The sequence below is a fragment of the Pelmatolapia mariae genome, linkage group LG10_11 (genome assembly GCF_036321145.2).
Source record: "Pelmatolapia mariae isolate MD_Pm_ZW linkage group LG10_11, Pm_UMD_F_2, whole genome shotgun sequence".
In the NCBI taxonomy this organism is placed as follows: domain Eukaryota; kingdom Metazoa; phylum Chordata; class Actinopteri; order Cichliformes; family Cichlidae; genus Pelmatolapia; species Pelmatolapia mariae.
The window spans coordinates 53,898,035-54,041,369 of record NC_086236.1 but is presented as its reverse complement, the minus strand read 5'-3'; the positions used below and the strand labels follow the sequence as shown (position 1 = coordinate 54,041,369).

General features: G+C 39.8%; 12 protein-coding genes and 2 long non-coding RNA genes across 18 annotated transcripts in view; 2 read left to right on the top strand and 12 right to left on the bottom strand.

Moving 5' to 3' along the window:
• Positions 1-1,973, bottom strand: part of LOC134637879 (chemerin-like receptor 1) — a 12,506-nt gene extending 10,533 nt beyond the window's left edge. The window contains exon 1 of the transcript XR_010095194.1: positions 1,846-1,973. The gene's annotated coding sequence lies outside the window, so the exon portion shown is untranslated. The remainder of the gene's footprint in view (positions 1-1,845) is intronic.
• Positions 1,974-9,298: 7,325 nt separating this feature from the next.
• Positions 9,299-11,689, bottom strand: LOC134637878 (uncharacterized). Its single transcript, XM_063488421.1, has 2 exons — positions 11,223-11,689; positions 9,299-10,868 (listed from the first exon to the last, which is right to left on the bottom strand). Exon 2 carries the CDS (start codon positions 10,773-10,775, stop codon positions 9,333-9,335), a length of 1,443 nt encoding a protein of 480 aa, XP_063344491.1. The 5' UTR covers positions 10,776-10,868; positions 11,223-11,689; the 3' UTR covers positions 9,299-9,332.
• Positions 11,690-13,295: 1,606 nt separating this feature from the next.
• On the bottom strand, positions 13,296-19,836 carry LOC134637880 (uncharacterized). Its single transcript, XR_010095195.1, has 4 exons — positions 18,785-19,836; positions 13,715-13,845; positions 13,495-13,625; positions 13,296-13,403 (listed from the first exon to the last, which is right to left on the bottom strand). It is a non-coding gene; the product is annotated as an uncharacterized LOC134637880 (long non-coding RNA).
• Positions 19,837-38,046: 18,210 nt separating this feature from the next.
• On the bottom strand, positions 38,047-39,231 carry LOC134635450 (C3a anaphylatoxin chemotactic receptor-like). The gene is made up of 2 exons (XM_063484831.1): positions 39,222-39,231; positions 38,047-39,122 (listed from the first exon to the last, which is right to left on the bottom strand). The coding sequence occupies exons 1-2, from the start codon at positions 39,229-39,231 to the stop codon at positions 38,047-38,049; spliced, it is 1,086 nt and encodes a 361-aa protein (XP_063340901.1).
• A 4,161-nt stretch (positions 39,232-43,392) lies between these two features.
• On the top strand, positions 43,393-50,723 carry LOC134636613 (uncharacterized). Of its 2 annotated transcripts, XR_010095022.1 has the most exons (4): positions 43,393-43,518; positions 44,388-44,466; positions 46,853-48,442; positions 49,041-50,723. It is a non-coding gene; the product is annotated as an uncharacterized LOC134636613 (long non-coding RNA). The 2 variants fall into 2 exon arrangements; XR_010095021.1 differs by having other exon boundaries at positions 46,853-50,723.
• Positions 50,724-51,577: 854 nt separating this feature from the next.
• LOC134636929 (chemerin-like receptor 1) lies at positions 51,578-55,041 on the bottom strand. Its single transcript, XM_063487198.1, has 2 exons — positions 55,022-55,041; positions 51,578-53,047 (listed from the first exon to the last, which is right to left on the bottom strand). Exons 1-2 carry the CDS (start codon positions 55,029-55,031, stop codon positions 51,969-51,971), a joined length of 1,089 nt encoding a protein of 362 aa, XP_063343268.1. The 5' UTR covers positions 55,032-55,041; the 3' UTR covers positions 51,578-51,968.
• Positions 55,042-73,569: 18,528 nt separating this feature from the next.
• On the bottom strand, positions 73,570-76,994 carry LOC134637317 (formyl peptide receptor 2-like). Its single transcript, XM_063487717.1, has 3 exons — positions 76,913-76,994; positions 75,324-75,440; positions 73,570-74,971 (listed from the first exon to the last, which is right to left on the bottom strand). The coding sequence occupies exons 2-3, from the start codon at positions 75,331-75,333 to the stop codon at positions 73,869-73,871; spliced, it is 1,113 nt and encodes a 370-aa protein (XP_063343787.1). The 5' UTR covers positions 75,334-75,440; positions 76,913-76,994; the 3' UTR covers positions 73,570-73,868.
• A 1,396-nt stretch (positions 76,995-78,390) lies between these two features.
• Positions 78,391-79,892, bottom strand: LOC134635448 (formyl peptide receptor 2-like). The gene is made up of 2 exons (XM_063484830.1): positions 79,883-79,892; positions 78,391-79,496 (listed from the first exon to the last, which is right to left on the bottom strand). Exons 1-2 carry the CDS (start codon positions 79,890-79,892, stop codon positions 78,391-78,393), a joined length of 1,116 nt encoding a protein of 371 aa, XP_063340900.1.
• Positions 79,893-81,556: 1,664 nt separating this feature from the next.
• LOC134635447 (C3a anaphylatoxin chemotactic receptor-like) lies at positions 81,557-84,792 on the bottom strand. The gene is made up of 3 exons (XM_063484829.2): positions 84,783-84,792; positions 83,165-84,209; positions 81,557-81,842 (listed from the first exon to the last, which is right to left on the bottom strand). The coding sequence occupies exons 1-3, from the start codon at positions 84,790-84,792 to the stop codon at positions 81,557-81,559; spliced, it is 1,341 nt and encodes a 446-aa protein (XP_063340899.2).
• Positions 84,793-90,833: 6,041 nt separating this feature from the next.
• On the bottom strand, positions 90,834-92,499 carry LOC134637443 (chemerin-like receptor 1). The gene is made up of 2 exons (XM_063487865.1): positions 92,407-92,499; positions 90,834-92,079 (listed from the first exon to the last, which is right to left on the bottom strand). Exons 1-2 carry the CDS (start codon positions 92,414-92,416, stop codon positions 91,028-91,030), a joined length of 1,062 nt encoding a protein of 353 aa, XP_063343935.1. The 5' UTR covers positions 92,417-92,499; the 3' UTR covers positions 90,834-91,027.
• Positions 92,500-93,043: 544 nt separating this feature from the next.
• LOC134636606 (chymotrypsin-like protease CTRL-1) lies at positions 93,044-94,815 on the bottom strand. Its single transcript, XM_063486666.1, has 7 exons — positions 94,761-94,815; positions 94,372-94,475; positions 94,167-94,246; positions 94,005-94,086; positions 93,725-93,905; positions 93,403-93,533; positions 93,044-93,205 (listed from the first exon to the last, which is right to left on the bottom strand). The coding sequence occupies exons 1-7, from the start codon at positions 94,804-94,806 to the stop codon at positions 93,044-93,046; spliced, it is 786 nt and encodes a 261-aa protein (XP_063342736.1). The 5' UTR covers positions 94,807-94,815.
• An 802-nt stretch (positions 94,816-95,617) lies between these two features.
• Positions 95,618-98,596, bottom strand: hsc70 (heat shock cognate 70). 2 transcript variants are annotated; one of them, XM_063488450.1, is made up of 8 exons: positions 98,392-98,596; positions 98,026-98,231; positions 97,585-97,737; positions 96,957-97,512; positions 96,648-96,850; positions 96,328-96,526; positions 95,988-96,220; positions 95,618-95,800 (listed from the first exon to the last, which is right to left on the bottom strand). In XM_063488450.1, exons 1-8 carry the CDS (start codon positions 98,594-98,596, stop codon positions 95,618-95,620), a joined length of 1,938 nt encoding a protein of 645 aa, XP_063344520.1. The 2 variants fall into 2 exon arrangements, with proteins under 2 accessions (XP_063344520.1, XP_063344521.1); XM_063488451.1 differs by lacking the exon at positions 95,988-96,220 and having other exon boundaries at positions 95,618-95,703; positions 96,463-96,526.
• Positions 98,597-100,480: 1,884 nt separating this feature from the next.
• On the bottom strand, positions 100,481-110,527 carry si:dkey-238d18.4 (TBC1 domain family member 15). Of its 3 annotated transcripts, XM_063487279.1 has the most exons (11): positions 110,068-110,178; positions 109,690-109,826; positions 108,681-108,866; positions 108,432-108,550; positions 108,040-108,143; positions 102,625-102,692; positions 102,358-102,504; positions 101,827-101,917; positions 101,535-101,683; positions 101,291-101,432; positions 100,481-101,206 (listed from the first exon to the last, which is right to left on the bottom strand). In XM_063487279.1, the coding sequence occupies exons 3-11, from the start codon at positions 108,814-108,816 to the stop codon at positions 101,038-101,040; spliced, it is 1,125 nt and encodes a 374-aa protein (XP_063343349.1). In that variant the 5' UTR covers positions 108,817-108,866; positions 109,690-109,826; positions 110,068-110,178; the 3' UTR covers positions 100,481-101,037. The 3 variants fall into 3 exon arrangements, with proteins under 3 accessions (XP_063343349.1, XP_063343347.1, XP_063343348.1); XM_063487277.1 differs by lacking the exon at positions 109,690-109,826 and having other exon boundaries at positions 110,068-110,527; XM_063487278.1 differs by lacking the exon at positions 109,690-109,826 and having other exon boundaries at positions 101,291-101,429; positions 110,068-110,527.
• Positions 110,528-112,279: 1,752 nt separating this feature from the next.
• On the top strand, positions 112,280-115,294 carry LOC134637042 (uncharacterized). Its single transcript, XM_063487363.1, has 9 exons — positions 112,280-112,339; positions 112,475-112,535; positions 112,804-113,190; positions 113,290-113,310; positions 113,402-113,452; positions 113,543-113,663; positions 114,011-114,085; positions 114,346-114,424; positions 114,526-115,294. The coding sequence occupies exons 2-9, from the start codon at positions 112,475-112,477 to the stop codon at positions 114,598-114,600; spliced, it is 870 nt and encodes a 289-aa protein (XP_063343433.1). The 5' UTR covers positions 112,280-112,339; the 3' UTR covers positions 114,601-115,294.
• Positions 115,295-143,335: the final 28,041 nt, after the last annotated feature.

Sequence of the window (143,335 nt, the reverse complement as noted above, 5' to 3'; positions counted from 1 at the left end):
TGAAATCTAAAGGTGAACTAGACCAAGATTAAATTAAATCTTGGGCCGAAAGAACTAAACTTGATTTAAAATAACACAGTGTTAATTCAAATAGATAAACTCAAACTTAGAACTTGAAATAAATAAAACAATAACCTAGGTTGAAAATAACATCCTTTTAAAGCCAAATAAAAGGTTTTGAGATAAATAGGTTAAATTGGCATATGGACTGCCGAAGCTTTTTTATGAATTCTTCACACATGAATACATAGAGGATGGGGTTCAGGCAGCTGTTCAGAAAAGCTAGACTCACAGTCAGACGACCCATGAGTCTAACAATGGCCAAGGTTTTCGGGTTAGTCATATGCTTTAATTCTATAAAATTGCAAACATGGAAGGGCAACCAACAGATGAAGAATGCAAAAATGATGGAGAAAATGATTCTGTTTTTCTCGCGGAGGCCCCAAAATCAAACAAACGCTGCGGCATCACTGAGAGTTAAAAACTGTCCAAATTCTTACATCTGTAGTGGGATTTCTCTTTAATGTATTGTCTTGATGAAATGCTTTGATGTTACTTAGTTTTAGTGTATCTGGTTCACACCTCATTCACACTGGGACACAGATGGTGGGAGCCTGGTGAGTGTCTCCCAGGAAATGGAAGCTCACACAGGAAGGCTTGACCCCAGAGTGGGGGAGATTCACACAGGTGATAGAGGGTTTTCTGTTTAGAGCCAAGGTGTGAACTGCAACTGTAAAAGCCTTTTGTTCTGTGACTGTGTTTAAAAGGGACCTGAACTGTTCATTGTCAGAGACAACTCTCAGTGCCCCCCTGACTGACGTCTCTCCTCATGCATGGGAAATAAAGTGTTGGGTTTTAACTGCTCATCGTGTCTGCAGGCTTTGTTAATAAATTTCCACAACACATCTTTAATAAAATGATCAGCATCGATGCTTTACCAGGTGTAACAATTAAGTTTAACATCCGGGCATCCATGAAAACAGAATAGATTAAATTTAACGGAGTTAGACGTTACTAGGAAGTTAGCTTGCTAGTATCCACCTAAACATGATATAAACATGATGTTCTGACTGAGAGATTTCTGAAAAATTAAAACATTTAAAACCCGTTCATCAACAGTGCGCCTTATAAACCGGTGCACCTTATGGTCCGAAAAATACCGTACTTCTTTTCCATGATGGACTTTGGGAGAAGTTCCAGATTGCAGTGTGCAATTCAAGGACGGGCTCCATGTAGTCTGAATTAAAAGTTTGACCCCACCAACTTTCTCTTACAGTGATTACCATAGAAAAAGTTATTGAAATGGACAGAGAAGAATGCATGAGGGCAGTTGAACAGCCACAAATGTCTGATGGTGTGAGTGAAGAAGATATCATGGAGCTGAGGGAACTGTTTATGTTCTGTTTTAACATAAACAGTGAAAGTTCCCAGGACAATTCTGATACATTTTGTGTTATCAAAAAGGGGAAAATACAATTTCTTGTCTTATTCTTTTTTTCCTCTGTTCATATGCTCATTGTTTAATGTTCATAAAAATAGCACAAACTGAACAAATTGTTATCCAATGTGGAGAATCCTGACCATCCTCTGCACCTCTGACTGGAGATACAGACAGACAGTAAAGCCCCTTCTCGAAGAGACAGATACGGGAAATCTTTCATACCACGTGTTAGTATCCTCTATAATAAAATATATCTATCTGGCAAAAAGGCATCTGCCAGATACTATTACTACTACTACTACTAATAATAATAATAATAGTACATAACCATTTCAACTTCTGCAACAAAATAATTTCCCCGAAATACGATCAAGTTTTTCTAATCTAATCAGAATGGTTGTTACCTGACAGGGGACCACTCCAAAAGCACCATCACAAGTCATGGCGTCAGTCATTCTGTTGTCAACCCAGTAACTGTAATGAACAGAGCTGAGCAAGAGCAGGACAGTTTGCTGGAGGTAGTGAGAAGAAGGACTTTCTGAGAAGAAAAAAAAGAAAACAAATGATGTTAATAGACTATAAAGTCATACTTAACTGGCTGTAGGTGTGAGAAGTTGGGTTTTTTGTTTTGTTTTGGTTATTTTTTGGTTTATTTTGTTTGTTTTTCATTTGTTTTCTTTAGCAGATGTAAAGGCCCAATCCCCGTATAACAGTTTACATGTCATATTATCAAGTCATTTATTGCTTACACTAAAATGTATGTCGCATGTCTTTATCCTGTCTTCTTTCTCTCACCCCAACCGGTCGCAGCAGATGGCCGCCCCTCCCTGAGCCTGGTTCTGCTGGAGGTTTCCTCCTGTTAAAAGGGAGTTTTTCCTTCCCACTGTCCCCAAAGTGCTTGCTCATTAGGGGGTTATATGATTGTTGGGTTTTTCTCTGTATCAATTATTGTACGATCTACTGTGCAATATAATGCACCTTGAGGCGACTGTTGTTGTGATTTGGCGCTATATAAATAAAATTGAATTGAATGGAATTAAAATACATCATGATGTTTCATGATACTATATTACATTTAATTTGATTTTTAACATGGATGGCTTACATTAAGCTGCAGAATTTAATGGATTGAAGTGGCAGTCACATAAGACAAATAAGACAAATTGTATATTTTATATTTCTGGAGAATCTACTGGATGTAATTGATTGACATTTTACCTTCTGCTTAGTTAGTGACCATGTTTACCTCTGGAGGCCAAAACCGCACGTCTATCCTGATGTATATGTTTTTGTGTTACAGTGCAATGTCTCTCCTCGTGGCATGGGGATAGATAATAAAACAAACGAAAACATATTTGCCTCATGATAGGCAAATACATTTCACAAAATTTTGCTACAAGCATTGAAATGTTTTCATCTTTTAATCTTAGAGTGAATAACGCAGGCATCACTGTTCTGATGTAGAAACAACTAGTCCCGTATGGCGTTATTTTTGTGCCACTAATCTGAGTGCACATAAAAAAAATTTGCAGTTGCAAGTGTTGCATTTTGAGGAGAAATTTATTTTGAGCGAAGAAAAGCTAAATTTGAGTGAACAAAATTCATTGCTGCGTGCAAAAAATGTATTTCAGTGTTTGCTATTATCCATACACACACACACAATAGCAGCCCCTCTCGCTCAGTTTTTGCATTTGCGCTTGCTCGCAATGTGTTGCTTGCGTTCTCAACATTTCTGCCTGTGCGCGCTCAACTCTTTCTGTACACCGTTATATTTGTGCCACAAAACCAACCAATCACAGACTTGGATGCAAAAAAATCTGATTGGCTGCTTTGTTCTCCAATCAGCTCGAAATGACGAAATGCAATATCCCAGAATCCATTTCACCCAAAACTCAAACGAGGCAGTGGCGGAGGAAGACAGAGTGGCGGAGTTTGAAATATTACTCTTTCTGGGTCACAAAATAAACTTTTAAGATATTTTCATGCGAGAATGGTGATGTGTAAACTTCAAATATCTGCTCGATTTGTCAAGACATCACATATTTGCACAAGTGCTCTAAACGTTTTCGGAGATGCCTGTTACCCACCAGGTGACCGGGTGGTCACTCGGGTTAAACATAATATATAAGGCTGAACTGACAAAAAATCGGCCGACTACACCACCAGGTATTATAGGAAAAACCATAAAGCCTTTGAACTAAAGCAAACGCCGTTGTGACAGTGATGTACACAGTCTTGTTGGTATATATGTATGATTTGTATCACCTTCATGTTTCTCTCTCACCTCATATCCAAACCAATATCATGACCAGCAGCTTTTACAGCTGTGGCTCCAGCAAACATCAGCTGATACTAGAAAGTAATATTAAATAAATTCTAACAACAGCTGATCAAGCTTGAACGTGCTGTTGTTGTTAGGCGCAACATCCGCTAGTTTCCTCTTTCTGGCGCAAAGTGGGCTGTTATGCTGAGTGAACGGACTCTATGTCAGAACACACAGAAGCGCAGAAAATGCAGGAAGTGCTCTTTATTTATAGTGTCCAACTTATTTACACGGGATAAGATATGTATGCTGATAAATAAACAGAGGGAAACCAGGGAAGGGGGCTGACACGCATTTGGAGGGAAAGGGGTAACCCGCACACGCAGGATGGATCTATGAGAAAAAGAAAAACGAAACGTTACGGAAGGATGCCAAACAACCGGTAAGAAACGGCAATAAATATGGGGAGAGTTGGAGAGCTCACTTGTCACACTGGCTGTACAGGCTCGGGCGAGGATTCCCGGGATGTGGGAGAAACGCTGAGATTGATCTCCGTAGTGATCCCGGAAATGCGGCTTCACAAACAGCTGACAGGTAAGCGGGTGATGGATCCGGCTGGGGATACAGGACAACAGGTAAGCAAACAAAATCCAAGACATAGGTTGGCCGTAATGCACACCGCAGAGAATTAACAGACAAGTTCCCACTCGGGGAGGTGACAATACTCCGACACCAGACGTCTGTCGCGCTGCTCCTAAATAACGCTCCATCAAATGACGTCTGATGTACCGCCGGTGTGTCAGCATCCCGTGACACACGGCCCCGCCTACCTGTGCTGAAAACAGAAGCAGACCCTGTGACACCACACCAGAGAAACCCCACCAACTCCTAATAGTACCCCCCCCTCAACGGGCGGCCCCCGGACGCCCTCTGGGCTTATCAGGGTGCCTCCAACGGGCTGCGAGAAACAGGTTTGAGCTGGGAAACATGGAAAGTGGGATGACTCTTCATGGAAGCGGGCAGTTGTAATCTGACACACACAGGATTAATGAGGCGTTGAATAGGGAAAGGGCCCAGAAAACGGGGCGCCAGCTTCCGAGACATGCACTTCAAAGGAACAGTTGCAGATGACAGCCACACCTTCTGTCCCACGGAGTATAGAGGAGCGGGAGACCGTCTCCGATCCGCCGTACAGCGGGCTCACGTCACAGCCTGAAGCAACGCAGCCCTGGTCTGACGCCAAATCCGTCTACTGCGGCGAAGGTGGTCCCGCACTGCTGGGACCGCAACCTCCACCTCCTGAGAAGGAAACAGCGGGGGCTGATAACCCAAACAAGCCTCAAACGGGGAGAAACCGGTCGCAGAAGAGGTGAGCGAGTTATGCGCATATTCCACCCAGGAGAGATGAGAGCTCCAGGAAGCAGGATTAGCCGAAACCACACAGCGGAGCGCAGATTCCAGTTGTTGGTTGGTCCTTTCAGTCTGTCCATTAGACTGCAGGTGATAGCTCGAGGAGAGGCTCGCCCCCACCCCCAAAGCTGCACAAAACCCCTTCCACACACGCGACACGAACTGAGGACCCCTGTCAGATACAATGTCCCGGGGAATCCCATGCTGCCGAAAAACATGAACAACGAGTAAATGAGCAGTCTCAAGGGCGGAAGGGAGTTTAGGCAAGGGAACAAAATGGAGAATGTATCCATGATGGTAAGGATGACCGAGTGACCAGAGGAACGCGGCAGCCCCGTGACAAAGTCCACCGCGACGTGCGACCACGGCCGACTGGGAACGGGCAGATGATGCAAAAGCCCAGAAGGCGCCTGGTGACGGCTTTTAGAACGCGCACAAACTTCGCAAGCCGCAACATGCTCACGAGCATCTGTCACCAACGAAGGCCACCAAAAGGACGGTTTCGACAAAGACACTATACGACGAACGCCGGGATGACAGGCAAAGCGTGCAGTGTGCAACCAATGCAGAACGCGAGCGCGGACAGTAGACGGAACAAAGAGCCTACCCGGAGGCCCCAATCCCGGATCAGGCTCGTGCAGCTGAGCCCGGCGCACTACAGCCTCGATTTCCCATACCAAAGCCCCCACCACGCAGGAGGGCGGAACGATTGTGCTCACGCTCGAAGCCTCAACGTCCGAGGAAAATTGGCGCGACATCGCATCAGCCTTCGTGTTACGGGAGCCCGGACGGAAGGAAATCGTGAAATTAAAGCGGCTAAAAAACAACTGCCACCTGGCCTGCCTAGAATTAAGCCGCTTGGCGTTGCGAATGTAAACGAGATTTTGGTGATCGGTCCAAATCACAAACGGGTGCACAGCACCCTCCAGCCAGTGGCGCCACTCCTCCAAGGCCAATTTAACGGCCAGGAGTTCCCGATTTCCAACATCATAATTCCTCTCGGCGGAACTATACCGCTGAGAAAAAAAAGCGCACGGGTGGAGACACCCAGCCTCCGGCGAAATCTGAGACAGCACGGCTCCTGCGCCCGTATCGGAAGCATCAACCTCAACAACAAACTGTCTGGACACGTCGGGGTGGGCGAGGACGGGAGCGGAGCAAAACAGTTCCTTAAGCCGCGAAAAAGCCCGTTCAGCATCCGGTGTCCACTGAAAAATACGAGCAGGGGACATTAAACTAGTAAGCGGGAGCACAACCCGACTGAAATTCTTAATGAACCGCTGATAAAAATTAGCGAACCTCAAAAACCTCTGCAACTGCTTGTGCATGGAAGGGGTCGGCCAACTCACAATGGCCTCGAGCTTACAGGGGTCAGCTCTGAGCTGTACCTTTTCTAGCACGTAACCCAAAAAGGACACCAACCCCGCATGGAAGACACATTTCTCCGCTTTCACGAACAGTTTATTTTCCAACAGCCGCTGCAACACACAGCACACCTGCCGGACGTGGTCATCCAGTGAACGGGAAAAAATGAGAATGTCGTCCAGATACACAAAGACGAAACGGTTCAAAAAATCCCGCAGCACATCATTGATTAGAGCCTGAAACACCGCTGGCGCATTGGTCAGTCCAAATGGCATCACCAGATACTCATAATGTCCCAGCGGAGTGTTGAACGCCGTCTTCCACTCGTCCCCCCGACGTATGCGTACCAAGTGATAAGCATTACGAAGGTCCAACTTAGTGAAAACGACTGCCTCCTGTAACGGAGCAAAGGCGGAAGAAAGCAGCGGAAGGGGATATTTATTCCTCACAGTGATGGCATTAAGTCCACGATAGTCAACACAGGGTCTGAGAGAGCCGTCCTTCTTCCCCACGAAAAAGAACCCTGCAGCCACGGGCGAAGAGGATGGCCGAATCAAGCCTGCCTCCAGGGACTCCGTGACGTAGGTTTCCATGGCAGCCCTCTCCGGCCCAGACAGGTTATACAGCCGACTAGTAGGCAGCGAAGCTCCAGGCAACAAGTCAATAGAGATTGAAAATGTGACGTCATTCAGGGGTAAAACCGCAAAGGATACTGGGAAGTAGTGGCAAGAGGTAATAGCGGGCACAGGCTTTCAATAGAAATCAGTTACACAGCGATAAAAAGAAACATAAAATGGCAAGAAGCTGTTGTATTATTAACTGCACAAGCCGGGCGAACGGCAGCCGCGTGAAGTCGACGGGAAATGCGATTGGTTTTCATCGGATTCCGGCGTGGAAGAGAAATTGTCCAAGCCATGTCTTCGAAGTCACGAAGAGGCGACGGATGGCCTGGATTGCCGCTATCAGAAGACCTAATATAACGTTCGAAAACACTCCACCGCACATGTTAGTCTGCTCCAAGCATTTCCACAAAGGTAAGTGTTTTGTGGTAGTTAATATGTCTTATATGGCGCTGAACAGAAATCATCGCGCTATGCTCCTTTGTTTATTGTGGCTGTGTGTAATGTTGGCTGTATTTTGTAGGCAAACCAGCCTACGAAATGCTGGAATGCGATCCAGACTGGGCACCCTCTCTCAAACTGGGCCACACAGACTTTAAAGCTTCTACCACAGCGAGATTTGATCGGTTAAAACAGAGATCGAAATCAAAACAGCCACGAAAAGGCCCGCGTTCCTCTGGGGCAGAGACAGCTCATCCAGGCGAAATCCATGCAGGTAAAATTGTCAATGTACATAAATTCCACTTTTTCCACATTAAGCACTGTCTTGTTTTTGCACATAAAATGATCTTGTCTTTGTCTGTGTGCATGTGTGTCTTTCAGCACCAGTCACTACGGAAACTACAGCTGAGATCGAACCACAGCAGCTAACTCCACAGCACGAGGATGAAGATCTGCAGGAGTGTAAAATGTGTTCTCTAAGGTTACAAGAAATAGCACACCTGCAGGAAGAAAACCTAATATTAAAAAAAGAACTGTCCAAAAAGAAATTAGACAAGGAATTCTTGAAAGATGATAACTATAAAGTTAAATTCTACACAGGGCTGCCTTCTTTTGCTTTACTAATGGGGGTGCTACAACAAATCAGCCCGAGCTTGCCAGACACTGACAGGAAAATTTCCCAGTTTCAGATGCTCTTGTTGACTCTCATGCATTTAAGACTCAACCTTCCAATTGCACATATTGCACACCTCTTTGATATTAGCCGGACAACCACTTCCACTGTGTTTAACATTACTGTAAATGTGTTATACGCTCACCTCAGTCCATTGGTGCACTGGCCTGGAAGACATTGCATACAGGCCAGTATGCCACACCAGTATGTAGAGATGTTTGGTGACCGGGTGACAGTTATTATTGACTGTTTTGAACTGTTCATAGAGAGGGCACAAAATTTACGCGCCATGGCGGAGACATATTCTACATACAAAAGTAGACACACAATGAAATATCTCATTGGCATCACACCACAGGGGACCATCTCTTTCATTTCTAAAGGATGGGGAGGGCGTACCAGCGATAAACGAATAGCTGAAACATCTGGCTTTCTACAGAAACTTTCACCTGGGGACATAGTGCTCGCAGACCGGGGTTTTGATATCAGGGAAAGTGTTGCCTTAATGGGTGCCACTTTAAAAATTCCAGCATTTACACGGGGTCACAGTCAGCTACAAGCAAAAGATGTGGAGGACACACGAAAACTGGCACATGTCAGGATCCATGTTGAACGCGTTATAGGCTGTCTACGGTCCAAGTACACTATTCTAAACGACACCATCTGTTTAGGTTTTGTGGTGCCATGCGAAGGTGAGAACATGACTTTGCTGGATAAGATAGTCGCTGTATCATGTGCGCTCACAAATATGTGCCCAAGTGTTGTTGTGAAGCAAGCAAGTGATGAATAACTGTTTTCCAATTTGCGCTTGTTTTGTTGTGCAGCTGTGTTTTTAAACAAATCAGCTATTAATGCACAACGGTATACTATTTTGCCTTTGTCCTGTAAGCTTCAATAGTAACATGTAACACTGTTGTCAGTTATAAATAAAGACAGTCCTGATGAAAGACTTGTGCAACACTTACTTTATTTGTATTGGTTCTGACACTGTATATTAGTACAGACTAAAAAGAAAGATTGCGTTGGCCCATTCTGGACATAAAGAGATAATTTACAGCACAGCTGTAAAGTGCAGTGGTGTGACAGACATTTATAGCAATTTAAACACGTTCTAATAATTCACTGTGCATAACAGAACAACAGGTAACACAAACCATAAAGTGCAGAGTACAGGAAGATGGGTCCACCGTAATGTGACACTAAACATGAAATCACAAGAAAGTCCTTCAATATAAGAGTTGTCTCTGAATGGGTGTGACTGAAATACTTTCTGGTTAGTTTTCTATGCAAGCTTTTTTCTTTCTTTTTTTTTGTCACGGTAACATCCATGGAATGTGGCCCTTGTGAAACACTGGTTTCTGGATCACTGTAGTGATTGGCCAATAGCTCAGGCATTACAACTTTGTAGAAGAAATCCTGAGCGACAGGCAACATTTTAGTCCACAAGTCTACATCTGGCATCACACGTGTAACAACACAAGCTTTTGTTGTCCACACAACAAAGTCACAAAAGTGTGACTTTGTAACAAAGATCTGTGTTTGTACCTGCTTGTAGTAAATGTGTGTCTGTTTCAACTCCACCCTTCCATCTGTTAACCCCAAACAAAACCTGTCATCTTCACAGGCCTGCAGGAGGTTGTTGTTGCGGTGTTTATACGGGCACTTAATTTCCACACATCCTTCACCACAACATTCACATTTTACGAGCGCATCAGGGGTGGCACCTAATTCTGGGAATGAGGGGTTGATTATGAAACCACACTTATCAACTTTAAGTTCTCTATGCTGCACCTTTCCCTGTGAGGTGTACCACTCTCGTGCTGTGTTTTCATTGTCTCTTCCCCACTTGAATTGTTGCGGTTCATGGTTGGAGAGCTGATGTGACAGTTTTTGTGGGTAGCACACTTTCTTAACAGTTGACAACGCAGGAGTGGCAGTGGAGGTGGACACAACCGCATGTATGTTTGACGCAGTGATTCTTCCTGCTTGTGCTGTGTGCCAAAGGTCACATTTGTGCTGCTCCCTGGTTTTCTCTTCCAGTGCCTCTGCCTCAGCCTTTGAGACAATGACACAGTGCTTCAGACGATCACAGTGCTGCAGAAGGACAGATAGCTCACAGCCCTTCATCTGTGGGTCATAGATACGTAGCAGTGATTTGGGGAGGACACGAGGCTGGACAGGGTCAGCATATAGGTGGCAGAAGTCCTCCATAACAGCGCATAGGCCTGACCGGTTTTCATGCATGAGATCTGTGAGAGGCTTTAAATCGGCCAGTGTACGCACTTGTAGTGAACTGCCACCAGTGCGAGTCCGGATTTTGGGATTTGGAGAACAGTCACTTTGTCCAGCACTAAAGGATTGGTCGAGTGCCCTTTTTCTTGCTGCACTGGTGGTGTAGTCAATTGTGTGGCCTGGTACTCCTTGCACTCTCTTGATGTTGGAGGGCATTATCCAGTAAGCTTGGACATCTGTCGGCGTGATATTACCTCGTAGACGCACAGTAGTGTCAACTTTGTAAAGGAGAGCCGCCACATGCACACACTTCTCTGCCACACCAGCCATGCATGTTCAATGTGCACTTTCAACGTCCCCATTAGATTGCAGAATAACCCAGGGCTGAAGAGGCTTTTGGCTGAGGCGCATGGAGTGATTTACCTGAAACAGTCAATGCAGAAAAACGTGTTTGTGAGGACAGAATGTACAGTAAATATGCAGCTTTGCATAAATGGTAAATTGTCCGCACAGAATATTGCGTTTCGCTTCTGCTATTACCATGGTACATAGACAAAAACATATACTTTTATTCACAGGATATATGACAGATTTTTGTATCACTAATTGCCCAGTACGATTACAGCATACAATATTATTGTCACTGCTACATTTCTGTAATGCATACCAGAAATTATTTCTACTACTAATTAATTACCGTTGAGCTCAAAGGTCCTATTAATAAACGGTTAACGAATGTGTATTTATGAAGACGATTTGTGAGACAGGTAAACTTACCTTTGTTCATACGATGGTCTTGTGTTCTATACGGTGCATTTCAAGGTCCTGTACCCATCCGTCGGTAAACTGCACCTGGGCTTGTTGCAGTGACCTGAAGTTACTAAAAACTTCATGAGTGTATGCACTCACTCCAAGAACCGTATAATTATAAATATGAGCGTGGTGAAAGTTGGGCAGCACGCTGACGTCTTTTGTCCAGTCTGTGTCCTCGTAAGGGTCTAACCCTTTCACTCCTTTGATTTTTTCCTCGTACCTTTTCTTTACCTTTTCGTCGAGTCTGTCTTTGTACGGACCGGCATTGTTCTGCTTCGTTTTGTACATTCCTTTTTTGGTGAGGAAAGAAAAAGCAAGACGGTATTGGAACGTGAGAATAAACGTTTTGCGGTGCTGCAAATGCCTGCATTTAATGCGGTAATTTGAATGTCTTGCCACCACCTCCCGGCATGCAATGCGCGAAAGTCACGTGGTCTGTCAATCTCTATAGAACAGTCATATGGCCGGTGAGGAGGCAGAGACAGAGCGTGACTTTTGCTGAAAACTGACCTCAGATCATGATAGATCTCCGGCACAGACGACAGATCCAAATCTGGTGTCGATTCGGGAGCACAGGTCGCAGGAGGTGGTAAAGCAGACCGCAGACAGTGTGACAAACAGTGACTACTCCAACTCTCTATGCGACGGGTGGCCCAGTTAATATGGGGATTGTGGCGCTCGAACCAAGGATAACCCAAAACTACGGGGGAATCAAAAACAAAGAACCTGAGAAATTCGCGATGATTGCCCAAAAGAATTAATAAGACAGGTTCCGTTTCATGAGTGACCGAGGGCAAGAGCTGACCATTGAGGGCTACAACAGAAACAGGGACTTCTAGAAGCCGTGTTTTAATACCGAGGAGATGCACCAGATCGCTGTCAATTAAATTCTGTTCAGCCCCAGAATCCAGAAGAGCTTGAGTAGGGTAGGTCTTGGTGTTATTAGATAAGACAGCGGAGAGCTGCATGCAGGGAACCTGAGACCGAGAAAAGGTGCCACCCACCAGTACCCCCGCAGTTACTGGTGGGCCCCGCCTTTTAACCGAAGCTGGCAAGTAGATATAAAGTGGCCTGACTGACCACAATATAAGCACAGCCACCCCTTAAAACGCTGACGCTCCTCGGGGGTAAGTCTTGTGCGACCCAGCTGCATCGGTTCCTCAGTATTATTCCCAGGAGGCGACCACGCTTGGACTGGAGCGGGAGGGAACGAAAGTTGAGTGACCGTGCGCGTCGAGGCGCCTTCCCCCGAGGTCGTGCAACCCTGGCCTTCCCGGCTCCTTCTCCCTCTCTCTCTCACGCAGGCGGTTATCGATGCGAATGGCTAACTTCACCAATTCCTCAAAACTCTCGGGTTCGTCGCGGGTAGCGAGCTCGTCCTTCAAACGTTCGCTTAGTCCACAGACAAACGCCCCACGCAACGCGTCTCAGACGCCGTAACACGGAAATCGATGGAGAACTCCGCTACGGAGGAGTGGCCCTGTTGGAGCGCCGACAACCGTCGTGCGGCTTCGTCCGTGCGCAAAGGGTGGTGAAAAACGGACCTAAAACTTGGACAAATTGAACATATGTGAGAGACTCAAGAGGATGGAGAGCCAAATATGATTCGGCCCAACTTAAGGCTCGATCACGAAGGGCGCCAATCAAATATGAAATTTTAGAGGCGTCGTCGGCAAATGCATGGGGAGAATGCTGAAAAAGCAAAGACACCTGAATCAAAAACCCCCCACAACGGCCCAGCTCCCCTGCGAATGGTACTAGTGACGGGGGAGCGGGGTCGCGAGTCGAAAATGTACTCCGCGATGCAGGAGGTTCGGGTGGAGGCGGCGAAGGGCCGGGAGTCGAGGGCGGAACAAGTCGAGCCAGTGTTTCCTGAATGGCCATCATTAACCCGACCGGCCCACTGTTCGGACTCACGGAACTGACGGGTCAAATCTGACAGAGATTTTTCATGTCTCTGGACCTGGTCACTAGGAACCTGGTCTGTGCGTGGCAGAACACACAGAAGCGCAGAAAATGCAGGAAGTGCTCTTTATTTACAGTGGGATAAGATATGTATGCTGATAAATAAACAGAGGGAAACCAGGGGAAGGGGGCTGACACGCATTCGGAGGGAAAGGGGTAACCCGCACACGCAGGATGGATCTATGAGAAAAAGAAAAACGAAACGTTACGGAAGGATGCCAAACAACCGGTAAGAAACGGCAATAAATATGGGGAGAGTTGGAGAGCTCACTTGTCACACTGGCTGTACAGGCTCGGACGAGGATTCCCGGGATGTGGGAGAAACGCTGAGATTGATCTCCGTAGTGATCCCGGAAATGCGGCTTCACAAACAGCTGACAGGTAAGCGGGTGATGGATCCGGCTGGGGATACAGGACAACAGGTAAGCAAACAAAATCCAAGACATAGGTTGGCCGTAATGCACACCGCAGAGAATTAACAGACAAGTTACCACTCGGGGAGGTGGCAATACTCTGACACCAGACGTCTGTCGCGCTGCTCCTAAATAACGCTCCATCAAATGACGTCTGATGTACCGCCGGTGTGTCAGCATCCCGTGACACACGGCCCCGCCTACCTGTGCTGAAAACAGAAGCAGACCCTGTGACACCACACCAGAGAAACACCACCAACTCCTAATATAAACAGACGATCAGCTGATCATTGATCAGTTTCATGATTGAAGTAGCAACAGGAGAGGGAGGGGAGAGAATGAGAGAAGAAGAGGCAGCTGACAGCGTAAAGACAGAATAACTCCAGCTTTGTGTCTTTTTCATTGTAGCTGAAGTCCGGGATGAATCGCGTTCCTTTTCCCCTCCATACGGATGTATTGTAATTGGTCCAGCCCAGAGTTGATCATGACCAATTGGCTAATCCACCACCTTTCATTGTTTATACCGTTACAAAAACAAACATACAAAATTAAAAATGAAAAATCACCATCGGCCCACCGGGCAAATGCCTGGTATGCCCAATGGCCAGTCCAGCTATGCAGTCAGCTGGTGGGTAACGTTTAGAGCACTTGTGCAAATATGTGATGTCTTGATGAATCGAGCAGGTATTTGAAGTTTACACATCACCATTCTCGCATGAAAATATCTTAAAAGTTTATTTTGTGACCCAGAAAGAGTAATATTTCAAACTCCGCCACTCTGTCTTCCTCCGCCACTGCCTCGTTTGAGTTTTGGGCGAAATGGATTCTGGGATATTGCATTTCGTCATTTCGAGCTGATTGGAGACCAAAACAGCCAATCAGATTTTTTTGCATCCAAGTCTGTGATTGGCTGGTTTTGTGGCACAAATATAACGGTGTACAGAAAGAGTTGAGCGCGCATGGGCAGAAATGTTGAGAACGCAAGCAACACATTGCGAGCAAGCGCAAATGCAAAAACTGAGCGAGAGGGGCTGCTATTGTATGTGTGTGTGGATAATAGCAAACACTGAAATACATTTTTTGCACGCAGCAATGAAGTTTATTCACTCAAATTTAGCTTTTCTTCGCTCAAAATAAATTTCTCCTCAAAATGCAACACTTGCAACTGCAAATTTCTTTTACGTGCGCTCAAATTTTTTTTACGTGCGCTCAGAATAGTGGCACAAAAATAACGCCATAGTCCCGAGGTGAGAAAGACATGTACCAAATATGTGTGCAGCCAGATACCTAGACCCAGCTGAGGGTTCCTGCATTTCCTCATTTATTGGTCTACAATTAATGCTAATGTATTAATGTGGTCAATGTTTTTTTAAGAATTAATTTTTTCCTTTTGCTTATTATTTTAATTTTTAACAGATACTTTTGTGGTTTGTGCACAGTCTGATTTACATAGTGTGTCCCATTCTGCTGACTTAACATATTTACCTCTGGAGTTCAGCTCTGAAATCCATGTCCTGATATTTATTTTTCACTAGCTGGGGCCACGTCCTCATTTTAAGTTTGACAGCATTTTAGTAGGTAGGGTAAAGGTGAATGGCTTGGACATTCACCTTCACCCCTCGCAGTGCCCTCCACTCGGATCGCTGTGTCGGGGGTGCCTCCGTTTATTCCCAGTGCGGCTTTGGAGCACGAACTGAAGCGCTTTGGGAAATTTGCAAGTGGCTTACGGACAGTGAGTCTGGGCTGTAAGGACGCCAAGTTAAAGCATGTTCAGTCCCTTCGGAGGCAAGTGTTCATGTTTTTAGACTCCCCCACACAGACACTGGCGTCCAGTGGGATGCTATCCCAATTTAAGTGATCTAGGTAGCTCTGTTTTGGAATGTCAATTAACGCTAGAAATGTGTTTTGGAATTTGTACGTGCTTTGTCTCTAGGGGCCACCGTATATATTTATATATAGACATATATAAATAAAACCACTTTTTTTACATTAGTAATTCCTTTTGTGCATAATTTTATATTGTTGTTAATAATAAATTAATTAAAGCAACAAAACAACCTGAAGAGCCGGTTCGGAGCCGAAAGAGCCAGTTCTCTAAAAAGAGCCGGAAATCCCATCACTAGAGTGAGGTAAGTGATTGCATGACTACAACCAAGTCGAAAGAGAGGGTGGAGGGTGGAGGCTGGACCTGCGGTCAGTACGGCACAGAATGGAGATAAAATGAGGAGTTCAGAGTTGGGTGTAGAGTGTGTTGTTGCCTCGGGGGAAGGAGGGGTGGAGGAGCAGCAGAGCAGGTTGCCTGCTGGTTGTTATGGTAACGACGTGAATGACTTGGAGTGTGATTCTGATTCTGATAATGTTTCTGTAGCAGACAGTGTCTTTCAAAATGCAGATTTGTATTCTTTGGAGGAAATCGTTGCTTTTCTGGATGACACCTTTGGTAAAAAAAAAGTGAATGTTAGGGAATATTTCCCTGATGGTGAGAAATTCATTCGGTCAGCTATGACTCTTCAGAAAGTTGTGGGGTTGGACTTACTGGATGGTAAAAAGCGTTATCGCCTGAAGAAACATTTTACTGGTCTGAGGAAACGGTTGAAGCGTCTGAATCGATAGAGAAAATGAAGTTTTCACAATAACACGTCATGATCATACAACACTGGGTGTTTCATCTCTGCTGGGTTTTTCTGTTTATTTTCTTGATGGCTTCCTCTTATGTGCAGGGGTTGAGGGTGGCCTCCTTGAATGTGAATGGGTGCAGGGATGCAAATAAAAGAGCCTTATTAGCTGAGGTGATCAAACAGAAGAGACTAGATGTAGTCTGTCTTCAAGAAACACATACTGCCAGTTCAAATGAAATAGACTGGGATCTGTGGTGGGGAGGGCAGAAGTTTCTTAGCCATGGGACAAATTTTAGCGCAGGAGTTGCTATTTTATTTTCTCCTTCTCTAAATGCAAATATTATTTTCAGCATGGAGATGGTAAAGGGCAGAGTCCTTATGGTGAAGGCTGAAATTTAAGGTTTTATTTTTACTTTTGTTAATGTCTATGCACCAACCTCAGGGTCTGAGCTTGAGATTTTGATTAAAACATTAAAAGAAAAATTAAGTGGTGCTGCTCAAGGGGACTGTGTTGTGTTGGGTGGGGACTGGAATTGTGGTCTTGACTTTACTTTGGATAGGACTAGGGCGGAGCCGCATCTTCAGTCATCTTCTGCTTTATCAGATGTCCTACGGAAAATTAACTTGGTTGATGCATGGAGGATGAAGCATCCCTCATCCAGGCAGTATACCTGGGTGAACGTGACTGATGGCAGAATTAGTGCAGCGAGATTAGACAGGTTTTATGTGTCTGTTTCTTTTACTGCTCAAATTGTTAACTGTCAGTGTTTTCCTGTTGTTTTTACAGATCATCGCTTACTTTTAATGGAGCTGTTTCTATCTACCACCAGCAAATCCAAATCTTTTTGGCGGTTTTATATAAAATTATTGCATGATCAGATATTCTGTGACAATTTTAGGTTTTTTTGGGGATTACTGGAGATCAAGGAAGGGTGATTTTGATCCCCTTACTCAATGGTGGGAGGTAGGAAAGGCCCAAATTCAGGTGTTTTGTCAGCAATATACAGGGTGGGCGATTTATATGGATACACCGTAATAACATGGGAATAGTTGGTGATATTAAAGTCCTGTTTGTGGCACATATGTGAGGGGGCAAACTCCTCAAGATGGGTGGTGACCATGGTGGCCATTTAGAAGTCGGCCATCTTGGATACAACTTTTGTTTTTTCAATAGGAAGAGGGCCATGTGACAGATCAAACTTATTGGTAATGTCACAAGAAAAACAATGGTGTGCTTGGTTTCAACGTAACTTTATTCTTTCTTTATTCAAATCAATAAAACGACAAGGGTGCCCAAATTTATTCACCTGCCTGATTTAGTTTAAGTGACTATTGCACACATTCTGTAAATCCTATAAACTTCATTTCACTTCTCAAATATCATTGTGTTCATCTGCTGTATGATATATTTAAATGAAATTGCTGATCCAAACAAGCAATGATTTATGAAAGGAAATCATGAAAATTATCAAGGATGCCTAAACTTTTGCATACCAGTGTTCACACCGAATGCGATAGATGCGACCAAAGCGTCAGGTTTACATGTAAAGTCAATGGAAAAGCGCGATGACGTGCGATTGCGGGTCCCGCGAAAATTCAGAAGCGTTTGACGCGTCAAAGTAGCGCCTGACGCTACTTTTTTATTCGCGCGTCAAACGCACCCGACGCGCTACTTTGACGCGCGAATAAAAAAAAAAAAAAAAAAAAAAAAAAAAAAAAAAGCGTCAGTTTTTGTGTTGCATTTTGTGCATACGCGTGTATCGCGTCTACCGCTCGAGTTGGAAAAACCTGAACTCCAGCGTCAATTCGCGCCGCGACAACCAATCAGGAGCCTGGTGACGTGGCTCTGACCTAGGTCAATGGGGCATATCCAGCCAAAGCCTTTCATTCTTCATTCAATATGGAGGAAAGGCTAATCAACGCCATAGCAAACCACCCGGAGCTGTACGACACCAGCTGCTTTCTGTACCGAGACAGGAATAAAAAGGACCGAGCTTGGAGGAAGATATGTGATAGTGATGCGCGAATCATGAACGAATCGTTCAATACTCGAGAATCACTTTACTGACTCATGATTCACAAGCCCAACTGACTCACTGACTCATCCCTGTTGCTGTTAGCAGCAATATATCTAGCTTATAATTAAAAATTGTGGAGAAAAACACAACATCCAGTATCTTAATGTGGCAACACGAGGTGGAAATAAAGTAATTACTCTTCACAGTTTTAAAAAGACAACGCCACCCTGGGAATTTCACCCAGAGAATACTGGAGGCAACACTAATCACTACGAAGGCAGTTAGGTTTGTTATACTCAATACAGAGACGAGGTTCAATGATAAAATAAATTGACAATTTATTAATTAAAACAACATTTAAAAGCACAGTGATAAATATCAGTGTAAAAGTATGCAAAAAAAGGTATCCAGAGCTGAGGCTTACCAGTGGAGGGCAGGGATGCCACACACAAACTCAAAAAAAAGAAGAAAATACACCAAGACACAAGTGCAGCACACTATCACACACTCACACTAATAAATTAAACAAGGCAGGTGTGTACACTCAGAGGATCCCACCACCAAGGCACCCTGGTCTCCTCCACGTCAGCACTCCGCATCTGAATAAAAGAAACAAAGAAAATTTAATATATTACAACAAAACTAATATGCCGTGCTGGGGGATAACCCAACTGCAGGACCACACTGGTGATCTGCAGCTAGAAAAAGGGCCTCCCACCAGTGGCGTAACAAAAATCCAAACTACAAATCAAACAGTAAAACATACAATCTGGGTAAAACTCTAAAATATGGAGCAAACGGAATCGCCGTATTGCTCCAACTTGCCGTCTGCACGGCTATAAGTTAATTATCCAGTCAGTCAATCAGTATGCGCGCCAGCCGACCCGCGTGGCATGCATATGGCCGTTGTCAACGCCGACGTCCACTTTAAAGGCTGGCAGCAGTAGGAAGCAAACTTCGCAGCCGGAACAGACAGTAAAAATAAAGTAAAACAAAGCAAAGCATCACAGCAAAGCAGCAGCCCTTCAGTTTGCGTAGCTTGGTGCAACACTAAGGCCCACACTTCCTGCAAAGCATAATAAATAATTACTATAAAAGAACAACAGAAGGCAGAGAGCGTAACAGAAGTTGATTACATACCAAGTAAGCCGTGTCATAAAACGTAAGCGGAATGGCTCAGAGGAGGCTTCTACAGCTACGACCTACAAACAATAGCTGTTTACCACCAAGCAAGGTAATATACACACTACAATGAGTAAACACCTACCAGCTGCGATGGAGGCTTCAGAAGAGTAACTAATCTCAGCAACACCAACAGGGAGTCAGGTGACCAAGAAGGAGATCACAGGTAAGCGATCCAGGGACACTCAAATGGCCACTATTTATACTAGCGCCCCCTAATGGGCCAGGCTGAAAGTGGGTTGGACCGAGGGATAACATTCATCCTGCCACATTAACAAAAACATTTCTGCTCTGAACTGGAAGAAAAAACCCTGAGTAGAAGCTCACATCAAGACAATAGCTCCTCGGTTCACAGTAGCATCGCTCTGCTAACATGCTAACAGCACATTTGAGCTACTCACCCCCTCCCTCCTGTGCTGAATCATAGAGCCAGCGAGTCACTCAGGACTCGCTCACCCCCTCCCTCCTGTGCTGAATCGTAGAGCCAGCGAGTCACTCAGGACTCGCTAACCCCCTCCCTCCTGTGCTGAATCATAGAGCGAACGAATCACTCACTCACTCACCCCCTCCCTCCGGGCTCACAGCTTCTTCTTCTTGGTTGGCAACCAATGTTAAGGCGCATTACCGCCCCCTGGCTCACGGCTCAGTGGACATTTAGATGAGAAAATATATACTTGACACATTTAAGGAAAATACTAATAAAATAAAAATAAACAAGATAAATGTTCCCTTTAGAAATTTTTTTGCTTTATAAAATTGTTGTTTTCTTTTAGAATCACTCATCTTAGCAGTAGGATTTACATGAAAAGAGAAAAGAAATTAAGTTTGAGTGAAAATGTACATTTTTTGCACTCTCTGGTCAACTGACTCAGTGAATCAAATGACTCAAAAAACCCGATTCACTTTGGTGAGTGACTCATTAAAACTCGATTCAGTAAAAAGAATCAAATTTACCATCACTAATATGTGAAGAGATCGGGCAACCTGGTAAGTTCATTCATTTCTCTTTTGAAATTTTTGACTGACCCGGGGAAGCCGCGCAAAAGCTAGCAAGCCCGCCTACTGCCCCGCTATTTTCCCACTGATGTACAAATGCCTTTCTGCTCTTATGCATGTTGTCATATAGGAATATATGTTATTGTTTGTTAATAAACAGCACACAGTGGTCCCGCTGTTCATCCCTCACTGCCTCGCTTTTTCACTGATTTTTTTATTGCACAGTGCAGCATTGCATTCTGCAGCCTGATTGACAAATCTCCTCCATGTCGTGTCTCCTGCGCTTGCCAAATTTATCATGTTTGGTTTTGATAACCATCACGTCCAATAGAAAAAACAGCACAAAAACACCCATAACTATGACCCTCGTTCGGAAATACACACCTGCACCGGGAGGGAAAAAGGCGCACAAAAGTGGCAGGCAGACGAAGACAAAATGCGGCATAATAATACTTTTACGTTTTGAAATCTACAAAGGTTTGCACTTTGAGAATCAACTTGTGAGAACTGTGACTAATGTTCATGTGTGTGTGGAAAAAAGTGTATAAAGTGTGTGGCGATGGGCTAGTTATTCTGAGAACCCCTGCTGCAATAAATGAGGGACCACTGTAAATACTTTCTCTATGACTATTGTTTTCAACCTGTTAACATTTAATATTGTCTTGACAGAGCCAACTGATTCTGCAGCAGAGCCATCCCCTGTTGCTTCTCCTGGCTCCCCAGTCCCTGGTACCTCAGCTCCTGCTGCTGCAACCACAGGTATGTAATTGTAAAGCACTGATAACTTTTTACTCGGTTGGATTCCCTTGTGATATCTACAACCAATCTCTTTATATCCTGTTTTTTTCAATGTTGAAAATGAAAATCTAGTAGCAGCCTTCTCATTTCTTTGTGTTGTTTTGTGCTGTGTTTTACAGGCCCACAGAGGAGGACAGCTCCAAGGCAGACGAAGGACAGGTCCCAGGACGGTCCATCGGCGGTGGAGCTGGCCATCCTGGAGTCCCTGAAGAGGACACGCCAGTCTCCAACGGAGCATTTCCTCCTCAGCCTTGTTCCTTCTCTGGAGAGCATGCCGCCTCACACAAGAGAATTTGTAAAATTTCAAATTTATAAATTTGTTTTTGAAAACAGCACAGCTGTGTTAAATTTGGAAACATTGGACCCTAGCAATCAGTAGTTTTCTGATGAGGTAGCAGGCTCTCCAGGGCAGAAACAGTGTTCTTATTTTTCTCCTCCTTCTCCCTGAGGCTCTTCCACTTTAAGCTGGGTCCTTTTTATTCCTGTCTCTCTGTAAAGAGTTATATTGTATATATTTATGTTTAATGTTTTTCTGTTTGAGAATTTTAATATTATTTGAAATAAATTTTTGTAATGACTAATGTCTCAGTTCTACTACACAGCAAATATTGGCACACAGCTTGACACATGTAGAATTAATTTCATATTATACTAATGAAAAAATATACTACTATATAGGAACACAGTGAAGACCAATTATTTAAGAGAATAAAGAGAGGTTAGTTTATTTTGGAGTAGAGCTCCATTTATTAAGAAAATTTTAAAAAGGCAGGGTTGTGGGGAAGTCAATGGGTCTTCAAACAGGCTATTCTTTTGGCTGCCAAGATGCTGCTCCCTCCGCCGAGAAATGGGCCATGAACTTCTTCCTCACCAGGGCAGCCTCTCTGGTGGAGTTGTTGACTGTTACACGACCCAGGCCTTTTTTGAAAAATTAACCTGTGATAAGACATAGCATATCAAGATAGAATTGTTATTATCATATAACTAAAGATAAACTGTTCACAATTTTATCTAGCTCTCAAAGGCTGGTGACCCCTGCTATAGAGTCTGACAGCTGCAGGGATTATATACAAATATTCAACTGGTTCTATACCAGAATTAAACCAGGTCTAAATTTAAAAAAAAGAAAAAAAAAGGAGTGAGTATCACTACAAAGATTACCAACAGTGGTCCTCATACCACAGTTTGATATCAGCAAACATCGAGAGCATACATTGATATGACGCCACAGCCATGCTATCATTGCTAACACTGATAACAGCATAATTCGAATTAAATCGGGACCTTTTGAGTATCACTGCAAATATTATAAACAGAACAGTCGTCTCCATACCACAGTTTGCTATCAGTAAACATTCACTGATAGCATACACATCCATGTTAGCAGTGTATAAATGATAGTTTAGCATATATTAGCACAGGTATCAATAAAGCACTACTGTATTAAACACTTTTACTAACCACAGGCAGATGGACAGGCGCTCTGCAGGTGGGATTGAGCGCCTGTAGTTGATGTCTAGGCGGGCGATGCTTGGACCGACGCGGGACAGCAGCTCCTCAAACTGGGCGAGGGAAAGACGGTGGTACCGCTGAAAGTGGCCGTCATCCAGGCGCAGCTCCAGGAGCAAGTTGTGAAACTCACCAAACTGCTCACGCTTCTGGAGGACCTGATGGACCCAGGTACGGCGAGGACGTCCTTTACGCCGCTGCTCTGCTCTCCACAGTAAATAGAGAAGGGAGACTCTCTCTTCAAGCGCTAGCTTGATGCTAGTTGCCATCTTGCAAACATACCGTCTGGCACAACTTCCTCCCACATTTCCGGTTCACGCGCCTCATAATTGCATATTTTGACGCGCGAATGATTCGCGTTGGACACGCGTCGAGGTGCAAATTTGCACGCGTCAAGTTAGGGGCGTCTGGCGCGTTTTGGTCGCGTCTATCGCGTTCGGTGTGAACACACCGTAAGGGTTTAAAAAATTACACTGATGATGTAGAAGTGTCAAAAATGCTTGTATTAAAAATGATACATTTGTTATCATTTTTAATGATTAACGCAGTTGTTCAGATAGGACACATGGCCATACACAGATCAGGACTGAGTAGAGGCACAGCAGTTTGGAGGTTGCTGAGAACATAAAAGAAAAGAGATCCAGTCTAACAGCACAGGAAGTCTTTTGCATGTGTAAGTGTTTCTGTTTTTCTTTTTAGAATCTCCTTTGTGTAAACAAACATATATGCAAATTTACATTTTGGACATAAACTCACAGGTTTGTTCAGTCCACCCCCACCCGGTGATAACACACTTGGTCTCCTACAGAGGATGCTGCTGATGGAGGTGCAGGCAAACAGGTGACACACAATACAGCTGTGCTGGGGAGGAGCGCTTCAGACATGTGATGTCATTGTTACAGTTCTGGGAGTTGCAGTAGGGATCAGTGATGACCTGAATGGAGAGGTAAGGATAAACCATACATAAAATACTCCCATCTTGTGATATAGAACATGCATTTGTAGTTGGTGGTAATGACATTCAGACAAGAGCTCACATGTAGATAAACAGATCTTAAACTTGTGTTGTATTGTTTTTAATCTGAAAATGCACTTGATCTGAATTGGTTCTGAAATGTAGGGCTGATCATATTCTCCCGGGATCCCGGAAAACAAATAAGACAGGAGAGTTACTAAAATGACATAGAGATCAATTAACTGCAGCCTCGTTACATTCTGATTAGGAAAGTTCTCATTTTCATAGGTGCTTTATTCTTTTCCCACTTATCAGAGACATAAAGATCATTTTTTTACTTTAATGAACTGCCTAATTTTGACAAATTTGTCTCAACTTGAATGACTATGAATTGACTATGAGTAGGAACCAGTAAATTAGGATCTTAGATTATCTAAGTCATGGAGTGACCACAGATATGCTGAAGAATGTTACCAGTTGTAATGGTACCTTCAGAAATAACCATCTCCCTCTGGGTCATGTGCTGATTCTTTTAAATTTTATTTTGCAAAACCTGGTAATCTGTTTTCTGTTGGATGTAATCAGAGGACTACCTGTTTGGTGGTTGTGGGCAGCCTTGACTTGAGCTCTGATATGAAATCAAACTCTTAGCTGGTGTGTGTGTGTGTGTACGGGTTCTTACTGTCTGGGTGGGGACCAAAATCTGAAACTTACTTACTGGTGGGGACCAAGAGCCCTCATGGGGAGCAAAATCCAGGTCCCCACGGGGTTGAAGACATTTTTCACACTCAAAATGTGGTTTTAGTGTGAGGGTTACAATTGGGCTCTGGTTATGTTTGGGGTAAGGGTTAGGCATTAATTTTTGATGGTTAGGGTTAGAGTAAGTGGCTAGGGGAAGCATTATTTTAAATGAGATGTCCCCACAAGGATAGCAAACCAGACAAGTGTGTGTGTGTGTGTGAGTAAATTCAACTGAATAATTTGCCTTCTAGATATTATAATGCCTAAAATCTTATGTTCTGATGTCTGTCCTTCCTCCACATCATCCCCTGACAGCAGGAAGATGCTTTCTTTCTGTTCTCGGATTCCTAAAGCATGGACATTGGGCGGTTCCCTCCAGGTACTCTGCCTTTTAAAGAAGAAAGGGATGGGCGACATCTGACCGTTCAATGCAAACTCTGTTTGCCAGCAACCAAGCTGCTCTCAGTGTCAAAAGACTCCACCTCCAACCTAAAGAAACATCTGGAAGTAAGTTCTTTTTAAAAAAAAGACTAACATTAGCCTACTGCAACTATCTTGTTTTAGTTGTGGTAGCTACCTGAGGTATGTAACACTTCAGTATCTTCGATGTGCTATCCCGGTCTTTAAGTCTGACGTCATTAGCCGTGTCTGGGCCCAAACTCCGCTGCATGTCCCAAAGTCAAACGGTCACTGCGGCATCACTGATGTTGAAAAACTGTCCAAATTATTTCATCTGTAATAAAATGAACAGTATGGCTGCTCTACCAGGTGTAATGATTGAGTTTAACATACAGGCAGCCATGAAAAAAGAATTTATGAAATTTAACAGAGTTAGAAGTTAGCAGGGAGTTAGCTTGCTAGTTTGTCTGTGAAGGTTCTCAGTCATCCAGGTCATTGTAGAGCTTGGACAGAAAAGCGTCTAGACCAGGGGTGGGCAATCTCAGTCCACGAGTCCACTGCAGGTTTTAGATGTGTCCTCGAACCAACACAGCTGATTTAAATGGCTAAATTAGCTCCTCAACATGTCCTGAAGTTCTCCAGAGGCCTGGTAACGAACTAATCATGTGATTCAGGTGTGTTGACCCAAGGTGAGATCTAAAACCTGCAGGGACACCGGCCCCCGTGGACTGAGATTGCCCACCCCTGGTCTAGACTTTAAGTTGCTTGAAGACGTTTCACCTCTCATCCAAAAAGCTTCTTCAGTTCTAGGGTCAGCTTACTAGTTTCCATCTAAATATAATATACCATATTCAGACTGAGAGATTTCTGAAACAAATTAAGATATACAGCTCTGCTATCACTTCCGACATAAATGAAGACAGAAAACTAAACAGCAGTGACATTTGTAGGGTTACTGAAGTTGGGCTAGCTGGTATATATAATGATGTGCTACGTGATCGCTAGTGACAGAGCTATGTTAGCATAACATAAACACCATGAAGCTGGAGGACGAACGCTAACTTTTTTCCACTTGATAAAAATTAACATGAGGGTTCCCGATGTTAGGGACAAATGCAACTGCATGGCATGATGCTGTAAACAGACCGAATGTCAGTGAGGAGAACAACTGAGATAATCCATCCACAATACGAAGTTAGTCATTTATATACTGCTGCATGGGCTGGGATGTAGTTACATCATGAGGGTTTAATAACTCAGCTTTAAAACGAATAGTGGTAATAAAAACCGAGAGAGGCTGACAGTGATCACTGACTGTTTTTAGGGGCTTGTTGAGATTAAACAGAACAAGATACAAAGCATTAAAACATGTTAAAAACACAACAGCCTTAATAAACGCAGAGTTGTTTGGGCCTGGAAGCAGGGTTCATCACGTCATCTCTTAAAGACTGGATTGCTGTATGATTTATTACTATTACTGAAGGCCACCGAGCTAACATTGTTAGCTGGCATTAGCTGAGGTTAGTTCATATATGTGCAGACTGTTAGACTTGATGGATAGCATTAACAACCTGCTTGCTGCAAATAATCATGTTCTGTTCAGTAATAGTAATAAATCACACAGCAATAGTACATTCATGTAGTTGACAGCATGACAATATATTAAGCAATCCAAAGTATTCAGAATATGTTACGCACATTGAGTAACTTAAAGGAATATGTTACAAACTACATTTTGGGGCATATATTCTGTAATCTGTAGTGGCATACATTTTAAAAGTAACCTTCCCAACACTTCCCATATGGAAAAGAAATAGTAAAAACTTATAAAAGACTTGCATAAGATGTGGCCTACTTCATATAGTGAATCATATAAGGCTTATATGATTTACTCATGAAAGTAGCCACTTTCTCATTACTTTTATATATTGTTTTAGTAAGTATCCAAAACATACAAGTTTCATTTATATAATTTTTCAAGGGATCTATTTTCTGTTTTCACTCTTGTATGCTTTTCATACAAGTTTCACACAAGACAGATACAAACTTTATAAGATTTATATATATCTTTTCCATATGGGTTTTCACAAAGGTGTTGAGCCTGCTCATGAATTCCCCAAAATCTCACTGGTGACTTTGAGGGAGAGAAATGATCAAGAAAGTCAGGAAGGCTGTGAAGAGGAAGTCAGCTATGGCCAGGTTGAGAAACCAAACTGTTTCCACTGTTTGTTTGTTTTTTCATTTTGAAGGCTGTCACCTAAATAACCAGAGCATTGCCCAGAGTTCCAACTATAAATATCACACAGTAGATGACAATGGAGGCTGTTTGTATGTGTCTAAAAGCTGCTTCCAGTGTAGGTCATGGGTTTGCAGGTGAAGTGATGTTACCTAAACACAAAATGACTTTATTTAGTCTTTTAAGAAATCATATCACCTTTCACCTGATGCAGTTTAAAAGAATATTTGTTCTAAGATATCTCAACAGGTCCCATATTCCTTTTAGCTAAGAGAGTTTGTCTTTAATTTACATTGACCTCTGTCTTTTCCTCTTTTTATTTATCATTTTGTTATTTTGTCATTGCTTCTCTGTAATGAGTTTATGCAACAGAGAACAGAAACACCTCAGAATATGCTCATGCAGCAACTTTCACACCTCCTTAGAAGTGTGAAACTGGCACTCTGTGTTATCAGATTAACATGAAAAAACAAAAAAAAAACAAAACAGCACTTGCTACTTATGAGCTCAGTTCATCAAAGCATCAAACATCAGCACACTGTGAGGCTTTTACTATAAAATATCAATGAAAATGTTAACATCCAGTAAAATACTAATTCTGCATGAAGGAACTAATAAATGGAAAAATAGGAAACATGTATTCACATGTTTTTGTTTCATTGTTAGGATCCCCTTTGCTGGGCTGTAAAGCACCATAAACCTTCTTGCATGCACGTGCTGCAGATTCTGTATGTGTTTGTAGATTAGTTATAAGAAATATTCATATTGGTTCACCCAGTCTTGCAGGTAGTACACACTGATAGTGGTATGCAAAAGTTTGTGCACCCTTGATAATTTTCATGATTTTCTTTCATAAATCATTGCTTGTTTGGATCAGCAATTTCATTTAAATATATCATACAGCAGAAGAACACAATGATATTTGAGAAGTGAAATGAAGTTTATAGGATTTACAGAAAGTGTGCAATAGTTACTTAAACTAAATTAGGCAGGTGCATAAATTTGGGCGCTCCAACAGAAAAATTACATCAACATTTAGTAGATCCTCCTTTTCCAGAAATAACAGCCTCCAAACACTTCCTATAGCTTCCAATGAGAGTCTGGATTCTGGTTGAAGGTATTTTGGACCTTTTGTCTTTACAAAACATCTCCAGTTCAGTCAGGTTTGATGGTTTCCGTGCATGGACAGCCCTCTTTAAGTTACACCATAGATTTTCAATAATATTCAGGTCTGGGGACTGAGATGGCCTTTCCGCAAAGTTGTACTTGTTCCTTTGCATGAATGCCTTAGTAGATTTTGAGCAGTGTTTATTTGGCATTATTTTTGTGCCACTATTCTGAGCGCACGTAAAAAAAATTTGAGCGCACATAAAAAAATTTGCAGGTGCAAGTGTTGCATTTTGAGGAGAAATTTATTTTGAGCGAAGAAAAGCTAAAATTGAGTGAACAAACTTCATTGCTGCGTGCAAAAAATGTATTTCAGTGTTTGCTATTATCCATACACACACACAATAGCAGCCCCTCTCGCTCAGTTTTTGCATTTGCGCTTGCTCGCAATGTGTTGCTTGCGCTCTCAACATTTCTGCCTGTGCGCGCTCAACTCTTTCTGCACACCGTTATATTTGTGCCACAAAACCAGCCAATCACAGACTTGGATGCAAAAAAATCTGATTGGCTGTTTTAGTCTCCAATCAGCTCGAAATGATGAAATGCAATATCCCAGAATCCATTTCGTCCAAAACTCAAACGAGGCAGTGGTGGAGGAGCACAGAGTGGCGGAGTTTGAAATATTACTCTTTCTGGGTCACAAAATAAACTTTTAAGATATTTTCATGCGAGAATGGTGCTGTGTAAACTTCAAATATCTGCTCGATTTGTCAAGACATCACATATTTGCATAAGTGCTCTAACGTTTTCGGAGATGCCTGTTACCCACCAGCTGACCGGGTGGTCACTCAGGTTAAACATAATATATAAGGCTGAACTGACAAAAAATCGGCTGACTGCACCACCAGGTATTATAGGAAAAACCATAAAGCCTTTGAACTAAAACAAACGCTGTTGTGACAGTGATGTACACAGTCTTGTTGGTATATATGTATGATTTGTATCACCTTCACGTTTCCCTCTCACCAAATATCCAAACCGATATCATGACCAGCAGCAAACATCAGCTGATACTAGAAAGTAATATTAAATAAATTCTAACAAAAGCTGATCAAGCTGATCGTGCTGCTGTTGTTTAGCGCAACATCCGCTGGTTTCCTCTTTCTGGCGCAAAGTGGGCAATAAACAAACAAGAGAGACGATCAGCTGATCATTGATCAGTTTCATGACTGAAGTAGCAACAGGAGAGAGAGGGGAGAGAATGAGAGAAGAAGAGGCAGTTGACAGCGTAAAGACAGAATAACTCCAGCTTTGTGTCTTTTTTTTTTCATTGTAGCTGAAGTACAGAACGAATCGCGTTCCTTTTCCCCTCAATACGGATGTATTGTAATTGGTCCAGCCGAGAGTTGATCATGACCAATTGGCTAATCCACCACCTTTCATTGTTTATGCCAGGGGTGGGCAATCTCAGTCCACGAGGGCCGGTGTCCCTGCAGGTTTTAGATGTGTCCTCGAACCAACACAGCTGATTTTAATGGCTAAATTAGCTCCTCAACATGTCCTGAAGTTCTCCAGAGGCCTGGTAACGAACTAATCATGTGATTCAGGTGTGTTGACCCAAGGTGAGATCTAAAACCTGCAGGGACACCGGCCCTCGTGGACTGAGATTGCCCACCCCTGGTTTATACCGTTACAAAAACAAACAAACAAACAAACAAACATAAAAATGAAAAATCACCATCGGCCCACCGGGCATTTGCCCGGTATGCCCAATGGCCAGTCCAACTATGTGGTCAGCTGGTGGGTAACAGGCATCTCCGAAAACGTTAGAGCACTTTTGCAAATATGTGATTTCTTGATAAATCGAGCAGATATTTGAAGTTTACACAGCACCATTCTCGCATGAAAATATCTTAAAAGTTTATTTTGTGACCCAGAAAGAGTAATATTTCAAACTCCGCCACTCTGTGCTCCTCTGCCACTGCCTCGTTTGAGTTTTGGATGAAATGGATTCTGGGATATTGCATTTCGTCATTTCGAGCTGATTGGAGACCAAAACAGCCAATCAGATTTTTTTGCATCCAAGTCTGTGATTGGCTGGTTTTGTGGCACAAATATAACGGTGTGCAGAAAGAGTTGAGCGCGCACGGGCAGAAATGTTGAGAGTGCAAGCTGTCATGGTACTGGGTCGTGTGACCCAGTATGTGGGTTTTTAATATATCATTTTGTATTCATTGGTGTTCTAGTTTCAGTTTGGCTCATCTAGTTAATTTCCAGGTTGCTGCTTAGTTAGTGCTGGGCGATATAAGATTTTTTCATATCACGATATGTTTTTTTCATTTCTGGCGATAACGATATATATCACGATATAAGCCAAATAACTATATTTGTAAGGTTTAAATGTGCCGTTGCTCACAAGTAAAATGTGAAATAATTAGCAGCTTGTTTTAATTTAAATATTTATTTCCCATAATAAGTTCAACAGGGTAGATGTACTTAAGGAACATGAAACTTCAGTTTCAGATAAATAAAGGCAAATATTGCAAACTACACAAAACGCAGCTGCTAAAGCGTTTAAGTTTCAAAATAGAACAAACAAAACAGACTACTAAATTGTCAATTCCACTTAGAAACAAAATTTTAATTCTAAAAATAAATCTTAGTTTGTTTTACAGAAGAACAGACAAAACTGACTAACTTTTGTCAATATCAAATAAACTGAGAACTAAAAGGAAATTCTCAATCTCTCCTTGTTGTATAGCTTAGATTTTCACACAGTTTTAACAGTTACTTTAGTCTGACAAAAGCCGAATGACGAATTAGCGCTTTCAGTCAGAGACTGAGCATGCACCGGTTTATTGTATTTCCAGACTTGCTTTCGGCACAATTTACAGTGCGCGCTACTCTGTTTTTTGTCAGACTTGAAATAGCCGAAATACCTTCACACTACGGAACTTCTATGGCCCTTCGGTTCGACAATCTCTCCGGCATTGGAACCATCATCTGTTTTTTTCTTCGGTAACCTTCGGTCACGCTCTCGGTTGATTTTTCTCTAGTCGGCAAACTCATTTCCTTCATTACCTGGGCGGCCCGGCTGCAAAAACAAATACACATGTGCGCCTTGGCACTTGTGCTGTACGTAACAAGTCACGTGACGTGACGCTGCGGCTGTGATTGGTTAGGCTCTGCGCTACTTAATTTGGATTGGCTGTTCTTTTTTTTTTTTTTAAGAGGACAAGAGAGATGAGGCCTATCGCAATAGTTACATTTTTCTATCAAGAAAAAGTTATTTCGCAATACATATCGTTATCGTTCTATCACCCAGCTCTATGCTTAGTCCTTTGTTTCTTAAATTCCTTTTGTCATCTCCCCCTGTACTCAGTCTCCCTGGTTCATGCGCCTACCTGTCATGTGTCATGTCTGTGTGGCTCTTGTTGTCAAGTTTGTTTCATGTCTATGTCTCCATGTTTCCTGTTTTATTTTGAAAGAGTCTGTTCTTTGTTCACTGCATTTAATTTTACTCTCCCCTTTGTTGTTGTCATTATGTTTCATTCTAGTCAACTGTGTCCTCATGTGTCTCCACTTCCCCTGATCACCTCATGTGTGTATTTAGTCCTCAGTCTTGCTGTGTTCAGTGTCGTGTCGTATGTGTTATCTCCCCCCTATCCCTTGTCACGGTTTCCCAGTCAAGTCCTAGTAAGTCATAGTTTGTATGTTGTTAGTCATAGTATAAAATCACAGTAAGAGTCATAGTTTCCCAGCCTATATTCAGGTTTTCCCTCAGTTACTTTGTTATTGTTTTTTGTGAGTTTTCAGCCCTAAATAAAGGCTCGCCTTTTGTTAAGTCCAGTTTTGTCTCCTCGCCTCTGTCTGCTCTTGGGTCCTCCACTCACTCCACACGGTCTGCCCCGGCAGTCCGTGACACAAGCAACACATTGCGAGCAAGCGCAAATGCAAAACCTGAGCGAGAGGGGCTGCTATTGTGTGTGTGTATGGATAATAACAAACACTGAAATACATTTTTTGCACGCAGCAATGAATTTTGTTCACTCAAATTTAGCTTTTCTTCGCTCAGAATAAATTTCTCCTCAAAATGCAACACTTGCACCTGAAATTTTTTTTTTTTACGTGCGCTCAGAATAGTGGCACAAAAATAACGCCATATGTTTAGGGTCGTTGTCTTGTTGAAATAGCCAGCCCTGGCGCAACTTCAACTTTGTGACTGATTCTTGAACATTGTTCTCAAGAATCTGCTGATACTGACTGGAATCTATGCGACCCTCAACTTTAACAAGATTCCCAGTCCCTGCACTGGCCACACAGCCCCACAGCATGATGGAACCGCCACCACATTTTACTGTGGGTAGCAAGTGTTACTCTTGGAATGCTGTGTTGTGTTTCCGCCATGCATACCACCTCTTGTTATGTCTAAATAACTCAATTTTAGTTTCATCAGTCCACAGCACCTTATTCCAGAATTAAGCTTGCTTATCCAAATGTGCTTTAGCATACCTCAAGCGACTCTGTTTATGGCTTGTGCACAGAAAAGTCTTCTTCTGCATTACTCTCCCATACAGCATCTCCTTGTGCAAAGTGCGCTGAATATTTGAACGATGCACAGTGATACCATCTGCAGCAAGGTGATGTTGCAGGTCTTTCGAGCTGGTTTGTGGGTTGACTATGACTATTTTCACCAACCTTCGCCTCTGCTTATCTAAGATATCTAAAACCTGTCACTTCCGGCCTTAACTAGAACTGTGCCTGTGGTCTTCCATTTCATCAATATATTCCTCACAGTGGAAACTGACAGCTGAAATCTCTGTGGTAGCTTTTTGTATACTTCCCCTAAACCATGATGTTGAACAATCTTTGTTTTCAGGTCATTTGAGAGTTGTTTTGAGGCTCCCATGTAGCCACTCTTGAGAGAAGACGCAAAGAGGAGAAAAACTTGCAGTTGGCCACCTTAAATACACTTTCTCATGTGTATGTAGGTCAAGGGGCAATGAGCTTACCAAACAAATTTTATGTTCCAAAAATTAGTGCTAAAGGTATTCAAATCAATAAAACGACAAGGGTGCCCAAATTTATGCACCTGCCTAATTTAGTTTAAGTAACTATTGCACACTTTCTGTAAATCCTATAAACTTCATTTCACTTCTCAAATATTATTGTGTTCATCTGCTATATGATATATTTAAATGAAATTGCTGATCCAAACAACCAATGATTTATGAAGGAAAATCATGAAAATTATCAAGGGTGCTCAAACTTTTGCATACCACTGTAGGACTGACAGTTTTTACCTAAAAAGAAGATACCCCAGAAGTAGCAGCAAATACATTTGCTGTGAATTTGGTGGGGTTTTTTACACTCTTTGTTGTGTCTTTTTTGTTACTGATACAATATTTGAACAGAGAAGAAACACGGGATGCATTAAAAACACTCAAACACTGGGTGACAGTTCTCATATATTTAAGTGCGACCCATCCATGTCTTTATCTAAGGTGCATTTCAGCAGTTTTGTTCAAAGAGGTGAGTTTGCATTCTTTTGCATTCACCGTCTTTTGCATTCGGTGTCTCTCTTTTAAGCCAGTTTCTTGTAATGACCTTCTTTACAGCCACCCAGGTATAAAACCTGTGGATCCCTGGGAACTCCATATTTCAGAAGTACATGAATGGTTCCATTAACTTCTAACCAGAATGGTTGTATTTTATCACATGACAATAAGACATGTAGATGATTGGCATTAATCTCTCCAGCACGGTTGTTGTGTTCTAATTTGTTTTCTTTTAATATAAGGTGTAGTAAAGTTTCGTATTAGAGTTTTCCATCCAAATCCTCTCCAGCTTCTTGAGCTAGTGGAGCTGAACTGTTTTGGACATCAAATGCCAATCACTCTCTGGGATTTCCCTTTGCATTTTTCTTTCCCATTTTGACTTTTTCAAGTGTCTTTAAAAATATTTCTGTTGGTCAAAATGCCTCTTGCTGTTATGCCTCTGTCAGTCCACCTGGTGAATGTCTGGTCAGTTTATCCTGATCTGAAGAGGCTGGTGCGTGAAGGCCACAGTAGTAGAGGGCGGTCTTCCTCCAGTTTCCATCTCCTTAATATCTCTGTCCATACTGCTAGTGTTTCTGCTACAGTGATATTATCCTCTTCCTGGGTTCTGAGCTGTTTCTCTCCCAATCTGGCTTGAGGTGGGACTCTGCTGTGGGTCACTCTACCTCCTTCCATTTAGCAGCATTGTCTGAAGAGCACCAGTAAAAATATTATTTTAAATTCGGTAGAGAAAATTCTCCCTGCTCCTTCTCTAACTGCAGTGATTTGAATTGGACCCTTGGCCTGCCTGCCCATAAGAACCTTGATATTTGCTTGTCCCAGCACATGAACTATGAGTCTGGGATTCGGATTGGTAGAGAGAAAAATAGATACAGTCTGGGGAGTATATTCATTGTAATAGCCAGTGGATTGGCCTTGTTTTTTCATTGCCTGTCTCTTTCAGGTATGTAGTAGGTGGAGCTGACCTAATTTCAGATGCAGCACACCTGAGAAGGCCAGTCCCCAGTGTATTATAAAGCAACTCTGACCGAACCTGTGTGCGCTCCTTCAGAGTCTTGTTAGGCTCCCTTGGTTTTGTCCTGATATGGTGCATTCAGTCATGTCTGTGTATCATTTAATCTGTTTTTGGGTTTCTTTATGTTATTTCATTAAAATATCTTACAGCATTTAAGCCTGTGTGTGGCCTCCCACTTCCTAGTTACATCCTTTGTGCCAGGTTGTGACATCATATTAATCACTTCGATTCTTGAACTCTAATCCACATTTATTGTCAACCACTTGGATAACTCCCTATTTAAGTTACTGTTAATAGTGGAGTAATTTCCCACATAAAGTTTGCAAGTCTTTTGCAATCATGACTCCTAAATATTTTATTTAGATCTTATTTTAGTTTATACTTTTGTTTAAGTGATCTGTTTGGAGCGTAATTGACGTGTACCTGTGTTGTTGTAATGTTAAGTTTACAGCCAGACTTCTGACCAAATTCAGCGAGGACTGTAAAACATTTAGGAACTGCTGAGTCCAGATTTTGGATTTGTGATGATCTCATCAATGAATAATCCTGTTTTATGTTCTTGTGGTGCTATACTAATTCCTTTAAGGTTATTGTTTTGTCTGATTTCTTGTGCTAAAGGCTCATTGAACAGAACAAAAGGAGAGGGGCATAGGTAATCTATCTGAGAGGGTGCCGTTAATCTTTCCTCCTATTACCCAACAACGGATAGTGAGAACAGCTGAGAAGATCATTGGAGTCTCTCTTCCCCACACACCCTTCACACACACTCTTCACTCTACTGCCTTCTGACAAGAGGTACCGGAGCATTCAGGGCCTCACTGTCAGACTGCCAAACAGTTTTTTTCCCCCAAGCCGTCAGACTCCTGAACACTCGGTGACTGGACTAACACGCAAACACAAACACGTATTCGTACACGTTACTATCTCAAGCACTTAACTGCACAATCTCATACACAGCTGCCCAAAATATGGTACCAATAGAAAGCCCAGGATGTCCCCTTGATCGTACAGCAGGACTCGTAAAGATTAGATAATTGGTGCTTGCTGTAGTGGTCTCAAACTCAGACAGAGGACAAAGTCTAATTGCTGGTTTTAGGAGGATATAAGGTACTAAATCTCACGTTTCACTGGACTTTTGACTTTTTCGTGAAGGTCAATTAAGATCAAACTTACATTCTTTTACTTTTACTCCGCTACAAACTCTGTAAAGTAGGCTACGTTTAAAAAGAACAAAGAAAACAAAAACGAATATTTAAAAATTACAGCACTATTTCCTTAAAAGTAAATGCTGCCCAGAGAGTGAGCTGCGTTGGTGGGAGTGTGTGTTCTTGAAGTGTTTCTTGTAATTGTTTTGTATTTCTCTTCCAAGGAATGACTTTCTTGTAACGTTTTGCTATTTTTTGGCGTTGCTCAAGGGATCTTGAGCAATAGGTCTTCAGCCTTCCTGAAGGTTTGTCTTTTGAAATCAGCTGCTTTTCCATTCATTTTCAGTTCAGTTCTTGTAGCTAATCATTTTCAGAGGATTTTTAAAGCCATTTAACACTGATTTATGAATCACTAAAGTATAAAAATGCATGTAGCTCAAGGGATGAATGAGTGTTGTGTCAACACATAACAGACAACTTAGCAACGGACTCATTTTAAATTGTTCCTTTCAGTTTGCAATTTGTTATTAGCAGACTGTCACAAAAACATAATTTGTTTTCATTTCTTTTGTTGGCTCTATGAAAAATGTCAATGATGACACAGTTTGACATTCATAAAATTGCATTTTTGTGTGCTTAAAAAATGAGGAACCGGGCAAATGTAGAAAAAAAAAAAGAAGTAGCAGGCCTACAGACTATTTGCAGTCAAATTGTGTAGTACTCTCTTTCAGTGAAAAGTATCTGAAAGTCATGTCCTTAAGAGTTAGGGGAAAAAACAAGCAAAAATTTGACACAAGACATTAGAGATGCATCTGGCCCTTCAGCTGATCCATCTATTGTTCACGCTGAAGGCTCATCAGAAACGGTCTCTGTGGAAAGGTGGCTGTCAAGAAGCCACTTTGAAGGTAGGGAAACAGGGAAAAATAGCTGAGGAATGCTGAATTACACAAGGACTGGACTGAAAGATCCATCAAAAGCCATACCTCATTAAAACCACTGAAGAACTGTGCATCGCATTGTCACGGGTCGTGTGCATTAATTTGGTGATTTATAACATGTATAAAATGTTTTTACACTCCTTCTTCTTAGTTTCTTTTACACTGCTAGAATTGCAGCTAGTAGAAGAAAGGACACAAATGACGAAGAACTGTTCATGTATGTTAAGTGCAGTGTAGTGTAGGCAAAGTGATAAATATATCAGATACAAAACAGGAATTTTACAGTTCTACAGAATCAAATGGATATGAATCATAGAAAGTTTTGATGATGCTGACTTGGTAAGTGACCTTGTTTACCTCTGGAGATCCTTAGTGAAAACCAAACACTACTGATATTTACTATGGCTTTTACAGTTCAATATCTATCCTCATGAAAGGCAAACTTTTAGCAACTTTTTTAGTAAAAACATTTAGAGTGAATAGTGTAATTAGTACTGCTGTGATATTGAGTCCCAGAGTGAGAAAGGCCTGCACAGTATATGTGTGCAGCAAGATACCTAGAACCAGCTGAGTGACTCTGTGGTTCATTTCCTGCACTTCAGAGTGATTTACATAGTGTGTTTCAAGTCAGATATAGAACACTGTGACATCTTGTTAGATCAGCGGTGAAGCAGGGTGCATGTCATGTTTGTAATGGAGACAGACAAAAGCATTTAATCAGCATGTTTTTATTAACAGGTTAAAAATACATAGAGACCAATAAATGTTGAGTCTCTGACAGTGTAATAGATGCAGATACTAATAAACATGGTTTAACAAGCTCGAAGATGAAAAAGTTATGTACACAAATAGAAATCTTATCAAACGTAATCTTGAAAAGCCTTAAAAAACACATTTCATGTCACATTGGTTGTTTTAATAAGTAAATCAATAATCGCAACTTTAAGCTGAAGCAAAGCCACAAATGGTTTCTGTTACTTTTACTGATGAGAAAAGTCATAACATTTCTTTCTTAAACTTGGAGGGAGCACAGTGGGATACTTCCTGCAACAGCAAGAACAATTTGCTTTAACATCAAGTAACAAATTCACACACACTTTTTAATATCTGTGCATGAGTGCACTGTTTCAGTCAATTTGACATGAACGTTTAAAAAAATTATGTATTTCAGTTTATATTGCCTTATGTTGAAATCTTATTCAGTGCTCGGTGTCTCCTCAGTGACGGTCACTTTGCTTTCTGTGAAGGATTTCAAATCGGCCGTGTCAGTCCTCTTTGAAGTTGGAGCAGCGGCTGACTTTTGGGTGGTATTTGAAAAGGTTGACATGGAGCGAGTGGACAAAAATGACATGTGATCCTCTGCCAGAGCACTCTCAAGTACAAAACATATGGACTGCCGAAGCTTCTTCATGAATTCTTCACACATGAAAACATAGAGGATGGGGTTCAGGCAGCTGTTCAGAAAAGCCAGACTCACAGTCAGAGGACCCATGATTCTAACAATGATCCGGAGGTCTGGGTTAGTCACAGCCTTTATTTCTATAAAATTAAAAACATGGAAGGGTAACCAGCAGATGAAGAATGCAAAAATGATGGCAAAAATGATTCTGCGAGATCTCCTTCTCCTTGTTCTCTGCATGCGCATTGCACGTATGCCTATGGCCACATAAGAGACGACTATTACCAGGAATGGGATCACAAAGCCCATAAGAAAGCGAAAAATGTGGAGACTCCATTTTTGTTCATGTGTCATAGAATAACCACAGTAATATGTCCCATTATCTCCTAACACGGTGCGAAAAGTGGCATAAGGAGTGCTGCAGATTGCAGCAGTCACCCAGATACCAACACATATGAGCCGAGCTTTGCAGACTGTGCGCTTGTTGTGTGCCCACACCACCATCCAGATGGACAAATAACGATCCAAACTCATAGCTGTCAGAGTAAAGATGCTGGCAAACATGTTGACTAAACTCACAAAGTTGTTGAGCTTGCACATGAATTGTCCAAAAGGCCACTGGTGACTCTGAGAGAGAGAAATGACTGAGAAAATCAGGAAGGCTGTGAAGAGGAAGTCAGCTATGGCCAAGTTGAGAAACCAAACTGTTTCCACTGTTTTCTTCATTTTGAAGCCCGTCACATAGATAACCAGAGCATTGCCCAGAGTTCCAACTATAAAAATCACACAGTAGATGACAATGGAGGCTGTTTGTATGTGTCTGGAAGCTGCTCCCAGTCCAGGTGATGGATTTGCAGCCGAACTGATGTTACCTAAAACAAAATCACTTTATTCAGTTTATCAAAAGGTCATATTATCTTTTAGCTGACATAGTTTAAAAGAAATGCTAATGTATGTCGAAAGTTTCTCACCAGACCCCATGTTCCTTTTAGCTGAGAGAGTTTGTCTTTAAGCTATACTGGTCTCTGTCTTTTGCTGCTTTTATTTGCTGCCATTACTCCTCCCTCTCAGTTTATGCAACAGAGAACAGAAAAACCTCAGAATATGCTCATGCACCAGGAAAGGCTGAGTGATATATTTGCTGGATACTACTTAACATTTCTATGATTAAACTGAAAGGTTGAACAAGTCTTAGAAGAGCAGTATTTATTTCACTAAGAGTGTTATCATATTTCACTGAGAAATTATTTGTAGTTACATATATTTTATTAATGTTTTCCTTTTGCTGGAAAGTACCCACTTTCACACCTATTAGAGGTGTGAACGTGGGAAGTCTCTGACTGATCAATTTAAACAGTCATGTGTACTAACAAGTCAAGACAGTGCAGTCAACTGCTGCTTTTCCCACTCTGGCCCCCAGTTTGGTGCACCTGACTCAGTAACAACAGACTCTGGTGTGCCTAGCAAGACACACTAAGGTACTAGCTAAGATAACTATTGTTAAATGTCAAAGTCTGGCATTGGGCTCCAAGCATCTGACTGCCTTTGATGGTGGCCTATAGGCACTAAGCAAGTATAGGACAAAAGCACCAACAGGTGAATAAATAAATAAATACACAACATAGATCATCTTGTTAAATATGGACGGGTGACTCCTTAAAAGTGTTCACATAAGCAGATACACTTTTACCAAGAACTTTACACAGCATTATGACATCATTATTCTATATGCATCTCAAGCTTCACCCAGATAAATGCAAACAGCTTCATAGAAAGGTGGAAGTGAAACAGACAAGATGCACCAGTACTATTTTGCTAAAAGTGTTCACTTACCCATCCAAATCATTGAATTTAGGTGTTTCGATCACTTCAGGTAGCCATGCAGACTGCTTCAGCAAACATTTGTGAAAGAAAGCGTAGCTTTCAGGAGCTCAGGGAATTCCAGTGTGGTAACAGACTAGAATGCTACAAACTAATAACAAGTTAAGTCATGAAATTTCCTTATTACTAAACATTCCAGAGTCAGCTGTTTGTAGTATTATAATAAAGTTTAAGCGACAACAGCAACTCAGCCATAAAGTTGTAGGCAACGGAAAATCACACAGTGGGGTCAGGGTATGCTGAGGCAGTTGGTGTGTAGAAGTCACTTTCTGCAGACCTTGAAACTTCACATGGGCTTCAGATGAGCTCAAAAACAGCACATAGAGAGCTTCATGGAATTTCCATGGCTGAGCAGCTGCTTCAGGCCTTAGATCACCAAGCACAATGGAAAGCATTAGATGCAGTGCGGTAAAGTAGGCTGGCACTAGATTTTAAAGCAGTGGAGACTTGTGATAAGGTTTCTTAAAGGGACTCAGACGCAGGCCAGGTTTTCCTTAGGCGAAAGAGTGCGTTTATTTACAGTGAACACAACACCAAGTGAATATACACAATGTGCAGGGGAAAGGGGTCCGGGTCGCCAGGGTCCGTGGGGAAACAGGGGTTGGGAAGAGGTGTTCCACACTTTCTGTACAAAACTCCAACTCCTTCTCCACTGCCACTCCTCTCGTAGTCCGTAATCAAGTTCCAGAAAAGATCTACACACACAAAAGGCCCGGTTAGCAGGATAGTCACAACACTCACAGATACACAGGTTCAGATTTGCAGATTCGCAGGTTTGACTGATGCTGATAGCTCAACGATCCAGCGAAGACTAGCGCAGATCCGCCATCTTAAATAGCACAATCAGCTGGGATCAGCGACCGGTGTGGTGATGAGAGCAGGTGTGTGGGCCAGCAGTGGGAGCCCGTAATGAGCATCGCTGCGGCGAAAGACAGAGAGCGAGAGGGGGAGAGGAAGGAGGGAGAGAGCGAAAAACAAAAACAACTATGTTGCCTAATGGAGAGTTGACCAGCGAGGCACAGGGACCATGACAACTTGTTCTCTGGAGTGACCAATCACACCTCTCCATTTGGAAATTCCACTGACAAATCTGGGTTTGGTGGTTCCCAGATGAATGCTACTTGTCTGATCGCATTGTGACAAGTGTAAAGTTTGGTGTGAGCCAGGATTTCTCCTCCTAATAAATGTGCTTCTGGAAGAATGGCCAAAACCTCCCCATAAACACACTCCTAAACCTTGTTGTTAAGATATTCATTGTGTGTACTCATGTTGTACAGTGTGTTTAACAGTATTATGGTTACTGTGGTTTAACAGAGACAGTATTTTAGTTGTCACCACAAGGAGGCACTGTTTCATTGTAAGGGCACGTATGCTGCGTCATCACGCCTCTAAGAAGAAAAAGTATACCACAAAAAATGGCACCCATGAGGAAAGTTTTGCCGCGTGTTGATGTGGAATAAAGTTCCCAAAATATTAAGGACATTTTTGCCTCCGTCGTCATTTTCCTTCAAGTGATCGCTGTCGATGCTGCAATACTCAACACTTGTGGATAGCTTTCCCCGAAGATTTGTAGGGTGGACCTACTTCATATTAAACCTTATAGTTTGAAGAATGCAATGTCACTCAAGTTAGGGGTTTGCAGAGAATACTTTTGGTAATGTAATGTATCGAAATCTTTAGAGCTTAGCCATCACCTTTCTGAATTTATGAAGTCCATAACATCACGTGAACCTCTGCAGCACACTTGAAATGTACCTTACAACATCAAATTCAACACCAACTTTAAACCTGAGAGAATAAATGTTTCACTTAACTAGGAAACTACAATAAACTGTCATTCATGCCATCATTGATCCCTATTGCAACTCCCAGAACTGTAACAATGACATCACAATTCGGACACGTCACATCAGGCACTTGGTGAGTGGACTCAAAGGCAGGGCTCACAAAAGAAGTTGAAAGAGTTTATTAACAGATAGATGATAATTGCGAATACCCAGACTGGATGGCGACATCCAGGAAGGGGGTCTCGGGGTCCAAACAGTTAGGGAATCCAGCATGCAAACCAATCCAATCTCACTCACTTGACTTGGGGTGGGGGGTAATTTTCACAATAATAGCTCAAACTGTTTGATAAAACAGTATATCTTAACAATAATTACGAGCAATTACTAAAAATAAAAAATATGTATATTTCTTTAAGTTCTACAGTCTCACTAAGTATAACACAGCTTTTACAATGAAAAAAAAAAATTGTGGCATAATTAATGGCAAAAAGCCATTTTCTATGGTACAACCAACTACCCTAAAAATAACACCGTCTGTGTGCTTTTAGTGTTTTTTTAACCCTTTAATGCACATCATGAGTCACAAGTGATTGTGTTTTAATCTTCCTTATCATTGCAAAAAAATACATTCAGATTTAGAATCTCGGATTCATCAGTTAACTTGGTTTGATCATTAAACATAATTTTTCTTATTAGTTAATTGCTTACTCCTCTCCTCGAACTTCCACCATTCATGTCCATCCGTTTATGACCACTGTGTACCCATCTTCTGATGACTACTTCCAGAAGGATGATGCACCATATCATGTCAAACTGGGTTCTTAAACACAATGACTTCACTGAACTCCATCAGCCTCCACGTTCACCAGATCCCAAACCAAGGGCACCTTTGGGATGTGGTGGAACAGGAGATTTAAATCATGGATTTGCCACTGTTCAGTCCGTGTTCAATCTGTTTGAGTGTGATACCACCTGCTGAAATTAAAATTAATTGATCAAAATGAAATACCAAAAAAATAATGAAATAATGTTAATAAAATAATTGGTGTAGTTTGCAAGGTCAGGAGCAGTCAAAGAATGTATTATAAAAGCTGTAACAATCAGTTTCTTTGAAAAGTCTAATTTTTATGCACGACAGTGCATCACGTGTCTAAACCGTTACCTCTCTCTCTCTCTCTCTCTCTCTCTCTCTCTCTCTATATATATATATATATATATATATATATATATATATATATATATATATATATATATACATATACATATATATATATATATATATATATATATATATATATATATATATATATATACATATACATATATATATATATATATATATATATATATATATATATATACTGTGTTGTCAGAAATAGCTGTCTGACTGTGAGGTACTGCAACAGCAGAGGGCACCAATACTCCTCGGAAGCGTGTACTCCGCCAAACCAACGAAGAAGAAGATAGCGCCACTTCCAGACTGATTCCGCTCAGAGAGGGAGTGCCAGCTGCACCCTGCACTGAACCAACAGCAATCTATTTCAATGGAAGTATATCATTAGACGTGAGACGTATATCAACTGTAACCATCGTTCACTTGGTCAGTTTTCTTGTTGCGTTGAAAGCGTTCCTCTGTTACAGGCTTTGCCTTCAGTCCTGTTTAGTTTATGCTAATGCAGCAGGTTGAAGATTTTAGCTAGCTTTACTGTGAAACAAACGCCAGTTTAATTTACCAGAAGCAGCTAAAGACAATGTTCCTTTTTGATTTCTGTGGCAAGTCAGTGAAGTCACTTAGGGGTTATGTATTTCATCGCGACCTGCTTCTGCCATCCTGACCATTGTAGATGAAATTTAAAAAAATACAAGAGTTGGGTCAGTCATATACTCTGAATAAGCTCACTACACTCCTAAAACCTGAAACAACATTATCTGATGAGGGTATTGCCAAGCTTTGTGAGGCGGTCAAGGGATCCAGGCTGTTTTCTGCATGTCATAAAGGGCCAGTGAGGACAACATACTCCAGAACACAGTCCTTCATACACATGTTGAACTATGTGGAGCCCAAGAAAAATTTTTTAGGACAAAGTGAGAATAGAACCGATCAGTTTGAATACTATGTACCTCTAAGAGAAACTTTGAAATTTGATTTGTGGCAGAGATGTGTAACAGGTGAGCAATCAACTGAGTCTTCATCAGATGTACTGTGTGACATTAGTGATGGTAAGATATTCAAAAGTAGTAATTTTTTTTAAAACCAAAATCCATTATGTTTTAAACTACTGCTATACCAAGATGCCTTTGAAGTTGTTAATCCTTTAGGTTATGGAAATAAATAGATAAAACTGTAGTTAAAGGAACCTTGTTTTGCATGCTGGAGATAATTTGGGCTCACATTGCACTGGTGGCCTCTGCTTTAGCTGTACACATCATTTCTGTAGATACTGTTTAATGACACAATCTGTTTTTCAGGGTGGTGATCCAAATCAGTCTGGAGCAGAATGCACCATAGAGATGTACAACTCTCCTGTTGAACACCTCAAGACTGAAGGTACACCAGATATAGGAGGAGTTGTTTGCAAAGTTTGAGTCAGTTTTCAACTGTTTAAAATATTTTCACATCTGTCAGCCAGGTTTGCCATTTTGATTAGGACACAACATCTTTAGGGCATTTTGTCATATGATGTTGCACTGTTTCTTAAATTTTTTGTGAAAAAAATGAATGGTTCACTTACTCAATTCTGAATCGGAGCAATAAACAGTTTAAATACTCTGACTCTGATAAGTCTTCAAAGCCGTGTCAGGTCAGTCCTCAAACAAACTCTCAGGACAGTTAATACAAAACTGGAAATTTTTAAGGCTGTTGCCTCTCATAATTGGTGACAGAGTGAAAGATGGAACAGATGATTTTTACCCCACTGCATCCAGACTGCAAATGAATCGCGCATGTGCGAAGCCACTGCTGGCATGTGATGCACAGCAGAAGAAAAGGGCCTGTGAGGCTCAATAACAGAGATTTTATTGAAAAGTACATAAATTTTGCGCCGAAAAATATAATTTTTTTCTGTATCAATACCTACTGAATGTTTTCAGTCAGTACTAAAAAGGTATTGTGTTTTGGTACCCAGCCCTACTCGTATTTCACTTCAATTGGAATTATCGTGTCAACGATACAATTCAATATCCCAATACATCACGATAACTTAATTTCAGTTGGTTTTTTTTCATCAACAAATAAAGGAGGTTACATATAAGCTACTTTTTTTATTGCTCAAAACTTGTCTGAACACAGACTGCACTTGTTGGTCCACTGTGACGTATGTGGCTGAAGAAAACAAATTGCTGTTATTTTTAGGTTGTACAGTCCTGGTCAAAAGTTTAAGACCATTTGAAAAATGGCAAAAAAATCATATTTTGCATGGTTGGATCTTAACAAGGTTCCAAGTAGAGCTTCACCATGCAACAAGAAGAAATAGGAGTAAGGCAAAACATTTTTGAGCATGTAATTTATTAAAAACAACACTTAAACTGAAACAGGCTGTTTCACAGCTGATCAAACATTTAGGACCACACCTCCAAAAAACATGGGTAAACCCCCAAAACAGAGATCAAAGTTCCAAACTTGAACTCAGTAATGAATAGGTTCGCTGTTATTGTTGATCACTTCATGCAAGCGTTTCCATGAGGTGAGTGGGAACATTTCTCCAAGTGGTGAAGACGGCCACACGAAGGGTGTCTACTGTCTGGAACTGTTGTCCATTCTCAGTTGGATATAGATCAGGGGAAGACGCAGGATGGTCCAAAAGAGTGATGGTATTCTCCTGGAAGAAGTCCTTTGTCCTGTGGGCATTGTGTACTGTAGCGTTGTCCTGTTGAGAAACCCAGTCATTACCACACAGACAAGGGCCCTCAGTCATGAGGGATGCTCTCTGCAACATCTGGACATAGCCAGCAGCCGTTTGACGCCCCTGCACCTCCTGAAGCGTCATTGTTCCACTAAAGGAAAAAGCACCCCAGACCATTATGGCGCCCCCTCCACTGTGGCGTGTAGAAAACTTTTCAGGTGGGATCTGCTTGTCATGCCAGTAACGTTGGAAACCATCAGGACCATCAAGGTTACATTTTTTTACAGGAGAAAAAAAAGGTTACATTTTTTTTACAGGAGAAAAAAAAAGGTTACATTTTTTTCTCATCAGAGAATTTCTTTTTGAAGCCCTTCAGTCTCAGATGCCGTTTGATAGTTATGGGGCTGCAGTCGGCCCCAGTAATGGCCTTAATTTGGGTTGAGGATTTTTTTTGGGTCTTCCACTTCACTTTTTGTTCCATAACCCCCAGGAGTATTTAAGAAATTGCAAATGACCGTCTTAACTGCGTCCCACGTCAGCAGCAATGGCGCGCTGTGAGAGACCCTACTTATGCAGTTCAACAAGCCGACCACGTTCAAAAAGGAAAGTTTTTTTGCTTTTGCCATCAGAACATCATGACAGTGTGACTACCTGACAGAAAATGACAATGAATCCACATTTTTGCACAGATTTGGCCTTTTAAAGGCATGTGGTCCTAAACTTTTGATCAGCTGTAAAACAGCCTGTTTCAGTTTAAGTTTGTTAAATGTAAGTTAAATGTTGTCTGCCTCCCACTTCTGCTTGTTGCTTGTTGTTGGAACCTCGTTAAGATCCAACCATGCAAAAGATGATTTTGTTGCCATTTTTCAAGTGCTCTTAAACTTTTGACCGGGTCTGTATTTAATAATCTGTTAGTTTCTTCTGAATGGATTAAAAATGCTTTGTCTGCATTGCAATGCATCACAATTGCAAATCATTATATGATTAATTGTGTCAGCTCTATTAAATGTAAGATGGTATATTTACTTGATACATGTCTATTTGCTTTTGAAATGTGCAGTTTTCTTTATTGTGCTTTGTATTTGCTTTCAGACTGCAAGGAAAGAATGCTAATCTACACCGAGCATCTGAAGAACAACATACAAGTCCTCAAACACATTGGATCCAAAACCTGTTCCAGTCCCTCAGACACCATCAGAGACTGTTTTGAAAGCCCTCTACTATCAGTCTGGTTAAATAGAAACTTTTTCAAGCACTGCAAGTATCAAGTGTTTTAAATTTTATTTGACTGTTTATTATGTACTTATTTGTTTTTGGTTTTATTAAGTTTGATATTAATTAGATCAGTGCCTTTTTGGTCATTAATTTGAATATTTAATATTAACTGTTTAATTTAATCATTCTCTCTATTGGTTTTTATTAATGTTTCTAGCAGATTATAACAAAAAGTCAAAGAATGTAAATTTTATGCCAATCAGCCCTATTAAGTTTATTGCCTCATTTGTTGGACCTTAATTTTTTAGACGACATTCTGGCTACAACAGCTGCCAATAATTTACTGTAAAGTTCCCTGTGAATTTTACATTTATCAACGAAGTATACCGTTATGTATTCTGCATTCACTATATTTTCCACGGTGAAATTCTGGCAACCACAGCTGCCAGTATTTTACCGTAATATTCAACTTTTTAGTATTTATTTTATACAGTTTCACTGTGTTTAACAATGCAAAACTGTAATCAGGTTAATGGAATGTTTGTTGTTTTTACATGAGTTACCATGAACAGGTTTATGATTCTTTATTGTGAATTTTACATTTATCAACAAAGTATACCGTTATATATTCTACATTATCACTATATTATCCACGGTGAAATTCTGGCAACCACAGCTGCCAGTAATTTACCGTAATATTCAACTTTTTAGTATGATACCGTATTATTTTATACAGTTTCACTATATTTAACGAAGTAAGACTGTAATTAGGTTAACGGAATGTCTGTTGTTTTCACATGAATTACCCATAAACAATTTTACAATTTATTTTTAAATTCATAGTCATTTACTGTAAAAATAATAATAATTATTTACTGTGAAATTTATGGTTACCAAAATAGGATACCATTTTGTGTTCTACATTTACAGTTTATTTTTCACGGTGAAATTCTGGCAACCACAGCTGCCAGTAATTCACCGTAAATTCTACAATTTTTTTTTTACAGTGCACACCTTAAGTAGGATCCGTGATTGCTCATCTTCAGGGCTTTTAAAAAGTATTTTTGATGTCCTAACATTTGCACATTTGCCACACATATTTCAGATCATTAAACAAATTTTAATATTACATAAAGACAATGTGAGGAAATCATTTTTTATGATTTTAATTTTTAAGGGGGAAATAAACCAACCTAGTCCTGTGTAAAAAAGTAATAACTGGCTGTGAAATCCTTGACACCAAGAACTATAAGTGTTTCTGAGCATGACCGACTATGCCAAAACATCTCGATTGTATCTAAGTCCAGACTTTGACTAGGCCACTCGAAAACCTTCATTTTCTTTTTTTTAACCATTCACAGATGGGCTTGCTGGAGTGTTTTGTTGTCCTAATGCTACATAACACAAGTGTGTTTGAGCTTTTATTGGCCTCACATGCAGAAGCACGTGGAACACTACATAACACAGGTGTGTAGCTGTTTAAAAAACAAGCGGCGCAACAAGCCAACCAGAGCTCCCCTGATCAACATAACTACAACGTACAGTGTTTGAGATGGTCTCCATTTGTTTATTGCATCTAGAGAAATGTAAGGGAGGGTATAAATATATCCTTGTGGCAATGGACCACTTTACGTGATTTGCTCAGGCTAACCCCTGCAGAAATAAAAGTGCCAAAACAGCTGTAGAAAAAATATTTGGAGATTTCATCTTGAAGTTTGGTTTTCCAATACGGCTCCATCAGGACCAGGAAAGAGAGTTTGTAAACAAACTCTTTGCCAAGCTGGAAGAATACAGTTGAGTTAAGGGATCCAGAACCACACTATACCACCCCTGGGGAAATGGCCAGGTAGAAAGATTTAGTAGAATACTGCTGGCCATGCTTTGCAACCTCCCAGAGGGAGCAAAAGCAGATTGGAAAGCATCTGTGGTAAAGGCGGTCCATGCTTATAACTGTATGCGCAGCGAGGCCAGGTTGCTTACTGTTGGTGCTTACAAGTTACTGCTTACTTCCTCTTGTTTTGGCGAAACACCAGACTCCCCATTCACATGATTTTTGGTCTCACAGCTAAAGCCCAAAGCCCTTCGGATCAAGACTATACTGAGAAGTGGAAGGCTTGCATGAAGAATGGTTACAAACTGGCCTCAGCAACAGCCTATAAGGAGAGTTGACCAGGGAAAATTTTCTATGGCAGCAAAACGCTTGGTACGGAGCTATACCCACAGTGCAGATTACTGGTCTGAAATTTCAGTGAGAAGATAGAGGACCAGGGAAATTGAGATCATTCTGGGAGGGCTAGGTGTTTTGGGTGACACAAGGGAAACATAAGGATAGCCCAGTATATGAAATGTCAAGGGACATATCAGGGTTGTCCACAGGAACCTCCTGCAGTCATGTGACTTCTTGCCAGTGGAAAAATTCAACTGACATGCAGAACTGAGAAAGCAAAAACAGAAAAACAGCAGGAACATAAGCAAGAGCACAGTTAAGAGGATGAGGATGCATGGAGAGGTATCAGAGGACCTCCGACAGAACAGGGGGAACATTTTAAAAAGCCATGGTGGACAGAGGCATCAGAGTTCAATCCAGAGAGTGGAACAGTGATACTAGAGCGACCAACATGAAGAGGATATAGGGACACAAGAGAACAATAAAGACACAGAACACACGCCCCAACTTGAGACTGAATGCAGTGACCAAGAGGACACTGACCAGCCACCTGTCAGTGTGAAAAAGTATCCTTTCAGAATGAGAAAACAAAATCTAATGTTTACTTACCACAAATTAGGACAGCCTACTTTGGCATATGAAGAAGTACCCCAGACAAGGTCATACATTAAATAGTGCAGTAAAATAGTTATAAAATGTAAAGTTTCAGGTTTTCACTACCGTTTTGTTAGGAGAATAGAAATGTTAATTTTGTAAAGTTAGGTGCTATTCTCATTTGTAATGAGAATAGCACCCTAGCTAGGTTATGTCCAGGTTAGAGCATCTTACTCAGTAAAGATACCCATAATATGGATGGAGGTTAAAGATTAAATTAAAGTCCTGGGAATTTGGATTAGTGGAAAGTGTCACGATCCTGGATCGGTGACCCAGTGTTTTCGGTTTTGTATTATTATTTATCCTCGATTTTGTTATGATGTGTCATTGTTAGTCTCTTGGGTTTTGATTCTGTATTTCTAGTCTTGGTTTGCTTTTGTTATTCCTCCTTTGTTAGGTCTGTCTGCTTCTCTGTGTACTTCCTGTTTTTCTTTGGTAGTCTTCAGTCTGTGTGCATCAGTTTAGCTTTCGTCATGTGTAATTAACCCCAGCCGTGTCTCCCAGCTGCTCCCTCTTTCCCCTGTCCACCCTCTGTATATGGTGTCTAGTCTTCCCCCTGTTCAGTGTCCCATCATATATGCCTGTGTGTTCTGTTCGTAGTATTGTTCAGTTCAGTTCTGTGTTTACTAGTGCCAGCAATGAAGCTGCTTTTTGACTTTAAGTTTCACTTCCATGTATGAGTCTGCATTTGGGTTCTTCACTCCTGCCTTGACAGAGAGTGGACACTGTCAAAACCCACAGTGTATCAAGATTGTTATCCCTCGCCACTGTGTTTCCACCCCCACAGAAAGTCATCATGGTTCTCAATAAATTATGCGTTAAACTGATATGGGGAACAAATCGTGAGGTAACAAAAAGGTGTTTAATGTACAAAAGCAAAGTGAATGGTGTGCCTGACCTTTGAATTGAAAATCTCTTTTATCAAAACGTGTGTAGTGCTTGTTTGAGCAGGAAAACAAACAAGAACAAGGCCCTGATGGGCTAATTGAAAGGGAAAGCTAGATCTGGTGTGCCATACTACAAACTCCTTTTTGGAGACATCCTTGAGCAATGGAAATATCTTAACATAAATAAGAATCAGAATCAATACCACATAAGGACTGATAGTGTCAGAATGTCAGGAGGCCATTAAATTTTGGAGGGAAGAGTGTAAATACAAGAAATGCATTATTGACAAAAAACAAGGCATCTCCCATTATTTAAAATATTGTATTTTGTTAAAAGGTTCTGATTGTTCTAATATGGTATTTTCTTTAGTGATTTTAAAATAATGTGTGCCCCAGTTTCCAATGAGATGTAGCGCTGGAAGAGTAGTTATTCCTCCATTGCACCACAAGAGGGAGTATCTCCTAAAATGAGCAGCTCTAGTGGGAGTAAACAAGCCAGGCCACTCACCGTAATGCAGTGTGCCTAGCAAAAGCTGTGTGAGACTGTGCACAAATGTGTAACAATGTACTATGTCTATATATTGCAGAATATACAGTGAAGTCAGACTCACAAAGTTACATGGGTTTCAGTTCCTTTTAATCTAAGTGTGCAACACTTATTTTTTTCTTCTGCTTCCGTTTAGAATTGATATCATGTGGTTTTTGGTATACCATGTTTTGAATGCCACGTTTTGTACTATGAAATGCAACAAGTCCGGGATACAGCACTGATCCTGTGAGATAAGAATATAACAAGGTGTAAGTCAGGTTTATCATGCAGGCAGACAAATGTACTTGATCAGCATGTTTTTATTCACAGGTTGAAAAATGCAAAAAGCTCAAAGTTCAGTCTCTTGTTACAGTTCAGTGGATGTTGATATTAATAAACGTGAAATAATCTAGAGCGCTAGAAACTCATATACACAAATATAAAGCTGTTCTTAAATGAAAAATTTTAACATGACTGTATGGATTACATAATTTTTAACAAATTAAATACCACAATTCAAAGCTTCAGCACAATCACATAGGTTTTCTACTATAATGGCTAGTTTAGTTTTCTTACTACTGCATGGAGCATAGTGAGATGTCCCCTGGAATAGTTAGAAAAATCTAAAGAAAACAGTAGGGGTCACAAAACAAAACATTTTAGATTTTTTTTGCACAAATTTACAATCGGAATCATCCTGAGATCAAATTTTACATTAAAAAATTAATTCAAATTTACATTGCCAACGGTAAGTTTTTATTCAGGGTTTGGTGTCTCCTCAGTGATGACTACTTTGCTTTCTGTGCAGGGTTCAAAAGCAGCTGGGTCGATCTTCTCCAAAGTTGCAGCAGCATCTGACTTTCGGGAAATCCTTGAAAAGGTTGATGACACAGAGCGAGTAGACATAAACGATAAATGGTCCTCTGCCAGAGCACTCTCGAGTACAAAACATATGGACTGTCGAAGCTTTTTTATGAATTCTTCACACATGAAAACATAGAGGATGGGGTTCAGGCAGCTGTTCAGAAAAGCCAGACTCACAGTCAGAGGACCCATGAGTTTAACAATGGCCAAGGTTTTAGGGTTAGTCATATGCATTAATTCTATAAAACTGCAAACATGGAAGGGCAACCAGCAGATGAAGAATGCAAAAATGATGGAGAAAATGATTCGGCGAGATCTGCGTCTCCTTGTTCTTGACATGCGCATTGCACGTATGCCTATGGCCACATAAGACACAAATATGACCAGGAATGGGATCACAAAGCCCATGAGAAAGCGAAAAATGTGGAGACTCCATTGCTGTTCATGTGTCATAGAATAACTACAGTAATGTGCCCCCCTGTATTCCACAACAGTGCGAAAAGTGGCATAAGGAGTGCTGAAGACCACAGCAATCACCCAGATACCAACACATATGAGCCGAGCTTTGCAGACTGTGCGCTTGTTGTGTGCCCACACCACCACCCAGATGGACAAACAACGATCCAAACTCATGGCTGTTAAAATGAAGACACTGGCAAACATGTTGACTACACTCAAAAAGTTGTTGAGCTTGCACATGAAATGTCCAAAAGGCCATCGGTAACTCTGAGAGAGAGAAATGACTGAGAAAATCAGGAAGGCTGTGAAGAGGAAGTCAGCTATGGCCAGGTTGAGAAACCAAACTGAGTCAACTGTTTTCTTCATTTTGAAGCCCGTCACATAGATAACCAGAGCATTGCCCAGAGTTCCAACTATAATTATCAAACAGTAGATGACAATGGAGGCTGTTTGTATGTGTCTGGAAGCTGCTTCCAGTGCAGATGATTGATTTGTTGTGGAACTGATGTTATCTGAAAACAAGAAGGAAAGTATTTTAAGAAAGATTATTATTTAACACATTATACAGCATACACAGAAAAAAAGGGCAAAAGAACAAAAAATAATATTTGATTACGTGCATTAAATATATGCATTATATATATGCATTTAATATATATATATATACCTTCAAAAGTTTTAGAACACTCCAATTTTTTTCAGTTTTTTATTGAAAATTATGCAGTTTAATGTCTCATTGCATTCTGAAATGAAAGCATTGTACAAATAAGCAATTGGAGTAAGAAAAAACAAAAAGATAATGGAATCAATTTATAGACCAAAATTTTTTCTAAACTTTTGACTTATCAAAGCAGCCACCTTTGGCAAATATAACAGCTAAACACACCCGTGGCATTCTTTCTACAATAGAAATCAAATATTCTTCAGAAAGTTCTTCCATATCTGTTAAAGAATTTCCCATAAACATGTGGCACTTGAAGGTTAGTTTGCTTTCACTGTTCTGTCCAGTTCATCCCAAACCGGCTCGATGGTCTGGAGACTGTGCTGGCGACTCCATGTTTCCGAGCTTACCATCTTGTTCTTTTTTCCTGAGGTAGTTCTGGCATAGTTTGGACTTCTATTTTGGGTCATTATCTTTCTGTAGGATGAACTCCTGACCAACTAGGCACATACCAGAGGGTATTGCATGGTGATGGAGAATGTTGTGGTAGCCATTTTTGTTCAGGGTGCCTCTCACTCTGTACAAGTCACTGACCCTCAATCCAGCAAAACACCCAGACTTCCTCCTCCATGTTTGACATTAATGCCACACACTGTGGAACCACCACTTCGCCTTCTCGACGGCGTCCAAAGATCCTGCGTGATGAACCAAAAATTTTGAATTTTGATTCATCAGTCCATAATACCTTCTTCCAGTATTCAGTAGTCCAGTGGTAGTGTTTCATTGCCAAGCCAAGCCTCTTTGTCTTATCTGACATCTTAGCAATGGCTTTCTTGCTGCAACTCATCCTGTCAAATCTGCAGCTGGAAGTGTTCTCCTTAAAGTTAAAACTGAGACTAATATTAAGCTGTGCTTGAAGCTGTTGCCCCGTGAGCTGCCTATCACGCAAGCTGTTAACTCTCAGAAACTTTTCCTCTGATTCAGTTGTAGTTTTGGGTGTGCCAAACCTCTTCCTGTCAGAGTTTCCCCAGTTTCTGAGTGCCTTTTGATGGTGAAGGAAAAAGTACTCACTGACACCTTGACTTTCTTTGCAATTTCTTTGTAGGAAAGACCTACAGTTTTAGGTGTTACAAGGGTCTGTCACTGTCACTCTTCCATTGCTTTTTTTTTTTTTCATAATTTTTGTAACAACACACTACTTTCTGCAGTACAATACTGTTCAACTGATGCTCACGAGGTTATGGTACCACAGTGTGTTCCAACACTGCTTTTATGCAGACAGAGCGGGTTGTAAGTACTCCAAAAAGTTAGAACACCTGTAGGAATTAGTAGTACCAGCTTTCAAGGCATATCAACCTCCATTGCTGCAGAACAGCTTTAAATTATTAACTCATTTTGTGTTTGCTGAAACAGGTCTTTTTGTATAATTTTGAAATATACATTATTTCTCAGTTTTGGGTAACCTTACCTTTTATTTAACCTGTGGCAGTCAACCATTTACCTATGTACCACTTCAAGCTTGATCTGAACTGAACCGCAATAAATAACTGGAAAAATTGGGGTGTTCTACAACTTTTGACCGGTAGTGTGTGTGTATATATATATATCTTGACCATGTCACATCCTCTAAGGAACCCTTACTTCCAATATACTACTAGATTATGTCAAGTACTTTATGCAAGCTGAAATTTTGAATTTGTTTAACTTAAATTATGTTATAATCAGAAATGATAACAGGCATGCATGCTCATCTAAATCACTTTAGCAGGAATTCATATCAGCATTCAATGCTAATACATTTTATATTTAAAGTAAATCATCTTACCCCCAGTCATGTTTCTTTTAGCTGACAGACTTTATTCTAAGTTGATCTCTATCTGTTGCTGCTTATACTTGCTCTCTATCTTTGATTACTCCTCCCTCTGAGTTGCTGCAGATGAGGCAATACTCACACAGAGAAATGAAAAGACAAAATAACAGAAATGCCTCAATATACACTGATGAAGCAACAGAGGAGTGCATGACATTTGGTGAACCTAAATGAATATTTTTTGATTACTTTTAAAAGGTTACACGTCTTACTAGATTAGTATTTATTGCAGTGTGTTGTATTTGTGTTTTGCATATTTCATTGTATAAGAGTTGTTGCTTGTGGTTAAGTGTATTTTTTTTCTGCTACACTGTGCTAAATTTTAAACTTCCTCATACACTTTTACAACTCTCTGACCTATCAAACACTCACTAGCTGTCTGAGTATATGTTTCACAGATTAACCCAATAGCAGTGCAGTAGCTGTTTTGCAGAGACTATTATTAATTGTCAGTACAAGTAGTACAATCCAGTAAAATATCAATGCTATATGGAAGTACTCATTGATGCTGGGATGAGAAACATGTAAAGGTGTTTTGGTTTCTTTGTTAAAATATTCATTAGCTGTGCTCTAAACTAATCCTTCCTGCATGTGTTGCAGCGGCTTTTATAAAGACAAAGACACCAGAGCTTGACAGACACACAGAAGGGATGGCACCAAGGCAAGACAGGAGGCATAGAAAGGGAATACAAAAGGGGATAAATAAACCCCACAGAAAAAGCAATCAGGAAACTACAGGCACAGAACATAGCATCGTCCTAAGCCTGGGAATGTAAATATAATTTCATAACCAGAAGACTAAAAAGGGAATACAGAACCAAAATACAAAAACAGAAATTCAGGAGAAGATACCGGTGCTATGGAAAACATGCTGTCTTGTTTCTGTACTGAATAATCCAACACCATCAGAACTGAATGACTATAATCCAGTTGCCCCCACATCACATGTGACGAATGCACTGGAGAGACTTCTGTGCAACTTGCATACAGCCTAATTCTGGGAGTGGATCATCTATGCTGCAGTGAGCTTACAACTCCCCTGTGAGGATCAGCTTCTGTGATTTCTGTGCTTTTAAAATGACTCAGCAACATGAAGCTACAGGAAATGTCAGTAAAAACAGCAAAAACCATCAGTGCAATAACTGCTACTGAAACTGAATAACACCTTAGATCAGGGGTCTCAAACTCAAATGAGCCGCGGGCCACTTCTGGCACCGTCATCTCATTGGAGGGCCACTTTAGTGTCCAAGTAGTACAAAAAAACAAAAACACTCACTAATATTTCCTAAAATGTAGTGTTTTGTTTGTTTTATTTAATTCCAAATATTGTGTAACAAGACAAAATTGCAAACATGAACGCAATTTTTTTCTCACTCTTAACTATCTGAAGCCTTTCAGTTTCATTTGTCATACGCAAGTTAGCACAGGGTCAACATTGCAATGAAATGTATTTGACGAGCAGCAGACAGTCACTCAGCAGTAAAGTACAGTATAGTACAGTAGTTTCACTGAACTACCAAATAAACAGCTCTTTCTGGCCAGACACGTGGCAGCACTTTTGCTACAATTTTGTTTGTATTTAACAAAATAAAAATGCAGGCATAAGCGTACACATTAGTTTTTGACTGCAAGTGAAAACTGTTTTCTTTCCAAATAAATCTCTCACTGAACTAACACAGCCAATCCCCCAACACGTTTGCACTCTCTTGTTACCTCGGCCAGGTCCGCGGCTCCGAACAATGGTAAGGAGACCTCTGGCTAATACTGTGGGTTCCGTGTCGGGCTCGTAGCCGGGAACTAGCTTTACTGTCTGGGTCAACCTTGCTAGCGAGAGACAAAAAGAGGCATTGAAAGGCTGCTCCAGCAGAACTTTATTGTTTCGGAGGAAAACACGAACACGGTGTACAGTCGAGTCTTAATAGCTTACTTGCAACTGGGCTCGTCAGGCACTCTTCTTGGCTGCAGTGGTTATTATTATATTTACATGCTTCCAGCTCCCGTTTCTGCTCGGTGACAGCTCGTGCTTATCTCCTTTTTCTCCCTCCCTCACGCTCGCTCACACACACACAGCGGGAGGGGCGGTCCCACACGTTCTCCCTGCTGCAAGGACTACACCGCCCACGAGGCTACAGTCTTAAAGGGCCATGCCTGTAACACTCTGCCGTCGTATTAAATCATTTTTCGTATAATAGTTTTTTAAAAATATTTCTTCACATCAATATGCGGGCCGCAAGTAGAGGTGACGTGGGCCGCAAATGGCCCGCGGGCCGCGAGTTTGAGACCCCTGCCTTAGATGGTGATTGACTTCTTAAGGGAAAGGATGGCTATGTGACCTGTGTCTGTTCAGGGACAGGATGTTGAGGTGGATTGTTGTGGACAAATATGAGTCCCTGGGTTCCCATATTCTTCAAAGACTCAGCAATTAATTTTTGCCAGGGACACGAGTGTGAGACCTTTACATAAAGCACCATTCTTGTAATTCATATAAGTCCTACTGTAATATCCTGTAGGAGGACATCCTGAGCTATCAATTAAAATCTATTGATGCCACTAGTGATGGGAATTCCAGCTCTTTTTAGAAAATCGGCTCTTTAAGCTTGGCTCACTAAAAGGAGTCGGCTCTTTCGGCTCCCAAGCAGCAGTTTTGTTGCTTTAATTAATTTATTATCAACAACAATATAAAATTATGCACAAAATGAATGATTTTTTTATTTATATATGTTTAATATATAAATATGCTTGTGACACAGGACCCCGGAACACACACACACGCACACGCACACACACACACACACGTTATGTTTGGGCAGCAGCCCTTTTATTTAGGCAACACAAACTGCGTTTTTGTTAGCCTTTCAGCTCAGGATGCAGACAGTCCTGGTTCGTTGCTACCTCACTTCTGCCCAGCCGTCACTAGAACAGAATACACAGACTCATCATCAATCAACCTGCCCAGACACACCTTCCGTGTCTTCCCTCCGAGTTCACTGCGTCACCCCTCCTCTGCAGCAGAACCGAGACCGCACCTCCGCCACAATGCTTTTATTTATTCACTCCACATAAAATGTAAAAAAAAAAAAAAAAAAAATTATATATATATATATATATATATATATATATATATATATATATAAAATACAAAAAACAACTATTTATAATTCAACTTTGCAAAAACTGTCTCATAGAGCTCTGGGCTGGTTTAGGTGGTTGTAGTGGTATACTGCATGATTATGTAGATACTGCAGCAGAAGAAGCAGCAGCAGCACCAACAACAACATTTGCAGTAGACGCACTGGCACCTTCATTAATATCAATGAATATTAATATCTGTGTTTTATCTTCCCATTGCACTGATGGGTGGACAGTTCTCAGGTGCCTGTGCAGGTTGTTTGTAGAGCCGACTCTACATGATACTCTTTTTTTGCAGACTCTCTGCAGACACTCTGCCTTTGTATTGTCAATAAAATTGAAATGGTTCCAGATTTTGCTTCTTTCTTAGTGTCATCCATTTTCTTTATTATACCTTTCTAATGTGTCGATGTTGTCTCTTGTTGTTGCCCCGGCTCTCTTTCTCTCACTCCCTCCTGCTCTGTTCGTGTGCTACTGCTGCTGCGAGTGTAGCTACCGCCCCTTCCTCCTGTGATCAGCAAAAACACAAGGCACAAACACATATTGACCAATCACGTGCAGCGTGAAGCGAAAAAAGGTGTGAGAGAGAGGGTGAGAGAAAGAAAAACAAAAAACACGGCTCCCAATGAGGAGCCAGCTCCCATCGTTCACTTCAAAGAGCCGGCTCTAAGAGTTGTTTGGTTCGCGACTGACCCATCACTAGATGCCACATTTGTGGGGGCTGGGCAGAGCACACAGATTAGATTTTCAAAATGACAGGATTTACAGCTTCCACATTTTATGGTGCAAAAGATGGTTAAGTTATTAGATATTATAATTATGCTGGTAAAACTCAAATTGGAGCTTCAGTTTGAGAACCTTAACTTTGATTTGGTAAGATTTCAGTAATGTTTAGTAATTTTACCCCTTCCGAAACAAAACATTTTTTTAGTGTCCTCTGCAGTCCAATGAAGGGTGAGGTCGAAAAGATGCTACTGAAAATTGTGGAAGAGGAGTTGGTCTTATTTCTGTCAGGAGACATTGGACCAAATATGAAAACAAGATAATGCTACCCCCAAATAGAGCAGGGCGATATGACCCAAAATATTTATCACGATATACATTTGAAAATTTGCGATAACGATATAACTGGCGATATAATTGACACTAGACAAAATACTTTACAACTCCACAACTTTATTAGTGCAAAAAAAAAAAAAACCTATCAATGTATTTTCACTTGAACAAGCAGCTGTTTTTTATCTGCATTAAAGTTATATAAAAATTTAACAGTGCAAATGCAAATTTGCACTGACAGTTTAACCAAAAGGCATTTCCAGTGGAAATTGGCCAACATATCCTCAGCATAACCATGTATAATATCCACAAAACTTAAAAAGAGGTTATACACACACAATACGGTAATATTATGTTGAAGCACAGTACGTATCACTCCGCGAGGCTCCTGACTACGGTAGCCATAATGCTCCGACAATCCATCAAGCGGTGCGGGTTCGTAGCTTGGCAAAGTCGTACTAAAGCATTTGACAGATTTTCGAGCGCCGTGTACCACATAAAATCGTTTCGAGGTCAGTAAACACAACCAGAATTCATACATAAGGCAAACGGGATTATAAGGGGAACTGTCGATTTTCAGAAAAATCAAAGGATTGATTTTAAGTGTGCCGTAGTTTCCAAAAAACATGGTAATAACGACGGCCCGCTTGCATGCTCTACCAAAAATAGTGCTTTCTTGTGTATCTGATGGACGAAAGCCAAACCAGTTCCACACCACTGAAGTTTTCGCATTTTTACAAACCAATTCTGATTCATCCGTTTCATTCAACGATCCGCTTTCGCCCTTCTCATTCTCCATTGCTGCCATGCTTTTTCGGCCATGTGCATATGAAAAAAAGGCACTGCGCATGCGCGTTTTACCCATATTCTATCGCAATATTTCATTTTCTTAGCGTTGCCTAACATTATACCGGTATTACTGTGAACGGTATGATATGGCCCAGCCCTACCCCTAAACAGCCGGTCCTCTGATTACATCCAACAGAAAATAGGTGACCAGGTTTTTGTCATGATAGGCTGTGTGGTAGGCAGGCTGGAAAGGTGGACCCAAGAGCAGGACTCAAAACCGGGAGGTTTAACTCAAAACGCAGCTTTAGTCCTGGAAAAATCTCCTCATAAATAAAACTTACAAAAACAAAACTCTGAACAGAGGAACTAAGGACAGCACAGAAGTCTGAGCAGTTCAGGTGGCCGACTTGGAGGCCAGCAACAGAGACGAAACAGTTCTGGAGGCCGACCGCAGGGAAGGCAGCGGCGGCGGCGAAAAAGCACTGGAGGCCGTCTGCTGTGCAGGGCAGTGGCTCTGCTCAGGCAGCAACAGCAGGATGCAGTCCCTAGCTGGCCGAATGAGCTCACTAGAGCTTCCAGCAGAGGACGGAGGTAGCAGAGTTAACTCCTGAGCTCTCAGCAGGGACCAATCGCTGAGACAACCCGGATGAGCTCCCAGGAAAAACAGGTTGCGCTGGCTTCTTCGTCTCCAGGGGTCCAGAGTTAGCTGAGAGACGAAACTCAGCCTCTGGGGAGGCCCTGAAGAGAGTAACAGTCTCCAAATAGGCCAGCTCTTGAGAAACAACAAAAGTTTTAGTAGGGCTATCTCCCTTCTTAGAAAGAGTGGGTGGAGATGGTGTCTAAATAGACTGTGGACCTGAGCTGATAACTGAACTGCAGGCTGGACTGAACTGATGACAAAAAGGTGCAGAGGTGCAGGCCGTGCTAATGGCTGAGAGATAGAATGAAAGTATATAACACATGAAACACAGAGAAGACAGTGACTTTAACTAGAGACCATAACAAAAAATAACGTCAAGAGAACAAAACCAAGAATAACCAATAACCAGGAAATAGAATTTAAACCGTAGTGAGGAGCCCAGCCGAGTCTCCAAACTTCGTTTCAGGTCCCAAAGTCAAACGAATGCTGTGGCATCACTGAGATTTAAAAACTGTCAAAATTCTTTCATCTTTAATAAAATGATAAGCATTGCTGCTTTACCAGGTGTAACAATGAAGTTTAACATCCAGGCATCCATAAAAACAGAATGGATTAAATTCAACAGAGTTAGAAGTTACTAGGAAGTTAGCTCGCTAGTTTCCACCTAAACATGATATAAACATGATGTTCTGACTGAGAGATTTCTGAAAAATTTAAACATTTAAAACCCGTTCATCAACAGTGCGCCTTATAAACCGGTGCACCTTATGGTCCGAAAAATACCGTACTTCTTTTCCATGATGGACTTTGGGAGAAGTTCCAGACTGCAGTGTGCAATTCAAGGACGGGCTCCAGACTGAATTAAAAGTTTGACCCCACCAACTTCCTGTTACAGTGATTACCATAGAAACAGTTATTGAAATGGACAGAGAAGAATGCATGAGGGGAGCTGAACAGCCTCAAATATCTGATGGTGTGAGTGAAGAAGATATCATGGAGCTGAGGGAACTGTTCTGTTTTAACATAAACAGTTAAAGTTCCCAGGATGATTCTGATACATTTTGTGTTATCAAAAAGAGGAAAATACCATTTTTGGTTCCTTTATATATATATAAAAAAAGAATAACACTCTGTTCATATGTTCATTGTTTAAAGTTCATGAAAATAGCACAAAGAGAACAAATTGTTATCCAATGTGGATAACCCCGACCATCGCCTACACCTCTTACTGGCGATACAGATAGACAGTAAAGCCCCTTCTCTAAAGGACAGATAGGGGAAATCTTTCATACCACATGTTAGTATCCTCTGTCATGGTCCCTCTGTCTCTCTGGCTGGTTCACGCTGGCTACAGGTTTTGTTGTTTTTCTCCTTCTCTCTGCCTGGGAGGAGCTCGTTACAGGTTCTTGTTCTTGGCCCATGCACCTGTGATTGTCACCACCTGCTGCTGATCTGGCTGAGTTCCCCAGCTGCTATTTAAGGCAGTGGCACAGAGCAGCTCACCGCTGGAACGTTGAATCTCCTGAGTTCGTGCTCTTGGCTTCATCTAAAGATCTCCCTATGTATATTTGCCTGTGGAACTAACTGTTGAATTCTGTGTGTAGATACCCCCCTCCTGGAGCAGATTATGGACCCTTTCTGTGTGTGGCGGCATGAGTGGAGTTTTGGAGCGAGTGCGGCTGAAGAGGAGTGAGTGTGTGTGGATTACCCCCTCTCCCTTGAGCCCTGGACCCCCCTCCCAACTCACTGTACATATATATAGCACTGAGGTGTTCCCTGTTGTAAATAAATTGTCTTCTTTTGTTTGCAAAGAACTCTGTCTGCGCGTGAATCCATCCAATAGCCATGACACCCTCTATAATATAATATATCTATCAGGCCGAAAAGCATCTGCCAGATACTACTACTAATAATAATAATAGTACATAACCATTTCAACTTCTGCAACAAAATAAGTTCCCCGAAATAGGATCAAGTTTTTCTAATCTAATCAGAATGGTTGTTACCTGACAGGGGGCCACTCCAAAAGCACCATCGCAGGTGATGGCGTCAGTCATTCTGTTTTCAACCCAGTAACTGTAATGAACAGAGCTGAGCAAGAGCAGGACAGTTTGCTGGAGGTAGAGAGAAGAACGGCTTTCTGAGAAGAAAAAAAGAAAATGAATGAGGTTAATGGAATATAAAATCATACTTAACTGGCTGTAGGTGTGAGAGGTTGGGTTTTATGTTTTGTTTTGTTTATTTATATTTTTGTTTATTTAGTTTGTTTTTCATTTGTTTTCTTCAGCAGATGTAAAGGCCCAATCCCTGTATAACAATTTACATGTCATATTATCAAGTCACTGCATACACTAAAATACGTCATGATATGTCATGATACTGTATTACATTTAATTTGATTTTTAACAATGGCTGACATTAAGCTGCAGAATTTAATGGAGTAAAGTGGCAGTTACATAAGACAAATTGTATGTTTTATACTTCTGGAGAACCTACTGGATGTAATTCATTGACATTTTAGCTCCTGCTTACTTAGTTAGTGACCATGTTTACCTCTGGAGGCCAAAACCGCACATCTATTACTAGGACTTCCTCTACCCAACACATCTCCCCAATCCTCCCGGTTAAATTTCGCATTCATTTTAAAATAATCCATAAAGGATTATATAATCCTTTACGGGGCGATCGTGGCTCAGGAGTTGGCAGTTCGTCTTATAATCGGAAGGTTGCTGGTTCGAGTCCTGGCTCCGACAGTCTCGGTCGTTGTGTCCTTGGGCAAGACACTTCACCCGTTGTCTACTGGTGGTGGTCAGAGGCCCCGGTGGCACCAGTGTCCGGCAGCCTCACTTCTGTCAGTGTGCCCCAGGGCAGCTGTGGCTACAATGTAGCTTGCTATCACCAGTGTGTGAATGGGTGGATGACTGAATGTAGTGTAAAGCACTTTGGGGTCCATAGGGACTAAGTAAAGAGCTATACAAATATGTTTACCATACATTTAAGGCTATTCATTCTCTCTCTCCACCATACCTTTTTGATTTAGTACAGATGAACTTCCCATCCCGGTGCCTCAGATCTTCATCTTCTCTTTCTCTCTCTGCTCCTTCCGCTCGTCTTATTACAATGGGGGGCAGGGCTTTTAGTTGCTCTGCCCCTCGACTTTGAAATTCCTTACCCCCTGACCTCAGAAACATTACTTCATTCCCTCTTTTTAACCCCACCCTCAAAACTCACCTGTTTAAAATTGCTTATGTTTAAACCTCTGCATGTGCTTAACTTTTATCTGTTACTCTGATTATTGTGTATATTTCCAGTTTTTCTGTTTTTTTTTTTTTTTTAAATTTATATCTGTTTTATTTGCTGTACAGTGTCTTTGGGTGTTCTGAAGGCGCTATTTTTAAATAAAATGTATTATTATTATTATTATTATTTATTATTATTATCTATCCTGATGTATACGTTTTTGTGCAATAATTCAGTGTCTCTCCTCATGGCATGGGGATAGATAATAAAACAAACGAAAACATATTTGCCTCATGATAGGCAAATACATTTCGCAAAATTTTGCTACAAGCATTGAAATGTTTTCATCTTTTAATCTTAGAGTGAATAATGCAGGCATCACTGTTCTGATGTAGAAACAACCAGTCCCGAGGTGAGAAAGACATGTACCCAAAATGTGTGCAGGAAGATACCTAGACCCAGCTGAGGGTTCCTGCATTTCCTCATTTATTGGTCTACAATTAATGTTAATGTATTAATGTGCTCAATGTTTTTTTAAGAATTAATTTTTCCTTTTTGCTTTTAATTTTAATTTTTAACAGATACTTTTGTGGTTTGTGCATAGTATGATTTACATAGTGTGACTCACAGTTAGAGGACCATAAATTTTAACAATGCCATGAAGATCTGGGTGAGTCATAGCCTTCAATTCTATAAAATTGCAAACATGGAAGGGCAACCAGCAGATGAAGAATGTAAAAATGATGGAGAAAATGATTCGGTTTCCTTGTGTCAAGATCCTCACTCGATTTCTCTGATCCTTTTGTTAATCAGCTGTAAAAAATAAACACAATTGACTCCAAAACACGTGTGATGCAAACTTTCAAAGCATGCTGACTTCACCCGATTTTTTGATGGCAAATAGTCACTCAGAGACAGTAAAGTTCAACTTCAACTCATTATTTAGCAAAGCATATGCATATGGAGATCACCCATGTCACACCCTAGGCCTGTCAGAGTATGCTCCAAGGAAGATCTGAAGCATTTCCTCTTAATAGAGCTACTTTTATACTTTTCCACTACCCCCCCCTCTGTGAGCTTATCATAACATGTTTCATTGAGAGGGCTGTACGCATTTACTGTACAGCCATAGAAAGGGTCGCAGGCTTTTGCTGTACAGCCCTTTAAAGGGCCGCCTGTTTTTGCTGTACAGCCATCTAAACGGCTGCATGCTTCTGCTGTACAGCCATCTCAAACGGCTGTTGTAAAGCCATGTAAAGGGCTGAACACACAGTGAAGCAGTACAGTTAAATGCAGCTGGGTGCCGAGAAGGGGTCCTATGTGCATACTTTAGCAGTGCCAAGCTGAATTAACCCTATGTTAGACTAGTCACAGTTGGCCATAACACTATCAAAGGTTTCTTACTGATCCTCACTGTTACATTTTCAAACAGTACTGTTCAGCATGTATTCATACAACAAGTGGCACGAACTTTTTCATTCATATAGTGGTAGACATATTTGACCTAAATATATGGGTCATGTGAGTTGAACATGCAGGTTAAATGCTTAACACAGTGACTCCACTATATAAGACACTTCATTGTAAGTGTGCATAGTATATATGATTGCACAGAATTTATGTGAGTAATTGTGATTACATATCTAGTGTATACAGGTGTATATGTCATAATAAAATCCATTTCCACTAGCCTACACATAATTTCATATCCTCAATCCTTTTAACCTTTGAGCAACAACATCTATCTTGCTTAATATTTCCACACTTGTTCTTGACATGCGCATTGCACGGATGCCTATGGCCACCTAAGAGACAAGTATTACCAGGAATGGGATCACAAAGCCCACAACATGAGCCGAGCTTTGCAGACTGTCCTCTTGTTGTGTGCCCACACCACCACCCAGATGGACAAATAACGATCCAGACATCCAGGCGGTCAGAAAGATGCTGGCAAACATGTTGACTACACTCACAAAAGTGTTGAGCTTGCACATGAATTCTCCAAAATGCCACTGATGACTCTAAGAGAGAGAAATGATCGAAAAAAATCAGGAAGGCTGTGAAGAGGAAGTCAGCTGTGGCCAAGTTGAGAAACCATATCGAGTCGACTGTTTTCTGTATTTTGAAGCCCGTCACGTAGATAACCAGGCCATTGCCCAGAGTTCCAACTATAAATATCACACAGTAGATGACAATGGAGGCTGTTTGTATGTGTGTGGAAGCTGCATCCTGTTCATATGATTGAGCTGTTGTGCAACTGATGTTACCTAAAACAAGAAGGAAAGTATTCAACATAATATAGAATATGCATATAAAAAAAACAGGATTTGATTAGGTTAGACAGTTACATATATACAGTATCTCACAAAAGTGAGTACACCTCTCACATTTTTGTAAATATTTTACATATATCTTTTCATGGAACAACATTGAAGATATGACACTTTGATACAATGTAAAGTAGTCAGTGTGCAGCTTGTATAACAGTGTAAATTGGCTGTCACCTCAAAATAACTCAACATACAGCTATTGACATAGCAATAACACCAAATTCAACACACCTGTTTCCCATTTGTACCTGAGACCTTATAGCGACTCACATAACACCAGTGAGGGAAAATGGCTAATAGGGCACAATTTGGACATTTAGGGGTGTGCTCACTTTTGTTGCCAGTGGTTTAGGCAATAATGGCTGTGTGTTGAGTTATTTAGAGGGGACAGCAAATTTACACTGTTATATAGGCTGTAGACTGACTACTTTACATTGTATCAAAGTGCCAAATCTTCAGTGTTGTCCCATGAAAAGATATTACAAAATATTAACAAAAATGTAAGGGGTGTACTCACTTTTGTGAGATACTTTATGTATATTTGTGTGCATATGGATATATAGTTTTATAAAAACTGAACACGGAAAAAAACAACCTATATATACAGGGACATTCACACTTCAGGACTATTTCAATCCAGGGATTGATTTACAACATTTGTCCTCAACATCTGCTACTTGAGCTAAATGTGCTTTGACATCTTCTCAGTGAGCTGTATTAGCTTAACTGTTTGATCTACTTTAGCCTACCTGTTCGTCGCTCTGGCCGGCTTGGCTCTTTTGCCTTTACATCGTCTAAGATGTGGGCCTAGATGTTCTTGTGCTGGTTGGCACTATTCTGGATTCTCCTGACGATTCATCAGGCCTTTTACCACCACTTGATTAAATTCATGGCTGCAAGATAAAATTCTAATTTATTGATTAAGATAGACCTTCTAAGTTGAAAAATTTAATTTTTTTTGGGTTGTGTTGAATTAATAATGTTGGTAATTACATTAAATTATTTGTGTATGTAATCTGAAATTAAATCCCAATGTTAGTGGGTTCAAAACAAAATTCAAGCTGTAATTACTTAAAGAAATTGAATAGATAACTTATTTTTTCTCCACTGTAACTTCTGATTTCAAGTTCCTTACCCACTTAACTTGCCCGGGCAAATTCACATATTAAGATGGTGCATTGCATGGTGGACTTGCAAGCGTATGTAAAAGACATTTCAAGGTAAGTAACATTTCATTTACAAATAACACTTCTACCAAAGCAAAGCACTTGTGCTAGTCACGTGTAGTGAATTTGTGTACGATATTACACTCATACAGTTAAGGAAATATTTTGCACTACCACGTGTAGCTAATGCTAGCCATTCTAAACTTTAGCACAGGAGAGGTTAAGACTTATAAAGTTTCATTTGACAAAAGTCTTCAGCTAGAGAGTGCTACTGTGGCTAGGAAAAGCATGGTTAAAGTTTTGCTACACAATGCAATCTAATTTCGATCATAGACTGATTTTGTTTTTCTTTTGACCAAAATTAGAAGTCTTTAAGCTGTGAATAGTTTTGTCAGAGGGATAACCTTAGAGGCTTATTACTGTCTGGCTCACCTATTTTATGTCTTTATAAAAATTGCATGACCTATACGTAATATTACATTGTAAATGATTTTGGTTACTATTGTGATACAGCTTAAAGTAAGTATTGTTCTTGATCTTAAGAGCTGTAGCTATCTTTATTTCTTTCTTTCTTTTTTAACATCAGGTTGTGTGAAATATTGTTAATGTGATTCTGACAGCATCATTCTGGCATAGGCTATGTGAATCTACTTAACTTTAAGACCTTATGTAAGCAGTTAGTATATAGATAGTGTGATAATCTAGGGTCATTAGTGCTTTGTTAAGTTGGGACACATTTTTTACAAAATGGGCTGGGAGTGCACAATGTGTAAATTTGAAACCTCTACAAAAACATGGTTGCCAAAACATTACAGATTACACCATGGTTATGGTGGGGAATGTCTCCCTTGTCTTCACCAAGATTGTTTTTGTTCCCTCAACACTACAGCTCATTCAGAACTCTGCTGCTCGAGTCCTCATTAAGACCAAAAAAGTGGACCACATCAGTCCAGCTCTGAGGTCTTTACACTGGCTGCCTGTCCGTCAGAGGATAGACTTTAAAGTTCTGATGCTGGTCTATAAAGCTCTGAATGGTTTAGGACCAAAATACATCAGTGACCTCCTGACCCAGTATGAACCTTCCAGATCCCTCAGGTCATCTGGATCCGGTTTTTAATCAGTTCCCAGAGTCAGAACCGGGCACGGAGAAGCTGCATTCAGCTTTTATGCTCCATATATCTGGAACAAACTCCCAGAAAGCCTCAGATCAGCTGAAACACTCAGTTTATTTAAATCCAGGTTGAAGACTCACCTGTTCTCAGCTGCATTTGAATAAAGCACCAAATCTGCACTGTTTTACTTTTAAATTAAATTTCAAAACTTACATTTGAACTACTGATTTTATCTACTGTTCCTTCCTTTTTTTTCTTTCAATTTTAAAACATGCTTTTTATTTGTTTTTGTTTTTTAATGTCTCTGTAAAGCACTTTGAATCACCTTCTTGTTGAATTGTGCTATATAAATAAACTTGCCTTGCCTTGCCTCAAAACTATCCTCTTTAACTAATGTATTAGAGCATTCATTAATGCAATATAGCTAATAGTCTGCAAGATTTAATTCTTCTGTTTGTGTGGTCTACTGATAAAGGAGGAGTTTAAGAAAATAACCACTGTAAGCCTTGAATCTACGTTTATGGCTACATTTGACCATTGCGCCCCCAAATTGATGGATGTCATTTTTATCAAGGGCAGGAGCTAAAGGAGTAAGAATCAGGCAGATCAGGGACATTCTTCTTGAGGTATGTTAACTATTTAGACTTTAGGTAGCTTTGAAATGCACTTTGTTGGCTGTCACCCATGTAGTTTATACTCATACTTTATCTGTTTTTTCTTAAATAGCACAATACAACTGAAATATGCAGAGAAGTAGCCATCCGCTGCCTTATCACATGCCTTTTTATGGAGTTTGGAAGAGGACCTTTTTATGGAGTTTGGTGTAAGTAATTCAGCGTTGTGTGTGTGTGTGTGTGTGTGCATGTGTGTGTGCTCCACTGATCATCTGAATTCATTAAGATTCAATAAGTATAAAAGTCTAATCTATAATCCACTAACCTATTGTTAAAATTTGCTTTACAAGGACACCGAAGAATTTAAGGCCAACCTTGAAAGGCAGGTGATGAAAATTGCCATCATCGGTGACCGGTACACCCCTGGATCTGATCATAAGACTGCAACCATTGTGGTGGAGGGAACAAAAATCCTGGAGGGCCAGGATTTCCCAAGGTGCTGTGTGTTACTCATGGGCATAATATATGCTCTCAATCTGAGCTATTGCATGGATCTAAAATATACTTTTGAAGTTTTCAGAAGCTGTTCCTTGACCTTGATGGACTGAGAGCCAGTGGAAAAGTAACAAGTCCCAAGAACAGTATTTTCTAAAGATGTCACTTGTTTTAGAGCACTAAGAGATTTTATTCAGATTGTGTTGCTTTGTGCTTGGAAGTCCATTGGAAAAAAAAATGATAGTGTTGACAAAAAAACAGAAGACAAGAAATGTTTTTTTTTCTATCTAGTTGTTTTTGATATTATATTCAACAAATTGTGCCTTTGGCAGTTGTTGTAAAACCTTTACAACTGTCCTTAACACCTATCCAGTATTTAATCCTCAGAGAGATATGCTGATAAATGAACCAGCATTACGTTAAAGATGTTGACTCTGTTTCAAAAATTGTTAACTGTTTTGAATTCCGTATGTGTAACATTGATCTTAAAGGTCTTTGCTGCATTGTGTAAAAGAAAAATGCGAGATCTTGTAAAGTTTGGTAGCCATTGAAAGCTAACATTTACTGAACACTTGCTTGGAAGTAGTACTCTAACAAAATGTGTTCTAAGTGGATTTTTTTTACCAATTGAACACATTTGCCTATAGTTAAAAAATAAAAAAGTTTTTTTCTAAAAGAAATGTTGAATGAATTCATTTCTTAAAAGCTATTACAGTAACAAAAATAAGAGAAAGCTAAAATGATGATAATAATGAAGAAAATCAGCTACTTAATATTTTAAATGATTAACTTAAAAAATGTTTTTGTAATTGCTGTAATTAATTACATAACACTTAAAAATCGTTTTAAATAATGTGGAAAAAGTAATTGGAGGAAGATAATTTTTTACGAGTAAACAACTTAAAAACATGTTTTTAAGCTACCAATTATTAAGTAAGCTGGTTCAAAACTCTGCTGACCGCATTATTACCAGAACCCCCTCCTACCAGCACATCACCCCTGTTTTCCAGGAACTTCACTGGCTCCACGTGAAATTCCGGATAGTGTACAAACTTCTTCTGCTCACCTTCAAGGCCCTTCATAACCTCGCTCCTCCCTACCTTTCTGACCTGTTAAGCACTGTCTCTTCTGCCCACTCACTTCAATCCTCTTCTTCTATCCAGCTTGCTGTGGCTTCTTTCTGCCTCACCACCATGGGAAGCAGAGCTTTCTGCTGCTCTGCTCCCAACCTGTGGAACTCTCTACCCCCACATATAAGAAACATTGATTCTCTCACCCAGTTTAAATCCCTACTCAAAACCCATCTATTCAAATCTGCATATTCACTGTTAACCTATTGTTTGTTTATTTTATCTTGTGCTTTTGTTTTCTTATTTTTCTTTGTTGTCATTGTTCTATTATGTATTTTATTATATTGTTAAGTGTCCTTGGCAGTCTTGAAAGGCACTTTCAAAGAAAATGTATTATTATTATTATTATTATTATTGTGGTTGTGTTGTATATTTCGCTGTTTATAGCCACTGTTTTTGCTTATCTACATTTTCCTTTTGCCAACTGTGCCCGTAAATTGAATTTTTTGCTTGATTTTTCCACAAAGGCATCAAACAGCAGCAAAGAAAAGCACAAAAAGCACTGAATCAATCTATGTTTTGCAGATTTTAACTAGACCATTGTTTACAACATTTGTTGTAAATAGTAATCAGTCAATCCCATTGTACAGGAAGGACCTACAGCAATATACTGCAACGGTAGTTAGAGGTGCCCCAGGAAACAATATCAACAGGGTATCAAATACCACTGATCCCACAGGCGAGTGGGCCACCCTAAAATGAGACAAATGACTTTATTTTGGTTTTTTTAGGGAACACAAAAAAAAATGTTTTGTTAAACTGTTGATATTGCTTGGTTGTCATGTATTTAACTGTGTATACCATAAGCAATGCATCATTACTTAGTGGTGGGTTTGTGAATTCTTTATATGGCCATGTATGGCATTTCTTCTAAATCTAAGTCTTCTAAACAACCCAGTGATGAGCTGCGGGCATAGAACCTTAAGTCTGAGGAGATGCAATTTACTGCAATTTAATGCAAGTTATTGACTACAGAATCATATTACATAGTATACAAATTCCTATGCACAAAAGAAATGTATGACATATCTGACAAGTGCATGTGTATTTATACATAATGTTTCTACCCAAAGGACCAACTGATGGCACGGAATACATTAGTAATAAATAGAAGGAGACTCACTATCCCTGAGGTGATACAGAAGAGACAGAACTGCATATAACTGGAAAGCTAAAATGAGGGATATAAACCATATATTCAGCTATCATAATGGGCAGTGTTACATTCTTGGGCAATTACAAACCCAATTCTGGAAAGGTTGGAATGTTGTGCAAAATGTGAGGAAAAAATCAGAATGCTGTCATTAGCAAATGTTTTCAAGGAACCACTCAGATAATGTTCAGTGACTTTCTTTACAGTATGAAGGTGAAACAACAATCCAAACACAAGTTCAACAATAGTGAAGGTCCTGATTCCACAGGGCAAGTTTCTTCAAAAGTACAGTATCTCCACACATCTCTCAAGAAACCATATATTAACATGATCTAGAAATGCTCCATCTTCTTTGGGCCAAAGCTCATTTAAAATGAACTGAGACAAAGTCGAAAACTGTTCTGTGGTCAGACGAATTGAAATTTGAAGTTGTGTTTGGAAAACATGCAAACATTTGCATCCTCTGGGTTAAAGAGGGGAGAGACCATCCAGCTTGCTATCAGCACTCAGTTGAAAAGCCTGTATCTCTGATGGTATGGTGGTGCATTACTGTCTGGAGAGGCACCATTAATTCTTTGTAGGACTATTGAGCTGACAATCATGTTCTCTCAGGAAATGGTATGTTATGAAAGAAAGAAAGAAAATAAGACAGCACTCCACACCCCAAGGCCTAATGACGTATTTAAAAAAAAATCTCGAAAAAGGTTATTTGCATATTTAAAAAATATACTTGAATATAGAGTAACTGAAATGAAGGCTTTTAAATGTTGCTAAATCTCAAGGATGTACATCTTTTCTAATCTCAGACCTTAAAGTCATAATTCAATTTTTTTTAAAAAGGAAAAAGAAAATAAACAACATTTTCATACTAACTTCAGCACACTGCTCCTTGAACTGTAACTATTGCATCTTTTTGTTTACATACTGAATAGTCAATGTAACAAAACTGACTATTCAGCATGTTTTCTTTATACATTTCTTTATATTTTGTTTCCAAGGTGTCAGAATTCGTTACTGTAATTTTTGAAGGGGTCTCAAGCAATAGTTTTCTTTAGACATGAACTGCTTTTTCACTCATTCAGTCTCTAACCATTTTCAGAGTAATGTTTTTTGTAACACATTTAACACTAATTTATGAATCAATAAAGCAAAAAAAACTGCAACTAACTTAAGGGACAGACCAGCTCGGTGTCTACACATAACAGCCAACTAAGCAAATAAACTATTGTAATTCATAAATTTTGGCACGTTTTTTCATAAGCATTATTTGTTCCCATTTATTTATCGATGAAAAAATGCCAAGGATTACAGCTTGAAAGCTAAATGTTTCCCAAAGAGTAGCCAAACAACATATGAACTGTATCTTAAGGGCATGACATGAAGAACTGGGAAAAAATTGATTTATTGTATTTTTTGCTTTGCAACATCTACCTTCTAACATAAAAGTCACTGAAAATTAAATTTAATGATGAAAATCCAAATCATGGAAAAATGACAGCATCAAAGTAAAAAACCCCAAAACAAACAACACAAAAAACCCTTCATATGTTAAATTGTTTTAGTGAATTTTAATGCAGAGATGCAGCACGCATAGGTTTTAACGTATTCTGACTAATTAAAGTTGTAACTCCTCTTTCTTACTATTGTAAGTAAATATAGTAAGCATAGTGGGATATTCCCTGTCTGTGCAACAATAGACAAGTACCATACTAACATGATGACATTTTATATTTCTGTGCAAGAGTTTAAAATTTAAAAAACAAAAAATCCATTTAATTCAATAAAATTCATTAGAAATTGATGTAAAATTCATTACATGAATGAATAAGGGCTTCATTCAAGTTCATATACATGTGAAGGCAGACGAGCAAACACTTTTGGAAATATTGTGTATGTCTGTTCATGAGCGTAAATTTGTAAAACAAAAAACAATGATTAATTTCAATATTCATTGTCTGGTGGTGCACTCTTCTTCAGTTCTAGGAATCCCCTCAGTGATGATTACTGTGCTTTCTGGGATGTTTTCATAAATGGCTGGGTCAATCCGATCTAAAGTGGCAGCAGTGTTTGACTTTTGGGAAGCTTTTGAGAAGGTTGATGACATGGAGCGGGTGGACAGAAATGACAAATGGTCTTCTGCCAGTGCACTCTCGAGTACAAAACAAATGGACTGTCGAAATTTCTTCTGGAATTCTTCACACATGAAAACATAAAGGATGGGGTTCAAACAGCTGTTCAGAAAAGCCAGACTCACAGTCAGAGGACCATACATTCTAACAATCCCCTGCAGCTCTAAGTTAGTACTAAACTTCAATTCTATAAAATTGAAAATGTGGAAAGGCAACCAACAGATGAAGAATGCAAAAATGATGGAGAAAATGACCCGGCGAGATCTGCGTCTCCTTGTTCTCTGCATGTGCATTGCACGGATACCAATGGACACATAAGAGATCACTATTATCAGGAATGGGATCACAAAGCCCATAACAAAGCGAAAAGTGTAGAGAGTCCATCTTGATTCATTAGTTTTAAACTCATAATAACAGGTCATCTTCCCAGTGCTTTCTGAAACAGTGCGAAAAGTGGCATAAGGAGTGCTGAAGACGCCAGCGATCACCCAGATCCCAGCTGATATAAGCTGAGCTTTGCTGACTGTGCGTTTGTTGTGTGCCCACACCACCACCCAGATACACAAACAACGATCCAAACTCATGGCTGTTAAAAACAAAATACTGGCAAACATGTTGACTACATTCACAAAGGTGTTGAGCTTGCACAAGAATGCTCCAAAAGGCCATCGGTGACTCTGAGAGAGAGAAATGATCGACAAAATCAGGAAGGCTGTGAAGAGGAAGTCAGCTATGGCCAGGTTGAGAAACCAAACCGAGTCGACTGTTTTCTGCATTTTGAATCCCGCCACGTAGATAACCAGGCCATTGCCCAGAGTTCCAGCTATAAATATCACACAGTAGATGACAATGGAGACTGTTTGTATGTGTGTGGAAGCTGCATCTTGTTCAGGTGACTGAGTTGCATTGAAAGTGCTGTTATCTAAAAGCAAAAAAGAAAATGTTGTAATACCCATAAAATTTTTTCACAATATATCATATGAACAGATAAAATAAGAGGATTTCATTACTTGTCTTGCCAAATTGTGTAGTAATGGGCTTGAGTCCTGCATGTTCTATGCAATACTAACTTCTACTTTTTTGATAGATTTTGTGATGCACGTACAGAATTCTGTGTGCAAGTTGGCATTTGCATTTATCTAACTCAGTTTCTTTTGTGATTAATAACAGAATTAATAACAGGTATTCACCGTTTATAAAAGAACTCAAATAACCTTTCACATGATGCAGTTTAAAGAGAAATAGTAATATATGTCTAGACTAAATTAACTTACCCGTCCCCATGTTCCTTTCAGCTGAGAGAGTCTGTCGTGGTTATAAGTTGATCTCTATCAGTTACTGCTTCTACTTGCTCTCTGTCTTTGATTACGCTGCCCTCTCAGTTTTTGCAGCTGCAGATGAAGCAGTATGCACATACAGAAATGAGCAGATAATTTAATAGTAACGCCTCAGAATATGCTAATGCAACAACATTTGCCTGAACTGAATGAACATTTTTGTGATGACAAGTCTCAAAAGGTTGGACAAATCTTACAAGAGTATTATTTATATCTGTATATTGTGCCAATGTTGCACATATATCACTGTAGACAATCACCGATCGTGGTTAGCTACATTGTTCTTGTGCTGCACTGTACTCACATTCATGCACCCTTACAGACACTCTTTGGCTTATCAGATGAACACAAAAGACAAAGAAGTGCTAAAAATGTAAGAGTTTATTGCATAAAGATTCACCAAATAACATTACAGTGGCTGTTTGGCAAAGACTGTTGTTATTAAGTGTCAATGCAAACAGTAAAACTCTGAATATTATGGTAAATGGTAAATGGCCTGTATTTGTATAGCGCTTTACTAGTCCCTAAGGACCCCAAAGCGCTTTACACATCCAGTCATCCACCCATTCACACACACATTCACACACTGGTGATGGCAAGCTACATTGTAGCCACAGCCACCCTGGGGCGCACTGACAGAGGCGAGGCGTGATTATTGATTTTGTATGGAAGTAGTCACTGGTGCAGAGATGGAAAAAATGTAAATATGTTTTTGTTTCTTTGTTAGCATTAGCTGTTCTTTAAAAACACAGTAATGCTTCCTGCACACATGTGTTGGAGAGTTTCTGTGTGTTTGCACATTAGCTGTAATTATCTGGTTGATCTAGATGTTCAGATAGAACTAAGTAGAGGTGCCCAAGGACACTTTATAAATAATAGAATACCATATGTCTCAAGCAGTTGATTTTTCTCTGTGGTCATGCATTTAACAGTGTATACCAGTACTATGTGCATCATTACTTTCTGCACATGGCACTGGGTAATCATTTGCATTTATAGTGGCTTGTTTATAATTTATTTATATGATATTGCTAATTCTTTTGTAATTTCTGAACTCTCCACTGAATACTTGACTTCAGTAATATCATTGAAAAAGATGACATAAATTGTCATATATCAGAATCATTGCCACAAATGTCTATTTCAGGATTTTACTACCACGGTGCCATCCTAAATGACAGCTTGTTGCAGGAGTGCGTTTTTATTATGTTCTTCTGTTTATTTATTAATTTATTAGTTTTGCTTTTTTCTTAATCACATATTCAGTTATTTTTATTTCTTAGTAAATTTGTTACTTTATACCAGGGGGATTGTTAGGGTTTTGAAACACTGAGCTCTAATCCCAGCCCTGCAATGTTTTGGATTTTCCTTTGATAACAGCACCTCTTTAAACTTTTTTTTAAAATGACATTTTATAGTAAAATTTATATAACATATCAAACATTATGAACACTAAAGGTTGAATTCTTAGAATGATACAGAAATAAACAGTAAAAAATAAAAAGTTCTATTTGATTCAACTTTACCTGCCCTGGTCTCATAACTTCTTTCCTCTTATTTTGGTATCTCACTGTTCAGCTCCTCTGCTCTCTGCACCTTCTCTTCTCTCCTCTGTCCTGGTTATAAGAAGAATGTAATATAAACCGTATACTAAACAGGTTTTCTTTCAGTGGATGGGAGGAGCTGTTAATGAGGAAATTAAAACAGTAAACAAAAACATGCCCACCAATCAATAACAAGGCCGGAGCATCATACCTGTTATTTATTTTTTGGTTTGCAGTTCTACATCTATCCTTGTGTAAGAAAAACGTGTTTAGTAGCCATTTTTTTAAAAAAAAATTGTTGACTTAATTTTATTTTTAGTCTGAGAAAGAATAGTGAGGCAATACCATTTTGATTTTGCAACAACCACAAGTCCTAATTGAGAAGGGCACAGCTCATCCGTGCAATAACAAACCTATAATAAGCGGAGGCTATCTCTAGTTCTTTGACTGTATTTCATAGTTTAATAGCCTACAAAAATCTAATGTGTTAATCTGCTGGTTATAATTTTAAAGGATTTATATATAAGGATTCCTTTTATTTTTCAATTTGCATAGTGTGTTCAATACTACACTGTGACGTAAAGTATACAGCCTTATAAATATCCAGTGAAATAAAAGAAGAGTAAGCAGAATGTAAGCCAGTTTTGTCATGCAGACAACATCAGCATGTTTTTATTAACAGGTTGATCAAAAAACCTTAATGATCAATAAAAAGACACGGCTCTCGTGTAAGAGTATGATGCATGTTGGTTAAACATGGTTAGAAACTTACATACAAAAAAGTGAAAGTAATTTAAAATGAAATGTCATAATGGTATTTCAAATCATGGAAATTGACAGCACGAAAGAAAAAAAAAGAAACTCTCTGGAGTTTGTTTGATGGTTCTCTGGAGTTATGAAACACGCTTCTCAGTCTGGAAATCTGATGGATAAGTCTGGGTTTGGTTGTTGCAAGGAGAATGGTAATTTTCTGACTGCATTGTGCCAAGTGAAAGGAACTGTAATGAATATTTAATCCTCCCAAATTTTTTGAAACAATTTGGGGATTGCCCCTGCCTGTTCCAATATGACTGTGCAAGAATGCACAAAGCACTGTGTCCATAAAGACATGGATGAGCGGGTTTGGTGTTGAAGAACTTGACTGGCCTGCACAGGTTCCTGACCTCAATAGAACATCTTTGCGATGAATTAGAGCCGAGACTGCGAGTCAGGCCTTCTCATCCAACATCGCTGTCTAATTTCACAAATGCTGTTCTGGAAGAATGGTCAACACACTCCTAAACATCTCAGATGAGTTGAAGGGTGGGCTGACATCATATTAAACACTATACATTAGAATGGGATTTCATTCAAGTTCATATACATGTGAAGGCAGACGAGCAAACACTTTTGGAAATATTGTGTATGTCTGTGCATGAGCGGAAATTTGTGAAACAAAAAACAATGATTCATTTCAATATTCATTGTCTGGTGGTGCACTCTTCTTCAGTTCTAGGAATCCCCTCAGTGATGATTACTGTGCTTTCTGGGATGTTTTCATAAATGGCTGGGTCGATCCGATCTAAAGTGGCAGCAGTGTTTGACTTTTGGGAAGCTTTTGAGAAGGTTGATGACATGGAGCGGGTGGACAGAAATGACAAATGGTCTTCTGCCAGTGCACTCTCGAGTACAAAACAAATGGACTGTCGAAATTTCTTCTGGAATTCTTCACACATGAAAACATAGAGGATGGGGTTCAAACAGCTGTTCAGAAAAGCCAGACTCACAGTCAGAGGACCATACATTCTAACAATCCCCTGCAGCTCTAAGTTAGTACTAAACTTCAATTCTATGAAATTGAAAATGTGGAAAGGCAACCAACAGATGAAGAATGCAAAAATGATGGAGAAAATGACCCGGCGAGATCTGCGTCTCCTTGTTCTCGGCATGCGCATTGCACGGATACCAATGGACACATAAGAGATCACTATTATCAGGAATGGGATCACAAAGCCCATAACAAAGCGAAAAATGTCGAGAGTCAATTTGTGTTCTTTGATTGTTGCAGAATAACCACAGGAACTTTCCCCTCTGCTCCCCACTGATGCAGTGCGAAAAGTGGCATAAGGAGTGCTGAAGACGCCAGCGATCACCCAGATCCCAGCTGATATAAGCTGAGCTTTGCTGACTGTGCGTTTGTTGTGTGCCCACACCACCACCCAGATACACAAACAACGATCCAAACTCATGGCTGTCAGAGTAAAGATGCTGACAAACATGTTGACTACACTCACAAAGGTGTTGAGCTTGCACATGAATGCTCCAAAAGGCCATTGGTGACTCTGAGAGAGAGAAATGATCGAGAAAATAAGGAAGGCCGTGAAGAGGAAGTCAGCTATGGCCAGGTTGTGAAACCAAACCGAGTCGACTGTTTTCTGCATTTTGAATCCCGCCACGTAGATAACCAGGCCATTGCCCAGAGTTCCAGCTATAAATATCACACAATAGATGACAATGGAGGTCGTTTGTATGTGTGTGGAAGCTGCATCCTGTTCAGGTGACTGAGTTGCATTGAAAGTGCTGTTATCTAAAAGCAAAAAAGAAAATGTTTTATTATACAAATCATGTTTCCACAATATATTATATGAACAGATAAAATAAGAGAATTTCATTACATTTGTTGCCAAATTATACAAATTTAATTTTTAATTAATAAAATACAGCTATGCATTTTCATAGTTGGCTCCAACACATGTTCTATGCAATACTAGCTTCTACTTTTGTGATGCAAGTACAGAATTCTGTGTGCAAGTTGGCATTTGCATTTATCTAACTTTTTTGTGATTAATAACAGAATTAATAACAGGTATGAATGCTCATTTTGAACAGTTTAACAAGAACTCAAATAACCTTTCACACATTGCTGCAGTTTAAAGAGAAATAGTAATATATGTCTAGACTAAATTAACTTACCAGTCCCCATGCTCTTTTTAGCTGAGAGAGTCTGTCTTGGTTGTAAGTTGATCTCTATCAGTTACTGCTTCTACTTGCTCTCTGTCTTTGATTCCTCCTCCCTCTCAGTTTTTGCAGCTGCAGATGAATCAGTATGCACATACAGAAATGAGCAGATAACAAAACAGTAATTTCTCAGAATACACTAATGCAACAACATTTGCCTGAATTGAATGAACATTTTTGTGATGACAAGTCTTATAAGAGTATTATTTTATAGCTAACTATTGTACCCTTCTTGCATATTTTGCTGTAGAGAGTCACATTTGTGGTTACCTACATTGTGCTTCTGCTACACAAAAAGTCACTTGACTTTTCAGATGGACATAAAAGACACACACATGCTAATAGTTTTAGAGATCATTTCAAAATCTTTCATAGATTTACCAATTAACATTATAGTGTATGTTTGGCAAAGGCTGTTGTTAACAAGTGTCAATACAAACAGTAAAATTCAGTTAAAAAAATGATGCTGTTCAGTTCAGCCTTATTTTTATTTTCAAGGCTGAGTGGTCGGTGTATGGATTGGACCCTAACGCACACAAAATGAGGTGTGGAAAAAACTTAATTTGATCTAAAAGCAAGCCGTATTATTAAGGTTGAAATAAACAAAGTAAACAAAAGGCAAAAAGGAGCTAATCAATAACTAAACTGGGAAAACTAACCTTAACGCTTCAATTCTGCAAGTGAAAAGTTCTGCAAGTTCTTGTTAGGATTGGGTGATGGCCACAAGAAGAGGTGAGAATGAATCACACATAAATATGATACAGAAAAAGGATTTGATGAATTTATCTGATGTGTTGCGTTGTTCCTTACACTAAAAGTGTGCTTTGCTCTCATTTGAAACGATGATATTCATCATATTCATTACTACAATAATACTAACACGATCAAGAAGTGATATAATGGACTGAAGGAAACACAGAAGACAGGAGAGTTATAGATTCCTGGAAGATTTTATTTGTCTTTCTATAGGACACATGAAGATCCAACTGCTTGCAGTGAATCTCCACAGAAGCATAATACACTGCCATAAACAAAACAAAACAAAACATTAATTTTCTTTTCAGAATTGATTGTGTAGCCCAATTGGTATTTATAAATAAATCTTCCACTTCAGCTTCATCATGCGTCAACATTAATTACGTAAGAGCACCCTACAGATAAAGAGATATATTTCCTGACTCACTCCTGGTTTCTTACTCACAGACATACTGAGTATCTTGTCAGTTTTTCTATTAGTCAGAGGTGAAGCCCTAATACCTGAAAATGTATCACAATTTGCATTTCACATTATCAAGCTGCTTAGTGTACATAGCAAAATACATGATGGAGAAAATGACTCGGCAACTCAATACATCTATGTTGTCTTGATGCATGTTTAATCATCCAGGTAAGTAAATCCCAAAGGTTGATTCTGTTTATCTGGACGTAACGTTTTCAGTGGGAGAAATGTTTAATCACTCATCCAAGTAACTTCTTCAGTCTCAGCTAATTGCTGGTTTCCACAACCTTGTAAACAGTACATTTGCACAATGACTGAAACCAGCCCACTGAATGAACAATGGGCTGTGAGGTCGGTTCCTTGATCATTAGTATGCAAATTGTCATGACCATTTTTTCAACAACCACTGATCAATGGCCGTGAGTACCATTCACAGGGAGTAGGGGAATGGCTGCAATCACAGCATTGTAAAGATGTACCTTTAGTCCTCCTCCTCGATTCAGAGATGGTCTTTCCCTTTTCACGTAAATGGCCTCCTTGACTCCACGCTCAAACCAGCGTTCCTCCCTGTCCAGGATGAGTACATCCTCACCATTGAAACAGTGTCCACTGGCCTGTAGCAGCTTTCTTTTGTCAAAGCTGGGAAGGCGCCAAAAGAAAGCTCCAGCCGATCCAGGAGAGAAGGACAACAGCTGCCTAAGCGAAAACGTGTAGTGATCCCGTATGTGTCAGGAGTATCGGAGCAGTTGAGATACATTTTTTCTAAACATCGGGTCTCTGTGGCTTTTAAACCCCAAAACACGCTGCGCCAAAAATTGGTCCACCCCAATCTTCGGGTCCCCCGACACAAACAGAGTAACATAGTGTACGCTGTTAAATGCCAGGAGGATTGACAGGATTTATACATAGAGGAAACCAAACAACCTCTGGCGAAGCAGATGGCACAACACAGAAGAGCTACCTCGTCAGGCCAGGACTCTGCAGTCTATTTACACCTACAGGCCAGTGGACACTGTTTCAATGATGAGGATGTACACATCCTGGACAGGGAAGAACGCTGGTTTGAGCGCGGAGTCAAGGAGGCCATTTACGTGAAAAGGGAAAGACCATCTCTGAATCCAGGAGGGGGCCTAAGGGTACATCTTTCGCCATCTTACAATGCTGTGATTGCAGCCATTCCCCAACTCTCTGTGAATGGTACTCATGGCCATTGATCAGTGTTCTTTGATCAGTGGGTTTTGGTCAGTGGTTGTTGATCAGTGGTCATGAGAATTTGCATAATTAAGATTAAGGAACTGACCTCCCAGCCCATTGTTCCTTCAGTGGGCTGGTTTCAGTCATTATGCAAATGTACTGTTTATAAGATTGGGGAAACCTGCAGTCAGCTGAGACTGAAGAAGTCACTTGGATGAGTGACGAAACGTTTCTCCCACTGAAAACGCTACGTCCAGATAAACAGAATCAACTTTTGGAGACTTCATCAGAATGTTTTTATTCTTTTATTTTATATACAAGTGTAACAAAATCATAATTCTCTATTAATGTTCAGTGTCTTCTGACATCATTATGAATTCTGATCATTAAGAAAAAACTGGTTGATAAGCAGAAGTATTAAAAGCTTACTTAGAAACATATATAACTTTTCTCAAAGGAAATTTAATGATGGCAATCCAATTTCTAGGAACAATATAAAGTTTAAAAAAAGAAACAAAAACAACCCCCCTCTCCAAAGAATGAAAAAACAAAACAAAAAAACGCTTCATGTAATACTTTGTTTTAATCAAGAACTCAATAGCTATAACTCAAAGCTGCAGCAGAATAGCATAGGTTTTCAGTTACTCTGACTCTTTCTTGCTTGTCTAATAATATGACAAGACAAAAACATGTGCTTTGTGTTTCTGTGCATGAATGTACTTTATGTTATAATCTGATGTGAAAGTTTTGGATTAAAAATCCATTAATTCCTTTTTACATTGCCTTTTGTTAAATTGTTTTTTGTTGCTGTGTGTTGATTTTACTCGGAGACCGGAATCTCCTCAGTGATGATCACGTTGCTTACTGGGATGTTTTCATAAACGGCTGGGTCAATTCTTTTTAAAGTTGCAGCAGGATCTGACTTTTGAGACATTTTTGAAATGGTTGATGACGTACAGTGACTGGACACATGGTCCTCTGCCAGAGCACTCTCAAGTGCAAAACATATGGACTGCCGAAGCTTCTTGAGAAATTCCTCACACATGAAAACATAGAGGATTGGGTTCAGGCAGCTGTTCAGAAAAGCCAGACTCACAGTCAGAGGACCCACGATTCTAACAATGGTCCAGAGGTCTGGGTTATTCATAGCCTTTAATTCTATAAAGTTAAAAACATGGAAGGGCAACCAGCAGATGAAGAATGCAAAAATGATGGCAAAAATGATTCTGCAAGATCTGTGTTTCCTTGTTGTCTGCATGCGGATTGCACGGATCCCTATGGCCACATAAGAGGCGACTATTACCAGGAAAGGGATCACAAAGCCCACAAGAAAGCGAAAAATGTGGAGACTCCATTTTTGTTCATGTGTCATAGAATAACCACAGTAATATGTCCCATTATGTTCCAACAAAGTGCGAAAAGTGGCATAAGGAGTGCTGCAGATTGCAGCAGTCACCCAGATACCAACACATATGATCCGAGCTTTGCAGACTGTGCGTTTGTTGTGTGCCCACACCACCATCCCCATGGATAAACAACGATCCAAACTTATAGCTGTCATAGTAAAGATACTGGCAAACATGTTGACTAAAGTGACAAAGTTGTTGAGCTTGCACAAGAATGCTCCAAAAGGCCACTGGTGACTCTGAGAGAGAGAAATGATCGAGAAAATCAGGAAGGCTGTGAAAAGAAAGTCAGCTATGGCCAGGTTGAGAAACCAAATTGAGTTGACTGTTTTCTTCATTTTGAATCCCGTCACGTAGATAACCAGAGCATTCCCCAGAGTTCCAACTATAAATATCATACAGTAGATGATAATGGAGGCTGTTTGTATGTGTGTGGAAGCTGCTTCAAGCCCAGATGACTGACCTGTGCGAAACAAAAAAACACGAAAGCAATGCATCACAGACATTAGTTGAAACTTATAAAAAACACATCTTTAATTAAGTGTACATGGCCATGTAATTGTTATAGTTGTATGTTATAGTGCTTGATTCTAGCACATATTCTGTGCAACACTAGCTTTTAGTATAGTATCCAGAATATGTGACATACATACTTCTTTTATCATAAAATCACATAAAATATCAGAAAAACAAGATAAAAAAAAGAAACAAAACAACAAAAAAGGTTTGATTGTGTTAGCAGGTTAAAAACATTATATATATACAATTTTCAAGTGCATATAATTCTATATTACAGTGCTTTGGCCTGGCACATGGGCTACAGTAGTTGCTCAAAATACAGTACCAGATTATGTGAAGTACTCACAGAATTCCTTGTGCAATTTCACATATTTATTTATTAATTTCTTAATTTCTGTTGTGATCAGAACTAATAACAAGCAGGCATACTCATATTAATCAGTTTAGCAAGAAATCCCATTGACATTCACTTAATGCAATTTAAAAGAAATGCTCATAGATGTTTAAATTGTCTTACCTGTCCCCATGGTTCTTTAGCTGAGAGAGTCTGTCTTTACTCCAAGTGGATTTTATCTTCTTTTTGCTTGCTCTCTGTCTTTTCTTAACCCTCCCTCTCAGATTACGCAGCTATTAATGAGGCAGTATGCACATGCAGAAAAGAGTTGGGAAAAGAAAACAGGAACACTCTAGAACATGCTAATTCAGCAAAAAAGAAAAGCAAACTTAAATCAACAAAAGAACTCAACAGGTTGAACAAGCCTTACAAAGGTAGTATTTATATCAAAGCAATCAAACCAATGTGGTTATGTTGTTTACTTCACCATACTGAGTAACTTTTTGTAGCAAGGTCTTGAAGACCTGACCTGAGTATTTCAGAAACTACTGCAGAAACTACTGCATATTCTACAGGAATTTTCCCACACAGCCATCTTTAGGATTTACAGAGAATCATCTGAAAAAACGTAACGTGAGTGTTCATTATGTGGTTCGGAATCACCAAGATGGAGATGGATAACGTTCTCAGCAGCACGTTTACTCTCTGCACCTCAACAACAAAAAACAGTTCCTGTGTACAGTCTTCATGATACTTCACTGGCCACTCAGAAGCCAGAAAATCCTATACTGGGAGAAATGCAGGAAAACCAACTAGGTAGATTCAACACATACATCAAGACATTACTGCTTTGAAAGTGCATGTGTAAACATTCAGATATGTAAAGATGTAAATATCAAAACATGTAACCACCAAATGGCATAAATAACTAGCTCTATAACCCTCATAAACACCTCTTTGTGTATCAAATGACATATACGTTTTCTTCTACACTTTACAAAAATACAAAATCCAATGAGCTGTAGTTCCCTGGGGGGAAAATGCCTCATTGATGCCAGTTCAGTGGAGAATAGCCAGACTGCTTTAACCTGATAGGGAGGCAAAAGGAAAAATAGCCATTCATTACAACTAAGGTATGCAGAAGACCATCGAAGAATGCACATGAAATATTGAAGCAGTTGGGTAACATCAGCAAAAAACAACACCAAGTGCCATTCCTGTCAGCTAAGAATGGGAATCTTAAGGCACAATTTCACCTGGGTCACCAAAATTTAACAATAAAAGATAACAAAGCTTTGCCAGGTCTGATGAGCCTCAGTCTCTGTTATAGGATCAGAATTTGGTGTGAATATTATGACAGAATGGATCCACCCATTTTTTTGCACACTTAAATACACTAAGTACCAACCGAGCATTGTTTAAATACCACAGACTACTGGAGAATTGCTGTAGTTTCTTGAACTAGTTTAACATGAGTTTACTGTACTCGAATGGCCTCCACAGTCACTAGATCTCAACCTACACCGACAGATTGGATGTGTAAGCATTATTAAAGTTCATAAAACCTGTCTTGGTGGATAGAAGGCTGTCACATTATATTGGTCAAATTAACGTGGGAGGTACTAAATGACTTGGATGAAATATTTTATTTTCACAATAAGATTAATCTTTTATTTACAGATTTTTCCTGGAGATTCTTTAAAAGGCCCACAATTTCATTTTCTCAATAGTTAACACTAACTTCTTAAGATCATCTGTGCATGTCTGAGTACAAATCCAATCCAGAATATGAGTGGGTGACAAAGAGGTGTTACATCTAACAAATACTGAACTTACTGACCAGCTACAGATAGATCCCAACAGGACAGTTCCAATACCACAGTTGCAAATGTGTCTGCATTCATTTTTAATATTTGTGCTTTTCTTTGTTGTCTTTTGTCGTGGAATTTTGTAAATAAAGTCTGCAACACTGAAAGAGCTGTGATTAAACTGTCACGGACTGTAGTAGGACTCAGACGCAGAGCAGAGTTCAATGCAAGGAACAACGTTTATTTACAAAGTCACCAGGTGCAGATATATACAGTGAGGGAATAGCGGGGCTCCAGGGTCATAAAGAAAAGTGAATCACGTTCACTCTTGCTCCTCTCTTCACAAAGGTTCACACGTCGGGTTGGTCACGGGTCCGGGGAAACTGTGCACAGGAAAAGGTGGGTTACGCTAACGCAGAAATCACGGACAAACTTCACAGAGCTAGAGATCACAAAGCTGAGGTTCACTAACGTGTCTCGCACAATCATCCAGCGATGAGACTGTCTGCTTCCCGGCCTTAAGTGTCCAACCCGTAATTGGTGCCTGATGAGACACAGGTGGAATCCTTCACTGCGCACATTAACGCTGTGGATAAAAACATCAAGTTCACCAGGGAAGACACAAAGGATAACTGTTTGCCTTTCCTGGACTGTGCTGTGCACATTGAAGAGAATGGCAACCTCAACATCGAAGTTTACCGGAAGCCCACACACACGGACCAGTACCTCCTCTTTGACTCCCATCACCCTCTGGAACACAAACTTGGAGTAATCAGGACCCTACACCACCGGGCAGAACATGTTCCCTCTAAGCCTGAGGGAAAAAAGAAGGAACACACACACGTAAAGGAAGCACTCAAAACATGCGGTTATCCTAACTGGGCGTTCATAAAGTCAGCAAAGAGGCACAGAAAAGAAGATCAGACACCAGCGAGGGAGGATAAGAAAGACAGACGCAACAACGTTGTCATCCCCTATGTAGCCGGTGTATCAGAGAAACTCAGGAGAGTTTTCTCCAAGCACGACATCCCAGTGTACTTCAGACCCAGCAACACAGTCAGACAGAAACTGGTTCACCCGAAAGACAAAACTCCTAAACACAAACTGAACAATGTGGTGCATGCTGTACAGTGCAGCGAGGAATGCCCAGACCTCTACATTGGAGAGACCAAACAGCCACTTCACAAGCGCATGGCACAACATAGAAGAGTCACTTCCACAGGACAAGACTCAGCAGTCCATCTGCATCTTAAGGATAAAGGTCACTCTTTCGAGGATGCCAATGTTCACATTTTGGACAGAGAGGACAGATGGTTTGAAAGAGGAGTGAAAGAGGCCATCTATGTCCACTGTGAGCGACCATCTTTGAACAGAGGCGGTGGTTTACGACACCAACTGTCTGCCATCTATAATCCAGTTTTGAGTTCCCTCCCCAGACGCCTTAATGCCCACTCACATCCTGGGCCATCTGACCTCAGGAATTCACACGACAAGGTGGGGCCAGGTTTCACAATGAGCACACCCGAAACCCTGGCTGATTAGGTCCCACACCCGCTTTCACACCTTGGCTCATGTGATTAGAGGATCACCAGGGGGTCCTTTGTCCCTCTTTGGGGGGATACTCCCACTGGGTTTAAATCTGGGACTCTCGGCCATTTGACCTTAGAACTGAAGAAGCTTCTCGGATGAGAGGTGAAACGTCTTCAAGCAACTTTAAGAAGTCCAGACGCTTTTCTTTGCTAACTCCTTTGAACACAGGTGTGTGCGCCGAGGGCGGGAGCCCACAGTGAGCTCCGCCCTGGCGGGGAGGCGAGAGGAGAACGTACACAAAAACACGTGGCATTATGGAGCCGGCCGGGCAGACACGGGGACCATGACACAAACTATTTGTTACTGCGCAGGAGAACACACGTACACACTCTCAAACATGACAGGTTCATAGTAATGAGCATTCTAACCTCGGGACGTCGCAGCGCCCCTTTTATAACATCGCACAAACTGTATATCGTTTCAGTTACAACAGTCTTTTGTCCAGCCTGGGCTGTTGCTGCACAAACAAGACTCCCACTATCCTTTCCCAGGCCACCACCTTCATCCTTCTGAGCAAAACAGTTAGCAGATAACATAGTGAAACATCGTTAGGCCTAGCTAAGCAGTTTTCACAAGCTCATGCTGACACATACTTACTTCATCTTAAGCAGGTTATACAAAAGGTTATACAGAAATCATACAGTGAAATTCTAACCACCTAAATCTATATGTAAGGGTTAACTAGAATTTTCCCATTACACTTTCCATGTATCATCCTATTGTGTCAGATGTACCAAAAGCAGCATTAGAACTTGTGAAGCTTCAGATACTTTAGACACAATAGCCTGCAGAGACCGGGCCTGATGAAATAGCTCGCCAGAATCACAATCACAAACAGAATTACATTTATCACCAAGGTTTTACCCAAATGAGGAATTTGTCTGCTTGTCATAGAGCAACCAGTGGTACAAAACTGAATACATGTCTATATATATATATATGTGTCATCAAATTCCTGTAACATTTTTTCCTATAAAGACAAAGGCCCAGTCAGCATTTACTCACATTTGCACAGAGGCCTTTTATACAGTGTTGTTTTGCTTCCATGGCCATTGTGTCTATGGAGATGGCGTTTGCTTGGTATTGCAGTTCTGTGTGTCTCAGTGCATATTGAATCCTTAGCCAGATTCTAAGCAGTACCAAACATTACAGTGATTTGCTGTCATGTGATTGACTGGTTAGAAATTTGCCTTAACACGCAGTTGAACAGGTGTGCCCAATAAAGTGGCTGATGAGTCTAGGTTGTTGGCGTTCCAAAATCTAATTTTACTGACACTTCAGATCCTCCATGAATGCCACCCGTTAACTTGCTTATATAGAATTAAAGAAACATTAGACAAAGAAAATTGTTTCGAGTTTTTATATACACCTGTTTCATTTCTAAACAGCTTGACAAAGGGAGTGATCACAGATGACCAGTTTTGGGACAATGTGTTCAAAAGGATGGGTTGTCAGGGTTGAGCTTGTTAGCCAACTCTGAATACACTGCTTGTCCTTCTTCTAACATTTCACACTGGAGAATGGAAAACTGGGCGTGAGGATTGAGTGTCTGTGCTCTCAGAGTTAGAAATTGGGAAATGCTTGTTTCATTGAGTTATTGGTATAAAACTAGCTTAACATATCAAAGTCTTTATGAATGTTTTCAACAAAAATAATTTACATAAAAATAAATAAATAAATCAAGTAAATCTTCCACTTTTAGTTTTACATTTTTTATTTTGGTATTTATTAGCAATGAGTCCCTAAGAGTATCGTACTAAGTAATAAGGTATCTATTGTGACTCATTTTGGCATGTTCATTTATACACATACATGGTTGTAACGTCCCCCCCCCCCTTTTGTTCGTGGTTGTAATTTAAAACCAGTTTTCTTTATTAGTCAGAGGGGAAGCCCCAATACCTGCACGTGTATCACAATTTGCATGTATTCATAGTAAATAAAGGAGGCAGATTGAATGTAGCATTTGTGGAATTGTTTTTCTTGAGCAATATTGGATTTATTTGGAATTTTAACAATGACTGAGTTTAATGTGCTAAAGGGACAGATAAATATTGTATAATTTTACAGTTTTTGAATCTAATAATGTAAATCATACAGCCGCCATTGTAGGATTGCAGTTTTGCGTTTAGCGATATTGCAAAATGTTTTTCAGCAACATTGTGGTAAGAAAAAATGTAACAATGTTTTTATTGCTACTGAGTTCCATTTTTAGTCTTAGCGTGAATAGTGAAGCAGGTGTTGTTCTGATAATAAAAAACCCACAAGAAAAAAGAAGCGAGCACAGCACATCTGTGCAGCAAGATAAGATAGACGCAACTGTTTAAATCTCAGGTTCATGTACCACATTTCATAGTTTAATAGCTTACAAATAATATTAATGTTGGTCATTTTTGGGACCTGTTTTCATTGTTGTTTTGTTCTAAAAGTGATGTTTTTGTGGTTTGTGGTGTACTTTGATTTACGCAATGTGTTCCATTTTGCAAATGCAAGAAGTATACAGCACCACGATATCCTGTAAGATAAAACAGCTGTTACCAGGGCGCAAGTAAGGTTTGTCAGACAAATGCACCCTTTTATCATGTTTTTCTTCACCAGACAAAAGAAAAAAAGCAAAAAACTCAATCACTGTTCAGTCACTTGTCACAGTTTTATAGATGTTCATAGTAATTTACATGGTTAAAGAAGCTAGAGCAATAAAATGTATATATATATATACAAATATAAAAATGACGTAAAAATTTTGACATTCAAATGATGGAAATCCAAGATCTTCAAAACCACAGCATAGAAGTCTTATTTTCTTTTTAAATAAATTGTGTTATATGTTACATTAATTGATTAATCAAGAACTTAATCTGACTGATTTGGTTTGATTATTGTTTTATGCATAATTATATTATGCCTTACCCCAACAGACTTATAGGACACCCATAATAATCAGACCCAGGGTACCAACATTATATGTTTCAAAGAGATGAGATGAACAACTTGCATTATTGATTTATTTCATCATCTATTGGTGAGATCTTATTAAGTGCTCAGTGTCTTTTCAGTGATGACGACTTTGCTTCCTGTGCAGGATTCTAAAGCAGCTGGGTTGATCTTCTCTAAAGTTGTGGCAGCATCTGACTTTCGGGAAATCCTTGAAAATGTTGATGACATGGAGCGAGTGGACATAAATGACACATGGTCCTCTGCCAAAGCACTCTCAAGTACAAAACATATTGACTGCCGAAGCTTCTTCATGAATTCTTCACACATGAAAACATAGAGGATGGGGTTCAGGCAGCTGTTCAGAAAAGCCAGACTCACAGTCAGAGGACCCATGATTCTAACAATGGTCCAGAGGTCTGGGTTATTCATAGCCTTTATTTCTATAAAATTAAAAACATGGAAGGGTAACCAGCAGATGAAGAATGCAAAAATGATGGCAAAAATGATTCTGCGAGATCTCCTTCTCCTTGTTGTCTGCATGCGCATTGCACGTATGCCTATGGCCACATAAGAGACGACTATTACCAGGAATGGGATCACAAAGCCCATGAGAAAGCGAAAAATGTGGAGACTCCATTTTTGTTCATGTGCCATAGAATAACTACAGTAATATGTCCCATTATCTCCTAACACGGTGCGAAAAGTGGCATAAGGAGTGCTGCAGATTGCAGCAGTCACCCAGATACCAACACATATGATCTGAGCTTTGCAGACTGTGCGTTTGTTCTGTGCCCACACCACCACCCAGATGGACAAGCAACGATCCAAACTTATAGCTGTCAGAGTAAAGATGCTGGCAAACATGTTGACTAAACTCACAAAGTTGTTGAGCTTGCACATGAATTGTCCAAAAGGCCATTGGTGACTCTGAGAGAGAGAAATGACTGAGAACATCAGGAAGGCTGTGAAAAGGAAGTCAGCTATGGCCAAGTTGAGAAACCAAATTGAGTTGACTGTTTTCTTCATTTTGAATCCCGTCACGTAGATAACCAGAGCGTTGCCGAGAGTTCCAACTATAATTATCAAGCAGTACATGATAATGGCGGCTCTTTGTATGTGTGCCGAAGCTGCTTCCAGTGTAGATTGACCTGTAAAGTATTGTACTATTATTTTAACAGATAATATAATATAATATAATATATATATATATATATATATATATATATATATATATATATATATATATATATATATATAAACACACACAAAATAGCTGCTTTGTAGATTTTATAGATGTATTAAAGTATTGGCACATGATCTATGCACTATATTACAAGATCATGTGAAGTACTTCTTTGTGTAACTTAACATGTGCACAAATTTCTGTTTTAGTGAGAACTGACAACAGGCATGTATAATTTGTTCATCAAGTATCACATCACCTGTAAATTTAATGTCTGTTTAAAGTATCTTACCAGGCCCCATGTTTCTTTTAGCTGAGAGATTCTGTCTTTACTCTAAGTTGGTCTGAGTCTCCTGCTGCCTCTTCTGGAAGTCTTTGATTACTCTTAGTTTACGCAGTAGCAAATGAAGCAACGCATGCAGAAATGAGCTGATAAAAAACCAGGAACACCCCAGAATATGCTAATGCTGCAACACTTTTGTAATTATGCTTCAAAAGTGGGAGACGCCTTACATGTGTAATACTGTACGAGGTCTGTCTTGTATAGTGTGTGGTTTCCTACATTTTAGTTCTGCTATGCAGTACATAGTAACCACTTTCACTATCCTACCCAATCACCCTCACTCTCTGGCTTATCAGATGGGCATGAAAAACAACAAACCAACAGTAGCTGTTTTAGAAATCTATTGTTCTGTTTGTCACAAATTCATCAAACATCAGTACCGTGTGATTTGCTAACATCAAATGCCAGTTGTAATAGTAATAACTAGTAAAATACTAATGCGATTGTTATTCATTTACCAATAATATTGTAATCACTGATGGAAAGATGGGAAATGTGGTGTGCTCTTATTTATTTTGCTAGCTGTGTATTAAAGGGAAGCCTACACATGTGTGTGTTGCTGATTTATTTATTTTTTTCTTAAGCTTCAGTTATTAGCAATTGTTTGGTCGATCCAGCTGCGCAGGTAGGACACACGGGAATACACAGCAGGGGCGTAGACATTGCAGTTAGAGGTTCCCCAGGACACAATACCAGTAAGGTACCATACACCACTGCTCTCACAGACCAGAGGGCCACCAGAGTCACCCTAAAGTAGACAAAGTCGATGTTTTTATTTTGTTGATATAAGAGGAAAAAAAAGTTTTTTTTATCAAGCTCTTGATATTATTCAGCAGTGATGCATTTAATTTCGGCATTTTCTGAAAATTCTGAGCTACCCACTAACATTTTGCCTTCTAAGAGTATTTCTGATCATTGTCATAATCATTATGAAGTGGTTGTTACCTGACAGGAAGACACTCCAGAAGCACCAGCACAGATCATGGCATCAGTGATTCTGTTATAACCCCAGTAGCTCTTGCACTGATCAGGGCTGATCAGAGGCAGGGCAGTCTGCTGGAGGAAGCGAGGGCTTGCTGAGAAATACAAAAAAAGAATAGGAAGAAAAAAAATGAGTCTAATTGCAAAGCAAGCCTTTCGCATTTTTCTCCAGGAACTATGCAGCAGTGTATATTATTATTATTTTTTTTTTTTGCATTACCTTTGTGTAAACTAAGTTTTTTACACCTGTGTATTGTGAAATGATTATCTTTGGAAATAAACTCACATGTTACTCCAGTCCGGCCCCATCCAGTGGTGACACATTTGGTTCCAGAGGGGATGCTGCTGGTGGAGGACATCAGGCATACAGGTGACACACGGGAAGTATACTGTGCTGGGGAGGACAGCCTCAGAAGAGTGATGTCATTGTTAAAGTTCTGGGAGTTGTAGTACGGGTGAGTGATGGCCTAGATGAAGAGGTGAGGATAAACCACACACAAATATAATACCATTCAGACATGTGCTTTGATGAAGACATCTTCCATTTGTGTTGTATTATAGCTCACCCTAGAAATGTACATGACCTGAATTGGCTCGCTATTGTACTGGCGATCATATTCTCCCAGGATCACAAGGTGGTATGATGGACTAAAAAAAAGAAATAAATCAGGAGGATGATCAAAGTGTTGGAAGACTTTTTGTCTTGTTACAGCACTCAAGTGACTTACTTCACACCGCAGTGAGCAGCAGTGACAACCCAGTACTGGTTGATCAGTGAACCTCCACAGAAGTGGAATCCAGTGCTATCCTGCAATAAAGAAAACACATATCTGTAATAAACTTCTACATTTTAATTTAAAATGAAATAAGTTGTTGTAAATTGTGACTGTAGCAAAGCCACATTGCTTGTGAGTAGTAAATAACTGAAACTACCTGAAGCGAAACCTGCCAAGGCCAGGAGCCAGACACAGCATTTTCCCCGTTCACAATCTTGTTGTATCCACTCACTTGAGGCTTGATAGCAGGCACTCCACACCCTGAGACCCAGTGACATAAAAGCTAAAAGTTATTTGACAAAAAGTGTCAGAGTTCATTCTGTGAGTGTTTTTGTACTTGTCTTTTTTGGTGGTGCACAAAACACTTCACTGTGTTTCCCATTTACACGCACAGCTGACCAGTGCGTAAAGTGTTTATTTTCCTTTGTGCAGCTAGTCAAACAACAAGAGCTGTTTGACTAGTTGCTACCACACTCTGAGATCTGACACCACAGATCTCAGAGTGTGGTAGCAAATTTCTTTGGCACGAAATCACAAATCACTCACCCAATGCAGAGGCCACAAGAGCAAAGCAACTGATGATCAAGAACATGTTTGTGTTTCGGTCGTGATTCCTGAGTTTCAGATGTGGGGCACACTTGCTTTTATATGCACATCCAATACGCTTGACCCTGAACAGCATGTGTGGGTCTCCATGTCCCACCCACAATCCCCCCCTTCATCTGCCCACAGTATGGGAAAATGGCATCTGGTGATAAACTCAAAGTTTTTGCTGAATTCTAAATCAATTTGCTAAAAGGCAAAAGCACCAAGTTGTCATGTAATAGACAGGAAAACCTTTCATTGACCTTTGATCAAGATGTTCCAAGGTACATGCTCTTGCTTGCATCTTATCTTTCAAACTCACATATTTGCAGTCAACATCTCACCTCTTTTTAACACAGAGAAAAATAGAGAAATAAAACCGACCTTCTTTCAGTGTGGCAATATTTCCTGTAAATATTTCTTGTTAATAGGCAGGAAAAAGATATTGATCAGATCACATGTGGTCTGTTTACAGGAACCAGTTTTATCTGCACTTTTCTACAGCTGCAAGTTGAGTGTCTCTGTGCATACCTTAGTTTCGCCATAAATGAGAAGAAACACACGTTACAGTTTTCAAATCAGAATTTTACTGTTGATATTTATTGATTTTTTGCATAAAAAAGCATTGACACAAAGGTGTGACTTAAAAATCATCTAAATATGCATCTGGATATTGAAAGTGATGTGTGCTTAGATATTGCAAAACATTTGATATAAACTTGACTAGATATTTATCAGATTTGTACTAGGTAAGAAAATTTAAAGTGATACCTTAAAAACAGTAAATATCTATTGGCAAATAGTAAAAAACACTGAGTTCAGTCAACTTCCTCGATAGTTGGGCCAGAAGAGGAGCCACCTCCTGCACCGCCAGGGAAGCCACCGGGCATTCCTCCTGGCATTCCTCCTGGCATGCCCCCTTGATATAGTTTGGAGATGATAGGGTTGCACACCTTCTCCAGTTCCTTCTGCTGGTGATCATACTCCTCCTTCTCTGCCATCTGGGGAAAGAAAAGAGCAAATATACTCTATGACAGAAGGCTTGTCGGGTCAGGAGTTGACAGGAAGCATATGACAGGAAAAGGAAGAAGGATAATTATTCATAACTTTGATACAATGTAATGCTCACTGCTTCACAATTTTAGATAAGGAGGAACTTCGGTCTGCTTTTAAGGCATGGCTTTTTACCTGGTTTCTGTCCAGCCAAGCAATGACTTCGTTGCACTTGTCCACAATAGTCTTCTTGTCCTCTGGGCTGATCTTGTCTTGGAGTTTCTCATCCTCTACGGTGCTCTTCATGTTAAAGGCGAGAGATTCAAGGGAATTCTTGGCTGTCACTTTCTCCCTCTGGACTTCATCCTCAGCCCTGAACTGCTCTGCTTCCTGCACCATGCGCTCAATGTCTTCTTTGCTCAACCGGCCTGTGACAGAATGACATTTTTTTTCCTGCATTCATGTATAGGATGTAATTTTTCATGCTACATTTGCTGCTGGATATATGAATTAGTATGTATTTTTGTAATTATACCTTTGTCATTGGTGATAGTTATTTTGTTCTCCTTTCCAGTGCTTTTGTCCACTGCAGACACATTGAGTATGCCATTGGCATCAATGTCAAAGGTCACCTCGATCTGAGGGACCCCTCTGGGAGCAGGTGGAATACCAGTCAGTTCAAACTTCCCAAGGATGTTATTGTCCTTAGTCATGGCTCTCTCACCTTCATACACCTGAAAACAATTATTCATATTGTAGCTTAATGTGTCAGAGTCAGTTTTTAGTGTACACAAGTACCTAGAATGCAGCTAGGCATAAGGGTTAAACAGTTACACAACTTTAACACTGATATACCTGAATGAGCACACCGGGCTGGTTGTCTGAATAGGTGGTAAAGGTCTGGGTTTGTTTAGTGGGGATGGTGGTGTTTCTCTTGATAAGGACAGTCATTACTCCTCCAGCTGTCTCGATTCCCAGGGAAAGGGGTGTGACATCCAGCAGGAGTAGGTCCTGTACATTCTCAGACTTATCCCCAGCCAAGATGGCGGCCTGCACAGCTGTGGAGATTTTCCATAAAGTTAAACTGATGATGGTTTCAGTCAGCAGCTCTGTTTTATTGAGCCATTGCTGAAATATATAGTGGTAAATGCTGCAGAGACCCACCTGCACCATAGGCGACAGCCTCATCAGGGTTAATACTCTTATTAAGGTCACGGCCATTAAAAAAGTCTTGGAGCAGCTTTTGAATCTTAGGGATACGTGTGGAGCCACCCACCAAGACAATGTCATGGATCTGTGTCTTGTCCATCTTGGCATCCCTCAGGGCCTTCTCCACAGGCTCGAGGGTTCCACGGAACAGGTCTGCATTGAGTTCTTCGAAACGGGCCCTGGTGATGGAAGTGTAGAAATCTGTACCTTCGTAGAGCGAGTCGATCTCGATGCTGGCCTGGGTGCTGCTGGAAAGGGTACGCTTGGCGCGTTCACAGGCTGTGCGGAGGCGACGCACGGCTCGCTTGTTGTTGATGATGTCCTTTTTGAACTTGCGCTTAAACTCAGCGATGAAATGGTTCACCATGCGGTTGTCAAAGTCCTCACCGCCCAAGTGTGTGTCACCAGCAGTGGCCTTCACCTCAAAGATACCGTCCTCAATAGTCAAGATTGACACATCAAAAGTACCACCTCCGAGGTCAAAGATAAGCACATTGCGCTCTCCACCAACCTAAATTAACAGGAGAGAATTACGAAGAGGAAAACAAAATAGCAAAAGATGAACATTTTAAGATTAGCTTACCTTCTTGTCCAGTCCATAAGCAATAGCTGCAGCAGTAGGCTCATTGATGATGCGCAGTACATTAAGGCCAGAGATGGCCCCAGCATCTTTGGTGGCTTGACGCTGGGAATCGTTGAAGTAAGCTGGAACTGTGATAACTGCATTGGTCACAGGCTGTAAAGAGAATAAGACACTAAGTAAATATTGCTTTTCTTTTGAGATCTGAAACTGCAAACATGAAAACTGTAAGAAACCACTTTATCTAACTATATTTTATTATACAGACACCACAGACACTAGATAACCTGGGGAACCTGCTTCATGTTAAAGGCATTAAACTTCAGTGCTATTATATTTTCGAGAAGTATTCATATTTAGAAAGATTAGCCAGTTTAGTTTGCTGATAGTTGCAGGGTTTTTTTCTAATTTCAACGATCCTGTTATCCATTCACTTTTATCTACCTTGCCAAGATATGCTTCAGAAATCTCCTTCATTTTGATGAGGACCATTGAGGATATCTCCTCTGCGTAGAAGGTTTTGATCTCACCCTTATATTCAACCTCCACTTTAGGTTTGGATGACTCATTAATGACTTTGAAGGGCCAGTGCTTCATGTCAGATTGTACCACGGGATCGTCAAACTTACGACCAATCAGACGCTTTGCATCTGGAAATAGATTTAATGGAAGAAATTAGAATTGGTTAATGTAATGTTCAGTTTGGAGTGTATCGACAAGATTAACGTGGTAATAAAGTGAGGACACAAAGAATACTTTTATTTGATCATTGTTTCAAGTGATTTGTCGGTTGGGTATTGAAGTTCTTACCAAATACAGTGTTGGTTGGGTTCATAGCCACCTGGTTCTTGGCGGCATCTCCAATAAGTCTCTCTGTGTCTGTGAAAGCCACATAACTGGGTGTCGTCCTGTTTCCTTGGTCATTAGCAATGATCTCCACTTTGCCATGCTGGAAGATTCCCACACAGGAATATGTGGTACCCAGATCAATACCCACTGCTGGTCCTTTAGACATCTGTGACACAGAAGAGAAACGTAGTACTGCAATCCCACATTTTTGCACATACTCATCATTATTGAGCCAAGGATTATTATCTGTTTGTATTTTTATAGTTCTAACATTTTCTGTGTGAAAATTATATTTAAAATGTTACTGTAAGCATCTAGAAAGGTGAACCTGGTGCTGTTACATAAGCCCAGACACCACCACCACGTGAGGTCCGGTTTGCGGTGGTGTGCTGTCACAGTACCACGGTGACTTAAATGACCAGCTGACACTTGAAACATATACTACTGCTCTTCTGCCTTGGCAACATAATACTAGAGTGTCTTACTCAAGCTTGTAAATGTGCTACACTAATCCTGCAGTAGTGACCAGTGTATCTATTTTCCGACAGCTGGCTCTAAATAGCTTTCACTTACTATATAGAGCATCATTATGTCTGCATAGTAATGAATGGACTGTGACAAAAATTTTCAGGGATCAGTTAATCAGAGACTCAAACCTGGCCTGGTTCCTTTTAAAACTAATGATGTGAAAAAAGAAATGGACAGCATTGATATTCAGAAGCAAAACTACTGGATTAGCAAAGTAGTCCTCTTATTATCACAGTTCTTGGAGTCGTGTTTTGAATTAACTGCCAAACTAAGGAAGCAAGACCCTTTTAGCAGCTGTGAAAATCACAAACACCCAGTTGATTATTACACTAAATCACAGAGCATAACGTTTCTTGGCTTATCTCCTGTTTTTTTTTCTGTAAATGTGTCAAGCATTGTTCCTCCAAGGCCCCAGATCTGTTGCAAACAGAATTTGTTATTGAATTATCACTTGTTATCCAGTTGGGTGACACAGAGCAGAAAATGCTGACAAACTGTTTTGGCAGCACCGTACCAACATCTGAAACTTGTTGCAAGACTGTTTTTACATGGAAATTAACCACCCACACAGAAACCACCCATGACCTTTGTGGAAATTTGAGAAATGCGAGCACTATTCTTCATAGAGAATTTGATTTATTTTGTCATGCGATTGTTTGAAAGGAACCATGCAAGCCTCACTTGTTTGTGAATTTGACTTCTGCCAGTTAGACGTTGAAAGCAGTAAGCAAGACAGACTATGAAGCCAGGCCAGAAAGCAATTTATGCTTTTTATTCTTGTTACCTTTGCTGTTGAATTTTCAGCGCTTGACAGTTTACAGAATTAAAATGATGCTTTTTTTTTTTTTCGCTCAACACCCAACACAGCCGTCTGAGCTTCTCTCCAGCACTCCTTTCCCCTCTCCTGGCAGGCAGACTAAGAGGACGAGTGTCAGTTCCCCAGTGTATAAAGAGCACTGTGCAAGGAGAGAGGGTGTCAGGTGATCCCATCGAGGAAAGTTCTCGACCCACGTCTTCTCTCTCCGAATCTCCAAATAGATTTCTATGTAAAAGCCTCTTTCTATTTTTAACTCTGTGGTTCTCTCCCAGTTTTACAGAACATAGGCATTACAGAACATGCTCTGTAATGAAGCAAGGTAGTTCCTGAACATTGATAATTAGGTTCACATACTCCATAAATGGTGATGTGTGAGGACACTGTTTTTATTAAAAATAGCTAGTAAATATTGCAGAACTCCCTCAGCTATTAGTCAGTTAAATCAGAAGCAAATGGCGCACATTAACTCACTTTAGCAGAACTATTATTTATAGCACTGACCTCATTTGCGATAATCGTCTGTAAAGTCCATCTTTTTTATGTGTCTGAAGTTGCACAGTTATTCAGATTTGATGTTAAGGCTTCTTAGAGGATCTTCTTTTGCATTCCTATATAACAAATTACTTTAATTCAGCTCAATCAATTCACATAGTAAAACGGTCTTTCAAAAGACAAGGTCATCTTTTATTTTAAAAAATTCAAAAATTTAAATGAAACAGCCTTATTCACCAGCAGAATAAAAATCTTCAACACTTTTACTGAGGTACATTTTTTAAACATTCATAGTGTGCATGTTTGTCATTCTCTATTTAGGACAGTTATGCAATGTGGTTTCTTGGACACTTTGTGGTACACATACTGTAGGCCCCTCTGACACATGTGTCATCCAGCATTAAATATAACTGCCAGCGAAGAGACCGGGCCTATTTATAAACTGCTAACAACCTGGAAAAAAAATAAAACAAAGTTCCTACTGTGAAGTAATAAAAGATTAGACCTTACATAAAAAATAAAAATTTTTAAATTTTTTTAAAAAAAAAAATCACAGCACAACAACTCACACCCAGTGTTGGTCAACTACAAGACAATAAATAGTGTACACGTACTCATAGTGATAAGTGAGCAAATTTAAAGTGAGCAGCAACCAGCAGTACATTAGTGTGTTTCCCTCAGACAAAAAAGTAAGTGGCATCAAAAAGTGCATGTAGGGATCAATTGTCAGCTACAGATTACAACCTGTGAGATCATTAAAAAAAATAAAATCATTTTAAAACAAATAAACTACGGAGATGATAAAAAAAGTCCTCGTGTTTGCTCCGATCAGGCCTGCAGCGACCGTTCGTAAAGTCCCAAGCACAGCGCTTGCAGTAATTGTAGAAATGATGCTCTGCTTTCTTCAGTATACTGTTCAGGTCCAGTGTCCCCTGAAGGCTGCACAAAGCACACACACACACATTAACTAACACATGCACATCTTATTTGTGATGGGCCGTGTGATGCAGCACAAAAACAAACCTGTTAGTATATTGGAGGAGCTGAACGTCATCTGGGCACTGCAACAGAGACTCTCTGTGCTCTAAAAGGATGGCTGCACAGATGAAGAGCTCAAAGGTGAAGTCAGTATTGATCGCCTGCAGCTCTGACTCTGAACCGTCTTCTGGCAATATCAAGGCAAGGGCATAATAAGAAATAGCAAAGAGGCAACCTTTGTTTTTTGTGGGGGTTTTTTTCTACTTTTTCTTTTGTTTCCGGGTTTTACCTGTGCTGAATTTCTGAGCAACTCTTTCCTGGTAACGAGCTCTGTCGACCTGCTGTGAGATGAGCTCCAGGTGGTCACAGCTCAGGATCTCGAACAAGCGTAGTGCTTCGCTGTGTTCAAACTCCCTCTGGAAACCAAGCAGCAGCCACCTTAAAGGAGGGGCAACACATGCTTACATGTAAATAAGACGTTTGTGTGGGGGGAAAACAAAACAAAAAAACCTTGCAAAACTGCATTTGAAAACTAAAAAAAAAAAAAAAGAGTACAGAAAAACGAAGCTTTGCAGATCTACCTGTGACAAAACGTAAACCTCTCCATATTGTCTTTCACCAGATGAGCATAAAGCGGAGGGTCCAGTTCCTTCAGCAGAGCTGCCTCCAACTCTAGATGTTAAACAAAACTTTTATACTTTAACTAAACTAATTTATACAAAACATTTTTTTTTGTTTTTTTAGAGACTTAATTCTATTTTAATTTGATTTTGGGCCAATATGATTTTGTTCTGCATATCCGACCTACAATCAAATTTCTACTCTGGGAAAAAAAAGTTGCAGTGTCTTTGTTTGACCACTAGGGGTCATAAAGTAACATATTACTCTTTAGATAAAAGGAAAAAAAGCAGGCAGTGCTTGACTAAACTATTAAAATAAGGGTGCATATGAGCACAACGGTGCATAAGCTGAATGAAATGTATTATCTGAAACAGAAAAGGAAAGTTTAATTTACAGATCTTACACCATGACAACAGTGGGTGTGGCAGATATAAACAAAACACTATTTGGTGTCAAAGTATTTTTTTAAATATCTGTTTTGTTATCGCTACCTATTTTCCTGTGTAGACCATCGGCCCTGAAGTCCCTGGAGAATTTCTCCATGTAGCATGAAAAACTCCAGAAAGTGTCAACCTCACAGTCGAGGACCTCCAGGAATCGGCTGCACAGGTCATTCATCCCCTGGGCATAACTGACCTCTGGATTTACAGCAAAGGGAGAAATGCATAAACAGTTAGCCTCTTTTTACGGCTCAACAAACAACTTTTAAATCCATCTGATTCAGACCGAGTCAGCAAACCTGACACAGGGTCGTTTACCTGGATGAAAAGCAGCATAAGTGATAAGGATTTCTCGCAGAACCAACAGATTGCCTAAGCCTTCATTCCTGCAAACATGCACAGACACAAACAATATTAGTATGTTATAAATAAGCAGAATTAGTTCAACACAGCTGCCAAAACTTGTTTTGATGCGTAACACTGGTGACGCTTTATGCCCCAAATTAAACCTTCACTCACGGAGAGATTGTCAGATGTGACATTTAACTACTAAGTCTTCAGTTGAAAGTCAGTTAAATAATTTTAAGTTTCTAAGAAAGTAAACAAAGTGAGGGGTTTTTATTCAGTGTTGTCCACTTAGTCATCATTTACCCAGCTTCACTTTTCCTTAATAGAGCAAGCTGGATTCCTACCCAAAATTTAAATGTTTAAAATGATTAAGCTTGTCAAGAACAAAATGCAGGTGACAGAAACTGCAAAAAAGGCAGTTTAATTATGAACATTAAATGCTATTAATACCCAGTAACACTGATTTGGGTCATTTGCATAGAAAAGAGGTAAAAGTTTGTCAAAATGCATTAAAAATGTACAACTACATTTTTTAAAATCATCTGTTGGTTAACAGCATTTATTGGCTGTATTTAAAAGTGTGAACATAAATATCTTATTAATGAAAGGCCTTCAGAATATTTCCTTTTCTCCTACTTCCCACCCACTTTTCCAGTTCAGTGTCACACTGGTCTTGGAGCTTACCAGAGCTCCCTCAGATATCTGTAGCCTCGATTCAAAAACTCATTTTAAGCCGCAGTTAGTCCAAATTTAGAATCTGAAATGTAGTTAAGACTGAAGAATCTACACATCATCATCTCTAACATGATGCCAATACATGACGCATTTTTCCAATCAGTGAACAAATGATTATTCACTGACCATTGTGTCATGTGTCTAAATGTTGTCTCATGGTGTGGTACAGGAGCTGCACTGAAGCAGAGAGGAGGCTACAGCACATAAATTAATACAGCTCAGAAGATCACCAGGTCCTCTCTGCCCTATTTGACTTGTTCACTTCCTGCTGCCTCAACAGTGTGTAAAATATTTTCAATTCAATTCTATTTATATAGCACCAAATCACAACAATAGCTGCCAAGGTGCTTTATATTGTAATGTAAAGACCCTACCATCATAGACCGAAAAACAAAAAAACCCCAATAATCGGACGACCCCCTATGAGCAAGCACTTTGGTGACTGTGGGAAGGAAAAACTTTTAACAGTAAGAAACCTAAACCTAAATGGAAAGTTTTAAGCCTAATCTTAAAAGTACAGAGAGCGTCTGTCTCCCGAATCCAAACTGCAGTGGTTTCACAGAGGAAGGACCTTAAAGCTGAAGGCTCTGTCTCCAATTCTACTTTTAAATATTCTAGAAACCACAAGTAAACCAAAAGTCTGAGAGTGCAGTGCTCTAATGGGGTGATATGGTACTATGAGGTCTTTAAGATAACATGTGGCCTGATTATTCAAGACCTTGTATGTGAGGAGAAGGATTTTAAATTCAATTCTGGATGTAACAGGGAAGCCAAAATAGGAGAAATATGCTTTTTCTAGTCCTGGCAGTACTCTTGCTGTAGCATTTTGGAACAACTGAAGGCTTTTCAGGGAGTTTTAGGAAAACCTGATAACGAATTACAGTGTCAACTTGAGACAGGATATTTTTAATTTTGGAGATATTGCCCAAATGGAAGAAAGCAGTCCTACATATTTGTTCATCATGTCCATTGAAGGACATGGCCTAATTAAAAAAGACTCAAAGATTCCTCACAGTGTTACTGGAGATCACGGTACATGCCATCCAGAGTAAGGATCTGGTTAGACATCACATTTCTAAGATTTTTAGGGCTGAACACAAAAACCTGAGTTTTATCTGAATTCAGAAGCGAGAAATTAGAGGTCAATAGAGGTCATTAGAGGCAGATCGTTACGTGTATTATCTGGTTTCATGGAGACCTGGGTATCATCTGCAGAGCAGCGAAAATGTATGCTATGCCTTCTGTGTAAACAGACTGTATAATGTAAACAGAACTGGTTCTAGTGTGGAACCCTGTGGAACTCCATAATTAACCTTAGTGTTTGAAGAAGACTCCATTTACATGAACAAATTTGAATCTGTTAGATAGATATGACTCATACTACTGCACAGCACATTACCTTTAATACCTACAGGATTTTTTAATTACTGTAATAAAATATTATGGTGAACAGTATTTAATGTTGCACTAAGGTCTAGCGCAGGGGTAGGGAACTCCAGGCCTCAAGGGCCTGTCCTGCAGGTTTTAGATAAATAAAGATTAATTCATTACAAGGCCTCTGGAGAATTCAAGACATGTTGAGGAGGTGTTTTAGCCATTTAAATCAGCTGTGTTGGCTCAAGGACACATCTAACACCTTCAGTACACTGGAGTTCCCCACTCCTGGTCTAGCAGGACAAGCAGGACAAGTCAGAGGCCATAAGAATATAATTTGTAACCCTCACTAAAGCAGTTTTTGTACTGTAATGAGCTCAGAAACCTGACTGAAACTCCTCAAATAAACCATTCTCTGCAGATGATCTGTTCCACTACTTTTTTTTTTTAGATAAAAGGAAGGTTGGAAATTGGCTTATATTTTAGAGGATCCATCACATCCTTGTTCACTCTGATTCAACTTGCTCACCTCTGGCATCAGCTACAGCGACTTGTAGATCAAAGGGGACCAAAAAGAAACAGTTTCTTCTCAAGCACCAGTACAACGGTGAACTTTGCACTGACTCCCCTCTCTACCACCGTTACCACATCCTCTTTTATTAAGAGTCTTCTTCTTTGTGCATTAAGTTCTCTCCTGTACAATACCACAATGAGTGGTATCTTAAATTTTTAGAATACTCTGTATACTATATTTATCTATACTCTGTGTAATATTGTATTGTTATTTGTTAAGTCACTGTGAAATTACAAAATACTTATCTCTACAACTCTCAAATGCACAACTATATAACTCTGTACCATAACCACATTACCTCATGACCATGACCTCAGTTATTGTCATTCTGATGGTAAGCATAATTACTCAAAAGGATTTCTTACAAGCATGTTTTGTATTGACAAAATAAATAATTTACCATATAAAGATTTAAAATATGTTAGATTTGAACACTGATTTGAAGGTCAGTGTGATGATAATAATGCTGTATAGAGTTATTTAAAACAGTTTTTCTTAATGCCATTGTTTGTATTGCCAACATACATAGGCATATAACTAATGATATATGGGAATTCTAAATATCACATTAGTTTGGACCCCTTCTTCCAGGTCAAATAAGGTCGAACTTTTATAAAAAAAAATAAATAAAAAAAATAAAAAAATTCCAGCATCTTTGTTCATATTGGTAACATTTTGGAAATTATACTGCTCTATGGGGATTCTAAATATCAAGTTATAGCTTGCATACAAATATCATGTCACATTTTACCTCCAACCTCACTTTTACATTTCCAATCTGTCTTCATATCATGCTGAACTTAAAAAGTGTTTTATCTTTTTTTTATGACTTTTATAAAGGGGAATTAGTACGCGTGTTGACCATACCCCATTTGTGTTGGCCTACATGCGCAGGTTTTATCTATATTTACATCATATGTTATACTACTTATGCTTGAACACCTGTTGATGCACAGCTGTTATTTTTCAACCTAATAATGGGTCACTTTTGGGTCACTGTGACAGTTTTGTGTTCCATTTTGACAGTATAATGACGATGAAAGGCCTCTAATTCAAAAGCTTTATACAGTTTTATTTCATTTAAACAGCAACTGGTACAGTAATATGCAACAAATCTATGTAAAATTGAAATCTCAATAAATTTCAGTGCAGGTGTGGACTACCTGATAGCTGTCTCAATGCCGACAAAGTATCAGTGTTAGAAAGATGGAGACCACAGACTTACAGATTCTGAACTCAAAATAAATATGTGATGCCCAGCAGTGGGTGTCTCTGACACTACACTGATGACTCAGTGTTAGTAAAACCCTTGTTTGAAACACACACACGCACAGAGAAATAAGTTAAACAGGACTGTAATGTTTGATTATAATGTTTGGGGGGGTTGAAGTTATTCTGTGTTAATTGTGACACTTGGTATTGTATCAGAAGAACATTTTTAAGGGAATGTTTTAGCTGCTTCAAACTGCTGAGATAATCAGATGATCAGAAGTGTAAACAACAACTGCCATGATGCCTTACCACTGCTCAAAACTATTTCCAAGGTGCTCCAGGGGACATTTAACCGCATGCTTTATTATGGTTTCCAGTGTTGGTTTCAGAACCTATATGGCTCCAAAATGTTAAAATGCTTTGCTGCCTCCCCAACATGGATAATGTGACAAAGTTTATTTTTTAGCACATGACAGCTCGTTTTAGCTTCTCATCTGTAAACTCTCTCCATACTCTTTCACGTGATTCTTGCGTAGGTGGTAGAAGAAGTTTGTCGTGTTTGAGTCTGTGGTTAGGACCCATTTGCGGCATAATTTGCATAGTACAGTTTTCTGGTCTGTGTCAGACTTTTCATAACTAAACCATTTCCATGCTACAGAGGTAGCCCCTTGTTTAGGAATAAGGTCCTCGATTTGTTTTGACTGGTCCTTCTGTTTGGAGCTACCTGGTTCTGCCTCATCTTCACTGGCCATGCTGGTATTTTCTGCCTGCATCCACGTTGTTGACTGTAAGCGACATTTATAGTTACTTCACGTTTTTATTTGAGGTAATTGTTTTGATGCATATTCTGAAATTTAATCTTTGCGAATAATGTATTTTCCCATCATTTCAGCTTATTTTGAAAAATTTCAACAGGATCTTGAGCTTTATTGTGAAAGGTTTATGTGGTAAATAAACAAGCAGACGGTGGAGCTACACGATTGTTTTTTATTGTCGTTGTTACTAATGAACCGATGCGTAAAAACAGTCACTTGTCTGTCCTCAGTGTGGTTATTTTAAATATAAGAGAGAGAGAGAGAACTTCAAGACATTATTATATCCACTACAGTAACCATCAAAACTATGAAAAAATATTGCCGTAAACAGCTTATTTTGCGACACCAAGAAACAAACGATAGCGTATAATATGAAACGATAGATGTTTTCATATCGTCATCTGATATATATCATCATATCGAACAGCCCTAACTGTGGTGTTCTTTTTTTTTTTAATCGTCTTGCCCCGAACCTTTTAGAGAGCAGGAACTCACTTTGTCCTTCAATTTAAACAACTGGATATTGGCAATTTTATTTTTTGCTGCTGGCTGCTGTGAAAGACATCTGGTGCTTGATCAGTGGTGAGAGACAGACAAAATAAGTGTATGCAGACCCCTTTAAAGAACTATCAAAGTTAGTTAAAAAAAAAAATACCATAACTGATAATCACTTACTGGTAATAGCTCAGGTCTCTGTTGGTTCGGGGCACATCTTTATCAATGATTCGAATGGCTTCCTGCAGCTCCTCACGGTCAAATGTGACCCGCTCAAACAATATCTGTTTATAGGAAAAGTTAGTACAAAGAGGTAGTAGGTAAATGGCAAACCCTTTAACAAATTTAGATCCTGTTGTTTCATTTGAATAAATATACTGCATTATTTTATTTCCCTCACTTTAAACTGTTCTTATGTTCTACAAAGAAAAACCAAAAGGAACATTTTAAATATAACTTAACAAAAAACAATGCAGAAAAATAGTGAGTAGAGACAAGTATGCGTAAAAGAAGCAAAAAGCCAGATATCAGACAGGTCACAATCATACTCACGGATGTTTAGTTGAACTGACCTGTGCCTGAAGCTCCAAAAAAGCCATTCTAACTCTGACCGCCTCTGACCTGTCCTGAGATTGTTGCTGGGTCTGTGCCTGTCTCTGGTCAAAGTACCTGACGGCTGCCAGCAACTCAGCTTGACCACATATAAGATATTTAGGAAAAAGAGTGAGAAATCAGGGCAGTTAAAAACAAACAACAATAGAAACAAAAATTTGAAAAAGAAGGAATCTATGTGGCTTTTAATTGACAGCCATACAACTTACCATCAGTGCCATTGAGGTGCATTCGCATGGCTGAGGGGAGGAAGTGCTGCCATTTTCTCTTCATAACCTGATAACGTACGACCAACTGGTCCTGCAGCAACGAGCGCTCTAAAGCTGTTGAACCACACGGGTACATCCCGAACAAAAACCGCCACGCGAGGCCACGCTCAGATGGACACACCCCACCTGGACAGAGAGTGCAGACCTTTCAATCATTGTCAGTGGACAATTGTGTATGAAGATAAAACATTACATGACCTCCTAACATTTAGTTAAACCAGTCACCACTGGTCTGAAAGAGAGCATGGGAAGATCAAACCTGAAAGGAACAAATTTTAGATGTAAATCAAAGAGCAACAAGACTGCAAATACATATTTTAGTGAGCTTGAGCCTGCTGAGACAAATATTTAAGTGGCCATTTGTAACATCTTATTCTGGAGGTTATTTAGTCTCTGGTGGAGTTCAACATCCTCCACAAAGAGGACAGATTCAGCAGGATTGCTGAAGTGCTGATAAGTTCTGGCATGAGATGACAGTCTTCTTGCATTTAAAACACTAAAAATACAGCTAGAACACAGACGTATTCTCTTCGTCTTTGCTTCTTCTAGTTACAGCATATGTTTATGGAGCCATTGACACTCATGTGATCTCACTCCTAGAAATGCTACCAACCCTATAAATGGAGCCGCTTTATCACAGTAGTCACGCTGGACTTCTTTGCTCCAGGGGGTCTGGTGAACAGTGAAATGTTGGACTTTACAGAATCGTCTGATTGTGCTTTTCCCCAGAGGCAAAGCGTCACCTGATTTAATCTTTAGGAATGAAAACCTTTTTTTTTTTTTTTTTTTTTTTTTTTTTAAATTTCGTGTTAAATGTTTTTACCGTACACCAAAACGATGCTAAAATGGACACATGTATATTTTGGCAAAACACTATAGCCCATTTTTATTTTTCCAAAGAGTCAATTTCATTTCTCTAAAAACACACATTGAGCGAATGCAGTCATGCCTTTTGTCAGCAGGTGCGGTGCATTCAGGTTTGTTCAGAACAACCCGAGGCCTCAGCAGCAGTCGGTGTGAGAAACTACAGCTTCAAATCCAGCTGCTTCATGGATTGCGCTGATTGCCAGCCCCTGTCCTGTTATACTGTATCAATACAGAAAAACGAAGTTATCTCTCAAACTTATAATTAACTAGATGAGAAAAGAGTTTGCTTTTCTAAACGTGGATAATTAGATATTTCAAGATTTCTGCTTGGCCTTCCGTACTCAGTAAAGTATAACAACGGAAGTGCGGAAAAACAGTCTTACTTCATGTCTCCTGCAAAACTGCACGAATCAAGTTTACATTAAAAACTACTTGCAAGTAAGTTGTGCGTTTTAGAAACCGTTTTTGAAGATATGCATCCTCAGTCTTGACTCGTCGACCCTCCCCTCGGCGTCCATGACTCTGGGTAAAGTGAGGCGCGCTACAGCCAGAGCAGGAGAGCTGATCGCTGCTACTCTCCTCTGAGAGCCTCCATCCAGCTGGGGGCTGCTGGCTGTCAACTGTTCCTCTGCGGTCTGCCTTGGATTTCCTGTGTTTAGATGTTCCATGTGTGCCTGCGGTTTTAAACCACGCAGGGGTGAAGTTTGTCATTCGTGCTGCATCCACATAACAGGCAACATAATCATCCTGCTATGGCCCAAAACTTCCTAAACAACAAAGCTCGTCTCCCTCCGTGAGCTACAACTGAAATCATTCAAGACTCATTTCCAGCAGCGTGGTCGAGTCGTTTTAACTTTGCTAAACCCGTCGGAATGACTTTCAGGAAACCATATCCAGCGAGCATAACTCTCATTCAGCCATCTGGGAGTCATATGACTGCACCTTTAAGATCCCAGTTTGCCCCACATTCCAGGTGGAGTCCAAACCCATGTGCTAAAGTTCGCAGTGGACTTGTGCGTATATCTTGCTCCATCTAGTGGTTGTATTTAGCAAATGTACCCCAGAAGAGGGATTTCGCTAACTGGCTGATCTGAGTATTTCCCAAACCGTTGACCACTGGGGCTTTCACGCATAACCATCTCTAAGGTTTGCAGAGAATGGCCTGCGAAAAAAAGAAAAAAAGAAAATATCCAGTGAGTAGCAGTTCATATCAGCTATTTCTTCGAAGTGATAGGAAGGAACTCCAATAATCACTTTACAGCCAAGGGATACAGACGAGCATCTCTGGACACCCAAGCACATGAACTGCAGCAGCAGAAGAAGACCAAATTTTTCATTACAATAGAAAACTATAAAAATGTCTGGTCAGAATTTGGAGAAAACAACATAAAAGCATGAATCCATCGTGTCTTGTATAAGTAGTTCAGGCTGCTGCTGGTAGCAAAATGGCGGGGGAAATGTTTTATGACATTGTAAAAAAAACCCCAATTTATGATTACTTAGATTTGAAGGCTAACTTGAATATTGATGCAGACCATTTTATCCCCCTGTGACCACAGTGTATCCATCTTCGGTGCTACCAGCAGCATGTCAAAGAGCTCTAATCATATCATAACTGGTTTCTTAAACATAACAAGTTAATTCATATGAAGTCATTGTTATATTTAATCACCCCTGCAGTCACCAGATCTCAATCTAATAGAGCACTTTTGGGAGGTGGTCGGCTGGGAGATTCTCACCATGGATGTCTAGCTGACAAATCTGCAGCAACTGCGTGATGCTGTCATGTTAACATGGACCAGAATCTCTGAGGAATGTTTCCAGCATCTTGCTGAATCTATACCATAAAGAATTAAAGCAGTTCTGGAGGCAAAAGGAGGTCCAACTAAGTATCAGCATAGTGAACCTAATAAAGTGGCCTGTAGGTGTAAATAGACTGCAGAGTCCTCGTCAGGCCAGGACTCTGCAGTCTCCTACCACTCATTCACAAGGGGTCACCAGAGTAGGTGGGTCCATATATTTGATTTGATCTCTACACTGTGCAATTTTTGACATCAATACAAATATTTGTCTAGCTATAATTGCTTCTTGTTACAAAAATATCACATTACAAATTCACAGAATCTCTTCTGTGTGATAAGGAAAAACACAAACTCTAATCCAACTTGCAACTCAGTCTTTTTTTTCAATAACATAATAGCATCTATCTTTTGTTCATGTGCCATAGGTGTAAAGCTCAATCCTCCTCAATTAATAGAAATTATAGTCTGGTTTAATATTTTTGACAGAGTGGAAGGGCAACTGTCTAAAAATGCACTAGACTACACTGTTGGGTTAGAAATGACAGTTTTGCAAACACCTCTCAGCTGTTGTGACACTGACCTGCTGTGTTTTTCACAAATGTTAACCAAAGAAAAGAAAAAGGGAGGAGTTCAGCAAAGTGCGACTTTTACACTTTGGTTAATATGTAAAAATTAAATGATATAAGAGAAGGAAGAGAGTGTTTCTGATATACAGTATATGTGCTTAAAATTTGCCCGCAAAGTTGAACATAGTTATTGTGGGGACGGCGTTCACTTTTCTTTCCCAACTTCCTTTTTTTTTCTTTTTTCAAGTGATCATTAGAGTGCAACAGGAAACAGACCCATGTCATTTCATACCAGTGCAGAGATCTAATACATACTGAGAAAGCACAAAGGAACATCATTTTCTTACACCTCCCTCCTCTCACAGTGAGTGTTTACTATGTGCTAAATAGTAGACTATAGGCACTTTGCTGTACAGTGTGTTGGCTACATGTGATGAGAATTCTGTAAAACTGAATCAGGATTTTGTCTGCTAACCTGTGACTGTCTTGCTTTGGCTAGATGCAGCTGCCAGGCCTTATTGGTTTCATTTCAGTATTGATTCTGGCTTGTAATTCAAAAGGTGAGTGAGATAATAAGCTCATGTGTATGATTTAAATTGGAAATGCACTTTCAGCATGTAGTAAATATGGTACTTGGAGCACTATATATGCTTCTCATTCACCCATTTACACAGATTCATACACTAATGATGGTGAAGCTGTCATATAATGTGCTTTTCTAATGCTAGCCTTGCTTTTGTAATAAACAATTTGTTCTACAATCTAAATTATAGCTTTAAAATTTGCCTTTGAAAAATAAATGCAATTTCTGACTTGCTTTGTTTTTAGTTGCAGATAAAGAATGGAAAATAAATGTCAAAAGAAAGATCACAGCACAACCTGGATCAACCGTTACCATACAATGCAACTTTAGCTATCCAAAGGAAAATGACACTAATAATGTTGCAGTTTTTTGGAAAATGTTATCAGTAAATGACAAAAGTAACTGCAGTAAAATGGACAAAGACAAGAAGGCATTTGTTTTTAACCCAAATAATGACTGTGTGCTTGAGGAGTACCGAGGAAAGACTAAGCTCATCGGAGACCGGAACAAGGGCAACTGTTCTCTCCAGATCGCCAACATCCCACATAGTATGCAAGACATCTATGTGAGAATTGATGTGCAGAAAGATAAATACAGTTTCATCAAGGACTCGGTCTCATTTTCCATAAATGGTCAGAATCTAAATAAGTTATTTTAAATTTTTGATTTAAACTATGCATTTATCAAAAAAAGAAAGAAAGAAATTAATAGCTTGCATGTTTCCTCCACAGGGACAAGGGCATTTAAGCCAGGTATTAACTTCATTTCTGCATTATTTATATTTAAATTGAACAAAGCCTTTTTTAAAATTTGCCATCATGCTGTGTAATATTTTTTCAACAGGTACCGATTCCTATACAACTCAAGACCAATCAACCACTGAAACAACAACAAGTACGTTTAACACAGTTTATTAACACAGTTTGTTGATTATGTCACACTCTGTACTTCAGCTTTCTTTACTGAACATATTATTTTTTGCAGCAAAAGCAAATGAAAACGACACGAGCCTTGCAACAATACTGTCTGTAGCCATCCCTGTAGCAGTTCTTGTGGTGATCATTCTTCTTGTTGCTGGGATATTTATTTTTATAAAATACAAGAGGTAACTTTTTCATCATTTGTAAACTGAATGTGTGGCCTACAAGCAGCAATCTTGAATGAGCTTTATTTCTCAGATTGATATACTTGATGTACATAGTTTATCATCTGGATACGTTTCAGGCAAATGTGTGGTATGAAAAGCAAAGCATTTATGTAAACAAAAGACATTTAAATGTGAAAATTTAACTTTCTGTGAAGCATATGTACAGTACGAGAGAAAAATAATCCAAAGCAGATTATATTCATTTATCATAAACATACCAGAGTGCTTCGAATGTTAATTTTATTGTTTAAATTTTAGTTATCATGTACAAACAACCCCAATAACAGTAATCATAATTGTCCCAGGTCACGCAGTGTCACCAGGGAGGACTCTGGATACTATGCAAACTTTAGCAGAGCACTATCAAACCCACCCAAAAGGTTTGCATTAATGGAAAAAGTATACCATACATGTGTATCCATCTAAGAAGCTTGACATTTCTTTTATTTTTAATTGAATGTGTCATTATGATGAATCCAAAAGTAATTATTGTAATTTGGTTTTGTACCATTTGATACATTTGTGTTATCAGGATATAATTATGCATTTATTTGATGCACAGTGACAAAATTCTGATGACCTTTTTCCCAGCCTGGCATCTTTAATTTCTTGCTCTCTTTCTTTTTTTTGTTCTTTTTAGAGAAGTCACTTGTGACACACAACCTAAGAAGCTGCCTGAAGGGAAAGCTATTGATGATCCTGTTTACATCAATGTCAAGGTACAGTACCCGCACTGACACAAGTTTTATTGTCCCAAGAAGTTAACAGCAAAGATAAAAATGACTAAAGCCAACTTTTGTGTAACCTCTTGTCTCTGCAGGCTCCAACAAATCACATGGCTCCAAACAGCAATTGTGCAGACAATATATATGCAAATGTGGATTACAGAACTTAGAAGGAAAGCTGCATGTCATTAGTGTACGATGCTTTCTACACATGTCCATGTGTATGTATTACTATGTGCCTCTGTACATTTCAGGCAGGTCTTAATATTTTTTATCTTTTTTGAGAGTGTTCACATATGCCCAAAAAAACCCTGACTAGTCGCTGTGGGTTCAACTGAAGGATGAAAGTGTGAAAACACTCTAAATGACCAAAAAAAAAAAAAAAAAAAACCCTGCACAGCATTGCAAAACAATGATAATTCCTTTTTTGCGTACTTGCGATTGCAGACCTTCAGATGGTCAGACAAGAATGTTGTTTCAAAACATGAATTTATGTAAAAATGATATAGCATAAAATCATAAGTGAGATGTCAGTGTTAGAGATGGGGAACAGTAGGCACACAGTAACAATAATCTTTCTCCAACCCTAGCCATGTTAGTTTTGTCAGAAAAAGTCTTCTCCTAGCCTTACTTGTGGCATATTGTGGAATTGGAGAATACAAACCTGTTAGGATTGGAAATAAGGAAGGATTTCATTTTTTTTTGTAAAATGCTTTGGGTTTTTTTTTTTTAAGAAATCTCCCATTGCAATGTTATTGCCCGGTTTGCCTAATACAGGCAATATATGCTGGTGAGCATAACAATACTGTAACCAATACTGATGACAGTAACTTTGCCAAATAGTTTGTAACAATAAATAAAAACAGCAACTTGATTAATATACTTGATCTTGTGCAGTTCTTTTTTTTTTTTTTTTTTTGCTTTACATCAGTGTCTTTGACCTTGGTAAATAAACCTGCCAGTGTTACACCACCAAGTAACTAAGGAAATGAAATCAAGCATCAGTTTTGCAACTTTGCGGCAATATCGCTTGAGTGGAGTTCTCTTTTCTTTGGAACTTACCCATTTTAACTAAACTAGTTAAAATACAGAAGTGAAGGGTGAAAATTACACTTTGGGTACATCCTGTGTCATGTCTGCTGAAACTTATTTAAAGGGTTGAAAAAGATGGATGGACTGCAGTTTTAAAGAGAATTAGCGAAAATGTGTAGAGGCTATTTGTAATTTAAACTGAGTGAAACTGTAACTGCTGCTAATACCTTTTGCTTTCTGTTTTAACTTTGATGGGCAATGCTTACTGAGAGGCAGAAGTTACTTAAGAAGTGAAAACTCTGTTATGTACATGCACTGACTATTCAGATAAATTGAAGAATATACAGTCATGACGGAGTGTACATTATTTTAGTATCACTGAAAGTATTGGCTGCATACATTTAATTGCATTTAGGAACGAAATGTAATGTTTGAATGTTCTTGGACAAAACCAAGTTTAAGACAAACAACACGTGTCCTTGTATCCACTTTTAGCCAGTTCAAGGGGCATTAAAAATGAAATACTGATTGATGTTCAAATAATTCAAGGTAATCTTGCCACAAGCAGAAGTAAGATCTCATCATTGAAACAAACCAAGTCCATTCACTGATATTTTCATGTAAACCAACATTGAAAGTAAATTCAAGGAGCCTGACAAGATTGTGCTGACGACTCAATGTTCTCGGCCTTGGCTGTATCAGTGCCCTGATTACTGGCACTGGCTTATCATCATAGCTGGGAATCTGTTTTCTTCCCACAGCTTGTCTTTTAGGCTGTTTTCATGCACTAAACTAAAGAAATGTACAGGTTAATATTATCTTACGAGTTACATTAGTTATTTACACGTTTACTTTATAAACACTAACAAGAAAACGGTGTCCAGAGATAGAGAAACATACTTAATTGGCCATCAATGAAAAATACTTACAATAAAGAACATTCTACATCTTCTATGAGAGGGTTATATTATGTAGAATGTTGACTTAAAAAAATGTAACACAATGCATACAACAAAGGAAACTAGGACAAGAAAACACTTATTTCCTCTGATTTAAATGTGGTAAATGTATCTTTTCTAATACCACATTTACATGTGGTAACATTATAAATGAACAGTTCATTACATCATTATGCAGCTTTTAGTTCTGAAAAGGCCTGCAGTAACATCACATGAGATCCTTTTTTTAAACAACATGTGTTTGTATACACATCTTTGTAATTTGCCACATGCTATTTTTCATGAAACTGTAGCTTTTGTGCACTCCTGGGTCTCAGCGTCCTCTGAAATGTTCTTTTGCTTGCAAAAAGACTAACCAAAATGTAACAAGTTAAATGCCAGACTGCTGGCCACATATTGCAACTTTCTCGGTATCAAAGGCATCTGCTGGTGAACACATAGTATCAATCAATCAAAAAACAAAAATGGTAACACAGTTTTTGAGCGTAAAAATAGACTATAAATATGGCATCCAAATCTCACACGACTCCAAATCTCACAAGGACTACAAGTGAAGTTCAGTCAGTGATTAAAACGGATTCAGAGATGAGTAAATGATTGAAATATTTGCAAAAAGTACAGCAGTGGAATTCTGCCTTTAATACACCTATGTGTATTTTTTTCTCACTCCTTTATGCTTTTTAACTCTTTTATTTTCAGGTCCTCATCAGTGATGGAACTAAAGTTGTGCCTTTCATTTCTGATGTTTTTTGGTGAGTATCTAACTTTAATGTGGTGGAACAGCACGCTACCTTCTACATATGAAAGTAATTCAATGCTATCTTTTTTATTAGTGATTCATGATGTCCAGTCAGCCAAAAGTCAGTGGATGGCACTCGTACCATCAACCATTCCAGCTGTGCAGGGCTCCTGTGTGGTTATTCCCTGCACCTATAATTACCCCAGACCTAGCTCCAAAAAGATCATAAACAGCTGGTTAGGATTCTGGAAGAAAGGGAACAAGGTTGTGGCAACCTCTATCCAAAAATGGAAACTGCCTGTGGAGTACAAAAAACAAACTCAATTTCTGGGAAAACTGAGAACACGGAACTGCACGATGCTACTGGATAGTGTCCGGAGCACTGATGTCGGACCTTTTTACTTCAGGATTGAAATGCCACAATACAAAAGCTTCTCCTACACACAAAACTCTGTATCCATTGATGTTATACGCAAGTAATTTATCGATTGATGAAGAAAATGCAAATTTAAAAAAATGTTGGTTTTTTTTTATAATAGTGATGTCATATTACAACTCTGCAGGCAACCCCCCACCGCCAACTCTGTCTGTGGAGGTGAATGATCAGGTATATGCCACCTGCTCTGTTTTTCACTCCTGCCCATCTATTCCTCCTCAATTCTAATGGAGTCACACTGGAGTCATCAAAAGCCAGTCGAAGAAAGTGAATGCATGGAACTGGCAAACAGTGTCAACTCTGACCTTTCCGCCTTTAGCCACCGATTTCAACAAGCCTTTAAACTGCACAGAGCGACACAGAGGGGGGAAGGAGGCACAAAGCTCCATTATTCTTCTAATATGAGCCCAGTGCATGATCTAAGTATAACTTCTTACTCTACACAGTAAATTAATTCAAGGTTTTAATTTAGCATTTGAGGTATATAGCGTCTTTAAACTACTTAAAGTTAATCTTAAAACAGATAGCTTTACTATTTGTGAAGCCCGAAGGGGTTTTGTGATTGTTTGGTTTCAGTGGACGTCAAAGAGTGTGTCTGCACTAAAAACACATGTTTTAGTGTTATCTATGGTGAATGATAAGTGATCAACAGCTTCTCCCTCTTAAAGTTTTATTTCTCCAAATGTTTACGTTAAAATGCAGTTAAAAAAAATTGATGCATATATATTCTTAAATAATATTCTTAGAAAGAGGTGTTGTTATGTGACATGTAATAAGGACGAAAATAATAAGGTAGTTATGAAACATATTTTGCAATTCAGAAACTTTGCGGCCGCAAGAGTAGTGGCAGGGACTAGAAAGAGAGCATATTTTGCCATAATCTGTAAAGATCTGTATAGAAATACAAAATTAATTAACTTTTTTCATGTATGATTTAAAGTAAATCAAATGAATGCAAAATGGCATCAGTATAAATGCCTTGGATCAGACTGTCACGGTCCTGGGTCGGTGACCCAGTGTTTTATGTATTGTTATTTTATGATTTTCTTGTAGTTTGAGATTTCTAGTGTTTAGTATTGGTTTTGTTCTGTGCCAGTTTGTTTCCTGCTTTACTTTGACAGTCTGTGCCCTACGTTAGCGTTTCTAGTTTGGTGTCTCCCTGTCCTGTCTGCTAATTGATGTCAGCTGTGTCTTCCAGGTGTTTTCCCTTTGCCCTGCTTTCCTCTTGTATTTAATGTCTGTGTCTGCTCCTGCTTGTCGTTGCGTTGTATCCTCATTCTGGCCTGTGTAGTTCAGTTTCATGCCCTCATCGTTCTGTTCCATTTCCTAATTTAAACCTGCAATAAAGCAGTGGATTTTGAGCTTAAATTCCGCCTCCACGAGTCTGCATTCTGGGTCCTTTTTCCTGCCTGCCCGCACACAGCCATGACACAGACCTGTTTCACTAAAACTAAAATACTCAGAAATGCCAAACACAGTTGTTGAGGTCTCCCAACACCTTTCTCAGATTCCAAAACTGTTCCAGAGTTTTAGATGACTTGATTATGGACATTTTTACAAATCCCTCTGAGTTTTCTGACCTTCCCCTCTGGTTCTGGGTAGTTATATGAGCAGAGGATCACAACTAATCAACCCAGGAGACCTTTCACTGAGAATGGCACATCAACTGTCTAAGATGAGCTTTCTGTTTGGGGATCTGTGATAAAGTGCGCAATGAAATATAATAAAGTGAAGCACAGAAATAAAACAGCCAATAAGACAAGAAGAGCCTAAATGAATGCCAAAATACAGAAAAGCTTAACTAATACTGAAAATATTCTGGACAAGACCTATGAACAGGACAAAACCCCAAAAACCGAAAACAGACTGTTTAAGTCTACATCTCATGAGAAGATTACTCCTAAATATATTCACTATCCTTAGCTTTAAAGTAAATGCACATGAAGAGCAAATATCATTGCAATACCATCTTTCCTTCTAAGTGACAGGCAAACAAATGAAGTAACAAACATGGTGTGGCTGCTTTTATTTCCTTCAGATAAGACGTGACTTGTATGGTTTACATTCTGCTTTTAATATTCACTGCATCCACTTTATCACAAACAAAATCTCTCTTTTGTCTCATATGCTGCAGAGTGCAGATGAATTACATTATTTTCAGTATTTTTGAATTTGCAAATTAGTACCTAAATATTTTTCTGTGAGATCACCATTGTGGCTTTAACGCGGGGTGGCCTATCTGCTGTCTTTGCTTCCATCTTTATTCTCTTAAAGGTCTCAGGCAGGTAGCTATTAGATTCATGCTGACAATTATAAACTTTTCCTCCATTTGGTTATGCTAAATTTCTCCAGTGCAATTTTGTGAGGTATATTAGGCATGCTGTTAAATCTCCCCAACAGACAGCTCATCTGCCTCCATCTCATCTCATCCTTTACTTTCCTCCTTCACTACATGCATTACAGTCTTCCTCTTTTACTCCTGCTTCAACATCCTTTGTCCAGTATATCCACTATCTCTATTGCTTCCCTTCCATCTGTTGTTTTGCATGCACTATATATCTATTTTCCTCCTGTCCATCATATCAGCCAGCTATATTCATTTACTAGTCATAGTCCTAATATTCAAAGTCCCTAGGCTCACCTCCACAATCATGCCATTCCTTCTCTCTGACTACTTTTCATTCTTACTGCTCTGGCTCCTCCTCACCTATTGCATGAACTTACTTTGAACTTGTCTTTAGAGCTTATTGGACTGTAGCTCAAAGTTAAGGCTGCTTTCAATTTTTGTGAAAAAAATGTTTAGATTTTGTTCTTTATTTTTGCAAAAAAAAAAAATAAAAATAAAAAAAATATTGTGGTAATACATTTATCTCTCATGTTCTGCTCATTTGTTTGTTTGTTTCTGCTCAGCAGAAGTAGTGGTGATGTGTAAGACACACACATTGGTGTGATACTGCCATGACTGGGTTAACTATACTTGAACAAAGTCTGCAGCTAATAAAGTCACAAGATGTTCTATTTCTGCTTTTATCTGAACTTTTTATTACCAGGATAAGCCTGAAGCAAATAAAATATTGTATTTTATAGAATTATTTCACTGGACATGCACAATGCCAAAAGAAAGACATTTTATCTTTGAGCTCATTTAAGAAAAAGGAAGAAAAAAAGGTGATCCAGCTTATCTGGTTTCAGTTCCTCCTCAGTGTTTATGCCGAGAGAATCTCTTTGCATATGAACTCTGTGTTGTTCACACATGCCTCCCATCCATCTTCATATGTGCCTCATGTTGATGCACTCCTTGGCTAGTTTGCGAATTAAAGTGAGAAACTAGTGTTCAGGCTTAACTTCTATTGTTCTTGCAAGATTGTTCACTGTTCTTAGCCTCAGTCACATAATCCTGCATTAGCCACAGCCTCCATTTAGCCATACCCTGACTGCCCTTTGCTGCAACTTATTCCCATTCTGACCTTTGGTTGCAAATTATATTGTGAGTATGTTTTAATATTGTGCTACAGATGATTGTATTTTTTTTTAGAATCACCTCCACTCTAATATAAGCAGTGTCACATTCTAGCTGAAATGTTAATCAATGAAGAACTCACTAAACTGTAAATTTAAAAAAAAAGATTTTCTTTTTGCCTTATAGCACCATCTTGTGACAAATATTAATATTCTCACTAAGTACTGAAGGAGTCAGAGAGTCTCCAAAGAATTCCCATTTTTGACACACAAAAGGTGAAATTTAGCACACAGTTCTAAAAAAAGAGGCTTTCAAGTATCATCAACATGACTCCAAACTGCTAATTTAGTTCCACAATTCCTCTGATCTCACTCAGAGACCCTCGTCACTGCTGACAGGACAAAGTACCTGCAGTCCATTAAGCCAACATACAGCCTTTCCAGCGTGGCACACCCATAGGTGCCGTCGTGAGAAGGTTTGCAGCATCTTCGAACAGTTTCAAAAGTGGAGGATGAGATAGCCGCACAGAGGTTGTTACACAAGCAGAGGTGGGCAGGGTTATAGAAGGGCATCAGCCTCACAGTGGGACAGGTATCTGTTCATTGGTGCAAAGAAGAAGAGTGTCGTCATGTATTGTTGTTCACTGTATCTACACTTATCCCATATTGAGCTCCAGAAAAAGCTCTACAAAATTTCCTTCCGTGGGCTATTGATGTGCACATTTGTGATAAAAGCATGGTCAAAAGTTACCAGTGTCCTTTAGTGGGATGTTTGCTCAAAGACCATCATTATGCAGTTTGACTACTGCGGTATTTGATTACCCACAGCAACCCATAAAAAAACAAAACAAAACAAAACATAAAATAAAACAATATTACTGAACACAAATAATGAACAAATTAGATGTCAAACATATTTATAACTGGGTCATCTTAATTTTTACAGCATATTACCACTGACAGAAATATTGGATAAACCTGGAAACTGAGGACATGTTTAAATGAGAAAGAAAAAAATAGAAGAAATATGTGATAAACTTGCACAAGGATGTTTTTCGTGATTCATATCAGACGACACAAACATTGCAGGTAGTTATAAGAGCAAGGGATCACCACACATGAGCCAAGGAGATCTTTCACTGAGGATGGCACCTTTACAGTCCAAGATGAAGCTTCACTTTGACTAACTGTAATTAATTTGACAGTAAAATGAGATGAAATGAAGTGCAAAAACAGAAACACCAATGAGAAGAAGAGAGCTTAAATATATCACTTCACGTTGACTGTCACGGTCTGCCCCTGCAGACCGTGCGGAGTGTGTGGAGAACCCAGGTGCGGACAAAGGAAGACAAAACTAAACTTGAACACAAGGCGAGCCTTTATTTTGGAGCTGATACTCACAAGCATGAAACAAGGCAGAATGAGGGAAAACCGAAACATATACTAAGAAGACTAAACTGTGAGAGAACTGAAAAAAACTGCAACTATGACTCTATAACAAAACAATAACCATAACTTAGCACTATGACTTTAACTCTGAGAATAACTAGGATCACGGCTAGGATAACTGTGACGTGACGTGGGGTAGCACAGACGACATGACAATGAACAAAGGAAGGCACACAGACTAAATACGTGACCAGGGGACGGGAAACAATTGGGGATACAGCTGATACAAATTAGCATGACAACGCCACCAGGGAAAGTGAAACTACAACAATGAACACAGAACACAAAACCTCTTTCAAAATAAAACAGGAAACATGGAGACTTAGACATGACACCATGAGCTTAACAGACCTGAAACACATGACAGACTAGACAAGCAACCAAACACAGAAAACAAGGACACAGATGATAAATAATGGCTAACCTTAACCTCCACTAAAACCTAAATAAAAATAACACACTAACTTATAATCACCAGTCTAACAAGATAACCTCCAAAATACAAAATAAAACCCTGTGACAATGGGAAAGGAAAAAAAGAATTATTTGCCTTTGAGATTAAGATACAACCACCCACCCACCACCACCAACAAAAAACCCAACAAAAAACACAGACTGTTTAACTCTGTATAATGCAAGAAATCATACAATATACAGAACTCATATACCTTTAGTGTAAATGCACACGAAGAACGAAACCCACTGTAGAGTACTCATCTCCTCTTCTTCTCACTGCCACATCAGCAAATACAGCAATGAATATTCGTAAAGCTGCTTTTAGTTCTTTTTGGAGAAACTTGACTTGTATGGTTTCTACTCGGCTTTTAATGCTCATTGCTTCAATTTTATCAAACACACAATCTCACCTTTTTCACATATACTGTAGAGTAATGTCATACTATGTTGCTTTTTTAAATGTGCATTTTCTTCTGCTTTTACTTTCTTCTTTAACTTTTTAAAGCCACTACTTTGATGCTAACTATGAAATGTAGTCTCACAATTATAAACTTTTTCCATTTGGTTATGCCAGTAATTCTCAAAGTGTGGTGCGCCCCACTGGTTGGGGGCAGTGTTCTGACAGGTGGGGCGCAAGTTACCTGGCAGAAAAGTCATGTGGAAGTAATGTTTAGCATCGGAATCACTTTTAAAGCCGAACAAAGAAATTCGCAGCAGTCACATTAATAATATGGGCACCCGCTGCATCTGCTGAAAAACTGCAGCCGCGTGTGTAAGTCGTTAGCCGCGATAAAGAAGTGTACTGAAAAGTGCGAACATGTGGTCGGGACTGTCGTGCATTCGTTTACAGTGGCGCCGAAACCAGGACTGGGGCATGACAGACCTGACCACATGTACTGTATTGCTCTTTCATTGTGATTTCTTATGTTTCAGTCAGTTTTTGCAGGTTTTTAGTTTGTTTCTTGTCTATTTGGGAGCTGACACAGTCTCTAAGGGGATAGGGTTCTGGGGGATAACAGGACGTGAGAAGCTGCAGAGAGGCATGTAAGACTGCAACTCTGCTTCCTCGTCCCAACTCTGGATAGTCACGTTTGGGGGGTTTTGATAAATTTGGCCAGATTTCTAAACATGAGACCTGCTCCATCCAAAGTGGGATGGATGTGGTCTCTCCTAATAAGACCAGGTTTCCTCCAGAAAGTTTCCCAATTATCTATCAAGCCCACATCATTTGTGGGACACCACTCAGACAGACAGCAATTTAAGGAGAACATGCGGCTAAGCTTGTTATTCCTGGTCCAATTGGGGAGGGGACCAGAGAAAACTACAGAGTCCGACATTGTTTTGGCAAAGTTACACACCGATTCAATATTGATTTCAGTGTCCTCTAATTAATGTAACCAGGTGCCATTACTGCCGGGAATTATGATTTTAGTGAATTTACATTTACCCTTAGCCAGCAGTTTTAAATTTCCCTCAATATGATGGAATTAGGTATTTTCTGTTCTGCAGTTTGCCCTCGAGTGGTTGTTTTGTGTTTTTTTACTCTGCAAGATCTAGTCAGGGGCAGTTTCACCTGTGTTAATCTGTTACCATCCATGCCTTCACTGTAGATAAACAGCATTGTCTATAATTAATATAGTTTGTTATCATTGAAACAACTTGTGTGCGTTATTATTTGTTGTGAAAGAGTGATACAGTTTGTGGTTTGAATCTAATATGTGCATTGAAGGCTGTGGCCTCTGGAAGACAATTGGCTATGGTTGCTGGTGTTTCTAGCTTCACGTCTCAGAACAGAATCGCCAATTACTAGAATTTAATCCTTGGCTGGTGTGTGGCAGAGTGGGGAAGACACATGAACATGTTGGTGCTGCATCTGGGGCTTCTGTTTAAGACTATGCTTCCTCATCACCATCACCCAGCAATCCTGTTTCCCCGGATGCTTGGGACAGTTTGCCAGGGGACAGCAAGCGTTACATTCAGCTACAGGGGCCTGGCTAGCTAGGGGTTTTTACAAGGGTTTGAAGCAAACTCTCCAATTCAGTGATACTGGCCTCCAGAGCTGCAAACATTTATCAAAAGTTTATCTGTGTGTTTTAGCTAATAGTAAATCATATTTATTTTTAATCAAATATAAAAATAAAGTGTAAGTCTGATTAAAAAGATGCTTTTTTACTGATGAAATGAATGATGATGATGATGATACAGACAATGCTGTAAGCTCTATGTGCAGGCAAATACCATTGCATCAAATGATGAGTACATAACCAGGCCTCTGGAGAACTTCAAGACATGTTGAGGAGGTAATTTAGCCATTTAAATCAGCTGTGTTGGATCAGACAATGACACATTTAAAACCTGCGGGACACACGCCCCTGCTTTGAAAGAGATTGACAGACCACGTGACTTTCACGCATTGCATGCCGGGAACCCGTGGCAAAACAATCAAAGTACTGCATCAAATGCAAGCATTTGCGGCACCGCAAAACGTTCATTCGCCGGTTTCAATACCTTCTTGCTTTTTCTTTGCCCCCCAAAAGAGGAATGTACAAAACGAAGGAGAACAATGCCGGACCGTACAAAGACAGACTCGACGAAAAGGCAAAGAAAAGGTACGAGGAAAAAAATCAAAGGAGTGAAGGGGTTAGACCCTTACGAGCACACAGAGTGGACAAAAGACGTCAGCGTGCTGCCCAACTTTCACCGCGCTCATATTTATAATTATACGGTTCTTGGAGTGAGTGCATACACTCATGAAGTTTTTAGTAACTTCAGGTCACTGCAACAAGCCCAGGTACAGTTTACCGACGGATGGGTACTGGACCTTGAAACGCACTGTGTGGAACACAAGACCATCATACGAACAAAGGTAAGTTTACCAGTCTCACAAATCGTCTTCATAAATACACATTCGTTAACCGTTTATTAATAGGAACTTTGAGCTCAACGGTAATTAATTAGTAGTGGAAATAATTTCTGGTACGCATTACAGAAATGTAGCAGTGACAATAATATTGTATGCTGTAACTGTACTGGGCAATTAGTGATACAAAAAACTGTTTTATCCTGTGAATAAAAGTATATGTTTTTGTCAATGTACCATGGTAATAACAGAAGCGAAACTCAATATTCTGTCAGGACAATTCACTATTTATTCAAAGGCTGGTTTGCCTACAAAACACAGCAAACATTACGCACAGCCACAACAAACAAAGGAGCATAGCGCGATGATTTCTGTTCAGCGCCATATAAGACGTATTAACTACTACAAAACACGGACCTTTGTGGAAATGCTTGGAGCAGACTAACATGTGAGCTGGAGTGTTTTCGAACGTTATATTAGGTCTTCTGATAGCAGCAATCCAGGCCATCCGTCGCCTCTTCGTGACTTCGGAGACATGACTTGGACAATTTCTCTTCCACGCCGGAATCCGATAAAAACCATTCGCTTTACCCGTCGGCTTCACGCGGCTGTCGTTCGCCCGGCTTGTGCAGTTAATAATACAACAGCTTCTTGCCATTTTTTGTTTCTTTTTATCACTGTGTAACTGATTTCAATTGAAAGCCTGCTTGCGCTAGTACCTCTTGCCACGGATACCCACAATCCTTTGCGGTTTTACCCCTCAATGACGTCACATTTTCAATCTCTAATAGAGATAGAGGGAGTAGTGCCAGTCAGATGTTTGTAGCTGTGGGTTTTTGCACTTTAAAAAAAAAAGTTCATGCTCACTTTTAGAGAACAACTTGATGGTTCCTAAGGTTGAAAAACAAAAGCAAGCCTTTATTTGGGCTGATACATGAATAACAAAAGCAAAACCAACAACTAAGACTAGACTATGAGTTTGACTATGATTTTAACTGTGACTATGACTATAACTATGACTGTGACTACATGGGGGGGGACTAAAGCAGAGCTGACAACTAACAGTAAGAGACACAAGACTTAAATACACAGGAGTGTAATAGAGGGAAGTGAACACACACGGGGAAACAGCTGACACAATTGACCATAATGGCACCACAGTGGAAGTGTAAACTACGCACATAGAACATGGAAACAAGACTTTCAGAATAAACAGGAAACATGACGAGACGTGGACATGCCATGAACTTGACAACAAGAACCACACAGACAAAGACCATGATAGGTAGACACATGAACCAGGGAGACTTACTACAGGGGGAGATGACACAAAAGGATCTAAAAAACAAAGGACTAAAATGGCAGAAATTAACTAGATAAGCTAAATTGAAACTAGAACACAAATGAATAACAAAATACAATGAAACTCAAAATCACTGGGTCACATGACCCAGTACCGTGAAACGACCCATCATTATACGTGATTGTGAATAAGAGAAATTGTATTAGGTATTTTTTCTGATAGTTAATTGTGCTTAATTGCTTACTGATCAGAATATAATCAGGTATGTTTAACCCTTTCATGCATAGTGGTCACTACAGTGGACAGCTATTCAAGGGCTATTTTCTTGTATCTGTGTCAGTGTCGATGGTATACTTGCACATAAACCACTACACTGGACATTGATGTCTCACTCTATACACATAAATTGTCCACCTAAGTGGACATGTAAAAAACTCTTTAAAAAGTACATGTTTAAAAAATGAAGTTCAAAAATATTTTTTTCATGCCTAAAGATGAATAAAAATACTTAAATATGTATCTAGAATATCTAGAATATGAAAATATCAGAAAAAATTAAAACAAAAAAGAAATTATTTAATTTTTTTTACTTAACTTTTTGTACTATTCTTCATAGTGTTCTTCTTCCCCTTAACTCTAATTTCCAGCTTCCTGAAAGTTGTGGTGTTAATTTCTGATGTTTTCAGTTTCAAATTAAAATGTAGTTGCACAACACACCATGTCATGAAAAAAACAGTTGTTTTCTGGACTGATGGTGTCCGTTAGTTTACTCACCTTCATATGACTTCAAATATTAATCACATTTTTTTTTTTGTTTTAAAAACATGCTTAAATTTGTGACTTCTTTTGAGCATGTTTTTCTTGGTTTTATTTTGTGTTTTGTAATGTTTAATGAAGAATAAACCATATTTCAGTTTATCTTTTGTTGCATGTTCATGTTTTTTTAATATTTCAAATTCAAATTTTCATTTTCACTTTCTTTTTTGCTGAACCTTTTCAGGAACTGCTATATTTAAATTTTGGTTAACAGCCCCATCTTCTGACCAGCGTTAATATTTTCATTGACTACTGAGTCACAGTCTGTTAAATATCCTTGATATAAAGGTCTGTGTTAACTTGAGTTGAAAGCAAGCTGTCTCTGGCACAGATGATTGTTGTAAGTCTTTGAATTAAACTTTTTTCACACATTTCTAACAACAGAAAGATCAAACTAATAAAACTGAGCAATTCCACTAGTATTGATCAAATATTCAAAATCAGTTTTTCAAAGCAGCATTTACTACATTTGATCACCCTGGCATGCTGGCCTTCAAAATCCAGATCTGATTACCAATTAGTCTCACTCGTGTTGCACTTCTTGAAATTGAATTGCAAGAACTTTGGTCATGTATCAAAATATAAAACAGGCCTTGAGTAAATTGCACTGGTCCTAGGAAACAGAAGGAAATTAGCATATTGTGTGTAACATGGCTTCATGAAGCAAAAACATATACATGAACAATTATGATGGTAGTTTTATTTATTTATTTTAAAACATCACTGTTTAAACGATTGTGTAAGACATAAAATATGGTTGATTAACATACTTTTTTTGTTCTTTATTTCAATTTGCATAAATGTCCAGGACTACTCTATAGTTATTCTCCACAAATACCCTTACCCCATGAAGGTCAAACACCCTTCAACTGGACCTGTGTTGATAGACCAATATCATATAACTTGACTGATGTTGTATTTCAGCGGTCCCCAACCTTTTTTGCACCACGGACCGGTTTATGCCCGACAATATTTTCACGGACCGGCCTTTAAGGTGTCGCGGATAAATACAACAAAATAAAACTAGTACCGGTACCGAAAAAAAGAAGATTTATTCATAACACATGTGAAAAGACCCAGGAAAACCGAGTTAACGATAAAAACGATAACAAAATAACGCTGAAAACCGATAAAAAACCCTGAAAACCATACATTTCACACCTGAGCCTCAACTCTCGCGGCCCGGTACCAAACGACTCACGGACCGGTACCGGTCCGAGGCCCGGGGGTTGGGGACCGCTGTTGTATTTGATAACCCATAACAACGCTTAACAAAGGTAATAATAAAGAAAAATGATATTGAGTATAAATAATGAACAACAGTTTCAAAACATTTTTAGTAATTTGACAAGTTCGCACATAATTTAAAAGCACATAACTTAATCAGACAATATGTTGCGATAATTTTGAACATGAGTAGATTCTTACTGTAGATTTTTACAAACCTACAGTAAGAATGTACAAATGTGAATTACACATTTGTGAAAAAAATATGTCATATACTTCATAATAATAATAATTCGGCAATTGAATTTTAAAATCTGTAACCTTTGTCACCTAGCAACTTAAAGATTTTTACAATACGTTATTGGTAATTTTTTAAAGCACATCATTTCAAAAGCCAAAGGAAATGTTCTAGATGAGATTAACAAGAGCATTTTAACAAATACTATTTACTTACTGTATTTTCCAAAGAAAGTGTGAAAAACATATGATAGAAATATGCGATAAAGTTGCGCAAGGATGTTTTTCTTGATTCATATCAGAAGACACAAACATGGACTGCTCCTGGTCTTCCACATGCTACACATTGTTGTATATTGACTCATCGCAGTCAGTCTGCACGGAGAAACAAGATTAATTCACTCCCCCTTTTCATGCATGCACAAAATGAATGAACTAATGAAGAAAACATTACTTATCCCTACGTTGCCATAGACAGGATAATTGGTGTACATGTCAGGGGAAGGGATATCCTTACAGCTGTTTTTTCTGGAGAAAGAACGCAAAAAGTAAAGATTAAATCTAATTGCATATCTTCTTAAATCATATTTAATCATCAGTAAGATTTGTTTGTTTTCAAACAGAAGTGAAGAATTAAAACCTTTTCGCTGGGGCATTATGAGGGAGCTCCACAGGTCTGTCTGACATCATGTTGCTCAAGTTAGTTGTTGTTGTGTCTCTTGATCTCCCCCTGCTGGCAGTAAAATGTATATATACACAGACAGACAGACAGACATATATTCTGGTGTTCATTTAGTTGTAATTATGACTATTATTTCACGAATGTTGCAATAACAACATGTGCTTATTTTCAATGATTATGTTCATGACAACTTACCATTTTTTAACAACTCCCACTCCACTTCCTATCAAAATAATCAGCAAAATCACACCTGATCCAGACAAGATAAGAATATTCTGCATGTTGTCTGTCCAGATAGAAACCATAATGATTGCTCTTGCCATGTAAAAACAGAGAGATCAGTGCATCATAAGTCTTTCTTACCATTAACAGGTAAAGAGAGCAAGATGTTGTCATATCCCACCACGTTATTTGCCAGGCAGTGGACACGCCTGAAAGACCCAAAGTCTGTCTGCAGAGTCCCAGTAGTAAAAGAGCCATTCATGTCTACTTTGCTGCTTTGCAGGACTCTGTCACCAAAAATAAAATATACCATGCTGGGAGGCTCGGACTCAACGATACAGTCACACTTTATGACGCCGTTCTCGGAGGAGCACTTTGAGGAAGTCTTGATGTCAGGGGCATCTTTAAGGACAAGAAATATAATTAGTGGGGATTCATCATATCCTGTTAGCATCACTGGAGAACTTCTTAAAACTCACTTAAAAAAGTGAGTTTTAAGATGCAATTTAAAAAGACTGAATAGACTCTGAAGTACGAATATCATCTGGCAGATTATTCCAGAGTCTAGGCACTGCAACTGCGAAGGCCCGATCTCCTCTATGCTTCAATCGAGGAGTTCGCTTAAATAACTGGGTGCCATATCGTTTAACTTTAAAAGTAAGTGAAAGAATCTTAACAACACGATATTTGACAGGGAGCCAGTGTAAATTTGCTAAAACTGGAGTGATGTGTTCAACACCTGTTAAAAGACGTGCAGCAGCATTTTGGTCTAACTGCAAGCAATGGAGAGATGAGTGTTGAAGACCCAAATAGAGAAAATTGTAGTAGTGCAGTCTAGAGGTGATGAAGGCATGAATACATTTTTATAGGTCTTTTGGAGGAAGATAAGGTTTCGCTCTGGCAATTTCACATAACTGATAAAAACGGGTTTTCACAACTGTGGACACAAAGAGCTATACGGTGGCCCTGAGAGGCCAAACGGACTGCAACTTAAGAAAACACCAGCAATAAGAAAAACGCTGCAAAAGCACACAAAACACAATGGAAATAGGAAAAAACAAAGCAGAAATAGGAAATTAACAGATTTCCAAAAGCACAAGGGAAGTGTTTCCGAGGAGACAATAACCTGACAGACCAGTTGTAGGAACTAGGGCTGGGTATCCTCACTGATTTCTAGAATCGATTCGATTCCGATTCACAAGGTCCCGAATCGATTCGATCCACGATTTGATTCAATTCGATTTGAATCGGGAAATTTTGCCTCAGACAGCCAGAAACATTATAATTCTGATCCCTTATCAGTACATATCTATATTTTTATATCTATAAAAAGAAAGCTGACACGAAGTGAAGCAGAGCAAAGTTACAGAGGTTTGATTAGAGACACAGCTAAGCATTTTGCTATTTTGCATAATTTTAAAAAGTTTAAATTTGTTCAGAATTGAGAAATGAGGCTTTCTTGTCAGAAGCAAGTTTAAAAAAAAAAAAAAAACAGCGGCCGACACTGTAGACTGGTGGGTAATAAGTAAGCGAATAATGCAGAAAACAGATTTTTAGATGGGAAACTGTTCTTGACATACACTGAGGAGGGGGGAGGGGGTGCAGGAAGTGTGGTTTTATCGTGGTGGAAGCAAAACAGCAAAAGTAAGAAGAAATTCGTGACGATGTTTATGTGAAGCGAAATGTGAAGCGTAGTTTGGATTTTCTTTTGCTGGTGGTTCAGTCAATATTGTTTGGAGAGAGATAAAACCTGCAGCTCCAGAATCTAGCGCAAAAAGGACGTAAACACAAAGCGCCCGCCGACGCTTCAAAATCAGTGAGCTGTCGGCTTTCAGCCCCGACGGTATGTCCGTGTCCGCGTACGTGCCGTCGGGTGAGAAAGGCGACATCTCACTGATTCGGATGCGTTGGGTCCGTGTTTTGTGTTTACGTCTTTGTGCAGAATACCTGCTCTCATTTACTGTTTTAGCTGTTTGGTGGTTGTCGAAATTTTGTGAGGTTTAACCTGAGATTCTGGCGTTTCGGTCAAAATAAATTTATATTTAAAAATCGATTCAGGATTTTATGAATCGATATCACATTATCCAAGCCAGAATCGATTTTAATTGATAAATCGATAATCAAAACCCACCCCTAGCAGGAACCCAAAACATGGTAGGTGTGTTTTATCATGATTCATACTGATGACGGATTTTTAGGCTAATAGTTAGGCTAACACACTTACCTCTCATCTTTTCTTTCCTCACAAAACCTATAGATCCTCCACTTCTTTTAAGTGTCTCCCAGCGCAATTCTTAGCATATTTTTACAGTAAAGTATCAGTGGGATAGAGGTTTTAGATGTCTTTTTTCTTCTTCTTCTTCTGTATAGGGTTTACTGGCGGTTGGCAAACAGCAAAATGGTGCATTACCGCCACCAACTGGTGTGGAGTGTTAGATGTGTCTTTGATCCATCACAGCTGATTTAAATGGCTAAATTACCTCCTCAACATTTCTTGAAGTTCTCCAGAGGCCTGGTAATGAACTAATCATTTGATTCATGTGTCTTGACCCAGGCTGATATCTAAAACCTGCAGGACACCAGCTCTCGAGGCCTAGAGTTGGCCGCCCCTGATGTAGACAGTTAAGCAAAGGTTGCAGTAGGACAGAGACATCCAGTCTCAAGAGGAAGTACATTTAGATGTTATCAGCATAACAGTGAATAGGGATGTTTTATTTCCTAAAAATAGATCCCAAAGTCTATAAGGACAACAGAGTGGGACCCAAAACAGACCCCTTTGGCACACAACAACAAATAGGCCAGAGGAAGAGGACTATTTCCCAATAGCAACAGAAAAAGACATCTCTGATAGTTATGATTTAAACTATGATAAAACTGTGGCTTTAAGACCAAAAATATGCTCAAGTCTCAATAGAAGAATATCTATTGAGACTCAAATGCGATGTCTCAAATAATATGTCAAATGCGGCAGTCAAATCTAAAAGGACTAAAACAACAGAACAACCTGAGTCAATAGTTATAAGAATATCATTAAAAACTGCCGTCTCAGCACTGTGACGAGATTTAAAACCAGACTGGAACTCTATAAATACACTCTATCGTACCTTGTAGGTCACAAGGCTTTTTGTAAGTTTTTAAACAGTCGACCTTGACGTTGACTTCTACAAAGCTTTATCAGAATTATTCAACACTTTTCAAGTTATCGTGTTTATACACACAATGACCCCCACACGACCACTACCAAAAACAAAACCTTCCTGGCACAGCTAAAAATTAAAAGGAAACATACACACACACAATTAAAACAGAATTTGATTATCTGCACTGGTAGAATTATCTGCTGTTAGCATAAACTGATACAGTACACTTACATTTTACTTGAAGTATCTTAGATGTTTCCACGTGCAGACCTTGACGGTATGTTACTCTGCATTGTAAAGGCTTGTTGTGATCAGAGCGGTTTGGGTGAAAGGTCAGAGTAGATGTTGAATTCCACTGGCCTTCATGAAGCTGCTGTGTTTGATTTTGCTGCTCTCCAGAGTGACTCCAGATGAAAGAAGGTGGATATGTGGGGCAGGAGTGAAACACAGAGCAGGATGCAGACACATTCTCACCCTCCTTTACCTCCTCTTGCACAGATAAATCAGGTTGACCTGTGTAACAAAAAAGATTATGGTCATAAACCGAATGCAGTTGTGATGGTAAGTGTACTGTATTGGAAATCCAAATGCACTTAAGAAGTATAGCTGCTGATGTTATGTTTTATGCAGCTTTCAATTTTGATCAAGTGAATTGATTTGATAAGTATTTAACTGTGAAAAGTAAAATAGATTAAAAACAGTGACTGGGCATAGGGATTATTTAATGGAGAGATATTTCCTATTTTATTGCAAACAAAACAGTGAAAACATCCGTTGGATATTACTGATGTTATCTTTTCACAAACATAGTTATGCTAAGATTCACAACATGTTTACAATAATTTTTAAAATACATTATTTTACATACTGACTGAAATAGAGACTTTGTTATTTTTGTAGGAGTACTGATCATAGCCTTTAATTTCAATCCGAAAATAAAAAGTCCCTCCATCACTTTCTTGAAGATTATCTATCCTCAAAGTACAATTCTTCTTGCTGAGGTCTCCCAGCAGCTTTGTCCTATTCCGAAACTGATCCGGAGTTTGAGATGCATCAGAATGACAGATGACTTGATTATCGTCATTTTTCCAAATGCCTGTAAAGCTTGTGGTATTGGTTTGTGGATCTGGGTAGTTATAAGAGCAGGGGATCACCACACATGATCCAAGGAGACCTTTCACTGAGGATGGCACAGCAGCAGTCCAAGATGAAGCTTCAGGTTGAGTCACTGCAATAAATTTGAGAGCAAAACGTGATGAAGAAAAGAACAAAAACAGGGTAACCAATGAGAGGAAGACAATGCACAGGACAAAATCTTAATAATGATTTTTTTTTCCTCAGCTAAATAAGATAAAAAAAAAAAACCCAAAACAAAACACATACTGTTTAACTCTGTATATTATAAGAATTTATACATTATACAGAACACACATACCTTTGGAGCAAATGCACATGGACAACAAAAGCCACCGTAAAGCATTCATCTCTGCACTTCAGCAAATAAAGTGATAAAGCTGCTGTTATTTCTTTTTGTAAAAATATGACACCATAGTTTCTGTTCTGCTTTTGACACAGTACATTTAAGTCAAACACAAAATCTCACCTTTGTTTCATATATTGTATGTCTGTGAAGGGTCTCAGTGATCCAGGTCATCGTAGTCTAAGTAGCTTGGAAAGAAAAGCGTCTGGACTTCTTTAACCTCTTAAGCCCCAAGGGGGTTTCTGAGCTTCCTGCTCGAAAATGTAATGCCTAAATTAAATTGATTATTTCTCTGCAATTACAAACTCTGTCCTTACAATCTTGGTATCAAAATAAAGCTAACACTTGGGAAATTTAATCAGAGGTGTAAATATTAAAGCAGATATTACTGTGTCAAAGTTACTGAGACTGGAACACAGAAAAAGTAAGTAGATTTTATTCTCGCCTAATTTGTTTTTGTAATTTTTAGCATATAACCCTTTTAAAAATATGCCTCAGCTCACATTTGGTTCCAGAAATCCAGTAACCAACATATAAGCATAATCTGTGCAAAGATTTGTGTTTCTAAAGTAAAACAGTGAAAAACTACAGCCCTGTCAATACATGAATATCCAGACGTTGTACAAAAATGTCCAATTTTGGCACACAATTGGACACCATGCCAGTTTATTTTTTAAGGTATTAAAGAGCAGAAATTAATAAATTTTATTAACAGGCCTAAAAATGCTTTTTTTAAAAATATATTTTTGAAGAATTAACCACACATTTACATGGTAATGGCCCTTTTCTGCCGTGCGCATAGAGCGTTTGATTGGCCTCTGGCCCTTTAAACTCTGAGGGGCTGTAACTTTGGTTTCTTTTGGTCAATTTGCATGATTGACACCTCTTTTTAATCGTTTTAGCCAATAGATTCAAAGTAATGATGCCACGTTCACGTCACTTCAACCAATCAGACGTTGTAATGCCAAAACCCACGTGTATCCAAATTTATTGCATGTGGCGTCTGTCCAGTCACGTGTCTGTAGGTGGGTCTAAAATGGAGGTTGTTGACGGAAAACGGCTCTGATGCGGCTAGGTAGGCATGGTAACTACCGGCAATCACGTGGCTACCGGCTACTGGCGAAAATAACGGAGGAAATCGGGACGGTAAGCCAATTTCTGTCTTAGCGCATTTGCGCCGCTGTGTGTTTTTGCGGTCTTCTTTTGCGGCTAATTCAGTGAATTTTGGTTTGATCGTGGTGAAACTTGGTGTGTGGAGTCAGTGATAGCCCCGGAAGCTAACCAGCTTATCTTTAACCGGTTACATGAAGTCTGAAGAATTTCTGGTTCGGTTTTGTTTGTTTAGCGGACTTCTGTGCATTTACGTAACTGCTCGTTTAATCATGGCCTGTTTTCGGTGTGTTTGGTGGTTGTAGAAATGGTTTATATGATATTTTAGCTGAGATTCTGAGGTTTCTGTGGATACCACACATGTCTGGACTTATATTTCTCAACCCGCGTTATAACAGATTAAACGTGATCTCCTCCTTTTTGCCCCCGGTATCGGGGGCGTGGGGCTTATTAAGTTGCTTGAAGACGTTTTACCTCTCATCCGAGAAGCTTCTTCAGTTCTAAGGTCAAATGGTGGAGAGTCCCAGATTTTAAGCCCTGTGGGAGTGTCCCCAAAAGGGACATGGGCCCCCTATTTGTCCTCTACCTAATTACATGAGCAAAGGTGTGAAAACGGGTGTGGGTCACAATCAGCCAAGGTTTCAGGTGAACCCACCGTGAAAGCTAGCCCACCCTATCATGTGATTTACTGAGGTCAAATGGCCCAGGATGTGGGTGGGTGTTAAGGCGTTTGGGAAGGGATCTCAAAACTGGATTATAGATGGCAGAGAATTGGTGTTGTAAGCCACTACCCTTGTTCAAAGATGGCCATTCACAGAGGACATAGATGGCTTCTTTCACTCTTCTTTTAAACCGTCTGTCTTCTCTTTCCAAAATGTGAACATTGGCATCCTTGAAAGAGTGACCTTTGTCTTGTAGATGCAGACGAACAGCTGAGCCTTGTCCCGCTGATAGGGATGGGTATTGATAAGATATTCACAATTCCGATTCCATTTTCGATTCTGTTTAACGATTCGATTTTTTATCGATTCTCTAATCGATTCCTTTTTTTAAAAAAAGGAGAACACTAAGGTCGATTAGCTTAGAACTTTGTTTTATATCTTCTCTTTGAACAAGATAGAAATTTAGGAGTAACATGGCCTTACAAACCCAACAGTGAGATCTTAAGAGATCCACAGCCTATGGCTCTTCAATGGGGTGTCACAGGGTCCCCGGGGAAAAAAATTGTAAATGTAAAATAATAAAATAAATATTCTTCTGTAGCAATAGCAAAGTATAACATAAATTATTCTGTAGCAATTACACAAGAATATCCAGTAATCTCCCTGCCTACAATTAAACACATTCACTTACCGAAAATCGGGGGCATCTGGTGTGGCAAATGCCTTTTACCACAAACTTAGTCACTGCTCAGTGACATTCTGGCCTGAAAGGAGACGCTACCGGTAGACTGCAGCGAGAACTGCCAGCATCTGAGCCAGCCAGACTCTGTCTGTCTCTCTCATCATGGTCACCTAAATGCACAGTAATGGCACGTTTTGTAATAAGGCAGATCGCGCTAACATAATATGCACTGTTAGTTGATTATTTACCTGCCGCATTAACGGGAGAGGACGTGCAAACGTTACCACTGCTGCTGGGTTGAGATTCAAGAGTCCGGAGCGGAATTAAAAAGACGACATTCATTTAAGGTCATCGCGTGTTTTGTGAGCAAATGCTTTTGCATATTCGTAGTGTTTCCTCCCTTAAATGAAATATCTACTTTGCAAGTATTGCAAGTTGCCCTGTTGTCATCCGTTCTCGTAAAGTATGACCAAACTTTTTAGCGTTTGAGCCGCCATGTTTCCTGCCAGGTAAATGACGCTCCGCAATGCGGTGACATCATTCGGGGCGACTGGAATCGATAAGGGAATCGTTTGCAAAAATGGCAAACAATTCCAAGGAATTGAAACAGTGGGAACCGGTTCTCAACAAGAACCGGTTTTCGATACCCTTCCCTACCCGCTGAGGTGGCTTTTCTATGTTGTGCCATGTGGCTCTTCACTCTCCACATTTTTTGGAGCTGTTCTCTGAGCGCTTGGTACTTCTCCAGCTTCTTGTGTTCCTTCTTCCTGGTGTTGCAGTCATTTGGTATTGCTATGTCTATCACTATGGCCGTCTTACTCTGTTCAACACTATTATACACTACTATACAACCACTATACCTAAGTTAATATAACTATATTTATACACACACACATAAGCACATGAGTGTGGCACAGAAAGGAATTGGCAAGAATATCAGAGGAGCAAAACACCAGTAGAACAGTCACCTGAGACTGCAAGGCTAGGCTGGCCAACCTGTGCACTGCCTGGATTGATTACAAGAAGGACTATGAAATGCCTGGAATGCCTAGAACTGTACAAGATCAACAGGACCCTAAGAGCCTTCATCAGGAACTCAATGGGACTGTGGTGTACAACAGTAGAGGCCAACTTCAAGCCCATAGCACAAGTCACCATCAAGCCAAGGAGCTGCTTTGTCCTCAGCACTGTTCTGCATAGGGCTGAACACGCCACCAGGCCAGGGACTGGTGAGTATCAGGACCACAGTCCTGGATGAGACAATGAACAGCCATGAATACATCAGGACGATGGCTCAAACCGACCGCGTGCTCAGTGAATACCCTAAGCAGAAACCCAAGAAATAGGAGGAGGAAGAGGAGGAACTACCATGGAAGGACAGACCCCTGCACTGTATGCATCACCGGCAGATAGAGGAGGTGGCTGACAACCAGAAATCCTACCAGTGGCTAGACGAAGCTGGACTTAAAAACAGCACAGAGGCACTAATCATGGCAGCACAGGAGCGAGCTCTGAGCACAAGATCCATAGAGGCTGGGGTCTATCACACCAGCCAAGACTCCAGCTAAGATACTGCACAGGACCCTCAAGCTCCCAGGCCTCTTATAGAGGACCTGAGCTTGAGGATAGACCACAAAAGGGGAATTTTATTTTTTACATATATAAATCACGTGACCAAAGACAAATAAGGCCCCAATTCTCTGAAATGACACGGAGACTGAAGAAGTCACTTGGATGAGTGACGAAACGTTTCTCCCACAAAACGCTACGTCCAGATGAACAGATTCAACTTTTGGAGACACGACATCAGCTTTTTATGTTATTCAAACTGTTGAAAAGACGCAGGAATTAGTTTCTTTTGTGAACTGGATCTGAGGTGATTCTGAGGTTGAGATAAATATTGTAAGCCCATTATTGTGCCATCAAACAGGCTAAAAAACACACACATAAAAGCACTGTTGAATGAGGCTTTGTGTGCTCTACCTTTTGGCAAAGCAATTGGCCGGCTGTGATGAGTGAGCACAAGGAGAAAAAAAGTTTAAAAGGACAGAAGACCTTTCGGCAGGGAATGAGGCCATGAGCTGGTCCTTAAATGCTGACTCTTAACTGGAGATGATGGGATGCAGTTGTGTTGGGAAAAGAGTGGGAAGCTGGACTAACCAGGAGGAAGAAACCTGGATTTTGTGGCAGGAACAGAAAAATACTGTCCCACAGCTTGACACTCAGTACAGCTGGGTTCATGCAGCGTTTTCTGCTTTTTCAGAAACAAAGGCAATCTGTACTTACAATCATTTAAAGATTAATTTCAAATTACTTGATCATGGCTCAAGAGTTGGCAGTTTGTCTTGTAATCGGAAGGTTGCCGGTTCGAGACCCGGCTCCAACAGTCTTGGTCGTTGTGTCCTTGGGCAAGACACTTCACCCGGTGCCTACTGGTGGTGGTCAGAGGGCCCGGTGGCGCCAGTGTCCGGCAGCCTCGCCTCTGTCAGTGCGTCCCAGGGCGGCTGTGGCTACAATGTAGCTTGCCATCACCAGTGTGTGAATGGGTGGATGACTGAATGTGTAAAGCGCCTTTTGGGGTCCTTAGGGACTAGTAAAAGCGTTATACAAATACAGGCCATTTACTTGGGTTTTTTTGTTTTACTAGTTTATGTTTATGGATCTGATGTATTCTATTACATGCGTATGATATGAAGATTAACTTAAGAAGAAATAGCTGTTTCCTATTAGTCCACAGACCTAGATTTGTCTACATAGAATAGGAAGAAATAATTAGTAGTTTTTACTAAAGGAAAGTAACGAGAGAAAGCAAAAAGATATTTCTGTACAACGCTGTATTTTGTGTTGTGGATCTTACCAAGGGCGGCCTCAATGGTAAAGTGCAGGCAAGAACCCTGTAGAGGGTTCTTTACTACATGAATCTGAGTAAAACCTTTCTGTAGAGATGATTGGAATTCAGCTTCAAGTCAATGGCACTTTTAACTGTACTGTTAAAATGTTTAGATTCTTGTTTAAGCCCTGTTCGTTGTTTACTTATTTTTATTTGGGTACTAAATTTGTCTTCGGCTCATTTGTTTCTTAAACAGCAGAAGTAGCTGCTGTGGATGCATAAAAAACCCTCACACGTCTTGTAGTCCCATTTCTCCTTTTGTCTGAGCTTTAAATTACCAAGACGATGTTACCAATTACATTTATGTGTTATTCACTAGACTATACACAACTGTGAAAGAAAATTTGCACATTCATTTCAGAATAGAAAAAAGTGACACAGCTCACAGTTTCAGTTCCTCTCCAGTGTTTATAGTGAGAGAAACAGTTCGTGTATGAGTTCTGTCCTGGTTCACGTGTACCTTCTAAATGTCTCTCTACTTATTGAGCCATCCCTTGACTTTGTGTCAGATAATTAAAGTGACAAAAAATTGTGTTCAGGCTCAATATCTATTGTTCTTGAAAGTTAAAATATCAGTGGATCAAAATCAAACGTCTTGTTCTCTTTCGGTGCACCCGACCTTTAGTGTGGGTCAGCCAGTTGCAGCTTTTAGCCTCAGTCACAAACTTCTGCATTAACATTTAGCTATACCATGTCAGTGTCAGGGTCCCTGTGCCTACCCGGTCGGCTCAGTATGGCTATATATGTTTTTATTTTCATTTTTGTTCCTGCTCTCTCCCTTCCTCTTTCCCTCCTCCCTCTGCCTGGGCGGAGCTCACCTGTGGGCTCCTGCACTTGGCCCACGCACCTGGTCGCAATCACGCACCTATGGCTCATCACCTGAGAGTGTTCCAGCTCCTTTATAAGATGGCAGCTCTGTGTTTCTTGTCGCTGGACCGTTGCTGACCCTCGTCAGTGTAACCCCAGCTCAGTTTACTCTAGAGTGTTTCTCAGCGATCTTCCTTTGTAATCCCTTCGTGTCTCTGTATACAGATTCCCTGGACCAACCCCTTTGTTACCTGAGTGTAGTGATGGGTAGATGAGGCCTCGTGAAGCGTTTCAGCACATTCCCCAAACTGTATCGATACTGTACCGACACAGTGTTGCTGTTTTGCTTCATACTGACACCTGCTGGACCTTAAATATCATTGCAGGCAACTTGAGACGGTGTGTTCACACCGAACGCGATAGAGGCGGCCAGAGCGTCAGGTTTACATGTAAAGTCAATGGAAAGAGCGCGATGACACGCGATTGCGCGTCCGGCGAAAATTCGGAAGCATATTTGCGTCGCGAAAACGCCAAAACCCGTGAAACGCGCGTCAGTGTACCGCGTCTGGCACGTTTGACTCGCGGAAAAAACCACGCGCGTGAGTTTTTGTGTTGCATTTTGTGCATACGCGTGTTTCGCCTCTACCGCTCGAGTTGGAAAAATCTGAACTCCAGCGTCAAATCGCGCCGCGGCAACCAATCAGGAGCCTGGTGACGTGGCTGTAACCTAGGTCAAAGGGGCAGATCCAGCCAAAGCCCTTCATTCTTCAATGGAGGGAAGGCTAATCAACGCCATAGCAAACAACCCGGAGCTGTACGACACCAGCTGCTTTGTGTACCGAGACAGGAATATAAAGGACCGAGCTTGGAGGAAGAAATGTGAAGAGATCGGGCAACCTGGTAAGTTCATTCATTTCCGGGGAAGCCGCACAAAAGCTAGCAAGCCACCACTATTTTCCCACTGATGTACAAATACCGTTCTGCTTTTATGCATGTTGTCATATAGGAATATATTTTATTGTTTCTTAATAAACAGCACACAGTGGTCCCGCTCATCCGTCACTGCCTCGCTTTTTCGCTGATTTTTTTTTTTTTTTACACAGTACAGCATTGCATTCTGCAGCCTGATTGACAAATCTCCTCCGTGTCGTGTCTCCTGCGCTTGTCAAATTTATCATTTTGTTTTGATAACCATCACGTCCAATAGAAAAAACACCCATAACTATGACCCTCATTCGGAAATAGACACCTGCACTGCGAGGGAAAAAGGCGCATGAAAGTGGCAGGCAGACGAAGACAAAACACGGCATAATAATACTTTTACGTTTTGCAATCTACAAAGGTTTGCACTTTGAGAATCAACTTGTGAGAACTGTGACTAATGTTCATGTGTGTGGGGGAAACAGTGTATAAAGTGCGTGGCGAGGGGCTAGTTATTCTGACAACCCCTGCTGCAATAAATGAGGGACCACTGTATATACTTTCTCTATGACTATTGTTTTCAACCTGTTAACATTTAATATTGTCTTGATAGAACCAGCTGATTCTGCAGCAGAGGATCACCTGTTGCTTCTCCTGGCTCCCCAGTCCCTGAGCTCCTGCTGCTGCACCCACAGGTATGTAATTGTAGCATCAGATTTACAGCACGCACTGATAGCTTTTTACTCAGTGGGATTCCTTTGTGATCACCTTTACTAAATATCTACAACCAATCTGATTATATCCTGTTTTTTTTTTTTTGTTTTTTTTTTTTCTTTCCAATGTTGAAATTAAAATCTAGTAGCAGCCTTCTCATTTCTTTGTGTTTTGTGCTGTTTTACAGGCCCACAGAGGAGGACAGCTCCGAGGCAGATGAGGGACGGGTCCCAGGACCGTCCATCGGCGGTGGAGCTGGCCATCCTGGAGTCCCTGAAGAGGCCACGCCAGTCTCCAATGGAGCATTTCCTCCTCAGCCTTGTTCCTGCTCTGGAGAGCAGCTGGGTCCATTTTATTCCTGTCTCTCTGTAAATACTTATATTTTATATATTTATGTTTAATGTTTTTCTGTTTGAGAATTTTAATATTATTTCAAATAAATTTTTATAATGACTAATGTCTCAGTTCTACTACACAGCAAATGTTGGCACACGACTTGACACATGTAGAATTTATTTCATATTATACTAATGACAAAATATACTAATACAGTAGGATGCAAAAGTTTGGGCAACCTTGATAATAGCCAGTATTTTCCTGTATAAATCGTTGGTTGTTACAA

Coding starts and splice junctions, on each gene's coding strand:
- LOC134637878 (XM_063488421.1), bottom strand. CDS start 10,775: ATGGCTGGTGTGGCAGAGAAGTGTGTGCATGTGGCGGCTCTCCTTTAC.
- LOC134635447 (XM_063484829.2), bottom strand. Junction 81,843..83,164: donor GAGGAGATTCCGGTCTCCGA/GTAAAATCAACA, acceptor GTTTTCGCTTAG/GCAGCTGTTGTCCTTCTCTC.
- LOC134636606 (XM_063486666.1), bottom strand. CDS start 94,806: ATGTTCTTGATCATCAGTTGCTTTGCTCTTGTGGCCTCTGCATTGG. Junction 94,087..94,166: donor GCTGCTCACTGCGGTGTGAA/GTAAGTCACTTG, acceptor TCTTTTTTTTAG/TCCATCATACCACCTTGTGA. Junction 93,906..94,004: donor AGGTCATGTACATTTCTAGG/GTGAGCTATAAT, acceptor CTCTTCATCTAG/GCCATCACTCACCCGTACTA.
- hsc70 (XM_063488450.1), bottom strand. CDS start 98,596: ATGTCTAAAGGACCAGCAGTGGGTATTGATCTGGGTACCACATATTCC. Junction 97,738..98,025: donor CTGAAGCATATCTTGGCAAG/GTAGATAAAAGT, acceptor TTCTCTTTACAG/CCTGTGACCAATGCAGTTAT. Junction 96,851..96,956: donor GGCTGTCGCCTATGGTGCAG/GTGGGTCTCTGC, acceptor AAATCTCCACAG/CTGTGCAGGCCGCCATCTTG.
- si:dkey-238d18.4 (XM_063487277.1), bottom strand. CDS start 110,275: ATGGAACATCTAAACACAGGAAATCCAAGGCAGACCGCAGAGGAACAG. Junction 102,693..108,039: donor AGAGACCTGAGCTATTACCA/GTAAGTGATTAT, acceptor GCATGTTTGCAG/GAATGAAGGCTTAGGCAATC. Junction 101,684..101,826: donor AGGTTTACGTTTTGTCACAG/GTAGATCTGCAA, acceptor CCCTCCTTTAAG/GTGGCTGCTGCTTGGTTTCC.
- LOC134637042 (XM_063487363.1), top strand. CDS start 112,475: ATGCAGCTGCCAGGCCTTATTGGTTTCATTTCAGTATTGATTCTGGCT. Junction 113,191..113,289: donor GGTCTCATTTTCCATAAATG/GTCAGAATCTAA, acceptor TTTCCTCCACAG/GGACAAGGGCATTTAAGCCA. Junction 113,664..114,010: donor ATTTTTATAAAATACAAGAG/GTAACTTTTTCA, acceptor TAATTGTCCCAG/GTCACGCAGTGTCACCAGGG.